Below are 144,179 nucleotides of genomic sequence, written 5' to 3'. Positions count from 1 at the left end.
ATTGCTATTTTTGAAAGCAATTTAACACAAAAGGTTAAAAACAAAAAGCCAAACCAAAACAAAAATTCAGGTCACCGTTCAGACTTGGGAAGGAAAAAAATCCTAGTTATACTTTTGAGTTGGTGGCTCCTGGCATATCTTACCTTCTGGCATATCTTACCTCTGCTCTCGTTTCTGAGCTGAGATGAGACCCAGTCCCATCTTTAGCAAGGGAAGGGGATGATTGCCTCATCTCCACCATCCTCACACCTGAGGTGATCCTGGCAGACACACGTGCTGCTCTGGAGCTGTGATAATTGGGATAAAGTCTGTACTAGTCCATTTTCACTTTACCCCTTTCCTGAGTTGAGGTGTTAGTAGAGCTCCCTGGATATAAGGGTTTGTTCTTTTATCTGTTTCCAGCAATGGCCTCTTGACAGGCCGTTGTAGATAACAGGAGAGACATATGGGGAGAAACTTTGTGAGCCTCCTCTGAAGTGCAAATGAAGTACAATCAAACTTTACCTGAATTTAATTTCCTTATTGTTTTGCCAATTTGGAATCACTGTATATAAAAGGCCCCTTCTCCTGCTCTCAATGAGCTTGGAGTTTACTATGGCCCAAACTCAACCCAAATAGCACAAACGGGTTCTGACACAACCTCTGCTTCTCCTGAAAGATGTGAGGACTCAAGGATCTCCCTGGAGCTCCTGTTCATTGCACTGAACGCTGCTGGCCTCTCCCCAGGAGCAGGCTACAAACCCACCGTGGGGTCTCCCCAGTCTCTTAGATGTGCTGACCTGGAGCCAGCCTACCTGCTAACAGTACATTGGATGCCTCCTTTGGCACAAAGCAAACTGCTTGCAGGATGTACAGAGGGACTCTGTCCACGTTTGCATGTCTCAGGCTCCTAGAATCTTGGGAGGAGCAGAAGCCAATACTGCCCCTTGTGCCTGCAGGGATTGTGATCACGTAAGCCACGGTGGGATCTGAGAAGATCCAGTGTTTAAAAAAGCTCAGATCTGGGCTGTGGAATTTAAGTTGGTAACCCCAATTGCTTACAGTTGAGTCATGCATTTACATAAATGTTTTCATGCAAAGGAGATGAAATAGAAGAAAAAATCCTTTCTTTGTCAATATTAATACTGAAGCAAACTCTGCTTTTGTGTAAAACAATGAGAACATGATGAGTGGCTATTGATAGCAACAGTGAAAAATGCACACTTGGCTGGTGGCTGTTTAACAAAATCAGGGAGGTTTGTTTGTTAAAAAATATAGTTAATAAGAGATGTCTTTGCAATGTCTGTCACCAAATTGTGATGGAATGAAAACCCCTGCAAAACCAGGAGATATTTTTTAAAAACCTGTGATTTTTTTCAAGATCAGAAAACACAAATTGGATGGAATCTCTCCCCGTATAGAGACCTCAGCAGGTTTTTCTAACAAAAGAAAGCTTTTGCACCCAGAGCCTGGGAGCAGCGTGTTACACGGACACTCCCGTGAGCTGGACAAGCAGCTCATTAACCTGCTCACCATGCCTGCTGGCAAGTAGGTACGAGGCATCGTTATCTGCTTTTCACAGATGGACAAGGCAGAACCCAGAAACATTACACAGGTGACTCCGCAAGTGGCCCTGGTGCTCTGCTGTCCAAGGTCAAAATGCTTTCTAGATCCTCTGAGCAGGCAAGTGGGTTAAGCAGAAAGAGGGAACTGAGAGATAGCTTGACGGAAACCAGAGTCTCGAAGTCCCTGAGAGCTGGGGCCTTGTTGGAACCCACCACAGCCCCAAAATGCTACAGTGGGAACTGCCCCTTGGAAATGATTATCTGGTCCTCCTAATTAGATTTTATCTCTTAAAATGCAAAACTTTAGAAGTGGACGTTTGGATGAAATGTAAAGTATGAATGATTTTATTTTACTTTTTAAGTACTTAAACAAAGGCTGCCTGCTTCTTGGTTTTGCAAATGTTACCTCTTAACCTTGATTCCAAACAGATGTCCAGTCTCCAAAGCCCCCATGTGGTCAGCCTCTTAGTGCACCTGGGTGCTGGTTCTTGTTTGCTTTCTGCCTGTCATCCCAGTGACCCCAGCACGCCCATGCTTGTGTGCTAATGGCCACCCCAAAGCAGACCTAATGAGGTGCACCAAATGGGGCTGCAGTGTGCGCAGGGGGGAGGTGCACACCTCATTAATCACCCAGGCTGCCTTCTGGGCCTGAATGGTCTGACATGGGGCATTGTGAGGGCGCCTGCATCTGCCAGGCCCACCAGATGCCTGGCACAATCTCCTGGCCCAGGGAAAGCCATTCATCTATGTCCATTATTGGCCACGGTGGGCTCAGCTCCTAATTAGAGCCTGGTGAAAGGAAAGAGAGAAGGTGCATGCACCCTCTCAGGCTGTGCTGGAATGGGCCTGTCTCACCTCACACAAAGGGCCAGTGGCATGGCTTCCAGGGTCAAGCCAGGAGTGAGTGCCAGAGAGGCTGGCCTTGTCAGAAACACTCCCAGTGCCGGTGCCTCTGGGCTTCGGGGAGCCAGGCTCTGCATTTGTGGGCTTTTATCTCACAGGCTGGTCCCTGGAACTGAGAGGGCTGGGATAAGTGGGCTGCCTTGAAGACACCAGGGCCATTGCGTTGTCCGGGAGGTGGGAGGTGGGTCCACACCCCTCTGCCTTTCTGCCCCCTTGGACAGTGTTTCTCAGTTCTGCACCCTCTATCTTTTCACCATCAGATGTCAGAGACTGGCCCGGCATCATCTCTGCAGTGGCAAGACAGCAGGACTTGGATGGCTCCGTGAGCATGGCTGCAATCATCTCTCTCTCTCTTTTGCTCCCTCTAGCTCTATGTTACATGATCTCCCCATGATCCTTTACAAACTGTACCCATTGAAAGATCTGACAAACAAACTTACAGGCCAGACCACCGTTGCGTTTTTCAGTTGGTTTTCTTTTGTTTTCCTGAAATGAAAAATAAATTGATCTGCTGCCAAATTACCACCGCAGGAATTTACTGGGGGCTTGTTTGAGAATGCTGCCTCCTCTCTTGGAGCTGCAGGGTTTCTACCAGCCCAAAGATGCTAAGGAAAGAGACTGGACCTTCCTCTCAGGCCAAGACAGAGGCGGGAGCACCCCTCCTTTGGAAGGAGGTTGGATGTAGTTCACAGAGCAGAAGTCCAACAGCTTGCACATGCCGGAGCCAGCCAGGGTCAGCTGGGTTTTCCCAGTGGGGGTGACAGAGTGCTGTCAGTCTTTACTGGATAAAGGAGTTGCCTCCACAAGATGCAAACAGAAGCTGAGGACTTGCTTGAGCCTCAATGAGGAAATTTGCTACAAAGAAGCTTCCAGAGAATCCATCCAGACAGATGTGTATTCATTCATTCATTCATTTATTGTGCACACCTTTCTATTTAAGAGACACTGTACCCCAGATCCTGGAATACAATCAAGGGTGGTTCCTGGGAACTTTGAGGGCCCTGTGGAGCCATCCCTTGGGGGTCTGTTTCTGGTCTCCAGCCTCCAGTGTGGGGCCTCGCTGCTATAAGGTCACATGGGGAGGCTACTCAGGATAAGCCTAGAATGGGCCTGAAGTTGAGCCCCTTCACCAGGCCACCAGCAAGCCCCTTCCTTGGAGTTGAGTCTTCCTTTTGCTTTCCTGCCCTCATATCTCCCCTTCAGCCACATCGATTTCCATGAAAGCTGATTTTCACCCAGGAGAAGGATGCCTGCTCCTTCCAACAGAAGCCAACACAGTTGGCCACCAGGAGGTGGCCGGAGATGTCTGCCCTGGGAGCCATCCAGAGGAACCTCTTCCCTGGCTTCTGAGCTGAGACGAGACCCAGTCCCATCTTTGGCAAGGGAAGGGGATGAGTGCCTCTTCTCTGCCATCTTCACACCTGAGGTGATCCTGGCACACGGGCTGCTCCCAGAGCTGTTATAATTGGGATAAAGTCTGCATTAGTCCATTTTCATGCTGCAGATAAAGACATACCCAAGACTGGGCAATTTGCAAAAGGAAGAGGTTTAATGGACTTACTGTTCCACATGGCTGGGAAGGCCTCACAATCATGGTGAAAAGCAAGGTGGAGCAAGTCACATCTTACATGGATGGCAGTAGGCAAAGAGGGAGCTTGTGCAGGGAAACTCCCCCTTATAAAACCATCAGATCTCATGAGACTTATTCACTATCATGAGAACAGCATGAGAAAGACCTGCCCCCATGATTCAGTTACTTCCTACTAGGTTCCTCTCATGACAAGTGGAAATTGTGGGAGTTACAATTCAAGATGAGATTTGGGTGGGGACACCATCAAACTATCAAGGTCCAAGGAAGAGCCCCATGGAAGAGCTTGCCAAAGAGTGAAAGGATTCCTAGGTCCTGTTATTTTGAGGGAAGAATGAACAGATTGGAGGTGCCTGCAGCTTGGTTTGCAGGGAGAGATGGTTTTCCTGGTCTCACTTATAAAATAGAGTAATTGTGTTCTTCCAAGCTCCCCACGCCCCCAGTAAGTGCTGTCAGTCTTCACTGGGGAAAGAGGCTACATGAAGACAAGGTCTGTTATTATTATTAAACTGCTCAAGCCTTGTTAGCATATTCATGAGGGTATTCAATTTAAAATATATCTCATTTCCTTAGAGCAGCAAATGATTCCCCTTTTTATGATGGTTGTGGAATTTAATATTGAAGGGATTTCACTTGGCAGTTCGCATCTGTGAAAATTCTGTTCGGAGTCGTGGCTCGGAAGAGGGAGAAAGAGACCAGGTTGTTGAACTCAGCAAATGAAAAAAGAAATTTTGCTGAATCTCAGGAGTTTATATGTAGCACAGACAGCATGAATCACAACACCCCACACTCCTACATGCTCGGGATGGCTCCTCTCGCAGTAAGCAAGAGCAAGAGTGTACTTCTCTGGTTTTTAAAGGGAGGATGCATTTGGCAAAAGAACGGGTTGGTTTCTTTGTGTGCAGTAGCAGCTGAGGATATTCAATGATGTTGTATCTGCCATCTTTCAGTGAGAAATGGTGACGCGGTGGCACTGGGGTGGGCTAGGGTGGATAGGGGCTGGTGAGTGGGTTTTATTCTCTGAGGGAAAGGCAGGGGCCATTGCTGTTCCTGGTGCAACAGGAACAGTTGCACAAGTGTGCTCCTCACTGCCGCACACCCACCGGTGGTGCTGAAGACGTGCTAATGTTTCCAACCCAGTGGAGAAGTAGCGTTAGCACTCCAAATTGATTGATCCTCACTCTGGACTCCAGGATAAGCCTAGAATGGGCCTGAAGTTGAGCCCCCTCACCGGCCCCCCAGCAAGACCCTTCCTTGGAGCTTGGAGTCTTCCTTTTGCTTTCCTGCCCTTGAATCTCCCCTTCAGTCACATCGATTTCCATGAGAGCTGATTTTCACCCACATTGATTTCCATGAGAGCTGATTTTCACCCAGAAGAGGAATGCCTGCTCCTTCAAACAGAAGCAGAAACAGCATCTAACATATGTAGGGAGATTAATTCCAGTTCAACAGACCAAGAGAAAAAAACATATTTCCCTTAAACACTTCAAATGTTGGAAGGTTTTAGGAGGTGTTAAAGAAAAAGGAACAATGGCAACACAAAGGAAAGAGGGCAAGAGGGCTGGGGATTATAAAATGCATCCTGTCTACTTATAGGAAGCCTCGAGGATAAAGTTGGGATCGGAATTTTGGATTTCAAGTGGCAGCCAGGACCCGTGTGACTCATAGTGGGTGGAATCATTACTATTATTCATTCCATTCCAGCATATCAGAAATTCTGCCTTACTTCTCCACTGCATAAAGTTTCTGTTATAACTCAAAATACTGAATGCATTACATTTGTTAAGCTTTCTTCCTTCTGATAATGTTTATAAAAATGGAAATACATTCTGATAGATTTTAGAATTTTTTTTTTTTTTGCAGTGGAGAAGTAAGAGACGGAGTCTTGCTCTGTGCCCCAGGCTGGAGTGCAGTGGCGCGATCTCGGCTCACTGCAAGCTCCCCCCCCCCCCCCCCCCGGGTTCACGCCATTCTCCTGCCTCAGCCTCCCAAGTAGCTGGGACTACAGGCGCCCACCACCTCGCCTGGCTAATTTTCTTGTATTTTTAGTTGAGACGGGGTTTCACCGTGTTAGCCAGGATGGTCTCGATCTCCTGACCTCGTGATCCGCCCGTCTCGGCCTCCCAAAGTGCTGGGATTACAGGCTTGAGCCACCGCGCCCGGCCTTAGATTTTAGAATTTTGAAAAATTACACCTTTTTCTAATGAAGGGCATATTTCCTAGCCCCCATATTCTGCATCCAGAAAGAAATCATTGCTGATTCTGTCCTTGAACTGTTTCAGTTAATTAAAAGAATGCGGAGGAAGCCTATCTCTCTGGCTCAGTATTGTTAATTACAAAGGTATTCAATATGCCACTGCAAATGGCATTCTGCTAGTGCTTAATTAAAATAAATACAAAAATTTAAATGAACTAAACAGATTTTGGCACTGGTCTGTGGTTACCGGGCCAAATTTTATGTGTGGCTGTAACACGTGCATAGGAATTAACCCTTGCTCTTTGCTCTCAGTGGCCTGGCGTCTGGCCAGAGGCAGGAGTGGCAGCCCACTGTTCCATCCACTGCATCAGTGGAGATTGCCCCAATCCGCCTTCCTCACATCCTTGTTCCTACAGTCTCCCCACCCATGGGTGGCTTTAGTGAAACCGTTCAAAATCTTAAGGGAGGAATGAAAGCTTGTTTCCTGAATCCATCTTTCCTCTAAACAATTCATAACGTGAAGAACAACATATATTTATTTACTGCGTTTCATCACTGGGCTCCGAGCCACTTTTCAGATGTGAACCCATTAACCTTACCCACTCTTTACAACGTGGGGAGTTGGAAAGGAAGCCTCTTCCAGATTGACTGACAAGGAAATGTGTTCTTGTGGACACTACTCTTTCCACTGGGAGTTCCGAGCCTCAGCAACTGAAAAATGACCTTTGGATCATCCATAACAGTGTGTTGTGAGACAATTTGGTGCCACAAATCAAATTAATTTCTTCACAAAAATCAAATGGAATGTTTATCCGCAGGTTTCCAAACATTTAGTGCTGCCATTTGTATATAAACGACTGATGCATCGGACCTTCCTTGATCTCCCATCTGTGGACACTATGTGCTGGGACATCTGATGAGCAGAAGTGTGTCTGGGAAGGTAATGAAATTGTTGTCATTATTGTGAAATTCGCTCCATTTCTTCAAAAACAACTGAAGTTAAATTCAATTTAGAGAATATGTTAAGTGCCTTGAAATAGGAAAGGAGTTGTTGGGTTAAAAGTGAATGAAACGTCTGGCTCCCTATAGGAAGGGAATCACTGAAGGGCCCTAGGAGGGGTAGGGAGGGGGGCTGTCCGATACCCCAGGAGAAATGGAGCATTTTGAGAAGAAGAAATGAGGTATGAGCTCTGGAAATGGTGCTGCGAGCACTGGATCCCTCTCTGGACTCTCTTCCAGCCCTCCCCTCGGCTTTTGTCTCTCTCTGGCTTCTTTTGCTCCCTGTCCTCCCCAGTCCCATCTCCACTTTCTCCTTTGCCTCTCTCGGGACTGCTGCCTCTGCCTATTATGGTGAATGAAGGCACCAGCCTGGGCTGCACATCTTACTATTTTAGGCACTGAGAGAATTCAGCCTGTTGCCACCCTAGTCCTGAATCAGGAAGCCCAGAGTGGTAGCTTATTGGTGCTGGGAGCAGGGGTGCAGGCCCCCATGAACTAGACTAAGGCCACTCCTATGAAAGCCTATAGTGTGGGAGGAGGAGGAGCCCCTAAGGGGGAAGCTGCTCTTGGATAGAAGGGGACCTGGACAATCAGAATGACGGCTGTCCCCTACACGCATGCTGGCAGGGGCAGAGCACAGTGCCCGAGGCTGCAGGGCACTGTAGAAAGGAGTGTGAGATAAGGCTCTCTGTGGCATAGAGTAAGGGGCATAAACCAAGTGAACTGGTGACTGTCATCCAAGACGCAGAACAGAGCCTGAGGTTCTGGCTCCACGAAAGCCAGTTATGTGAACGAATGAATAAAATACATTTGCTCCAGGGCTGCATCTGTGGGAGGTTCTCCCAGGTCATGTGAGCAGTCTGCAGGGGAGTGAGTGTACCCCACAATGTAATCAGAGAACATGAGGACATGGTGGGCTTGGGGACTCTAGGGCTCTCCCAGGCAGCGTTACTAGGGCAGTGGAAAGGAGGGCACTCCAAAAGTAAAGGAACGGTTCGAGAAAGGGTAAGAAAAGCAGGGAAGCCTAAGCGTCTCCCGGAAATGATGGGCAGCCTGGTTTGCTGGTGTGTGGGTGGAAAGATGTGTGTTGGTTTCTAGGGCTGCTATAACAAAATGCCACCATCTGGTGACTTAGACAACAGAAATGTATTTACTCAAACAGCGTTGGAGGCTGGAGTCTGCGATCTAGGGGTCAGCAGGGTTGGCTTCCTGCAGGGCTTCTCGCTGGCTTGCAGACCGCCATCCTTTTGCTGCCTCTACCTGCGGGCTTTCCCCTGCTGGGCACCCCTGGTGCATTTTCTGTGTGTCTTAATGTCCTCGTATTACAGCGCCAGTCCCATTGGACTAGGGCCCACCCTAAGAGCCTCGTGTTAATGCAATTACCTCTTTGAAGACCCTATCTCCAAATACAGTTACATTTTGAGGTGCTATGTGTTGGAGGTTTAAAATCAACATTGGCGAAGGGGCCCTAATTCAGTTCATAACATGATGTAACCAGTCTTTTACAAGGGTCGCATTTTAAGGGATATTGAAATTCCCAGTGAGGAGTTTGTCCTCTGTCCTCAGTAAGCACGCAGTCAGACTCAGTCCCTTGAATAATTAATCAATCGGACAATGGCCAATAAGATCAACTGGGGCATGAGATTGAAATGGGAAATAGGTTAAAGGATGCCTCTGCTGGTCCCACTTTTGGTGATGTGGAACGATAACTTGCAAGGTTCCAAGTCGAGTTAGCAGCCCTGCCTCCCATTTGGTGCTCCTGGTGCTGCATCTGCAGAATAGCGCTAGGTGGAGCCTCATTATCCTATTGGCCCCTAGGATGCCTCCAGGGAGGGAAAGGGGGAGCCAAGAGCTTCCAAGAGCATGGTGTAGGGTGATGTAGGGCATCTGTGAAGCAAAGTCAGCAGGTGTTTGGGCCACTGACATAAGAACCAGGAAGTAAGTATCTGGGACATGAGGTGAAGGGGTAAAAAAAAGGTAAAACAGCATCTGGAGCTGAGATGTCAAAGGCATTTGAACCACAGTGACCCCCATCTTAAATAAGCGCTGGGTAAAATGAGGCTGAGACCTCCTGGGCTGCATTCCTAGGAGGTTAGGCATTCCTAGTCACAAGATGTTTATGGTTAAAGAAACAGGATAATAATGTTTACTGAACAGACCCAGGACTTCACAGACTCAGGAAATGGCCTGATGTTCTGATATCTTAGGGGTAAAGTCATTCTTAATTTAAGAATAAATTCTGCTTTAAAAATAATGATAGAGATTCTTGTGGAAGACACTAGTTACAAAAAGATTAACAATCGTTTGTCATGAGCCCTTGCCGTACAGCACACCTCCCCGTGCTGTTTTGTTTTGTTATTGCATCTGTCCATTCTCACACTGCCATAAATAACTATCTGAGACTGAGTCATTTATGAAGAAAAGTGGTTTAATTGACTCACAGTTTCTCAGGCTGTACAGGAGTCATGGCTGGGAGGCCTTGGGAAACTTACAATCATGGTGGAAGGTGAAGGGGAAGCAGGCATATCTTACTACAGCGGAGCAGGAGAGAGAGTGAAGGGGGAAGTGCCCACACTTTTAAACAACCAGATTTCAGAGAACTCACTCATTATCACCAGAACAGTAAAGGAGAAATCAACTCCTGTTGTCCAATCACCTCCCACTAGGTCCCTCCCCAAACATTGGAGATTACAATGCAACATGAGATTTGGGGGGGGGCACAGAGAGCCAAACCATATCAGTTATGTTACATCTAAACAAACATTGTACCTAAGTTGGACTCATTCCTCCTCTTGCTTTTGAGAATGACCTGTTCTATCTATGAAGTAGCCATTCTTTTGTTTCTTTACTTCTCTTGCTTATAAACTTGCTTTCACTTTACTCCTCTTGCTAATAATGTTGCTTTCACTTTACCCTGTGGACTTGCTGTGAATTCTTTCTCACATGAGATGCAAGAACCCTCTTTTAGGGTCTCGGTCTGGACCCCTTTCCAGTAACAGAGGGTCAAGGTGAGATGTAACCAGCAGAGACAGTGACAGGAGCTGCATCAGCAGGAAGACGCTCCCATAGGGGTGCTGGCTCTCTCATGTACTGGATTTGGTTCTGGTGTCTGGGGAGAAGCTGGACCTATTTGGAGAAGGGCCGAGGGGGACAGGAGTGAGGGATTGTGAGAACAGCCCCGTGATGCAGCATTGCAGTTGGCGGTTTACCCCTCTGCATCTCACAGTTGGCTGCAGCCCTCCCTGCATCAACTGCCTCCTGTTGGATCCTTCATGACCCCAGCTTTGCTTGACCATGAAGACAGACAGGTGTTCTCTCTGAGCAAGAGGAGGCAACAATTCCTTATAGCTGCACTGGTTCAGGCCTGCATTAAACCAAATACCTGTTTCTTCAGGATGTGTAATTAGTGCCAATTTTGCAGGAAGCTTCTTAGCACTGATTAAAAGCACTGGAGGCAACGATGTGTGAACTGTTGGGACCATGCCTCACCCTCTCGGAGCTGTGCATGAGACACCCTCGGAGGGACTGATAGTTGTCAACATTCTTGCTGTCAGCAGTACAACTGGAGGCTGGGTGCAGTGGCTTACGCCAGTAATCCAACCATTTTGGGGGGCCGAGGAGGGTGGATCACTTAAGGTCAGGTGTTTGAGACCAGCCTGGCCAACATGGTGAAATCTTTTCTCTACTGAAAATACAAAAATTAGCTGGATGTGGTGGCATGCACCTGTAGTCCCAGCTACTCGGGAGGCTGAGGCACGAGAACCGCTTGAACCCAGGAGGCGGAGGCTGCAGTGAGCCAAGATTGCACCACCGCACTCCAGCCTGGGTTACAGAGTGAGACTCTGTCTCAAAAAAAAAAAAAGAAGAAGAAGAAGAAGAAGTACTGGGGACTCAGAATCCTTCAGCTTCCACAAATGGGGAAAATTACGAGGCTGACATCTGGCATCTTCAGAGTCACTATGCAACCTTTCTTGCACAACACTTGTCTGCTTCCAATACAATACCCAAACCAAGCCACGTTCTCCACATTGGCTTGCCTCTCTTTTCCCTTCCATTTCTTCTCCTCTTAGATACCGGTTGCTTTCTCAGCTCGCCATCTAAAAATACTTAAAGAAATTGTAGGAACTTTAGTTTATTTAATAACATCTAAATAACATCAAAGTATGGCTGTAAAAATCACAGAAATCAGGGGCGAAACCAGTAAGTAAAACAGAAACCACACATTTACTTAATAAATTAACATAGGATTAAGCTTAAACATAAATATGGCATAAAAGACACCCTTGACCAACATAAAAATGAAAGATTTAATCTTTTCTAATGTGTTTGCTCGACTAGTTAAGTCTTCATTGACTAGCTACAGTAGGTGAAACTCATCTTCACTGAACAGGGAGTGAGAGGCCTCTCGGGCACCTGAGGTTTGAGGAATCACCTGCTCCAGCACCTGTGTGGGCCCCAGGTGTTCAGGGACCTGGAAAGGGGAAGGACGGGAGTGAGGATGTTTCCTCCTGGGGGCACTGAAGGAAGTGGCAATGTGCATGCTACGTTCAGGGAAACCTAGAAAACTGGCCCAACCTGAAGGATGACTGTGTGGGGAGCCAGAGTTGGGTGTGGAGGAAAGAGGATCTGGGAGAGGAAGGTGCTGAGAGGCTGAAACAGGAGAGCCTGGAGTCTGTTTAATTAAAAAACACACACACACACACAAAAAGATAGTTGAGAACCAAAAGTAGTATATAGCGATTTAAAAAGTAATATAAAACAATTCAAAATTGAGCTGAGTAAAGGGGAATGAGGGAACCAAAAGTTCATTTTTTGTAGAAGGGAGTCAGTAAGTTGTTTCTGAAGTTACTAAGTCAAACAATAGCGACGTTAAGACTTTCATTTAGAGCGAGAGTGGTAGCTTAGGAGAACGAAGGTGAGTGCTCCAGGAACCAGAATTGCCTGTCAGAAGGGTCCACGGGAGGCTGGTTTTTCATTAGAAATCTTATTGTGTGATTTGACCCGTGACCTGTACATGAGTTACTTAGGGAATACATCCAAATTCTTTTCAAAATGCTGGTCAAAATGTGACATTTCTCAAAGTCCACATTGATAATTAAATAGACATTATTTTTAGAGCAATTTTAGGCACAGAAAAACTGAGCAGAAAGTGCTGAATTCCCATGTACTCCCTTCCCATGCCCACTGTTTTCCCTGTGATGAACATCTTGCCTTGGTACATTTGTTACAATCGGTAAGCCAATATTGATATATTATTATCAATTAAAGTCTAAATTTGCCTTATAGTTCACTCTTTGTGTTATACATTCTATATCTTTTTTCAAATGCATAATAGCATGTTGCACCATTATAGTATTACACAGAATAGTTTCAGTGCCCTAAAAATTTTTTAAAAGCCGAATTTATTAACTTTTAAAAGCATCTCTTGATGTCCAATTTCTATAATATTGTGCCTAATCTTCTCTCTTCTCCCAGTTTTTATTGGTTCTTTATTTTCACATTGTCAAGGCTGATAAGATTTACAGTCTACTTTGAAATTACTTTTTTATTTTTATCAGTTAATACAAGAAGTAGAAAATCTTCACAGAACATACACTATTATGACTTTGAAAGCTCATACCCTGTGGAATCAGGTATTATGTTAATCTTATATTTCCTTCTTTACAGGTCCTGGGTCATGACCCTGGCATGACCCTGGTTACTAGACAGAGAATGTTTCTAGCATCAATGGAAACAATTTTATTTTTTATCTTATTCAGTTCCTCATAATTGCGTTGCATTTTTATTTGCTTCCCATTATGAGCTTGATTTTCTTGCACAGGTTCTTTATTTTTATATATTTTCTAGTTATCTTTTTTATTATTGTCTAAAGAGAATGTCACTTTACACTGTGTCTCTGATATCATTCACTCTGTTTTTCTTGAAGACCTACTGTGAGTACAATCACTGCACTTCTAGTTTAGATGGGCAGCTTTCTAGATTCACTGTAGCACTTTTCTTCTGCAGTTTCCTTATGAGATTAAAGTCATTCTTCTTGAATTTGCTATCTTCCTCTTTCCTGATATTATCCTTCTTCGACTGGAGTAAATCCTCAAATAACTTTCTAAGAAAAAGCATAGACACTTTTTGAGTTTTTGCATTTCTGAATCTATATTTATTTTCCTTGAAGCTGAGTTGGTAAGTTGATTGGATTTAGACTTCTAGACTCAAAGGAAAATATCAGGAGTTGTTGCTGAGAAGTCTGATGCTGGTCTCATTAGTATGCTTTGTAGGAAATCTGCTCCCTCTCTCTAGCAGCTGTTAGACTCTCTGGATTCTTGGTGTGCTAAAATTGTACAAGAGATCTTAAATGAACTATTTTTTATTCATACGTTTTTATGCTGCTTAGTAGATTCCTTTAGGCTTTTGATTTATCAGTTATGGTCTCAGCAGAAAACAGATGTCCACTCAACATAGGATAACTTGTCAAGAATTTATTTATGTTAACATTCGTATGGCATATTGTTATATGCATATTCTTAACACCGCCACACTGATGGTAATCATTTGGATCAACTCCACAGTTGTGGTATGATAAGAAATCTTTGATGATTATCCTTGAGTATTGACTTTTTTAACATTCGTATGATTCACATTTTTAACATAATTTTTATTGTGTATATTTAAATCTTTTAAAAAATCTATATGGATTTAAAATATATATAGATTTAAAAATCTATATGTATCTCAAAACTTCATGTTGAAAGATATTTTTAAATTTGCAAAGTGTGGGCGGAAGTGGGAGACCAGAGAGGATAGTGTAAGACATTGGGGTACTTAGATAACCCAGTTCCATTAACATCCTCAGACCATAGAGAAGCCACTCTGAGGAAGCTTGGAGAGGGCCTCAGCCTGCCAGCTGCAAGCCTGCGGGGAGCGACTGTGGGAAGAACCCTGATCTCCATCCCCTCCCCTTCTGTAGCAGCTGCTGCCCATTGGCTAAGCCCAGCTGGAAGCCAGAGGGCAAAGAGTCGAGGTCCATGTGAGCCTGCCTCCCGGGGCATTGAGTGGAGTGGAGAAGGGTAGAGAATGGATCTGAAGGGACGAGCAGGAGCCAGCCAGCCCGGAAGATGAGTTCTTAGTTGTGCAACAGAGCTGGCCATTTTTCTTTGAGTTATTGCCTCTTGGTTTTGCATGTTTTTCTTTTTCTGGAATCGGTTGAATGTTGATGCCCTTGATGTCTCTTGTACTTTCTTCTGTTTATCTTTTTGCTCCTTGTTCTGGGAAATTTCCCAACCTTCTATTAAATTCTTTTTTTTTTTTTTTTTTTCCCCTCACGAGATGGAGCTTCGCTCTTTCACTGAGGCTGGAGTGAAATGGTGCGATCTTGGCTCACTGCAACCTCTGTCCCCCAGGTTCAAGAGATTCTCCTGCCTCAACCTCTGGAGTAGCTGGGATTACAGGCATGCACCACCATGCCCGGCTAATTTTTGTATTTTTAGTAGAGACAGGGTTTCACCATCTTGGCTAGGCTGGTCTTGAACTCCTCACCTCAGGCGATCCACCCTCCTCGGCCTCCCAAAGTGCTGGGATTACAGGCATGAGGCACTGTGCCAGGCCTATGAAATTATTTAATTTAGGAAAGCATATGTTTTACTTCCAAGAGTTCTTAGTCTCTGTTCTCTTTTCCTTGCAAACTATTCCTTTTTTAAAAAACAAATCATTAGTTTTGCACTTACTGACTTATAACCTACTATATGCCAGACACTGTTTTAAGCCCTAGAGCTCTAATAGGGAGCAAATCCACTGTTCTCGTGGAGCTGAGATGTCTTCTGTAGGCTGACCCACAGCAAATGAACAAGTAAGTCAATGCTTAGTATGTCACCATGTAGTGCTGACTTCTATGGGGACAAGATGCAGGTGAGGTGGCTTGGGAACGGCAGGACTGACAGGGGAGATTGGGGAAGGGTTGTTATTTTATAAAGTGCAGACAGGAAAGACCTTGCTGATATGGTGACTTTGGAATGTGGATCTGAAGGAAGGGAAGGAGCCAGCCACGATGATATGTTTGATGGATGCAGTAATGTGTTAAATCTGATCAAGGGTCTTTTGTCTTGTTTTGATATTTCCTGAGATACCACATCCCCCACACCTCTCTGAAAGGTCTGTTGAATTATCAGTTTCTCTTATCTGGCCCATTTCCTTCATTCAGATGGTTTTCTTCACATGCTGCCTGATCCTGCAGTCTAATCATTTTAAGAATGGCTGGGTGGGTTAATATGTCTAGAAATTGGGTGTAGGTTTCCTCTGCTGTTGTGCCTGGAGAGCTAACTCCTGAATATGGAACCCCTGGAGAGTCTTGGGTATGTAGGGGAGGACTGTTGCTGGACAGGACTTACCTAAGTGTCAATGAGTAGGTGGCTGGCTTTTGGGAAAAGGGTTACTACATTTGTCTATCCATCCACTTGTCCATCTAACCATTTTCCTGTCCGTTCATCCATCCTTCCTTCCTTCCACCCACATAATCGATGTATATTTCCTGGAGAAAAGTCTGAGATGTTGGAACTCTGTGTTCACCAAAATAGACTTTCAGTACCTCCATCCTCCCACCCTGTTTTTGGCTCCTCTTCCACCTCCACCCACTATCTGCCATCTATGAGTATAGAGCTTCTCTTAGGTTCTGTGCATAACAATTTATCTTCCCTTTCCAGGGCATGGTGTGAAATTTGAAGCCAGGTCTCCTGGGTACCCATCCTGACTTCCACACTTACCAGCCTTAGGATCTTGGACAAGTCACGTAGCCTCTCGGTGCCTCAGCCTCCTCAGCTACAAATGGAAATGATGATGGCACTGATCTCAGGGTGTTGTGAGCCTCGATGTGAGAATGTGAGTCGAGGGTTGATCACTGGGCTAGACACCTGATCCTCACTCGGTGCATGTCACCTGATATCACCGTTTTCCAATCGTTATTATTATTGCGGTTATTCTTCTTATCCTCGGCTCCACCCCTTTTCAGTGAAATTTTGGCTATAATGTTTTATTCTCTTTTTATCACTTTTTAAGCTTCCTGGGATTTGTTGAAATCTCTCATTTGTCAATGAACTCTTCTTTTTCTCTTTGCCATTATGAGTTTATTCCTCTGTTCTTCTCTTTTGTTCTTTTCTTTTCTTAGTCTCTTTCTCTGTCTCTAGTAATCATTTTGCTTTCATTTTATTGGTGTCTCATTAGTGGGGAAGACACAAAAGTGAGTGCTTGATCTTTTCCTCTATTTATTTTTTGACAGTTCAAAACCACTTAAGATGACTGGGTCCATTCTATTCAAAAGATAGAATAGCAGCTTCTTCGTCATGGGCACTGAGCCCTTTCACTTCCGGCTCAGCTGTTTCATGAGTGCTCTGGCTCTGTCGGTCGGGGCTTTGTGAAGGTGTCTCCTTCCATTTACTGTCTCTTCCGGGCCTGCAGATCATAGAAATTTATTTTCATATCTCTCTCGGGGACCCCAGAGCATGTCACATGGCATGACCTTTTCACTACTAAGTGGAAGGGTAAATTACAATATTAACTGACCCTCCACAAGCCTTGTGTCTGTACTAAGGAATAGCAGGTAACGGACGATCGTTTGCTGGGTTCCCTGTGATCTTAGGTGTGCATCAAGGACTTGCTTTTCCAGTGGTGGAGAATTGTGTTGTGGCAAATCAGGGGCACTGAGTCACTCCCTATTCCACAACTTTTAGCTAAAAAATGGGGACAACCACTCTTGTTACTGGTTTGCAAAATATGTGTGAGGTTTAATGAAGGAGAAGCAAGTTTTCTTTTCAAGGGTGCTCAGTGTTGTGCCACAGCCACACTGGATGTAAAAATACATAAGTGAAACTCAGGTATTTCTGACCACGACTGAGCCTTCCTCCTCCACAACCCTTCATGGTAACTGTCCATAACAGGCAAACCAACCTGATGTTTTCTCATTAATCTTTGAAATGTCTTCTCTGCTAAGCATCAACAAGGAGCTAAATGAGAGGACAAGAAGGAAAACAAAAAGAAATTAATAAACTACATAATTTAAAACTAGAGAAGACACACCAGTGGCTTCTGAACAACCGGGGTAGCATGTGAGGACAGTGCTGCCTCCCCAGCCACCTCTGTGCCTCATCCTCCCCTGGAGACCTTGCCTTCACGTGGGCTCCCAGGGGACGTGATTCTTTGACCTCTCCCCATGGTGAGGGTGAGTTTGCCCTGGACAGTGGCCCTCCCTCGTGTGCCAGCAGTGGGTTGTCCAGGTGCATGTTTGTCCTTGGACCCCCATGCAGGGTATTTATGTTGCTTAAGCTTTTGTTGTCCAGTCGTGCACTTATTTTGTGGAGATGATCTTCTTCCATGAATCTGATGGTTGCTGGGGAAAGATGGCACTTGAAAGATGGAAGTCTTGGCTGGGTGCGGTGACTCACGCCTGTAATCCCAGCACTTTGGGAGGCCGAGGCGGGCAGATCATGAGGTCAGGAGATCGAGACCATCCTGGCGAACACGGTGAAACCCCGTCTCTACTAAAAATACAAAATATTAGCCAGGCGTGGTGGCGGGCGCCTGTAGTCCCAGCCACTCAGGAGGCTGAGGCAGGAGAATGGCGTGAACCTGGGAGGCGAAGTTTGCAGTGAGCTGAGATCACAACACTGCACTCCAGCCTGGGCTACAGAGCGAGACTCCGTCTCAAAAACAAAAGAAAGAAAGATGGAAGTCTTCAGAGAGTTTCCCTGAATAGTAAGAAAAAACAAAACAACTGGCTGTTTCCTCCTGCTATATTAGCACAGATCACTTCTCATGGGGTGGAGGTTTTTCCTCCACACCACGTAATTCTCCAGTGGGCACCCACTGGGCATCCTACAATTCACTTCAACTCTGACACTAACCAGAGTTCCCTCAAACCCCGCAGGTTAAGGGCTCAGCCCTAAAAATCTGTTTCCACTTCAGACACCAATAACAAGTACCAGATTGTGGTCTATAATTCTGACCAACCAGCTACAAATCGGGATCTCCATGACCCCTTGCTTGGATAATTTGATAGGACAGCTCACAGAACTTGGGAAATGCTAACATTAACCAGTTTACTAGACAAAAAAAGGATACAGTTGAACAGTCGGATGGAAGAAAGGCACAGGGCAGGGTTTGTGGGAAAGGAGTGCAGAGCTCCCATGCCCCTCCGAGTGTGCTGCCCTCCAGGTATCCCTGTGTCTTCGTTAACCTATAATCTCTCCAAACTCCATAGTTTTGAGATTTTAGTGGAGGCTGCATCATGAGGACATGATGGGTTACTAACAATTTCCAGCTCCTTTCTCTCACTGGAGAATGGGAGATGGGGCTGAAAGTCCTAAGCTTCTAATCATGGACTGGTGTTTCTGGTGACCAGTCCCCATCCAGAAGCCCACCAAGAGGTGCCTCACTAGAAAAAAAGATACTCATATCACCCAGGAAATTACAAAGGTCTTAGGAACTCTGTATCAGGAACCAGAGTCAAAGATCAAATATTACAACAAAAGATGTTCCTAACTCCTCTATTGCATAAGAAAATTCCAAGGGTTTTAAAAGCTTGGTGCCAGGAACCAGAGTTGGAAACCTATGTATAAATATAAATATATTTTTTTATTGTTTCATATCCCCAGTCAGACAAATCATAAAGCAGAGAGGAGTGTGTGCATCTGCTTTGTATTTGTTACCCATTCGTGGGTGACGAAGTGCCCCAAAACTTTGTAGCTTAAAATAACAATGACCACTTACTGTCTCTCCCTGCTTCTGTGATCAGAAATTCAGGAGTAGTTTGGTTGTGACATTATGGCTCAGAGTCTTCCATGAAATTAGAGCCAGACAATTACTATGAGGAAGTCATCTCAAAAGCTTCTTTGCTTGCATGACTGGTGCCTGGGTGAGGAACATCCCCAAGCTGGGCTCTTTGGCCATCAATGGTCTCTCCATGTGGTCTCTGCAGCGCAGCGGGCCTGGATTCCTTAGGAGGTGGCTCAGGGCTTCAAAGGCATCTTCCCTGACAGACAGAGAGCCAGAGAGACAGGGAGAGACAGGAGCACCCAGTAAAATACATTGCCTTTCATGATGTGGCCTCAGAGTCACACAGTGCCACTTCTGCCACAGTTTATTTTCAGAGGTATCTGCATAAACACCCAGGTACAAGGAGGGTGAAGAGAAGACTCTAGCTCTTGATGAAGAAGGAGGTTTTGAAGGAGCACATAGGGCAGGAACCTTCACCATGGCTGTTGTCGGAAAGTAGAATCCACCACATGCCTTCTCTTCAGGTATAATCCACCTCATGCCTTTTCTTCAGGTAGAAACTACCTCATGCCTTCCCTTCAGGTAGAATCCACCTCACTCCTTCTCTTCAGGTAAAATCCACCACACGCCTGCTCTTCAGGTAAAATCTACCTCATGCCTTCTCTTCAGGTAGCATCCACCTCATGTCTTCTCTTCAGGTAGATTCCACTTCATGCCTTCTCTTCAGATAGAACCCATCTCATGCCTTCTCTTCAGATAGATTCTACCTCATGCCTTCTCTTCAGGTAGAATCCACCTCATGCCTTCTCTTCAGGTAGAATCCACCTCATGCCTTCTCTTCAGCTAAAATCTACCACACCCCTGCTCTTCAGGTAGAATCTAGCTCATGCCTTCTCTTCAGCTAAAAATCCACCACACCCCTGCTCTTCAGGTAGAATCTACCTCATGCCTTCTCTTCAGGTAGAACCCACCTCATGCCTACTCTTCAGGTCTTTTTACTTTTTTCTTTTGTGACAATGGTAACCTTCCTTTAAAATGGATGGCCACTCTCCACTGCTTACTGTAATCACATGTGCCTTGTCATCTCTCCATCCCACTGAGGTACTAACCTCAGCACATGACTTGAGACCTGGTACTGTTCGTCCCACTGTTATTAATAGATGACTTTAGGCAGCTCACTTAAAGAGTGGAGCCAGCTTTTCCCTCTCTAAAATTACAATGAAAATGCCCATTCTGGGCCAGACACTGTGGCTCATGCTTGTAATCCTAGCATTTTGGGAGGTTGAGGCAGTAGAATCACTTGAGCCCAGGAGTTCAAGACCAGCCTGGGCAACATGGTGAGACCCCATCTCTAAAAAAATATCAAAGTTAGCTAGGTGTGGTGGCTCGTACCTGTAGTACCAGCTACTGGGGAGGCTAAGGTGGGAGGATCACTTGAGTCCAGAGGTTGCAGTGAGTTATGAGCACACCACTGCACTCCAGCCTGGTGACAGAGGGAGATGCTGTCAAAAAAGAAAAAGAAAACAAAAAAAGAACAAAAATGCCCATTCTGGGCATCTGGCCAGAAAGACCTGTGACATCTTAGGACTCAGGGGAGAAGAGAAACTCCACGTGTGAACAAACACTCTTACCATATCTCCAAGTTTCAGGGTAATGTGAGTCCTGAATGGTCTGAATCCCCAAGTCCTTCCTCAGGAGAGGTACACAGGCTGTCACCTGGCTGTCTATCTCAGCCAGGGGCCCACAATGGACAAAGCATTGGTTGCAGGTGCTATCTAGAAGTCAGCTATTTGGAAAATACGGAATCAGGGCATTGACCTGAAGCCTACCTTCCTCTGGATTGACTGCAATACCTGGGCCTACCCTTCTTGGGACTGGTCCCAATACCTGGGCCTTGAGCATTTTGCAGCCACACTCTCTGATGCTTTGCAGCTCTGGAGGCCCCTCCCAGGCTCTTTGTGCTGATCTGACTTGGGCCAGAGCTGAAGGTTTCAGGAGGAGGACTGAGGTTGGGAGGGAAAGGGATTGGAGAAGGAAGAAGAAGGGATGAAATCCCAGTTGTGAGAGGAGAGATGAGCGGTAGCAACATCAGGACATCCTTTGTGGCCAGGCAGGAGATGAGTGGCACTTTGCTGGCTGGTCACAGGGAGATGGTTGGTCCGTAGAGGCATGCCAAGAATTGCTTTTGATCGGCCCCACTGAAGAGGATGAACATATGCTGCCAGGGCCACCTCCTATGGGGGCAGCTTCTGACTGTGAGGAGGATGCTCAGGAGCCTGGGCAGCAGGGACATCAGCCCCTGGCCTTGAGCTGGGTCCCATTGACTAGTGGAGACCCTTGAGTGAGAGGTGACAGGGGAAGCAGATGAGAGGCCACTCTGCCTGCTCAAACACCTGCCAGGTGGGGCCCTGAGGGGTATGCAGAGATAAGGCTGGTTGCCTCCTCTCCTGTTTCCTATCTGGCTGCAGGAGGGCCCCATGCCATCAATCACCAGCTAGGGGTCATGTCCTTGTCGGCACACTCTGGAAAGAGCAGGGTTTCATGGCTTTGTCTGGTTAGAAGCTTGTTTCCAATTACTGGGGCTCGATTAGCTCTCCAGGTAAGAGGGGACCCTTGTCGCACCAATGTCCATCCTTGGGGCCCTCTGTGATTGTTGGCATCCCAGGGAGTGGTCACTTTACAAAAGGGATCTCCACATCTCAGGGCAATTCTCAAGTTGTGATCACAAAGAGTGCTGCCCTGGGAGGAGCCCACGTGAAAAGGGTCTGGAAACTGGTTTCTGGCGACCGTGTCTGAGTGTTTTTTCCTTTCACAACAATCTTCTATGCCACATCTTGAGATTTACCATACATAAAGGAGGTAATCTGATGCAGTCACACTCCTTCCCCTCGCATGTCCTGTGCACGACGCTGATGTGACAACCTTGCTTCTGCAGTGGTTCCTCGCAGTGCAACTCAGAAATCCTGGCCAGTAGGGTTTACCTCCCGGGCAGCAATGCCGCACTCCCACAGCTGTAGAGGACACCAGCAGGATGTAATGTTGACTCTAGGAGGTTTCAACCCAAACTAGACACTGGGGAGGAAAAGACATAGTGCTGAATATTTATTTCTGTCATATTTTAGAAATTAAAAAAACCGCACATTATGCATACACAATGCTTTTACCTTATTTATAGAGTAATTGGTAAGGAGGACACGTGATAGTTCTTGTTTCTATTTACTTTTCCATGCAATTGCCATAGAGTATAGTGATTCACATTTATTTGTCTTTATTTATTTATTTTTGAGACAGAGTCTTGCTTGTTGCCCAGGCTGGAGTATAATGGTGAGATCTCTGCTCACTGCAACCTCCACCTCCCAGGATGAAGCAGTTCTCCTGCCTCAGCCTCTCAAGTAGCTGGGATTACAGGCATCCGCCACCATGCCTGGCTAATTTTTGTATTTTTGTAGAGACAGGGTTTCACCATGTTGCCCAGGCTGGTCTTAAACTCCTGACCTCAGGTGATCCACCCACTTCGGCCTCCCAAAGTGCTGGGATTACAGGTGTGAACCACCATGCCCGGCCTATTTATCTTTATTTTTAAGTCTTCAAGGATGAGCTCTCTTGGAGATGAAGAAGGGTAACCAGGAGAGTAGCAGACCTGCAGCCAGGGACTTCATCACCTCTTCTCACTCCCGTCAGAGTGGGAGGACAGGGTGTGCAGGCTGACCTGGGGACAACGTCCCCCCAGGGCAGTGGGTTACTATCCCATTGATTTGGACCTCACCTGAGCCCATTTGTTGAAGCCAGAGACTTGCAATTTTTCAAAATACAAAAACAAACCAAGGCCCCAGGCTCAGCAGCACTTTCTGCGTTTTGGGAATGTGGGCGTCCTTACTCGCTCTGCCACCCGAGCCTGGCGTGGGCTGCAGGTAGTGAGCCGTTTCTCCAGATGCCACGGGGAAGCCTGGTGAGCTGGTTGCTTAAGGTGACCAGGGCTGGTGCCCATCCACTGTGACTACTCGTGATGGCGCGGGACTCCCAGAGGGGTGGGAGTCTCGGGGACCCTGAGGGAATGGCGGCATGATCAGAAGCCGGGACAGGAGCGTCCAGGTGTTGATGATATGGGAGGCAGCTTTGAAAGTGCGGAGTGTGGTGCTCGGGTCAGCTTTTATAGCTCAAGTTGGGCAAGCCTCCCGGGCATCCAGGGCGATTTCGTGCTGAGTCTCTCTCACACAGCAGAGGCCACGCAGCCACGATCAGTCCCCACCATCCACAGCCTCAGGAGGTCAGAGGGTGGCCGCCGAGGAGAAGGCCTGGTGAAGGGCAGCAGGGGCGTTTTGTTTGGAGGTTAGGTTATGCCTCGCTGAGGGTCTCTGCCAGCTCTGGACTCCATCTCCATCCAGGCCGGGTGTCTTCAGAGGACAGCATCTGCGCTTCTCAAAACAAGTTGGTCACCCTCACACCCGAGCGAGCCCGGCTTCTGTCACCCTCTGGACTTTTCCAAGCCTCACTCTGTCTGTCTGTCTGCGGAGCGCAGTGAGGCGGTTCTGCACCTGAATTCACTGCAATCGCTCTGTCTTAAGGTGCAGTGTCACCGCAGCTGGAGCTTCAAGGGATGTAAAATGCTTCCAGCAGACAGAGGAGCACCCCAAACATCAGTGCCAGATTTCAGTTTTCTAATGGGCTGTGGGAACAGCAAAATGACATAATCCTGTCTTGCATATTGATTACTTAGACACTAAAAGCTTCTCTCCTTTGTTAAACAAAGGGACCCAGACAAGAAAAACAATAACAACCACCACAAAGAGTAAACCTCCTGTCGGGGGCTGTTCCTTCTCAAGCAGGAGAGCAGCACCCACGCACAGGGGGGCGTTTTTGTTGGACTCCGCCCTGTCCGATCAGCCTTGGGATGCAGTGCAGGCATCAGCTCCTGTCCAAAGACAATGCTGGGTGCAGGCCAGAGGACAACAGCCTCTCAGCCCATTATTAGCCCTGAGGTGGAGGGAGGAGTGGCTGAAAGAAGTGAAAAAAGGAGGCATCCCCAGCTGATCAGAAACCTGAGACCTCAGCGCCTCCAGACTCTGCTCATAGGAGGAGCCAGTAATGAAGGGAGTCTGATGGCAATGACCTGGTCTCTGCAGGAGCAGCAGAACCATGTGCCCTGCGGCCTCCTGAGAGTAGAGCTGCCTGCACCTCCTTCAGGTTGGAGAGGAGCCAGGGGAACCACCAGGGAGTCGGAGAGAGGAAGCTGCACGTCTCCCTCAGGATGGAGAGGAGGAGGGGGCACCACAGGGGGCAAAGAAGGGAGGGTCACACCTCCCTCAGGATGGAGGGAAAGAGGAGCAGGCATTGCATAGGGAAGACAGTGCTGGGGAGGGTCCCATTGCAAGGGGTAGGGTGGCTCAGGTGGAGGGCAATCAAGCACAGGTGCCTGGAGCTGCCTTCCAGGTAAGTGGGGGCACCCACCTCCTGCTTGTCTTGCTGGGTGAGACACAGTGGTGCCGTGGGTCTCTGTCCAGGTCTGGTTGGGAGCCCTGGCCTGCTTTGTGATCATGGTCAGTGTCAGAGTTGCCCTCTGCCTCTGTTTTCTCATCTGTAAATTGGGGATTTGTAGTAATGACTCTACTGGAATATGTCTGCTGGAATTCTTTATGTGAAGGTCTGAGAGGATGCCTGGCGGGTGGGAGGCATTCCATCAGCAGGGTCCTCATGTCACTCCTGCAGCTGATACTCCTGCACTTTCATTGCTATCACTGCAGCTTCCGCAAGTGTGTTCATGTGCCACCCTACTATCCACACCCCACATGTTAAACAAAACTTGTCTACAGCAATGGCTCCCAAACTTGTGGGTACATTAGAATCTCCTGGGAATCTTGTGAAAATTTCAAAGCTTAGCCATGCCTCCCATGAGTAAAATTCGAATCTCAGGTTGAGACTCAGACCCCAGTGTGTTCTGAAGCTACCACGGTGATTCCAATGTACAGACAGGTTTGGGAACAACTGGCCTAGACAGTGTATTAGAGCGGAGGAGAGAGCCAGCCACCAGAACATACTCAGGTGTTTGTAAAAACTGTCTTTTTCTGGTAACCTGTTAACTCCGTTTCTCAATATTCTTTATGACATAGGAGACCACCACCGCAATGGCCAGACTCCATTGTGTGGACACAGCTAAAAATCGGGTGCTGATTAAACCTGAGCAGGGTCCATGGCCATATTACATCATCTTCCCTTAGAAGGAGCGATGTTGTTCTCATCCTTCCCAATGTCTTCTCCCCTGATCAAGCCGTTCTCTAGGGACTTTTGTTCTAGCTGGATCCAAGGATCACATAATCTCCCATGACTGTGCCTTTCCTACTGATATTTCAAGCTCCCTTTGAAAATAGGAAATTCAAAGGGGAACAAAAGATTTCAAAATGGATTTGCCAAGACCCAATAAGGGGCTATTTTTGCCCATTAATTCTAAATGCCTTTCTTCCTGCTGCGGGAGAGAATTCATCATCTTTGGCAGCATAGCTGTGCTGTTCTCCCACACAATTCATTACCCTCCCTACCTACCCAGGCATTTCTGTTTTTTCTTCCGAATGGCTGTACCTCTTTCGCTATCGAGGCCGATTGCTTCCCTCTGGCTATTTTGCCACATGTTTATCCACATGAAATCTTCTCTTCTTTGCACCTGTCCATTTCAGAAATTTAGATTTATCTATTCTGTGACCGAGTGAGAAATTTCCTACGTCAGAGTTGTTTGAAATTGTTTGTGGTGGGAGTTTAGAAATGATAGAATGCTGCAGTACCCTGCCTGCCTTCAGTGGTGAGGCTGTGAATGCCCCCCAGGGAGGATCCTGAGCTGTGCTGGATGCCACTGCAGGCAGCTACAGACTCACCCAGCATGCCCTTGCATGAAATAAACACAGATTGGATTTTATGTTCCAGCATTTATATCTGTAAACATTTTGGGATCAGGCTTGTTCTAATGTTTTCTTCTGCTCCCATCCAAGTTTTTTCCCTTTTTTATTTTCTTTTGAGACAGAATCTTACTCTGTCACCCGGGCTGGAGTGCAATGACGCGATCTCAGCCTGCTGCAATTTCTGCCTCCCGGTTCAAGGGATTCTCGTGCATCAGCCTCCGGAGTAGCTGGAATTACAGGCATGCACCACCACACCTGGCTCAGTTTTTGTATTTTCAGTAGACAAGGTTTCGCCATGTTGGCCAGACTGGTCTCCAACTCCTGGCCTGAAGTGATCCACCTGCCTCAGCCTCCCAAAGTGCTGGGATTACAGGTGTGTGCCACAGCACCAAGCCAAGATTTTTATTTTTTATCTTAAGTGACACACATGGATATCACTTTACACTTGTAAAACAATATGCCTATAGCTTCCTCCCAGGGATGCTGTATCTGTTTTGATTCTTGCCTAAGCTCAAGCCTTTGTAGATGGGCCTTTAAGGAGCACTGGTCTTCCCTGTGCTTTTCTACCTTGCAGCGAATGTACATCTTGTATGGACACCACTGTTTCTTTTTGCCCTTTCCATGCCATTTCTCTTCTCTTACCTTTCAGGCAAGTGAAGCTATGACTGGTTGTGTTTATGTCTGTCTCATCAGCATCATGGGCTGAAGGGCTTGCATATCTTCTCTCCTCAGCTTCAGATGCTGAGAAGCGATTGCCTTGCCCTCTAGGTAGGTGGAATGGGTGTTTCCTTCCCTTCTCTGTTCGTACCTTAATCACATGCTGTGTCTCACCTGCTGCTTGGATCTTGTGTGTGTGTGCATGTTCCAGTAAAACTTTATTTACAAAATTAGGAAGTGGTTCAAATTTGGCCCACAAACCATAGTGTGCCAGCTCCTGCAGTAGACTTATGACATGCTCACTGCTCTGTTCCAGATACACCTAGAAGCGAGCATGCTCAACATGATGTTTGTTGAGACACAAGATGCTCAACAAATACATGTTGAAAGAACAAGTACATAAATGAATAAAAAGAGAACAACCCGCAAAGACAGCAATTAAACTCACCAGTAAACGCATAAAATTGTTCAAGCTCACATAATGAGAGGCAAGTTAAAATAATGACATAATTTGCTTACTCTCAGATTCATGAGGTTGATTTGTGTTTTCTTGTTATTCGTTAACTTTTATTTTAAGTTCTGGGCTACATGTGCAGGTTTGTTATGTAGGTAGAGTTGCATCGTTGGGGTTTGCTGTACAGATTATTTTATCACCCGGGTATTAAGCATAGTATCCATTAGTTGTTTTTCCTGATCCTCTCCCTCCTCCCACCTTCCACCCTCCAGTGGGCCCTGGTGTGTGTTGTTCCCCTCTATGTGTCCCTGTGCTTTCATCATTTAGCTCTCATTTATAAGTGAGAAAATATGGTGTTTAGTGTTCTGTTCATGCATTAGTTTGATAAGGATGATGACTTCCAGATCCATCTACGTTTCTGCAAAGGACATGATCTCATTCTTTTTTATGGCTGCATAGTATTCCATGGTATATATGTACCTCATTTGCTTTGTCCAGTCTACCATTCATGGGTATTTCTGTTGATTCCCTGTCTTTGCTATTGTGAGCAGTGGTGCAATGAATATATGCATGCATGGGTCTTTATGATAGAATGATTTATATTTCTTTGGATATATACCCAGTAATGGGATTGATGGGTCAAATGGTATTTATGTTTTTAGATCTTTGAGGAATCACCACACTGTCTTCCACAATGGTTGAACTAATTTACACTCCCACCAACACTGTACAAGCATTCCTTTTTCTCCACAACCTTACCAGCGTCTGTTATTTTTTGACTTTTTAATAATTGCCATTCTGACTGGTGTGAGATGGCTTGTCATTGTGGTTTTGATTTGCATTTCTCTAATCATCAGTGATGTTGAGCTTTTAAAAATATGATTGTTGGCTCCATGTACCTTTATCTATCTCTGCCCATGGACTTAAGAGACCACGTGCTTCATCACACTCCAGGAAAGCAATAGCCATTACTATAAAATACAATCTTTGTTCCAAAAAAGAAAAAACTTAAAAAGGGGGTTCTTAAAGGTTCAGGGAGGGATGGGGCAGGAGGAGGGGGGAGCAATGTCCCTGTTGCACAATAAAAGGAGACCCCAATAAACATAATCATGCCCTCTGAGAGAGGGGAAAGTGACGCCAAGAATGCCAACCATGGTGTTTCAAGAATTCCCCTCTAGTTCTCTCCATGTCAGAGGAACCACAAGCAACCCCCTGTTGCTCCCCAAAGCTGCACAGCCCCACATCCCAACCTAGATGGTCTGTCTCTTCCTTCAGGAAATCGAGGGTGAAGTTGCTGAATGAGACCACATGAAGCTTTGGCCAGCCCCAGCTCTCTGAGATCCAACTCTCTCTGATGCTTCTCAGTGCAGCTACTGGGTTTGAACAACGAGAACTTCCTGTTTCCACACTCTGCCAGCTCACTAGCTGACACCTGTCATGTCAGAGCCCTCACCTCCCTCTGTCTGGCTTTCACAGGCTCCCTGTGCTACAAGACATGGATCCCTGTCTCCGCTCTGCTTCTCTTAATGGCGCTGGCTGTTGCTACCAGGTGACACAGCAATATTTCACTGCAGCAGGGGTAGGAAGCCATATACTGCTCCCTGTGGCTCTTGCTCTCAGGTGGCCTGGTTACATTTTAACTTTTTATTTACTGGGTGCATCTCAAACATTAGGTAAATTTATAAAATTAAAATCATAAATATTACCATGCTAATAAATCTATACCACATTATTTTATTCTATTTACCTACTGGTTCTTTGCTATATATCGACCATATATCTATCATTAATATGTTAGATTTACTAACATAAGGAGACTTTGAAGCTGAAGAAAAATGATACTATAAATAAGTCCCTTAGAATTTGTTAGTTTAGATCAGGCAGGGGTGACCATCGTCAAAATGTTTGCATGAGAACTGACCTTAAATACAGCAATGGAATAATTCAAAACTAGAGCACATCTCGACTAATGATGTAAATAAAGGGAAGCAGAGGCATGGATAATCCAAAGCAATGAATAATAAAAAGGTTTTATGCTTTGGATTAAAGTATTTATTTTGCATTTTGCAACTCATGTGTGTCTTTCATGCTGTTCTATTTAAAGTGGTTTATTGATTCCACAGTGACCAAAGATACCGGAGGCAGAAATGGGCCAGACTAGGATTTGTTCTATGACTCACCTGCAGAATGAATGGTGCATGTGAAGCAGATGGCAGCCAGGCTTAGCAGCACACATGGACACAGTGCTGGTCTCATGTTAGAATGCTGTCATGTTCAGAACCACATATACTCCATCCCATCTATGCTGTACATCCCTGGAATATTCTGTTGGTCCTGGAACATTGCAGATATGATGGAGACAGGGGCTTAAAACGTGCTTGTGTCGTGGGGCTGGGTCCCTGGCAATTCTGTCGTCACCATGAGAAGATCATGCTTGGTTGGCCCATGACCCATGAAAAAGAAGAGAAATGTAAAGAGCAGAGACCTTCAGCTAAGCCCAGCTGGGTACAAAAGCCTGTGGGTTAAATGACCAGGGTGATACTTTTCCTGCTGGGTGGGGTTCTGGGGGCAGGACGACTTTAGCAAGCAAGAGAGGCAGTGCCGCTGGGCACACAGGGAGCACGCTGGCATCATCTCTGCTCCACCTATGGGCAGTGGAGACTTGAGCCCATTATTTGAAATCTCTAAGCCCCAATTTTCTCATCTGTAAAATAGCAATAATTATACTAATCTTGCAGGGATTTCCTGAGAATTAAATGAGCCAAAGTATATGCATATAAAACACTCAGCACAATTCCTGGCTCTTAGAAAATGCTCAGTACGGTGACTGGTAAAAAAAAAATTACAGCCGAACATGGGAAGCACTGCTGGTGGAAAATGCTGGGGTCTGAGTGTGCCCGCTGCACGCTTTCTGGAAATGACGGAGACTGTGGTACCTGGACTAGCTAAGGCTGAGGAGTTATAGGTATTTATGTCAAAACACTTGCTTGTTTTCTGTGAATCGTGAATCCTCAAAGGTGTTTTGGCATGATGCAATTCTATCTAGACCATGTATCATTGAGCCCACAAATAGATGTCAATATAGGTGAATTCCATAATTAGTTTTGAATCCTACACATGTAATACTTGGTAACAGGAGTCTGAACCCAGCAAGTGTTTTCTAGCACGGTTATGTGATGTGTGGTTAACTCTGGGTTAATACTATGATCCAGCCCAGCCCTGCCTCTCAGAAAGAAATAAAAATTAATGTTCATAGAATGACTATAGTTTGTATAAAATTATAGATTGATAGTTTGTCAGACATAAAATGGGGAAAGGAGATAAACAGAATGTAGTCAATTCATGGGCTATATCTCATTTTAAGATTTATTTTTAATTGACAAATAATAATAATGTATATTTATAGGGTACACTGTGATGATGTGATCTATCTACACATCGTAGAAAGAATTAATCCAGCTAATTAACATCCGTCACTTCACCAATGTGTCTTTTTTTGTGGTGAGAACATTAGAAATCTATTCTTTCAGCAATTTTAAAATGCACAATACGTTATTATTAACTGTGGTCGAGATATAGTGCAATGGATCAGGAAAAGGTATTCTTCCAGTCTGATTGAAACCCTGTACCTTTTGAACAACGTCTCTTCTTTCCCATCCCTTCCCTCCAGACTCTGGTAACCATCATTCTACTCTCTTTTTATGGGACCAACTTTTAAAGATTCTTCAAAGTGAGATCATACAGTATTTTTCTTTCTGTTCCTGGCTTCTCAGACTTAGCATAATGTCCTTCGATTCCATCTGTGCCATTGCGTATGACAAATTTTCTTCTTTTGAAGGCTGTATGGTATTTCAGTGTGTATACGTGCTGCATTTTCTTTATTCATTCGTTGATGGACACTTAGGTTGATTCCATTTACTATCGCGAATAGTGCTGAAATGAATGTGGGACCATAGCTAGATATCTCTTTGACATACTGATATCAGTTCCTTTGGCCATATATGCAGAAGTGGGTTTGCTGGATACTATGGTAATTTTACTTTCAGTTTTTTGAGGAAACTTCATACTGTTTTTCAAAAAGGCTACACTAATTTACATGCTCACCAACAAGGGTTCCCTTTTCTCCACGTCACCAACAATACTTGTTATCATTAGTCTTTTTGATAATAGCCATTCTAACAGTTGTGAGGTGGTATCTCACTGAGGTGTTAATTTGCATTTCTCTAATAATTAGTGATGTAGAACATCTTTCATATACTTCTTGGCCACTTGAATCTCTTCATTTAAGGAATGGCTGTTCAGATCCTTTGTTCATTTTTAAATCAGGTTATTTGTTTTGAGTAATTTGTTGAGTTCCTTATACGTTTTGGATATTAACCCCTTATCAGATGCATGGTTTGCCAATATTTTCTCCCAGCCTGTGGGTTGTCTCTTCTCTCTGTTAATTGTTTCCTTCGCTGTGCAGAAGGTTTTCAGCTGGGCACAATCCCATTTATCTATTTTTGCTTTTGTTGACTGATGCTTTTAGAGTCCTATCCAAAAGATCACTGCCCAGGGCAATGTTATGGAGCATTTCCCTATATTTTCTCGTAGTAGCTTTATAGTTTCAGGCCTTACATTTAAGGTTTTTATCCACTTTGAGTCTATTTTGTATATGTTATGAGATAAGGATCAAATTTCATCCTCCTGCATGTGGATATCCAGTTTTCTCAACACCATTTGTTGAAGAGACTGTCTTTTCTCCATTGTGTGTCCTTGGCAACTTTGTTGAAAATCAATTGACTGTAAATACTTGGGTTTATTTCTGGGCTCTCTATCCTGTTGCATTGTCAATGTGTCTGTTTTTATGCCAGTACCATGCTGTTTTTACTGCAATCGCTTTATAGTAGTTTTTGACCTCAGGGGTTGTGATACCTCTAGTTTTGTTTTTTGTTTCTGTTTGGTTGTTTTTGCTCAAGATTGCCTTGGCTCTTTAGGGTCTTTTCTGATTCCACACAAATTTTAGAATTGCCTTTTCTGTTTCTGTAAATGACAACATTGGAATTTTGATGATAGGTATTGCATTGAATCTGTAGATTGCTTTGGGTAGCATGAACATTTTAACAATATTAATTTTTCCAATCTATGAGTGTGAACCATTTTTCCATTTACTTATGTGTTCTTCAATTTTTTTTCACTAATATTTTACTGTTCTCAGTATACAGATGTTTCACCTCCTTGTTTAACTTATGCCCAAGTATTTTATTTTTCTTATGCTAGTGTAAATGGGATTTTTAAAAGTTTCTTTTTTGGATAGTTCATTGTTAGTGTATAAATAAGTTGATTTTTGTATGTTGATTTTGTAAGCTGCAACTCTACTGAATTTATCAGTATTAACAATTTTTGGTGGAGTGTTCAGGATTTTCTGTACTATAATTTAGATTACCATAATTACTACAATTTATATTGTATATTATATATGATACTTTATATTTAATGTAACATTTTTAATTTAATAAAATAATATATTTAATTTATCAAATGTGAAATTTAATATGTTGTAAAATATATTATATATTATATATTTAATTTATTAAATATGAAATTATACATATTTATATATAATAAAATTATAATACAATTTATAATATAAATTTTATATGCAATATATAAAATTGTTATATTATATATTATATATAATAAATAATGTAAGCTATAAATAAGTTATTATTTATGGGTTATATATAACTTATATAATTATACATAAATTATATATAATCTATATTATATGGAAAATGACCATGTTATCAGCAAACATGATAACAATAGTCTTTAGTGTTTTCTATATTATATATAATGTATATGTAAATGTATTCTAAATATTTTCTATAGTATAGAAAATAATATCGTGTTATCAGCAAACAGAAACAATTTCCCTTTTTCTTTCATGTAAGATGGCTTTGTTTATTTTTCTTGTCTAACTACTCTTGCTAAGACTTCCAGAACTATGTTGAATAGAATTGGCAAGAGTGGGCCTCCCTGCTTCGTTCCTAATCTTAGAGGAGAAGCTCTAAGCTTGTTACCATTGGGTATAATGTTAGCTGTGGGCTTGCTCTATATTGCCTATATTAATGTTTAGATATATTCCTTATATAACTATTTTGTTGAGAGGTTTTTTTTTTTTTTTGGAACAGATGTTAAATTTTGTCAAACGGTTTTTCTGCATATATTAAAATGTGGTTTTTGTCCTTCATTTTGTTAATGCAGTATATTGTATTTATTAATTTACATATGTTGAACCACTCTCGCATCCCTGGGCTAAATCTCACTCGATCATGGTGAATGAACTTTTTAACGTGCTGTTGTATTTGCTCTGCTAGTACTTGTTAGAGAATTTTCGTATCTATGTTCATAATAGATATTGGTTGGTAGTTTTCTTTTTGTATAGTGTCCTTGCCTGGCTTTGGAGTCAGCATAATGCTGGCTTCAAGAAAGGAGTTTGAAAGCATTTCCTCCTCCTCAATTATTTGAAGATTTTCAGAAGGGTTGGCGTTAGGTCCTTTAAAAAGTTTGGTAGAATTCAGCAGTGTAGGAATCAGGTCTTGAGCTTTTCTTTGGTAGGAGACTTTATTACTAATTTGATCTCCTTACTCACTATTGTTCTGTTCAGATTTTCTGTTTCTGCTTGATTCAGTCTTGATAGGTTGCATGTTTCTAGGAATTTACCCATTTTTTTCTAGGTTATATAATTTGTGGGTGCATAGTTGTTCATAAGAGTCTCTTATGATCATTTATATTTCTGTGGTATTGATTGTAATGTCTCCTCTTTCATTTCTGATTTTATTTATTTGAGTCCTTTCTTTCTTCTTTATTATTATAACTGCCAATGTTGTTTATCTTTAAAAAAGCCCAACATTAGTTATGTTGATGATTTCTATTCTTTTTCTAGTTTCTATTTTGTGTATTTATTATCTAATCTTTATTTCCTTTATTTTGCTAAATCTGAACTTATTTTGTTCTCTTTTTCTAGTTCTTTGAGGTGGAACATTAGGTTTTTTGAGATTTCTCTTCTCTTTTGACTGAGATGTTTATTGTTATAAGGCTTCCTCTCAGGACTGCTTTACAGCATCCCATAAATTTTGATATACTCCATTTTCATTTGTCTCAAAATATTTTTAATTTCTCCTTTAATTTCTTTCTTGATGCATTGGTTATTCAGAAACAATTTGTTTAGTTTCCACATATTTGTGAGTTTTCCAACATTCTTTCTGGTTTTGAGTTCTAGTTTTATGTAATTGTGTTCAATGTGATTTCAGTCTTCTTAAATTTATTAAGTCTTGTTTTGTGGCTTAACATATGATCTATCCTGGATAATATTTCATGTGTACTTGAGAAGGATGTGTAATTCTGTTGCTGTTGGACGGAATGTGCTGTATATTTCAGTCAGGTCCATTTGGTCTAAAGTGTAGTCAAGTCTAATGGTTTCTTATTGATTTTCTGTCTAGATGATTTGTTTAATGTTGCAGTTGGGGTATTGAAGTCTTCTATTATTATTGTATTGTGGTTTCTCTCTTCAGATCTATTAATATTTGTTTTACATATTTAGGTGCTCTGATTTTAGGTGCATACATATTTATAATTGTTACAACTTCTTAAAAAATTAACCTATTGTTATATAATGACCTTCTTTGCTTCTTTTTATGGTTTTTGACTTAAAATATTTTTTACTCTGATATAAGCATAGCTATTCCTGCTCTCCTTTGGTTTCCATTTGTGTGCAATATCTTTTTCATCTCTTCATATTTAGTCTATTTTGTCCTTAGATGTGAAATGAGTCTCTTGTAAGAAGAATACAGTTGGGTTGTTAAAAAATTATTCAGCCACTCTATGTCTTTTAACTGGAGAATTTAATCTATTTAAATTTAAGTAATATTGAATGGTAAGTACTTACTATTGCCATTTTTTCAATTGTTTTCTAATTAATTTGTAGATCCTTTGTTTCTTTATCTTTTGCTGTCTTTCTCTGGGGTTTCGTGAATTTCTATAGTAGTATGCTTTGAATCCTTTCTTGATATTTTTTGTCGTTTTGCTTTGTGGTTACTGTGAGCCTTACATAAAAACATTTTATACTAATACAGGTCAGTTTGAGCTTGGTTATAAGTTAACTTTGATCACCTATGCAAACTATGCTTTTACTCGTTGCCTAATTTGTTTTCAATGGTATGTTTTGTATCTTTTATAGCTTTTTTTCCCTTAACAAATTATTGTAGCTATTTTGCTAATTTTGTTTTTTTGCCTTCATACTAGTTACATGATTGACTTCCACACCACCATTATGATATAATAGTGTTCTCAGTTGAATATATACTTACTTCTGCAAGGAATTTTATATTTTTAAATATTTTCATGTTGTTCTGCTTTCCCTACTCATTTCTCTGTGGATATTTTTTTAGTTGTCCAGTGTATGAGAGTCTTTTTTTTCTTTAGACAGAGTCTCGCTTTGTCACCCAGGCTGGAGTGCAGTGGCCTGAACTAATTACTTTACCATGCAATTTCCATGGAGCATAGGATTCGAATTTATTTGTCTTTATTTACTTATTTTGAGATGGAGTCTTACTCTGTTACCAGGCTGGAGTACCATGGTGCCATCTCAACTCACTGCAACCTCCGCCTCCCAGGATCAAGCAATTTTCCTGCCTCAGTCTCCCAAGTAGCTGGGATTACAAGTGCACAACACCATACCTGGCTAATTTTTGTGTTTCTAGTAAAGACAGGGTTTCACTCTGTTGGCCAGGCTGGCCTTGAACTCGTGACCTCAAGTAGTCTGCCTGCCTCAGCCTCCCAAAGTGTTGGGACTACAGGCATGAGCTACTGTGCTTGGCCAATGTGTGAGAGTCTTCCAACTGAATTATGGATTTCTCTTAGAGGGAATTTGTCCACGTGTGGGTTCACTCAGTGTGTCTCTTTGGGGAGTGATAGTTAGGAGTCTCCCCCTCTGCCATGTTGCCAAAGTCAACCCCTCATTGGCTATATCCTTAGTGAATTTTTCTCACCTACTTGCATATTTTGGAGATGCAACCTTGCTTTACAATGACATTGTAATAATAATGAACGTTCTGAGCTTTGGCATATGGGAAGTGGTAAAACATGTTTTAGGACTGCTTGACCTTTCTACCACTTTCCCAGCTTATCAATGTGAGGAGGCAGCACAGTTTGAAATTACTTCATCAAATTGTTCATCTTTGTTTATTATACAACCAAGCAACTTAATTTGACATACGTCAACATAATCTTCCAATATTTAATGCAGCACATTGCTCTGTAGGATGCAGAATCGAGCAGGAGATGATCCCTGACCTCAAGGGGCTCCCCAGATAATTTTGTGTCATATGTTGGGCTTCTTAGGAAGCAACTCTGAGATGGAGATTCGTGTGCAAAAAGTTAATTTGGAAGTTGTTTGGGGATCCACATCAATAGGGGAGGGAAGGCAGCAGGACTGGGTAGAAGAGGGAACTGAGATGTTAAGCAGCCACAGCAGAGGCTTCAGCTGGTCCTGGATCTTAGGGGAAGTCTGGAGCTGAGAAGTCTTTTGTAGTTGCCATTTACTGGGGCAATGGGGCTGGGCCTTTATATTGCCTTCCCAAGTTGTTATTTATCATTGGCTACCCCTGGAAATGGGACCTGACCTTGCATGTGGCAGTTTTCTTTAGCCAAAACCCAAAGCAGGCCTGCCCTGCCATCCGTCAGCATCATGGGACTGAGGTCTGAGCAGTTCACATGCATGAAGAGTATGGGATCTATCAGAGAAGTTCTAGGGGACCTCAAAACCAGGAAATGATTTCCTAGGAAATGCTTTAGGAGGGATAGCTTCCAAGGTGGGTTTAAAAGCATGGAAAATATTTTGCACACCACATGCCCTGGGGGTGTAGTGTTTAACTGGAGATGTCAAAGCCTTGAAAGTCTGTGAGACAAGCTTGGACAAGTCAGGAGCAGTTCTGTCTGGTTAGAAAGTGGAGATGGGATAGTGAAAGAGTAAAATATAGCGAGAGACAGGCTGAGACCTATTATGGGGAGGCATAAGAAGTAGGCTCAGCTTCTGGGCTTTCTTCTCAAAATTACCAATGCTTCTCACTAAGAGTGAAGTGATCTGAGCAGGACTGAGCCTTTGGGCAGCCACTTAAGTGAGTCTGGAGAGTGAGAGGTAGGAAGGCCAATGAAATAGTGGTTCTGGAAACCCAGGTGAAGATACACTTAGTAAAATTGAGCTAGACTGGGTTGAAAAGATGGATGAGGGTTTCAAATGCCAGACTTAGTGCATAGAAGCTGTTTGTTGTCCAAAGAAGGATTGCCAACGGTTTTGTATCTGCCTACTATAGAAGGCATGAACCAAAATGGCATTGAAGTGTCAACACTTGTGAAGGTAAGATGCTCAGAGCACTAGCTGTATTCCAGTTTGGGGTAAACACCTTTTAAGCCTCTGCTGAGTATCACGAGGGTATTAAAGAATGTATCACAGACCCTGGCCTTGTCAACAAATGCCAATTTTAGTGTTTTCACTGTATCTTCTTTAGTCATGAGGAGTTATATACAAAAGAGATGTGGATTGCAGGTACATGTTTTTAGTCTAAAACAATTGGTTGTGCAGCACTGGTAGAATGAATAACTAGTAGCGTTTCCTTTGAAGACTTTTTTTCCCATTGTGAGTCCGAAAGAGAATATGATGAAACCAAATAGAATGGAAAGATGGGCTTTCCATTCATCTGTAAACTGCTGCAGTCAATATTAATTACCATCATTAACTATAATTAATCAATTAAATCATTAATTGAATCTCTTGATTCATTGGCAACAAAATGCATAATAATGTATATTTGCCAAAATGATTTGCAATCTCAGTTAAAACAGTAATTAAGCAATTAAATATAAAGGAATTCTATTATTTTGCATTGGTTTTTCTTACCAAAGCAGTTAATTACAAAGTAGAATAATTAGTTAGAGATGGATACTAATGAACGTATGAGGGGCAGTGAAAAAGATGGCCAAGGAACAGTATGACAAAGTCATTGCCAAAAGGCAAGGAGTTGATACTAATGTTTAGGTAATCTTTTTCACTACAAAACAAGGATTCTTATAGTGCTTATTTCATGGGAAAAATAGAAAGACTAGCTAACAACAATCATTGAAAAGTACTGTGCAAATGCAATTTTCTATTAAATATTTGGAAAAAACCCCACAAAAATCACTTATTTTATTTAAAAATCAACACTTTGAGCCAAGGAAAGCTATTGGTAGTTGTATTCGTTCGTTTTCTTGCTTCTGTGAAGAAATACCTGAGACTGGGTAATGTATAAATTACAGGGGTTTAATTGACGCACAGTTCGGCATGGCTGGGAGGCTTCAGGAAACTTACAATCTTGGTAGAAGGGGAAGCAAACTCGTCCTTCTTTACACCGTAGCAGGAGAGACAAGTCCCAAGTCAAGCGGGGAAAGCTCCTTGTAAAACCATCGGATCTCAGAACTCACTCACTATGGTGAGAACAGCATGGAGGAACTGCCCCGTGATCTAATCACCTCCCACGAAGTCCCTTCCCCAACACATGAGGATTACAATTCGGATTACAATTCAAGATGAGGTTTGGGTGGGGACACAGAGCCAGACCATATCAGTAGTATTGGAGACATAAAAAGTATCATTTAAATGACTTTTGCCTGCTCCCACTTTATTATTGTAAGCTGTAGCCTAGAAGGGAAGTCATTGCCCTGCATGTGAAGGCTGCCTTATGGCGGTTTTCTCTTTCCCAGGACCCTTGCTGCACAGGGCTCCCCGAACTCATCACAGAAATCCATCATAAACTTGATAAACGCGGCCGGGCGCGGTGGCTCACGCCTGTAATCCCAGCACTTTGGGAGGCCGAGGTGGGCGGATCACCTGAGGTCAGGAGATCGAGACCATCCTGGCTAACATGGTGAAACCCCATCTCTGCTAAAAATACAAAAAATTAGCCGGGCGTGGTGGCGGCGCCTGTAGTCCCAGCTACTCGGGAGGCTGAGGCAGGAGAATGGCGTGAACCCGGGAGGTGGAGCTTGCAGTGAGCCCAGATCACACCACTGCACTCCAGCCTGGGTGACAGAGCAAGACTCCATCTCAAACAAACAAACAAAAAAACTTGATAAACTCTGGAAAAAATATGGAACCTCATTCTGGGGAGGGATTGAAGCCAGCAGGAGCAGGAGGAGGGTGTGCCTTACAAGGAAATCTCACTTCTGGGTAAGAAATCCATGACCTTGCTGGGACAGGCAGGTGTGTCGCAGGTGGAGAGGAGATGGACGCTTTCCAGACACTTTTCTCACCACGTTAGAAAAAAAGAAAGCTTTGAAAGAAACATTTTTTGTAATATAAACATTACAAACTTTTATATATCAAAAGACATCAAAGCCAAATAAATAGAAACAATGGCTTAAATATACCGACTCTGTGTGGTAAACAGAGCCACCTAACGTGTCTTTCAGCATGCCTGTGAGGTGCGGACACTAACTATCTTCAACCTGAACATGAGGAACTGAGGTCCAGAGAAGTAGGGGTCCTGACTGAAGACAGCAGAGCCACTGAGAGGTGGGGCTGAGATGCAGACCCCCACTTTTCCCGAGTTGGGTTTCTGAACCCAGAAGCTTTAACCAGGACACTATTTAAAGTATATACAGAGCTTTCTAAATCGACTAACAAAGATAAACAACACCAACAACAAATTAGCACAGATCTGAATAGCAAATCCAGAGAAGAGCAAATCTAAATGATTCCTAAGCATATGAAAAGATCAAGTTCACCAGCCTCAGGGGAATGCAAATAACATAAAAAGTAAGTATCATTTCACACACATCCCACTGACAAAAGCTAAAATAGAGCAAAGAACCCACTGCTAGGGATGCTGCAGAGTGTGAGCAGGAACATTTCTGGTGAGACATGAAGTGCTACCTCCTTCGGCAACAGCGATTGTGGTTAACAATACCCATGTCTGTGTCTTCAACAGTCTCCCTCCTGGGAACCCATTACACAGACAGGAACACTGAGTCTTGCAGGCACATATGGGCAAAGATATTGTTATGAGGTGGCAAAACCTGCTAAGTATTTAGTTGTCCATTGGTAGGGGAATTGCTGAATGACTGAATTATTCCAGCTGCATCCACCACATGGATTAGTATGCAGTTATTGGAGAGAATGCATTAGAAGCTATATCAAATGGATTAGGAAGATTTAATAGAAAGTACTGTTAAAATAGGAAGAGAAGCATACATAATATATTTTTATTTCTGTTAAACCAATAGTGTGTAAGTTGTATGTGTGTGTGTGACTATGTAAGAATGCCTGGAAAGTGGCACCTTGGGTTTCTTAGGATGGGGTAGGGAAAGGGCTTCCATGAAATGGAAGGAATAGAGCAGGAAACAAACAAACAAACAAGAAGAAAACAGAAAGAAGAAAGAAAAAAGAAACGGAAAAAGACTGCACTTTAAATTAGCATAGTGATATAATCCATTTTATGTAAATTAAACCTGTGAGTCCACAAAGAAAAAAAAATAGAGATACGATAGATCTGTATCTACCCTCTTCTCTATTCACTGACCAAAAGGGATGCCCATAGTAATTGAAGAAAGCAAAGTATGGGTTAATGTCCACAATACAGTCACATTTTGATAAAAACAAAAAACACCCCTCCCCATATACGTGCAGATCAGCTGGTGTGGAGGATGGGCTCCAGGCTGTGGGTTTGGTGATTGCTGGAGGAGGCTAGGACAGGCGGGCAAGGGAGAAAAACAACCTTTTTTTTTTTTTTTTTAAATAATTGTTTTATTCCAATTGTAATATCCAGATACATCATTTTTTTTGTAATTTCAAAAATGATAAATAAAGACATATTTTAAACAAAAAAGAAAGGCCAATACCCACACTTCACACTGATAACCGTTGTGTCTCCCATGAATAAGCTAACCTTTTTTCCTTAATCAAACATTTCTGGGTGGTCTTGGATAATTCTGGATGGACCCCCAGGGCTCCTGTGACCCCACCCCATCGTTTTGACACATTCAAAGGATGCCTTATGCACTAAGGTGCCCGTAGAGCCTTTGAGCCCTGCCCTGCTGGATGCGGCTGGCTGTCCAGATGCTGGAGCAAGACCCAGGAGCTCCAGTGGACTGCGCAGAAAGACTTGCCAGAGAAAAGAGCCAGACAAGAAGAGCTGGCTTGAGGAGATGCTGAGGGCTGAAGTGAAGGTGTGAACAGGCTGGAGTTGGCTTCCTCATGTATTTGTAACCTTCAGCCTCTAAGAACAATTGCACATATAATCTTTCAAGGTCAGAATTAAATCCATATTGAAGAAGAAATTGTGCCTAACTAACAAGGTGCCTTTTCCTTCCTGGATGTTCACGGAGGTAATGAAAGTACCACAGCCCCCTTCTTTTCTGCTTCCTGTGGTGCCCAAGACAACTCAACTGAATTCCTCAGTGACCCCAAGTTGTCCACATGGGCGACCAGAAAGAAGGGCGCTGAGGCAGGGGATACTGAATATAACCTGTTTATTCACATTCATATACATATAGGTGGGTTATTTTCTTTCATATTAAAAAGCCCAGATTTTTTAATACAATATTTTCTTTTCTCTTACCGTAAATAGCTCAGTACATTGCTTAATACATAGAGTACTTTGACCACAAGTGCTGACATGCACACACACACACAGACACACACACACTCCTTGTCTTTAATGCCAATTCTGACTCCAGTCTGTCCCTAAGCTGTGAAAATGAATGTTAAACTAAGGACACCCCACAGACCTAGCCTAATCCTTTCTAAGAAGTGTACAGACTACCTTGGCCAACTGTTAACCTTCGTCCCCAATAGTCCTGGTTTTATTTGAAAACCTCCCAGCACTGCCTGTGTCTCCTGTATTAACAGGCAGTTGATGAGGGAACTGCATCTGCCATGTTAATCAAGTACAGCTGGAAGATGCAGAGGTTCAGAATTACCATTGGGGAGGATAAAAGGGCCTGTGTACGCATAATTGAGTGTTTTATATTTTGTGTATGGGGCTGCCTATGGAAATATCTTTGGGGTTTTATTTTTTACTTTTTCCACTCTAAAGGCCAGTGGGACCTCTGCTTTTGAGATAAAGGAGGAAGCTAACTGCCTTCAACTTTCCTTTGCTCTCCATTGGGGGACTCTGTGATTTGCATTTTAGATGTAAATTCATGTAAATCAGCACTTATTTTCAGATGAAATCCTACCATTGAGAACAATCTGGAGTAATTCTCTAATGCCAGTATGCATTTGATCCCCATATAATTTCTCGGCATATGGATTAAACCTGCAATAAGGGTGGTACAATCATGATTGGGAACGCAAGACAATTGACCCTTATTTTGCCACAAGGACGGGAAAATCTAATTATAACGCCCTTGCCAGCATCTGAGACAAAGCAAGACTGCATGCCAGCTCAGTCAATTAGCTGGCATGTGTATCATCCAGTACCACCCCTTTGTTGGTCAGTTACATTCCCTTTAGCCTTTAGTCCAAAGAAAGCACCCCATCCCTGGCCTGGTTATGGCCAGTCAATGCCTTTGGTTTCAGTGAAATAAGGGAATGCATGAAAATTAACCCAAATTAACCATTCCTCACTGGCAGACCTTACTACCTAGCTGTGTTCCTGTGAATGATGGATGTGTCATGCTAATGATCACGTCTATGGCCTAAGCAGAAGACATAAGGGAAGACGCTGCGATACTCAGGTCACTGAAATAAACAGAAAGGTGACAGGACACAGCAGGTGCAGCCCTCATTGGGCATGAAGAAAACAAAGGGAAGGTAGGGAAGTTCCTGAAGGCCAAAGAGTTCAGGAGGTATCTAAAGGCACCCACTTTCTATACATGAAATATCATTACATGGGTTTAGATAAGCTTCAGAAAAAAAAGCCACTGAGCCTGAAATGAAAGCGCACCCCACTGGAAAAAGCATTGGTCTCTACAGTAAGACATTATTTCAGACTGATTATGAAGTGGCTCCTGACATGCTTTTGTAAAAAAAAAAAATGTGTGAGGAAAAGCATCCTGAATAAGAGGCAGGTGGAAAGAGGAGATGTCCAGGCGAGAATGTCTGCCAGAGGAAGGCCATGGATGGAATGGTTCTTGGGGGTCTTCAGTGCATCCTGAATGAAACAAACTCAGCAACCTCTCAGACGGTTCTGCTGGGGGCAAAGGAAGTTAGAGTAGATGGCATAGTCTCTCTATAATACCAGGAGACAGATTTCCAACAATAGTGAAAAGAAATGAGACTTTTCATTACCCCCTTATGATTCTTGTAAACCTGTTTCAAATGAAACCAAACTACTTTTGATATGTGAATGCCTAATCTTTGCTGATATTTTCCATTTTCCTTCTGTTTTAAAAGATTTGTGGCTTGAAGTTTGTCATCACCATTTACTATTGTTCTGTCTCAGGATTTTGGCTGATTCCCCTGAGTCGTCAACAACTCTGGCTTATTCTTTGGGACCTGACAACCTCCCCAGGCCCAGAGTCAGATGGGAGGGATGAGCAGGTGGAGGTTAAATTAGCAGGAAGAGCCAGCTCATTAGTAGGGAGGGAAGGGGGTCTGCTGGGTCTGCCAGGAAGCAAAGGAGGTAGCATCTCTTTAAATGGAAGGGCAAGGGGAATTAGTGAGGAATTGGTATTATAATGCAGACAGAAAGGTTGTCGTTAGATCTTAATGCTCATTCCCATAATGAGTGGGCAGTAAATAGAAGCGTCCCACTGGAGAGCCCACAAATGGAGTGAAAAGGGCCATTTAAGGAGGAGGTGTCTGTAGAAAACAGTGACTGTGCTTTAGGGCTTGAAAACGGAATTTGAGGAAGAGACAGAATAGGATGAATTATTCTAGTGATGGAAGAGCTATTTTCAAGAATAAAAGGGGTTGCTAGGCTGAGGAGGGTAACCAGCTGTCCCTTCTTTCCAGTGACACTGGAACAAAAGGAAGTGAAGTCAAGGAACAGCAGAAGGGAAGGGGCGTGGAGTGGAGGGTGCAGGGACAGGGTTGGGGGATGAACAGCCCAGCCACGAAACCTGTGAGACCTGGAGGGAGGTCTCAGCCTGACTCTGCCTTAAGAAGCTCCCTGATGAGAGAGGGCGCTGCTTCCATGGTGCTCTCTGGGAACAGGCTGTGGGGACAGGAGGGCAGTCATGACCGGGAGGTCAAACTTGCTAGGCTCTGAGTGTGCACTGCCTCAGAAACAGCTATCACAGACTGAAGGCAATGGTGACTCCACAGGGCTGAAACTGCTTGCAGGGGTCCCCCTTTCCGTTTACATGATCACAGATGAATCTCGCAGCACAGCTGAGGTTTTCACCAGTGTGCCTATCTCCTGCCTTCTCCACTTCTTGGTTCAATTCTCCCTCCTTGTTTCTATCAGTCAAACCCCACAGGCACACACTTCCGAAGTAATTATGTAATAGCAGCTTACAGCAAAACAAAGCAACGACCTTAATGATACTGGCAAAAGATGGAGCCACAGACTCTTCTTCAGAACCTTTTGAAGTCACAAATAGACAATTCTCTACTTTAGAGGTGACGGTTACTGATTACGTTAAGAATAATCTCTTTAATCTTTGGAGAATGGAAGCTGTAAATTCAGTTCGTGCAATGCTGCAAAATGTTCTGCTTCCAACAGGTTGTCAGTAGCGAACGATTCATCCTGGCTCTCCGTGCCTGTCACTTTCTGAAGGTGCTTCTCTTATTTTAGTATTTCCTGTTTGGGAGCAAGGTAATGGAAGATGAAACGTCACTTATGGAAACTTTGCTGAGGATGAGCAGAGAGTAAATACAGCCACAGAATGCCTTTCTCCTTAATCCTCATAGAAATCTTCGTCCATCTCTTCTCTAATTTGATACACAGTCCTGCCTAATATCACCGGCCCCGCTCAGTGATTCATCTTCTCAGCAGTTATCAGGCATGGTCATGCTTGCTTAACAGAGGAGATGGGAACGATCAATAGATTAATCACTAAGCCTTGTGCAATCAGATGATAGAAGCAACATCCTAGCAGGCCAAATGCTTCTTTCAGTTGAAATGATTTTGTTTGTTTTAACAGAAACATTGCAAGGTCTAGGCTGGTGCGGTGTCTGGGGAGGGTGGCTGACTTCTCTTCACTAGTGCAAGAGCAGAAGGCACAATGACCTCTTCCCTCTGCTCAGCGTCTTAGGAATGCTGGGAACCCTCATCAAGTTTTGTCCAGGAAAAATAATCTCACCAATTTTTTAAAAAGACTTCATTCACATATCATAAATCTCACCACTTGAAAGGATATATTTTAGTGCTGTTTAGTATATTCAGAAGGTGTGTGACCATAACCATTGTTTAATTCCCCAACAGTTTTGTCACTTCATCCCCTCTTCCCCAGACCCTGACAACTACCAGTTTACTTTCCTTTTCTATGACTTTACCAATTCTGAACATTTCATGTAAATAGAATCATGGGATCACACAATACGTAATGCTTTTTGACTGACTTCTCTCATGTAGCATGTGTCCAAGGCTCATCCATATTGTAAACTGTACTTGAGCTTATTAACAAATACAGTAAATCTTCACTTACTGTCATCAACGGGTTCTTGGAAACTGTGGCTTTAAGTGAAACAACTTATAATGAAACCAATTTCTTTTCTCCCATCAATATAATGAAATGATGTTGAACCAAATTATGTTATGCAAGGACCTGCTGTAAGTCGTTTGGCTTAAAGTCACAGTTTCCAAGAACTCATTTAAGTCAGAACTTACTGTAATATTCCATTGTATGGACATTCTGCATTTTGTTTATCTATTTCATTAATTGATGGACATTTGTGTTATGTGCAACTGAATAATGTTGTTATGAACATGTGTGTACTAGCTTTTGCTTGAACCCATTTCCGTTCTCTTAGACATATACTCAGGGATTGATTTACTGTGTTCTGTGGTGATTCTGTGTCCACCTTTAGAGGAACTGCCTTGCCCTCCACAGTGGGCGTGCACCGCATAACACTCCTGCCAGCAACTGATAGGGTTCCAATGCTCCATATCCTTGCTAATGCTTGCTATTTTTTCCTTTTCTGATGGTAGTCATTCTCAGTGGGTTTGAAGTGGTATCTCACTGTGGTTTTGATGTTCATTTTCTTCATTACTGAAGATGTTGAGCATCCTTTTGTGTACTTGTTGGCCGTTTGTATATCTTCTTGGAGAAATATCTGAGTCCCTTTGATCTTATTTGAATTGGGCTATTTGTCTTTTTCATTGTTGAATTTTAATTGTTCTTTATATTTTCTGGATAAATGTCCCATACAGCTATATGACTTGTAAATACTTTCTCCTACTTTTTAGACTGTCCTTTTAGTTCCTTGATAGTATCCTTTGATGTTCAAAAGTTTTTAATTTTGATGAAAGCTTGGCCAACATTGATTAAAAAGGCTTAAGTCAGTATTTCTCAGTTTGTTTTTATTATCACTCCCCTAAAGAGAATATTTCAATTTAATTAAATAAGATAAATTAAATATTAAGAAGTAGATTTTTTGGGGGTAGCATTGAGCTTTGAAGGACCACAAACCATTGCAAAATGTGAGACTTTATTTTCCTCCAGGTGTCAATTTTTGCCTCCTTACTTCCATTGAGAATGCTTGGATTGGGTCAAAAGAGTTGCCTTTTACTTAAGCAAGGGGTGAGAGTGTGGACATGATCTGAGCCACCCTTTGTGTGAGTTTAATCTGCTCATGCGCCCAAGAACTTTGTCCAAGCCCTGAGTCATCATCATGTCCTTTCAACCTTTACATATTGGAGGGAAAGGAGCTGATGGTTTTGTTCTTCTCATCCAATATAGACTTAGACCCCTATCTGCTACCAATGCCTCTGATTATTTCTAGCACATTGTTTCATTTACACAATTTACTGCTTAATTATATACTATGGGCATATGTAGCCATGTTTCTATCTGCCTGTCCTCTTTTGCTGATGTTTTCATATAATGTATGTCACCAGCACTGAATAAACTCTTGGAATGTTGATGTAATTCTTACTCCTTCCAATCTGATTTTAAGGTTCTATGCTATACAATGTCTTAAAGACCTTTTTTATATCTTTGCAAGTATGAACTTGGTGTTGTGAACAAGTATGGATTTAATACTTACTGGCAGTCTAAAATTTGTGTTTTTCTTTGCAAAAAGAAATGATGCAGTTGCTTTGTTGGAATAACAGCCCAGTGATTCTATTTTGCTGAGCGTCACTGGTCGTGTGGGTGGCATTCATGCAGTCGGAGTTATCTGTTCTGTTGTATAGCCATCCTGGTCCAGGCAGAGGGGAGTTGATACAGTAGCAGCAAAGGTCCCGGATACCTGGGATGGAGTCCTGGGGACCTAGGCAAGAAACAGGATGGAGAGTGTTCTCCCAAAGCTATTGGAAACCATGCTAGTCTAGAGGCTGGGTAGCTTAGGAAGTGGAAGCAGAGGTCAGGACCAATCAGTTGTATTCAGCATCAGACAGGTGGGTCCCTAGGAGGCTAATGAGGGATGAGGAGCCACAAGGATATGAGGAAATGGCATAATGCAGGTTGAGATCAAATAACCCTATAGGAAGCTGCAGACAACCCAATCCAGTAACTACTTCTATTGGGAGATGGCCCAGTAGGATTTGAAGGTGTAGCCTGTTCCAGATGACAGCCTGGTACAGCATGATGAGAAGTCAGGGGACAGTGAACAGCCCTGGGAGTGCACTCTATCCCTATCCTGAAGACAATGAAGCCAAGCTGGCCTCCAAATCCTGGAGACTAGGGAGCTCGGTGCTAGCTGGGTCCTTTTGGTGTTCTTATTTAGAAAACGTTTTAAGAGATGGGCCAATGGATACTTATTAACTCTAGACTCTATACTGCCTCACAAAATGGGATTTTAAAGTACCCTGTACCTGCAATGAAAAAACTTCGTTTATCATCTGAACTCTCCTGAAATGCCTATGGACAACTCTGTGCACCTTCACCTCTGACACCTGTCCTCATGTCACTTGGTCCAAGGGGCGGTGGGATTGGGAGTTATTTAAGGGGAGGGTTTTCGGGAAGCGACACTTAGGCTGGCTCCTTTTAAGGCCCTCAGAGGTGAAATGCTTTCTCTCTCTCTCTCTCTCCCCCCCTTCTTCCATCCTCATTTTCTCCTCTCTCTCCAGTAACTCCCATTGTCTTCATTACGGAACGTCTACCTTGCTTTTTTCTGTTCTTCTTATGTAGGAGGAGAGTGGGTTGGTAGGAGGGAGATGATGGAGTTGGTCTTTCATGTACTTTGCAGTCCCAGAGCACCAGGAGACTGTGATTTTTCATATTGCTATGAATAAGCCTAGTTAGTGGCCCTAGTAACATGCTGATAAAAAAAGGAATCTGGAATAAGAGATGGCCACATGGCTCTATGAGGGGTCCACCAAAGACAGACATGGGTGGTTTGCCTTCAGTGGAGATGAGGTCTGGTGCATCCATTCTGCTCAGCCAGTGCCAGATGGTGACGGTCCCTGCCAGCTGCATTCCAAGGCCAGGCCAGCCAGGCTGGGGCTGTTCTGATCAATCCAGAACATCCAAACATGCTGGTTTCTTCCCTTGAGACTCTAGAGCAGCTGGCAGGTGATACTAGATTATTAGGAAAGGGCTGGACTTACGCAGCCTGCAATGTGGTTCTCTGTTGCCCAGACTGGAGTGCAATCGTGCCATCTCAACTCATTGCAACCTCTGCCTTCCAGGTTCAAGCGATCCTTCTGCCTTAGCCTCCTGAGTAGCTGGAATTATAGGTGCCTGCCATCATGCCCAGCGAATTTTTGTATTTTTAGTAGAGACAGGGTTTCGCCATGTTGGCCAGGCGGGTCTTGAACTCCTGGCTTCAAGTGGTTCATCCACCTCGACCTTCCAAAGTGTTGGAATTACAAGGGTGAACCGCTGTGCCTAGCCTGAGCATCCTGATTTCTATACTTGGCTGTGTTCGCTGGGTAAGAAACACGTTCAGGTGAACTGATTCACGGCTCCCACAGCACTGAAATGGGGTCTTGCTGGGTGTTGCTAGGTGATCAACTGGGATGCAGCCAAATCAGAACTAATGGCCACAATGAGTGTTCCAGATTGTCTGTGACTTTCTGCTTGTTTATTGTTTCCCAGTCCGGATTGCCCAGATAACGAGGCATGACCAGCTCAGGTGCCTGCTGTTCCAAAGCCTTCTCTACTGCAGAAGTGTTACCTTTCTAGAGAGGATAAAATTAGTAGATTGGTGCAAAAGATATTGCGGATTTTGCCATTACTTTAAACAGCAAAAACCACAATTACATTTGCATCAGCCTAATAGATGTAAGGCGTGGTAAGAGCTTACATTTCACAGCTTCTTCCCTTTCTTCTTCTCTTATTCTCTGTTGTACCAAATGTTTTATTTTCTTACTTTAAAAGTAGACATTATCCTCAAGCATAGAAGGCTGAAAGATTAATGATCACAAGAGCCACTGTAATTCATACTTTCTTGGACTTTGTAGTAATTTCTTTAGCAACGAGAATCTCATTATGGTGTTCTCTGTCTACATTGGGACACCATTGAGCTTTCTTGACTTATTTCTTGAAACCTGCCACTACCTAGGGGAAGATGTGTGTTCATCAATGACGTGTTTATGACAAGATTTAGTAATCCAGAATAAGGGTGCTTTTAAAATGAGACACCTTTAATTTTATCTCTGTATGACAAATGTGATGCTCAGAGGAGTTGATAACAGGTTTACTCTTCATTAAATAATTATTTATCACTTATTATGTGGAAAATACCTTAAATACCATGAGAGCTTTATGGTAGCATGACCTAGTGTCTCTGACTGGAGACAGCTCATCAGATAGTGACCAAGATCAAAACCCACACGGGGAAACTGGAAACCAATAACTGTGAAACCAGACAGTTCTGACAGCAAATGATCACATAGTCTAGCATTTCAGAGGAGGGCAATTTAAGCTTGAGAGACTTGATGCAGACATTGAATTAATTAAGATTATGAAAAAATAAACAATATTTAAGAAATCAGATGTGAGAGAGAACATTCTTGGTGGGGCATGGTGCATGAGAAGAGATGGGGGATAGGAAAAGGCAGGAACAGCAGCCTACTATGACTTGGGTCATCACAGAACACACAGAAGGAATTAGATGCATGTGAGGGTGCTGTCAGACCACTACCTCCCAACAAGGGTTTTAGCTCAAGTCCGACTTACAGTGGGTCCAGAGGGTCCCTGGACTCATCCTGTGGTCATTTCCTCAGTGTCAGAATGCATAATTGGCATCAACATACTTAGCAGTTGGCAGAACCCCCACATTGGCTCCCTGAGTGGGAGGGTGAGGGCTATTATGATAGGAAAGGCCAAATGGAAGTCATTAGAGCTGGCTCTACCTAGAAAAATAGTTAAGTCACAAACAACATCACATCCCTGGAGGGATTGCGGAGATTAGCGCCACCATCAAGGACTTGAAAGACACAGGGGTGGAGATTCCCACCACATCCCCGTTCAACTCTCCCATTTGGCCTGTGCAGAAGACAGATGGATCTTGGAGAATGACAGTGGATTATCATGAGCTTAACCAAGTGGTGACTCCACTTGCAGCTGTTGTACCAGATGCGGTTTCATTGCTTGAGCAAATTAACTCATCTCCTGGGACCTGGTATGCAGCCATTGACTTGGCAAATGCCTTTTTCTCCACTCCTGTCCATGAGGCCCACCAGAAGCAATTTGCCTTTATCTGGCAAGGCCAGCAATATACCTGTACTATCCTTTACTGTCCTACCTCAGGGTCATATCAACTCTCGGGCTTTGTGTCATAATCTTATTTGGAGAGACCTTGATCACTTTTTGCTTCCACAAGATATCACACTGTTCCATTACATTGACGACATTTTGCTGATTGGATCCAGTGAACAAGAAGTAGCAAACACATTAGACTTATTGGTGACATAGTCACATGTCAGAGGATGGGAAATAAATCGGACTGAAATTCGGGAACTTTCTACCTCAGTAAAATTTCTAGGAGTCCAGTGGTGTGGGGACTGTTGAAAGATAATTTGCTGTATTTGGCCCGTCCTACAACCAAGAAAGAGGCACAATGCCTGGTGGGCCTATTTGGATTTTAGAGGCAACACATTCCTCATTTGGGTATGTTAATCCGGCCCATTTATCGAGTGACCTGAAAGGCTGCCAGTTTTGAGTGGGGTCCAGAACAGGAGAAGGCTCTGCGACAGGTCCAGGCTGCTGTGCAAACTGTTCTGCCACTTGGGCCATATGACCCAGGAGACCCAGTGGTGCTTGAGGTGTCAGTGGCAGACAGGGGTGCTGTTTGGAGCCTTTGGCAGGCTCCCATAGTTGAATCACAGTAAGTAAGTTACATGAGGAAGTGGCTCAAATGCCCATGGTCTCCACTCCTGCCACCCTGCCTTCTCTCCACCAGCCTGTACCAATGGCCTCATGGGGAGTTCCCTATGATGAGTTGACAGGAAGAGAAGACTAGGGCCTTGTTCACAGATGGTTCTGCACGATATGCAGGCACCACTCGCAAGTGGACAGTTGCAGCCCTACAGCCCCTTTCCAGGACATCTCTGAAGGACAGCGGTGAAGGGACATCTTCCAAATGAACAGAACTTCGAGTAGTGCACCTGATTGTGCACTTTGCATGGAAGGAGACATGGCCAGATGTGCGATTATATACTGATTAATAGGTTGTAGCCAGTGGTTCAGCTGGATGGTCAGGGAATTGGAAGAAGCATGGTCAGGGAATTGGAAGCAGCATGGAAAATTGGTGACAAAGAAATTTGGGGGAGAGGTATGTCGATGGACTTATTTGAGTTGTCAAAATCTATGAAGATATTTGTATCCCATGTGAGTGTTCACCCATGGGTGACCTTAGCAGAGGAGGATTTTAATAATCAAGTGGATAGGATGACCTGTTCTGTGACATCACTCAGCTCTTTCCCCAGTCACCCCTGTCATTGCCCAATGTGCTCATGAACAAAGTGGTCATGGTGGCAGGTTTCAGGTTGTGCATGGGCTCAGCAATGTGGACTTCCACTCACCAAGGCTGACCTGGCTACAGCCACTTCTGAGTGCCCAATTTGCCATCAGCAGAGAACAACATTGAGCCCTTGATATGGCAGCATTCCTTGGGGTGATCAGCCAGCTACCTCGTGGCAGTTTGATTATATTGGACCTCTCCCATCATGGAAAGAGCAGAGGTTTGTCCTCACTGGAATAGACACTTACTCCAGATACGGGTTTGCCTACCCTGCACACAATGCTTCTGCCAAGACTACCATCCGTGTACTCACGGAATGCCTTATCCATAATCACATTATTCCACACAGCATTGCCTCTGACCAAGGCATTCACTTTATGGCTAAAGAAGTGCGGCAGTGGGCTCATGCTCATGGAATTCACTGGTCTTACCATGTTCTCCATCATCCTGAAGCAGCTAGATATGATAGAATGGTGGTGTTGCCTTTGAAGTTACAATTACAACAATTACAACACCAACTAGATGACAATACTTTGCAAAGTTCTGCAGAAGGTCGTGTATGCTCTGAATCAGCATCCAAAATATGGTACTGTTTCTCCCATAGCCAGGATTCACGGGTCCAGGAATCAAGGGGTGGAAGTGAAAGTAGCACCACTCATCATCACCCCTAGTGATCCGCTATCAAAATTTTTGCTTCCTGTTCCCACAGCATTGTGTTCTGTGGGCCTAGAAGTCTTAGTGCCAGAAGGAGGAATGTTGCCACCAGGAGATACAGCAATGATTCCATTAAATTGGAAGTTAAGATTGCCATCTGGACACTTTGGGTTCCTCTTACCTTTAAGTCAACAGGCTAAGAAGAGAGTTGGTGTTGGCTGAGGTGATTGACCTAGATTATCAAGATGAAATCAGTCTATTGCTGCACAATGGAGGTAAGGAAGAGTATGCATGGAATAAAGGAGATCCATTAGGGTATCTCTTCGTATTACCATGCCCTGTGATTAAGGTCAATGGGAAACTACAGCAGCCCAATCCAGGAAGCATTATAAATGGTCCAGAACCCTCACAAATGAAAGTTTGGGTCACTCCCCCAGGAAAAACAAAAAGCAAAACAAACGTGACCTGCTGAGGTGCTTGCTGAAGGCAAAGGGAATACAGAATGGGTAGTAGAAGAAGGTAGTCATCAATGCCAGCTACAACCACATGACCAGCTGCAGAAACGAAGACTGTAACTGTCATGAATATTTCCTACTTCTTTTGTTAAAAACATGCTTGTGCGTGTATACACTTGTACTAAGAAAATACCTTTATTTTATTTGCTTTCTCCTTTATCATGTTATATAAGATTTATTGACTTCATATCAACATGTAAGTATTGTTAACTTCATGTAATAGTATTTGGGTTGGGACTCAATGTGTTTTCGGTTGTAAGAAGGATAGTTGTATTATGTTAGGCATAATTATGACCTTATTATTGTCTTTATTTGGATATCATGTATGATATAAAAACTACATTATGCTATTTTCTTGCTATTAAGTATATGTTAGGTGTAATTATGACCTTATTATTGTCTTTACTTGAAGATTATGTATGCTCTCAGGAGATATATATGGGTTCAAGTTTACAAGGGGTGGACTTTTAATACTGAGTGTCAACTTGATTGGATTGAAGGATGCAAAGTATTAATCCTGGGTGTGTCTGTGAGGGTGTTGCCAAAGGAGATTAACATTTGAGTCAGCGGCCTGGGGAAGGCAGACCCACCCTTAGACTGGGTGGGCACCATCTAATCCACTGCCAGTGAATATAAAGCAGGCCGAAAAACATCAAAAAGTGAGACTGGTCAAGCCTCCCAGCCTACATATCTTTCTAGCGTGCTGGATTCGGCCTGACCTCAAATATTGAATTCCAAGCTCTTCTGCTTTGAGACTCGGACTGGCTCTTTGCTCCTTGAGCTTGCAGACAGCCTAATGTGAGACCTTGTTATCATGCAAGTAAATGCTTAATGAACTGCCTTTTATAGATAATATATATATATCTCCTTTATCATGTTACATAAGATTTATTGACCTCATATCAGCATTTAAGTATTGTTAACTTCATATAATAATATCTGACTTGAAAATTGGTGTATTTTCGGTTGTAAGAAGGATAGTTGTATTATCTTAGGTGTAATTATGACCTTATTATTGTCTTTATTTGGATATCATGTATGATATAAAAACTATATTATGCTATTTTGTTGCTATTAAGTATTATGTTAGGTGTAATTATGACCTTATTGTCTTTATTTGAAGATTATGTATGCTCTCAGGAAATGTGTGTAGGTTCAAGTTTACAAAGGGTGGTCTTTTAATACTGAGTGTCCGCTTGATTGGATTTAATACTGAGTGTCAACTTGATTGGAGATATATATGTATTCTATGAGTTTTGTCCCTCTAGGGAACCTGGACCTATACGCCACATATAGGTGAGATCATGCAGTGCCTGTCTTTCTGTACCTGGCTTACTTCACTCAGCATAATGTCCTTCAAATTCATCCACGTTGTCACAAGTGACAGAATTTTCTTCTTTTTAAAGGCTGAACAGTATTCCACTGTGCATGTATAACACATTTTCTTTCTCCATTCATCTGCTGGTAGATGCTTAGCTTGTCTGCATACCTTGGCTACAGTGAATCATGCTGCAATAAACATGGGGTGCAGATGTCTCTGATATATTGATGTCATTTCATTTGGATATATACCCAGTAGTGGAATTGTTGAATCATACAATAGTTCTGTTTTTAATTTTTCAGTTTAATTTTTAAACTGTTTTCCATAGTGTCTGTATTAATTCACAATCCTACTAAGGGTTCTCTTATCCACATCCTCACCAACACTTTTTTTTTTTTGTATAATAGCCATCCTAACAAGTGTTAGGTGATGTCTAATTTTCATTTCAGTTTGCATTTCCCTAATGTTGAGCATATTTTTATGTATCTGCTCATCATTTGTACATTTGTATGTTTACTTTGGGGAAATATCTATTCAGGTCTTTCGTGCGTTTTTAAATTGGGTTATTTTCTTGCTATTAAGTTGCTTGAGTTTCTTACATATTTTATATATTAACCCTGTATCAGAGGTATAGTTTACAAATATTTTTCTTTCAGTCCACGGGTTTTCTCTTAATTCTGTTGTTTCCTTTGCTGTTCAGAAGCATTTTAGTTTGATGCAATTTTGTTTGTCTATTTTTGCTTTTGTTTCTTGTGCTTTGGGAGTTATATCCAAGATATCATTGCCCAGAGCAATGCCATGGAATTTTTTTTCTTGTGTTTTCTTCTAAGAAGAACATAAGGGAAATATTAGAAAAAACATTAGAAAAAAATGAAAACTTAGAAGAAGATAGTTTTACCATTTCAGGTCTTACGTTAAAGTCTTTAATACATTTTGAGTTCCTGTTTTCATATGGTGTGAGATAAGGGTCTAACTTCATTCTTCTGCATGTGAATATCCAGTTTTCACAACATTATTTATGAAAAGACTGTCCTTCACCCACAATGTATTTTTTGCACCATTGTAGAAAATCAATTGACCATAGATGTGTAAGTTTATTCTGGCCCCTCTATTCTGTTCCATCATTTACTGTATCTGTCTTTATGTCAATATCATATTGTTTTGATTATAGCTTTCTAATATGTTTTGAAATCAGGCAGTGTGAAGATGCTGCCAAAAAACTGCTGAGATTGGTAAGCAAATTCAGTAAATTTGCAGGTTACAAAATTGACATACAAAACAATCAGTGGTGTTTCTATACATCATCAGCAAACTATCCAAAAAGGAAATTAAGAAAACAATCCTATTTATAATAGGAGTACATTTGATTCAGAAAGTGAAAGACCTTGATATGGTTTGGCTCTGTGTCTCCCCTCAAATCAAAGTCCATTGCACTCCCCTGCCACCACCACCAGAGCAGGTGCTGGTATCTATGGCTGAGAGACCTGCAGATGGTTCACATTACAGGACTTTGTGCAGACAACCCCCAGTATCAGCGCAGAGCCTGGTAGACCTGCTGGGTGGCTAGATCCAGAAGAGAGATAAGAGTCTTTACAGCTCGGCTCCCAGGAAGCCACATCCCTAGGAAGAAAGGGAGAGTACTACACCAAGGGAACACCCCGTGGGACAAAATAATTTGAACAGCAGCCTTGTGCCCTAGACCTTCGTTGCGACATAGCTTACCCAGATAAGAAAAAACCATTCTGGTAATATGACAAAACAAGGTCCTTTAACATCCCCCCAAAATCACACTAGCTCACCAGCAATGAATCCAAACCAAGATGAAATCCCTGATTTACCTAAAAAAGAATTCAGAAGGTCAGTTATTAAGCTAATCAAGGAGGCACCAGAGAAAGGTGAAATCCAATTTAAGGAAATAAAAAAATACAGGAAATGAGTGAGGAAATCTTCAGTGAAATAGATAGCATAAATAAGAAACAATCAAAACTTTGGGAAATAATGGACACACTTGGAGAAATGCAAAATGCTCTGGAAAGCCTAGCAATAGAATCAAATAAATAACCAGAAGGAAGAACTTCGGAGCTAGAAGACAAGGTTTTTTAATTAACCCAATCCAACAAAGACAAAGAAAAAAGAATAAGAAAAAATAAACAAAATCACCATGAGCTGCAATAATCCCCACGAGTCAGGGGTGGGACCGGGTGGAGGAAACTGGATCATGGTGGTGGTACCCCTATGCTGTTCTTGTGATAATGAGTGAGTCTCACAAGATCTGATGGTTTTATAAGCGTCTGGCATTTCCCCTGCTTGCACTTATTCCATCCTGCTGCCCTGTGAATGAGGCGCCTGCTTCTCCTTTGTCTTCTGCCATGATTGTAAGTTTCCTGAGGACTCCCAGCAATACAGAATTGTGAGTCAATTAAACTTCTTTCCCTCATAAATTACTCAGTATTGGGCAGTTCTTTATAGCAGCGTGAGAATGTACTAATACTACCCTGTATACCAAAAAATATAAGACATTCCTAAAATAAATTGAAGAAGATAAAAAGAAATAAATGGGAAGATATCTCTTGTTCTTGGATTGGAACAAGTAATATGGCTAAAAGGTCCACACTACCCAAAGATATCAACAGATTGAGTGCAAGCTCTATCAAAAATTCCAATGTCATTATTCACAAAAATAGACAAAAATGATCTTTTTGTCTAGGAACAAATCTAAAATCTAGGAAAAAAGCTAGAGTCATCACACTACCGAATTTTGAAAATTGAAATCTTCACAAAGTTGAGTCTGCAAACCTATGGTTTCTGTTTGTTTGGCTCTTCTTTTAATATCTCTTAATAATGTTGTATAATTTTTCCTATAAAGCCTTGCATACATTGTTTTAGGCTTTTATTCCCCTTTGGATTTATTTTTTTCTATTGTAGTTGGTATTTTTATTTCTGTTTTGTAAACTTTGATTGTTGACATGTTGAAATGAAATTGATGTTTATATGTTGAGTTTTGGTAAGCTTTCAATTTTGCTAAATTTTTAAATTATTTATGAATTCTTTTTTATGTAATGAATTATTTGTGAAGTCTTTTTTATGTAAAGAATTCATATCATCTAGTTGTTATAAATATTTTCTTTTTTTTTGTTATTTTTACCTTATTATGCTGATTGGGTTCTCCAGTACAATGTTGAAAGGAATTTGTGATATAAAGCATCTTTGTTTTGTTCTTGATCTCAAAACAAAACAAAAAAATGAACTTTTTAACTATTAAATAAAATGTTTGCTATGGATTTTTGTAGATGTCTTTTATTCAACTAAGACATATCTCTTCTATTTCCAGTTTCTTAGGCATTTTTTTTTTGTGGAAAACTTGATCAAATGCTGTTTCTGGATCTATAACGTTCCACATTTGGTCTGTTAATACTCTGGATTACACTGAATGAGTTTTCACTGTTAAACTAACCTTGTATCATAAAGCCAGGCCTAATTTATTCAGAATGTTTTATGCTTTTTAGCTCTTCACTACGAAAACATTCTTGTCATATTTAATGCAGTTGCTGATGTATTTGGATTTAAATATACCATCTTAGTTTGTGATTTGTGGTTTTCCAACTCATTCTATAAATTTTTCATCTCTTTCGTGACTTCCTTTAAATTAATAGAGTATCTTTTTAAAGTCATTTTTCCTCTCCATAAGTTTGAGAGTTATATACTTTGTTTCTATTATTTTAAGTCCTATCCTATTGATTTCAACATGCCTACTTAACTTACCACTTCTAAACTAATTTAATACTTGTATTCTGTTTTCAAACAATGGAAGGAACATATAACACTTGAATTCATTCTTACTCTCTCCTGCCTTGTTTACTATTACTGATATTAAAAAAAAATTATACTTTAATCTTCAAAAGACATTTTCAGTTTTATATCATAAATGTTATTTGCATTATGCTATATTCCACTTTCTTTGGTTTTAATTTCTTCTTACATTTTAAACTCTCTATGTGAGATAATTTTCTTTCTGTTTGACCTACATTCTTAAGAACTTTTTTAGTATGCTGTTGAAAGCACTCTCACTTTTTTTTCTGAGTGAAGAATGTTTAGCAATTATTCTTGCAAGATATTTTCAAGGGGGATGTAAAATTTTATTCCCCCTTCACATTGAAGATGCCATTTCCATGTGTTATGTTTTAAATGGTTGTTATTGGGAAGTCAACTATTATTTTCATTCCTTCGAAGCACTCTCTCTGTCTCTGTCTCCCTGTTTCTGTCTCTGTCTGCACACACTGTGTTTGTGTATTACATATATGCATTATATATATGTATTACATTAAATATATACATATACATATATATGTATATTTCTGGCTGCTTTTAGAACTTTATCTCCCTTTGAGTCTTATAAATTTTATTATGATCTGTTTTAATGTGGATTTATTTTTATTTCTCCTGTTTGAAATTGGTTGTACTTTGAACCTGAATAGTTAGGTAAATTATGACAAAACAGCTTGTGAGATGAGGGAGAGTTGAGGAATATGATATCACAATAAAAGAAACAACCAGATTTGGAAGGTATCTGCTGGAGAGGTAGAAATTGAAACCGTCAGGGCCAGGTGCTTAGAAAATGAGCAACATGGAGCAGATGCAATTTCAGAGTTGGTGATGGTCACACCTGAAGGAAACTCAGAGGCTGTGTGAAACGTAAATTACCTTTCTTTTTAACATCTCACTGAATTCCTATTACAAAGTTATAAAAGGGAGAACCCAGTAACAAGAGATTTCTAAGTTTAATTCTTGAAGTCTATCACCATGGTGAAAACTCTGAAGTATAAGCTTCAACCTTAGGGTCACAATTGCAATTTAAATTTTTTCTGACGTTAAAAAGAATGTTGAATTTTCAGCTGTGTCATAAAATTTGAGTATATGTGTTGAAAATAGGTAGGAAAATGAGAGGGTCAAGCAAATGAAATCTGTTATCTTCACAGAATGCAACATATATAAAATATAGACACCTTAAAACTCTTACAATCGTGAAATTTTTGAATATTTCTTTTTAAGAATACAGGTAATAAAAAGTAGATTTTATTCCTGTAGCTTAATGCCCTGATTAATTAATTATTCTTGAAGATAGCCTGGTGAGTGGAGTGGAGTGCCCATTGATTTCTAGGACTCATACAAGGCAGTGCAAGTGCATTCATGGGGAGCAGTTCTAATTCATCAGTCTGTTCTGACTACTTTGTTGAAACTCATCCATATTTGGCTTTCCAGGAGGTAGGCATTGTCACCCGGGTCCCCTTGGTTGGCACTCTGGGGATTGGCTGTGGCTGTGGTTTGAATATATCGGGTCCAAAATTCAGGTGTTGCCAATGTGATGATATTAAGTGGTGAGGCCTTTATAAGGCAATTCGGCCATAAGGGCTCTTCCCTCATGAATGGGATTAGTTGCCCTTCTGAAAGGGCTGAAGGGTCCAGGTGCAGTGGCTCACTCCTGTAATCTCAGCACTTTGGAAGGCTGAGGTGGGCGGATCACTTGAGGTCAGGAGTTCGAGACCAGCCTGGCCAACATGGTGAAACCTAGTCTCTACCAAAAATACAAAAATTAGCTGAGCATGGTGGTGTGTGCCTGTAATCCCAGCTACTTGGGAGGCTGAGGTAGGAGAATCACTTGGACCTTGGAGGCAGAGGTTGCAGTGAGGTGAACTCACACCACTGCACTTCAGCTTGGGCAACAGAGCAAGACTCTGTCTCAAAAAATAAAATTAAAAAAAAGCGCTGGAGGAGTGAGTACATCCCTTTGGCCCTCCTACCTTCCACTATGCTCCTCACCTCTGGCGGCTGCATCAAGAAGGCCCTCACCAGACACCAGCTACCAGCACCTCAATTGTGCAGCCTCTAGAACCATTATAAATAAATTTCTGTTCTTTATATATTATCTAGTCTCAAGTATCTTGTTGTATCAGCCCAAACAGATGGAGACAACTGTTTCTATTTATTCTAGAAGGAACAAGAGAGACCTTGAGCTTTCATGGCCCATCAGGTTTCTTACTGTAAACTACTTAATCTCTTTATTCTCTTCTATTCCCCAGGGCACTAAGAGGAAAACACACAGACAGCATTAGCTCTCAGATAGTCAAAGGTTCTCAACTCTTTTCCATTTCTGAGGAGCAGATATGTGACTCTTTACACCCCATAAACCCAAAGCCAACCTCAGCAATCAGCCTTGAGCATCCGTTCTTCCCTTCCTCCTTGATCCTCCTTGGGTCAACCTCTTTCTCCTGAAACCACACCTGCTATTAGATGATGTCAATCCCAGACCGCTGACGTTGCCTGACAAAAAGGTTCTGTATAAACCCAAGCCCACCAGCAGTTGCACTGTAAGCCTCCCTTTGTAAGTCTTTGTAAGAAGGATTTCTGCTATGTCAGCCTCCCTCACAGCTTCCATTGATGAAAAGTTACCTGTGTGTGTATGCATGCATGCACCTGTGTATGTGTTTGTCTGTTTGGTTGTTTTGCAGTCAGACAGCTGATCCACATGAGATCAGACTCATATTCTCACTTGACCCTCTAATAGAATAACAGACATACCAGCCTGGGATTAGGTACTCAGAATCCACCCCTGGAAAATAATGATGGCAGCTCTGCCTGGAACTCACAGATGGTTCAAAGGATTTAATGCAACGTGGCAGAAAAGCCTTGGACCATCCTTAGTCCTCACTTTGCTACGATTGGTTGGATGATCCTGGACACAGTTGTTTTACCATGTGCAAATTAGGATAATTCTCACCTTTTAGGATTGCTGTGAGGGCTAAATGAGATAATCCCTTGCCTGTCCCATGGTAACTGTTCAATCTGAGGGAGATGTCCTGGCTGGTTAGAAGATGAAGATGACTGGCACAGATGGTCTCTAAACCCTTACATCTGGTCACTCTAACACTGCTGAGTCAGGGTTCAGGGGTGTATATTTGCCAATGAACTTATCTGAATTTTTATATCAAACTTTCTTTTGATATCTAAACGGAATCTCAGAAGATGATGATATGGTAGCCAAGCTGTCTAAAGGCTTCTCCCTGTCTGTCTCAGACCCTGCTTGCCCGGGAACCTGTGTAACCAGCACCAGTGAGCTGAGATGAGGAAGCTGTTTGTTAAACACCCACTATGTGTTAGACTTCTTCTTCATACAGGCTCATTTAATTGCTATGAAACCCCTCCAAGGTTGGCATTATCAAATTCTCTTTTGCAGCAAGGTCTCAAGGGTAGAAAGAGATGAAGCAAGAGTTTGAGCCCTGTACTGCCTAAATCCAAAGCCTCTACTCTCTCTTCTCAACTGTCCTCTGAATATCAAGCCAGGGGTCCAGAAGAGAGGAAGGATGGAGCAGTGAGCACCCTGGGGAGGTGGAGGCTGATGGAGTTAGGGGTGCAGAGCCCTCTAAAATGGCCTGATGGTAGCACATGCATTGTTGATGATCGGGGTTTTTCTGTCTTGGGTTGGAAACAAGCAGGCAAGAGTTTGAGCCCAGCCTGTTCAATATAGTGAGACTCTGTCTGTTCAGTAAATAAATAAATACGCTGGGCATGGTGTCTGACATCTGTAATCTGAGCACTTAGGGAGGCCAAGGCAGGCTGATCACCTGAGGTCAGGAGTTTGAGACCAGCCTAGCCAACACAGTGAAACCCCATCTCTACTAAAAATACAAAAAATTAGCCAGGCTTGGTGGTGTGCACCTGTAGTACCAGCTACTCAGGACGCTGAGGTGGGAGAATTGCTTGAACCCGGGAGGCAGAGGTTGTAGTGAACTGAGATCATGCCAGCCTGGGTAACAGAGTGAGACTCCATCTCAAAAAAAAAAATTAAGACAGGAGTGGTGGGGTGCAACTGTGGTCCCAGCCACTTCGGAAGCTGAGGTGGGAGGATTGCTTGAGCCCAGGGTTTCAAGGCTGTAGGGAACCATGATTGCACCACTGCACTCCAGCCTGTCTCAAACAACAACAACAAAAACAACAACAATAAGCAGTAATGGGACATTCTGCAGAAAGTCAGGTCCAATAGTTCACCACATGTAGAGGGCAGGAAATTAAACAAAGGGTAACCCTCCCTGTCTATCTCAGTTAATGCCTCTGTTAAGGACTGCATGTTGTGCGACCCCAAACACATATGTTGAAGCCTTAATCCCCATTGTGCTGGCATTAGAAGGCAGGGCCTTTGGGAGGTGATTAGGTAATACAGGCAGTGCCCCTAATGAATGGGATCTGTGCTCTTATGAAAGAGGACCAGGAAGACGCCCTGCCCCTCACTATGTGAAGACACAATGAAAAGGCAGAAAAATGGGTCTTCACGGACACTGAACCTGCTTTGATCTAGAACTTCCAGCTTTCAGGGCTCTGAGATATAAATTTCTGTTGTTTGCAGGACACATAATTTATGGTATTTTGCCATAGCATCCTGAATAACTAAGAGAACCTCTTACCTCTTTCTTTATGCAAAGGTTGTGATTGTTTCTTCCTCATGGTTGGACAAACAAGTTAGTGAAGACTAGGGTCCCAGATAGACTGTTATGATCTTACAAATTCAGAAAAGAAGAATTAAGTGTCTCTAATGCTTGAAAGGTGTATAAAACAATAAAAAAGTGGGCCAGTGACACACATTTCCTGCTTTATGATTGTCTGGTAAAGAAAGAGTAAATTATTCTGGGGTTTCTTTAAATTCATGCTTCTATAGAGCATAAAGACGGTGTGGCTACTAGGTCATTTATTACTAAATGGAGAGCCTCAGAGACAGAACAGATGCGTAAGCAAAATACGATTTGATTTACAAACATTCAGCTTACATATTTCAAGAAAATATCTGTTAACAGAGCCAAGGTGTGGCTGCCCCAGAAAGATGTGTATGTTGCTGACGTTAAGAAACTCCACTGTTGGAATGCTGGTGTTCTCTCATTCTTTACCAGATGACTCGCTTAGTTGGCTTCCTATCATAGGAAGATTTCATCTGCTTCTAGATTATTAACTTAATTTCACATGCTACAATCTTAAATCCAATTTATTCTGCTCTTTATTTAATTGGAAGAAGCTAACTGAATTTACTAGGCTTCTGTACTACATGTTTCTATTACTGTGAGGTCAGCCGCGGTCTGGCTGCCCTGGCTCTATTTGGACATTTTGGCCAATCCCTGACATTGAATATGGTCTGCATATGGGAGCACAGTACACTCTTTACTCATGGCACACAGCTGGCTAATTACACCCGTCATGAAGAAGATGGTCTGCTTTTAGTGCTTAGGATAAATTGCTATTCTTCCAGTATTGGCTTTTGGATTATGATGATTTTAGGAATAAAAATAGAACATATTCATCTATTCTTAAATATCCACTTTACAGGAAGGTAAATCCAATGATCAGGAGGTGAGTTTAGAGTTGCACAGATTTAGTTTGAAATCCTGGCCTTGCCACCTGCTACGTGCTGGGATTTTCTAGCTCAGTGAGTTGTTTGTTAAGCTGTTGTTGTGTGGCTCAAAGCTCACCCCTCTGGACTCTTGTGGGCTGAGGCCGGGACTCTGCAGACCACATTCCTGCTTTGCCAGTTGCTCCCTATGAGGCTCTGCCAAAGCACTAGAGGGAGGCCTCAGGCCGGGGGCAGTGAGGGAATGAACTCTCCCGTTTGGCCATCTAAGCAACACCCCTCCCCATGCAGAGCCTGTTAGTTTCAGCTTCTGGTTTGTATTCACACTCCCCAAACTGGTGAATCCCTCACGATATCAGCATCAGCAGGACAGCACCTCACTTCTGAGATTTAAGCATCAACATCATGAGCCCTCACCTCTAAAGCTCCAGTGCTCCCAGCACCAGTGGCTCCAAACTCTTCATGCGCTCGTCCAATTTCCTAAACTCGAATAATCTCAGCCTTTTCATTTGGTTTGCCAGTCCCAGGGAAGGAAGTTGTTTCCTGCACGTTCGACCTTTGCGTTATTGTTTTCTTGTAACTTTTCAATGCTCTTATGGCTCTTTACTCATTTTTCTGTATTAAATTCTCTCCATTAAAATAATTGGTGTGATTTCTGTTTTCCTAAGTGGGCCCTGGCTGATACTGTTGATTTCTTTATATAAAAATAGCATTAAGAATACCTACTTATACAGGCTGAATTGTGTTCCCTCAAACCCCATTCATATGCTGCGGTCTTAATCCCTGGTACCTAGGAATATGATCTTGTTTGGAAACAGAGTCATTCCAGGCGTAACGTGTTAAGAGGAGGTCATTCTGGATTAGAGTAGGCAGTTGATCCAGTGACTGGTGTCCTTAAGAGACACAGACACAGGTGTGGAGAATGTTCTGTGGTAACAGAGGCAGAGGAGGGAATGAGGCATCTACAAACCAAGGAATGCCAAGAATTGCCAGCGACACCAGAAGGGAGGAGAGAGATAAGGAACAGGTTCTCCCTCAGAACCCTCAGAAAGAGTTACTTCTGCCCACACCTTGATTTCAGATTTCTGGCCTCTAGAGCTGTGAGAGAATACATATCTATTGTTTTAAACCACCCAGTTCATGGGTGGTTTTTGTTAACAATTCTGGTAATATACTCATTGAATGGTTATATAGAGTAAATGACTGGAGTGTACCCTGTTTGGGACCTGACACATGTAAATTCTCAATAAAAGAGACCTCTTCTCATCATTATTACGTTTACAATTATTGGTAGTTCTTGTAGTCTGTGCTTGGCCTGCCCTTGGTTTTTTATTCAGCTGCCAACAAGTCTCGTGTCCTGAGCACGCTCTGAGGGTCATGGGGTTTGTAAACAGAGGTGCCCCTGTTAAAGGTCTATGCCAGCTCCCAAACTCCTGGTGGGATCTGCTGAGACTGCGGTGAGAATGCATAATTCTATCATCTTCTTCCTCCGCACAGTCCTGCTTCCCTTACCCCTCACAGGTGTTATCCTCAAACCATGCAGGCACACATCTTTCTCTAAGTCTGATCCCCTGGTGAACTTGATCTGTGATACCTTAAAGTAAATACAAAGCCTTGCATTTGAATTTTAACAAAGTACAATTTGCACATGTATAGGGCCAGGGTTGAAACAATGGATTCTGTAGACAACTTGCGATTTTAAATAATTGTTAGTTCATCTAATAGCTCAACAGTGTTCATCAATATGAACGAATTGATCCAAGTAGGCAGGCTTTGTCTACTTGGCACCTATTTCAGAACACGTATACATTCTATTAAAGAAACATGGTAAATTCTCAGGTTGTAGTTCTTGGCTGATTTAAATGTTACCTGCCCAGTCATAACCCTGGCTGGGGTGGTCTCAGATGGAATTCAGTGTCCATCAGTTTAAGACTGTGCAGCTCATGGGCCCTCTGATGCAACTGGGCTAAATGTTGCTTGTAGAAGATTGTATTAGGACACATGTAATCCTCTGTCGATACTAGAAGAAAATAGATTCTAAATGATAAATAATTAAAACATCTGTGACTGTGTTCTTCCATTTGTTCTATTTTAAAGATGCCTTTACAATCATGTGTAATTTGAAAAAAGATGTGAATGGTTTGGAGTTCCAGACTTCTTCCTTAGTAGACTGATTGTTCTCTCCTGCACACCTCTGTGCTCATTTGCATGGTAATTCACAGGTATAATACTCGCACCGGCAGTAACAAGTCAATACAGCAATTACTACATTTCAGGAAGAAATGTGGGGTGTTCACTGTTTACCATACAGATGGGCTATTGAACCAAATCCGTGAAGAGGTTCTAATTATCTTAGACTGGAAAATGAAGGGAGTCTCGAACATTCTTGCATTTAACCTTGCTTTCTCTCACTTCTTTTACAATGGAAAGTTAGAAACGAGTAAACATTTGGAACGCAGGGTAGTAGCTCCTGAACATTTTCAGTAAAACTTCTTCTGTGATCTCATTTTGGGGGGAGTTCATATAAGATGATTGTATTTTTTTTTTTTTTTTTTTTTCGAGACAGGTTCGGTCTTGTTGTTCAGGTTGGAATGCAGCAGCGTGATCTCGGCTCACTGCAACCACTACCTCCCAAGTTCAAGTGATTCTCCTGCCTCAGCCTCCCGAGTAGCTGGGATTACAGGTGTCTGCCACCACGCCCAGCTAATTTTTTTTTTTTATTTTCAGTAAAGACAGGGTTTCTCCATGTTGGCCAGGCTGGTCTTGAACTCCTGATCTCAGGTGATCCCCTGCTTCAGCCTCCCAAAGTGCTGGGATTACAGGCGCAAGCCCAGCCAAGATGGTTATACTTTTAATAAACACCAGTTGAGGAAGTATGATAACAGATGTGAATCCTGTGACACTTTGAAATGGTTTTATATCATTGTAGCATCTACATTTTTGAAAAACAGAATATAGACGAGTTAGAGAAAGTATGTGTATGTAGATTCATCTATGCTATTTTTATTTTTATTTTTATTTTTATTTTTATTTTTTTAAAAGCATAGTTGGTGCAGGAACTCCTGCACTGCTGCAGGATCCTGACACCCACGGTTGGCAAGGGAAACTTCCAGACTGGTCCTGTAGCCTGTTTTGTCCTGGCTCTCCTATTAATTGGCTGTGTGACCTTGGAGAACTCAACCTTTTGGTTGTTTCTGTAGAATAGAGTGTGGGTTTTAGAAATGCAGCTCATTTCAGTGTCACCTTCCGTGAGTCTTTTCTGAATTTAGGGCCGTGGTATTTTGTATGCAGCAATTTTCAAACTCCAAGACACAGTTTCTACCTGCTTTGTGAATACACTGCTGACCCCTTCATGTTTTTGCCCCCGAATAGCTAATGAACATCAGCAGGGATCAGAAGCTCCTGTGAACATTAAATTAACAGAAGAAGTTGCTGTCCGTGCGGCAGTAATGGCCAGTGCCCCGGTCCCCAGGAGGTCCTCTCAGCCTGCAGTTCCTAGGCTTGACTAGTGGTTGTTGATGGGGCCATTAATCACACGTCCTGTGCCTGCTCATTTCAGACCTCCTCCAGGAGCCGACTGATTTGTGCCCTTTTTCTCTGATTTTCTCTCCGTTTCATGTATGCATTTAACCATCAATATGAATTCTCTTGCTCCTTGTTCCACTCCAAGTGAAAGAGCAGGGCCAGGTGGTTCTCTTCTCCTTTGTCTCTTGCTTGAAGGCAGAGCTCCTTTACTAGGACCTAGCAATGGCAGAAGGTATGGGGGATTATGAGACATTTCAACCCAGTGTTTCAATCTGAAGAATACATGGACTTTATGGTTAAGATAAAACTTTCTCAAGTTCACACCAACACTAAAGAAGACTTATGGATAAAGTACTTTCCAAAGCTTACTTCCTTAAACCTTGATCAAATTTGTATGTAGCGCAGCTCAACAATTTATACATTTTTCAATTATAGATTGTCTTTTTAAAAACTGGATGCATTTTTTACTAAAATTGTTTGTGTTGAGGTAAATTTTATTTTATGAAAATTTTATATTGATGATTTGGTCCACCAATAGCTTGTTGTACACATGAAACTTACCTTCTGCCACAGTGAATTATTGTTTATGGCCATTATTTCCATGAAGTTCAATTTTATAGATCTAATTTTCATAAGAAAGTTATAATACTTTTGCAAGTTACTTGCTAGCAAACTATACCACATTCAGTTTTAGCCTCTGAATTTTTTCTAAATAGCAATAATATAGAAATAATGATAATAATTTGATTGGATGAAATAATTTTGTAGGGTTTTTTGATAAAATGAAAGAAAATTATTTGCAATTTCTCTCAGATATGACAGAATTCCTTCATTAACTACGTTTGGGTAATTTTGTTGTTAATTCAACTTTTCAAATTCTTTGAGTTACATCTAGACAATAAAATGAAGTATGTGATAGATCTTTCTACACTACTTTAAATGGTATCATGTATTTCACTTTATTTAACAAACTGTATGTAAGAACTGTATACTTAAATCTCCAAAATATCTTGCTGAGAGAAATTAAAGATTTAAATGAAAAGAAATGTGTTATGTACATGGAGTAGAAAATTTAATATTGTTGGCCGGGCGCGGTGGCTCAAGCCTGTAATCCCAGCACTTTGGGAGGCCGAGACGGGCGGATCACGAGGTCAGGAAATCGAGACCATCCTGGCTAACACAGTGAAACCCCGTCTCTACTAAAAATACAAAAACTTAGCCGGGCGAGGTGGCGGGCGCCTGTAGTCCCAGCTACTCGGGAGGCTGAGGCAGGAGAATGGCGTAAACCCGGGAGGCGGAGCTTGCAGTGAGCTGAGATCCGGCCACTGCACTCCAGCCTGGGTGAAAGAGCGAGACTCCGTCTTAAAAAAAAAAAAAAAAAAAAAAGAAAATTTAATATTGTTAAGATGTTAATTCTCTCTAACTGATCTATAACATTTATACAACCCTAATGAAAATTTTAGCCAAATGAATACATAACAAAATATACACCTTAGATTCTAGTTGAAATTGCATGAAAATCTTAGATTAATTTAGGGAGAGTTGATATACTCTACTGAGTCTTCTAATCCATCACTATTTAGGTTTTCTTTAAATCTGTAATTTTACTTTTTGCTGTATCCTTCTCAGCATTTGATATCAAAGTTAGATGTACTTTCTGTTGTTAAATTGCAGATGTATTTTAAGTTTATACGTGTACTTTGTCTTCATCATTTTAACGTGTGCAGATCGTGTACACTCATCACTTTTTCATTCCTATATGGGTCTTTGTGTGTCCTTCTTTTTCCCCTTGATTATTCTTGCCAGAAATTTAATTTATTGCTCTTCTAAAAAGAATCAGGTGTGCCTTTGTGATTTTACCTCTCAATAATTTATATTTTTATCTTTATTATTTTCTTCTTCTATTTTAGTAAGTTCACTTTATTGTTCATTCTCTAACAACCTGAAACCAGTCTTTTCAATAAACCGTATGCACCAATTGGACATCTATGGGTAAAGAAATGAAATCTGACCTCCAAGTCAAACCTTATAGGAAAATGAATCACATGTGGATCAAAGACCCAACTGTGAAAGATAAAACAATAAAGCTTCGAAAACAATACAGAGAAGTATCTTCATGTTCTTAGGGCAGGCAGCACTTCTCAAACATGACACTAAAAGGACTAACCATTACATAAAGGATCAATAAGTTGTACTAAATTTTTTTTTCTTTTTTTTTTTTGAGCTGGAGTCTTGCTCTGTCACCCAGGCTGGAGTGCAGTGGCACCATGTCGGCTCGCTGCAACTTCTGCCTCCCGGGTTCCAGCAATTCTCCCACTTCAGCCTCCCACGTAGCTGGGACTACAGGCATGCGCCACCACACCCAGCTAAGTTTTGCATTTTTTTAGTAGAGACGGAGTTTCACCATATTGGCCAGGCTGGTCTTGATCTCCTGACCTCATACAAGAATGCATACGGTTTTAAAAACTCTTTCTCTTCTTGATTTCTTTTTCAAAAACGTGTTTTTTATTTCAATAGGTTTTTGGGAAATAGGTGGTATTTGGTTACATAAATAAGTTCTTTAGTAGTGATTTCTGAGATTTTGGTGCACCCATCACCCAAGCAGTGTACACTATACCCAATGTGTAGTCTTTCATCCCTTGCCACCTCCCACCCTTTCCCCTGAGTCCCCAAAGTCCAATGTATCATTGTTATGCCTTTGTATCCTCATAGCTTGGTTTCCACATAAGAGTGAGAACACACGATGTTTGGTTTTCTATCCAAGTTACTTCACTTAGAATAAGTCTCCGATTTCATCCAGATTGCTTCAAATGCCTTTATTTTGTTCCGTTTTATAGCTGAGTAGTATTCCATATTCCATGGTGTGTGTATTACATTTTCTTTATCCACTCATTGGTTTATGGGCATTTTGACTGGTTCCATGTTTTTGCAATTGCAAATTGTGCTGCTATAAACATGTATGTGCAAGTATCTCTTTTGTGTAATGACTTCTTTTCCTCTGGGTAGATACTTGGTAGTGGGATTACCGGATCAAACAGTAGATCTACTTTTATCTCTTTAAAAATGCTCCACACTGCTTTCCGTAGTGGTTGTATTAGTTTACCTTCCCACCAGCAGTGTAAAAATGTTCCCTTTTCACCTCATCTATGCCAGCATCTATTATTTTTTGATTTTTTAAATTATGGACATTCTTGCAGGAATGAGGTGGTATTGCATTGTGGTTTTAATTTGCATTTCCCTGATAATTAGTGATGTTGAGCATTTTTCTGTATGCTTGTTGGCTGTTTGTATATCTTCTTTTGAGAATTTTCTGTTCTTGTCCTTAGCTCACTTTTTGATGGGATTGTTTTTCCCTTGCTGATTTGTTTGAGTTCTTTGTAGATTGTGGATATTAGTCTTTTGTCAGGTGTATAGATTGGGAAAATTTTCTCCCACTCTGTAGGTTGTCTGTTAACTCTGCAGATTCTTTCTTTTGCTGTGCAGAAGCTTTTTAGTTTAATTAAGTCTCATCTATTTATGTGTTTTTGTTGCAGTTGCATTGAATTTGTAGATTGCTTTTGTCAGCATGGTCATTTTCACAATATTAATTCTACCCATCCATGAGCATGGGACGTGTTTCCATTTGTTTATGTCCTCTGTGATTTCTTTCAGCAGCGTTTTGTAGTTTTCCTTGTAGAGCTATTTAATGTCTTTCATTAGGAATATTCCTAGGTATTTTACTTTATTTTTTTTTGCAGTTACTGTGAAAGGGGTTGAGTTCTTAATTTGATTATCAGGTTGGGCACTGTTGGTTTATAGCAGAGCTACTGATTTGTGTACATAAATTAATTATGTATCCTGAAACTTTGCTGAATTCACTTACCCATTCTAGGAGGTTTTTCAATGAGTTTTTAGAGTTTTCTAGGTATACGATTATATCATCAGCAAACAGTGACAGTTTGACTTCCTCTTTACTGATTTGGATGCCCTTTATTTCTTTCTCTGGTCTGATTGATCTGGCTAGGACTTCCAGCACTATGTTGAATAGAAGTGGCGAAAGTGGGCATCTTTGTCTTGTTCTAGTTCTTATGGGGAATGCTTTCAACATTTCCCCATTCAGTATAATGTTGGCTTTGAGTCTGTCATAGACATGACCTTAAGGTATGTCCCTTCTATGCCAATAATGCCTAGGTTTTAATTACAAAGGGAGGCTGGATTTTGTCAAATGCTTTTTCTACATGTGTTGAAATGACCATGTGATTTTTGTTTTTACTTCTGTTTATATGGTGTATCACATTTATTGACTTATGTATGTTAAACCATCCCTGCGTCCCTGTTATGAAACTCACTCGATCATGTTGGATTATCTTTCTGATACGCTATTGGATTTGGTTTGCTAGTTTTTTGTTGAGGATTCTTGCATCTATGTTTATCAGGGATATTGGTCTATAGATTTCTTATTTTGTTATGTCCTTTCCTGGGTTTGGTATTAGGGAGATATTGGCTTCATAGAATGAATTAGGGAGGATTCCCTCTTTCTATATCTTTTGGAATAGTGTCAATAGTATTGGTACCAATTCTACTTTGAATGACAGAATTCAGCTGTGAATCTGTCTGGTACTGGACTTTTTTTTTTTTTTTGGTGGCAATTTTTTATTACCATTTTAACCTTGCTGCTTGTTATTGGTCTGTTCAGAGATTCTATATCTTCCTGGTTTAGTCTAGGAGGGTTGTGTATTTCCAGGAATTTATCCATCTCCTCTAGGTTTCCTAGTTTATGCATGTAAAGATGTTCATAGTAGACTTAATGATATTTTGTATTTCTGTGGTATTAGTTGTAATATCTCCCGTTTCCTTTCTAGTTGAGCTTATTTGGATCTTCTCTCTTCTTTTATCAGTTAATCTCACTAACGGTCTAACATATCTTTTCAAATAACCAGTTTTTTTGTTTCATCTATCTTTTGTATTGTTTTTTGTCTCAATTTCATTTAGTTCTATTCTAATCTTCATTATTTATTTTCTTCTGCTGGGTTTGGGTTTGGATTGTGCTTGTTTCTCTAGTTCCATGAGGTATGACCTTAGATTGCCTGTTTATGTTCTTTCAGACTGTTTGATGTAGGCGTTTAATGCTGTGAATTTTTCTCTTAGCACTGCCTTTGCTGTATCCAGAGGTTTTGATAGGTTGTGTCACTATTGTCATTCAGTTCAAATACTGTTTAAATTTCCATCTTGATTTCATTGTTGACTGAATGATCATTCAGGAGCAGGTTATTTAATTTCCATGTATTTGCATGATTTTCATGGTTTCTTTTGGTGTTGATTTCCAATTTTATCCCACTGTGGTCTGAAAGTGTACTTGATATCATTTCAATTTTCTTAAATTTAGTGAGACTTATTTTTGGCCTATCATATGCCTGTCTTGGAGAATGATGAATAAAATGTGCTGATGAATAAAATGCATATTTTTTGGTTATTGGGTAGAATGCTCTATAAATATCTGTTAAGTCCATTTGTTGTAGGGTAGGATTTAAGTCCATTGTTTCTTGACTTTCTGTTTTGATGACCTATCCAGTGCTGTCAGTGGAGTAATGAAGTCCCCACTATTATTGTATTGCTGTCTATCTTATTTCTTAGGTCTAGTAGTAATTGTTTCATAAATTTGGAAGCTCCAGTGTCAGGTGTGTATATATTTGGAATTGTGATATTTTCCATTCAGACTAGTCCTTTTATCGTTATGTAATGTCACTCTTTGTCTTTTTTAACTACTTTTGCTTTAAAGTTTGTTTGGTCTGATATAAGAATAGCTATACTTGCTTGCTTTTGGCATCCATTTGCATGGAATGTCATTTTCCCCCACTTTACCTTAAGTTTATGTGTGTCATTATGTGTTAGGTGTGTCTCCTGAAGACAGCAGAAACTTTGGTGACTTCTTATTCATTCTGCCATTCTGTGTCTTTTCAGTGAAGCATTTAGACCATTTATATTCAATTGTAGTATTGGGAGGTGAGGTACTATTTTATTTGTTGTGCTATTTGTTGCCTGAATACATTGTGGGTTTTTTTTCATTATGTTATTGTAATATAGGTCCTGTGAGATTTACCCTTTAAGGAGGTTCTATTTTCGTGTATTTCAAGGATTTGTTTCAAGATTTAGAACTCCTTTTAATAGTAGTTCTTGTAGTGCTGTCTTGGTAGTGGTGAATTCTGCCAGCATTTGTTTGTCTGGAAAAGCCTATATCTTTCCTTCGTTTATGAAGCTTAGTTTCACTGGATACAAAATTCTTGGCTGATCACTGTTTTGTTTATGGAGGCTAAAATTAGACCCCAATTCTTTCTGCTTTGTAGGCTTTCTGCTGAGAAATATGCTGTTTATCTGCTAGGTTTTCCTTTATAGGTCAACTGATAGTTTTGCTTCACCAGCTCTTAAGAGTCTTTCCTTTCTCTTGATTTTAGATGACTGTGTGCCTAGGCAATGATCTTTTTGCAATGAATTTCCTAAGTGTTCTTTCAGCTTCTTATATTTGGATGTCTAGATCTCTAGCAAGGCCAGGAAAGATTTTCTTGATTATTCTCTCAAATATGTCTTCCAAACTTTTAGATTTCTCTTCTTCCTTGGGAACACCAAGTATTCTTAGGTTTGGACATTTAACTAGTCCCAAACTTCTTGGAGGCTTTGTTCATTTTAAAAAATTCTTTTGTCTTTATCTTTGACTGATTCAGTTAATTCAAAAGCCTTGTCTTTGAGTCCTTAAGTTCTTTCTTCTCTTTGTTCAATTCCATTGGTGAGACTTTTCAGTGCATTTTGCATTTCTGTAAGTGTGTCCTTGATTTCCGGAAGTTGGGATTGTTTTTTATTAATGCTATCTATTTCACTGAAGAATTTTCTTTGATATCCTGTATCAAGTTTTTGATTTCTTTAAGTTGGACTTCACCTTTCTCTGGTGCCTCCTTGATTAGCTTAGTAATCAACATTTTGAATTCTTTTTCTCACAATTCGGAGATTTTGTCTTGGTTTGGATCCATTCCTGGTGAGCTGGTATGATCTTCTGGGGGTGTTAAAGAACTTTGTTTTGTCATATTGCCAGAATTGCTTTTCTGGTCCCTTCTTATTTGAGTAGACTCTGACAGAGGGAAGATTTGGGATTCAAGGGCTGCTATTCAGATTCTTTTGTTCCATGGGGTGTTCCCTTGATGTGGTGTTCTCCTGCTTTCCCTAGCAGTGGGGCTTCCTGAGGGCCAAACTATAGTGAGTGTTTTTGCTCTTCTGGGTCTAGCCACACAGTGAAGCTACAGGGCTCTGGGCTGGTTTTGGGGAATATCTGTAAAGAGTCCTGTGATGTAATCTGTCTTCAGGTCTTGTAGCCATGGATACCAGCATCTGCTCTGGTGGAGGTAGCAGGGGAGTGAAGTGGACTCTGTGAGGGTTCTTGGTTGTATTTTTGTTTGTTTAGTGCACTGGTTTCATGCTGGTTGGCCTCCAGCCAGGAGGTGGCACTTTGAAGAGCGCATCAGCTGTGGTCCTATATGGAGCAAGCAAATTTGCCCTAGGGTCACCTGGTTAAGTTTTCAGGTTTCCCAGGCAGAGGGCAGGGCCATAGCGCTCCCAACAGATTATGACCATTGTCTTTGGCTACCAGGGTGGGTAGAGAAAGACCAGCAGGTAGGGGCAGGGATAGGTGTGTTTGAGCTCAGCCTCTCCTTGGGCGAGGCTTGCTGTGGCTGCTGTGGGGGTGGGGGTGTGATTCCCAGTCCAATGGAGTTATGTGCCCAGGGAGGATTATGGCTGTCTCTGCTAAGTCACATAGGTCACCAGGGAAGTGGGGAAAAGCTGGCAGTCACAGGCTTCACCCCACTCCCACACAGCCTATAGTCCTAAAGGCCAGTCTTACTCCCACCATGCCCCCCAAACAGCACCAAGTCTATTTCCAGGCAGTCAGTGACCAGGGCTGAGAACGTACCCCAGACCACAAGCCTTCCCACTGAGAAAGCAAACAGACTCAGTTTTTCGGCATCTCAAGGAGCCTGCAGCAGTGATCCAGTTTCTTCAAAGGGTCTGTGTATTCTCGCAGCTTTGCTGGTATGTTCCTGCAGTAGTTGTTGAAGCAAAAGTTCATAATGAGAGTCTCCACATGCTGCTCTGTCTCTCCAAGCAGGAGTTGCAAGCTAGTTCTGCCTCCTGTCCATCATCTTAATCTCTCTCTCTCTCTCTCTCTCTGCCCCCTTCTTTTTCTTTTCTTCTTATTTTTTGAGATGGATCACACTGTCACCTGGGTTGGACTGCAGTGGCGTGATCTTAGCTTACTGCAACTTCTGCCTCCTGGGTTCAAACAAGTCTTTTGCCTCAGTCTCTCAAGTAGCTGGGATTACAGGTGCCTGCCACAAAGCCCAGGTAATTTTTTTTATTTTTAGTAAAGACAACGTTTCACTATGTTGGCCAGGCTAGTCTCAAACTCCTGACCTCTTGATCTGCCCCATCTCAGCCGTAATGTGTTGGAATTACAGGCATGAGCCACCAGGCCCAGCCCTTAATCTCTCTCTTTAGTTTTGTTTTTCTTAAACTTTATATCAAAAAACAACTCTTTGATTTTTCAAGAATCTATTTCAGAAAATTACAAGTATGAGAGTATTTTTCAACTTGTTCCCACTGGACTTCTTGTGAACAAAGATTCTGTTTCTTTCCCATTGAGCCCCTAGGACCTAGCCTGTTACCTAGAGTGCTGCAGGGACTGTATGGACACTAGCACATTGACAATTGACAATCATCTTGTTCTAACAAAAGTGCTGAGCAGGCTACCAATAAGATGCTTAGTAGAATTTATCTAATATGTAATGAAGTCTAATGTAAAGCTGAGATAGTCAATAGGTGTAAAATGGTTTGGCTGTGTCCCCACCCAAATCTTATCTTGAATTCCCACATGTTGTGGGAAGAACCTGGTGGGAGGTAATGAATCATGGAGGCGAGTCTTTTCCATGCTGTTCTTGCGATAGTGAATAAGTCTTATGAGATCTGATGGTTTTAAAAACAGGAGTTTCCCTGCACCAGCTCTCTCTTTGCCTGCTGCCATCCATGTAAGATGTGACTTGCTCCTCCTTGCCTTCCATCATGTTTGTGAGGCCTCCCCAGCCATTTGGAACTGTAAGTCCTTAAACCTCCTTTTCTTTATAATTTATCCAATCTTGGGTATGTCTTTATCAGCAGTATGAAAACTGACTCATACAGTAAATTTTTACCAGGAGTGGGGTGCTGCTGAAGATACCCAAAAATGTGGAAATGACTTTGGAACTGGGTAAAACAGGCAGAAGTTGGAACAGTCTGTGGGGACTCAGAAGAGGACAGGAAAATGTGGGAAAGTTTGGAACTCCCTAGAGACTTGTTGAATGTCTTTGACCAAAATGTTGATAATGATATAAACAATGAAATCCAGGCTGAGGTGCTTGCAGATGGAAATGAGTAACTTGATGAGAACTGGAGCAAAGGTGACTCTTGTTATGTTTTAGCAAAGAGATTGGTGGCATTATGTCCCTGCCCTGGAGATTTGTGGAACTTAGAACTTGACAGAGATGATTAAGGGTATCTGGCAGAAGAAATTTCCAGGAAGCAAAGCATTCAAGGTATGACTTAGGTGCTGTAACGGTATTCAATTATAAAAGGGAAACACAGCATAAAGGTTTGAAAAATTTGCAGCCTGATCATGCGATAGAAAAGAAAATCTAATTTTTCTGAGGACAAATTCAAGTCGGCTGCGGATATTTGCATAAGTAACTAGGATCCAAATGTTAGTCACCAAGGAAATGGGGAAAATGTCTCCAGGGCAAGTCAGAGACCTTTGTGGCAGCCCCTCCCATCACAGGCCTGGAGACCTAAGAGGAAAAACTGGTCTCGTGGGCTGGGGCCAGGGTCTCTTTGCTGTGTGCAGTCTAGGGACTCCGTACCCTGTGACCTAGCATCACTAAAAGGGGCCAAGGTACAGCTCGAGCTGTTGCCTCAGAGGGTGGAACCTCCAGCCTTGGCATCTTCCATGTGGTGCTGAGCCTGTGAGTGCACAGAAGTCAAGAATTGAGGTTTGGGAACCTCCACCTAGATTTCAGAGGATGTATGGAAATGCCTGGTTGCCAAGGCAGAAGTTTGCCACAGGAGCGGGGCCCTCATGGGGAATCTCTGCTATGACAGTGAGGAAGGGAAATGTGGGGTCAGATGCCCAACACAGAGTCCCTACTGGGGCACCACCTAGTGGAGCTGTGAGAAGACCACTGTCCTCCAGACCCCACAATGGCAGTTCAACTGACAGATTGCACCATGCACCTTGAAAAAGCTGCAGACACTCGATGCCAGCCTGTGAAAGCAGCTGGGAGAGAGACCGTACCCTGCAAAGCCACAGAAGTGGAGCTGCCCAAGACCATAGGAACCCACCTTTTGCATCAGCATGACCCGGATAGAAGACATGGAGTCAAAGCAGATCATTTTGGAGCTTTAAGATTTGACTGCCCTACTGGATTTGGGACTTGCATGGGACCTGTAGCCCCCTTGTTTCAGCCAATTTCACCTATTTGGAACAGCTGTACTTACCCAATGCCTACACCTCCATTGTGTCTAGGAAGTAACTAACTTGCTTTCAATTTTACAGGCTCATAGGTGGAAGGGGTTTGCCTTGTCTCAGATGAGACTTTGGACTGTGGACTTTTGAGTTAATGCTGAAATGAGTTAAGACTTTGGGGGATTGTTGGGAAGCCATGATTTGTTTTGAAATATGAAGACATGAGATTTGGGAGGGGCCAGTCGCAGAATGATATGGTTTGGCTGTGTCCCCACCCGAATCTCATCTTGAATTCCCATGTGCTGGAGGAATCTGGTGGGAGGTAATTGAATCATGGGGGCAGGTCTTTCCTATGCTGTTCTCGTGATAGTGAATAAGTTTCATGAGATCTCTTGGTTTAAAAAAATGGGAGCTCCCCTGTGCAAGGTCTCTCTTTGCCTGCTGTCATCCATGTAAGATGTGACATGCTCTTCCTTGCCTTCCACCATGATTGTGAGGCTCCCCCAGCCATGTGGAATTGTAAGTCCTTAAACCTCTTTTTTCTTTATAACGTATCCAGTCTTGGGTATGTCTATATTAGCAGTGTGAAAACTGACTAATACATGGTGACACAACACCCACACTCACACCTGCAACACACATCTCACACACACCTGCTTTGCTGTTTTGGATTCAGTCTCAGTGGCTGTGAGCAACACATAATTGAGCCTGGAGACCACCCATTACTGTACCAGCTGAGATCTCCAGGAGTTAGTTTCTTTATTCCAGAATGATGAAGTTGGACTGAATGTTGGCTCAGGTTCTTTCTCTTCCAGAAAAGCCTCTATGGGTCTGTTGATAATTTTCAGAAATTAAATAATTTTATTTTGAATGCAGATAGGTCATCATAAAATAAAGTGACCCTGATATATGCCCATGGTGATCATTTCTTTTTAGGAAAGTTAACCAAACTCAAGTAAAGAAGACCATTACCAATTTCGTTTTTAAAATAATTCCAATTGTATTGGTTGAAACACTTCATTCTAAGAGTCCTTCCCACAGATGACCAAAGAAAAAGAAATGTGCCATAATAGCAAATAGCAACTTCTCTAAAGACCTCTTTTCCATGGAACCAAAAAAAACCCTGTCTTTCTTACATGTATAAAGTTTCTTTGTTCAGATGAGAGGAATTGAAGCACCACCTCAGAGAACCACCCTCTGATGTGAGCCCCCAGCTTCCTCCTGGTTGGGTGGGCCCTCCAGGTCCCTCTTGGTTTTAATTGCCGTTCTGCAGAAATCTATGCAGTCATAGGAAAAACTAACCCACATTTCCTTCTTTTTCTTAGAAATTCCACAAGCTTGCCATGCCTTACCTGAATCTGTACTTCCTTTCCTTGAGCTAAACCTACATTTTACAAATATTAACAAAAGTATCAGGAGGTTCTCACAAGGGCTATCTATTTTCTTATTATACCAAACTGTACAGGAACACATTGTCTTCACTCTATGCATGTGTTCAGTGTTTAACCTTTTGAAAGGAGAGATAATCTTGCAATTATTTTCCCTTCCCAATTCTGTCATTAATTTTACAATGTGCCTCTAAATACTGGTGACTGTTAACCAAGGAATTCCATCCTATCCAAAATGTTGTTTTTCTGAAGAACAGAGAATGGGTGTCTTTTTCCAGCAGGCCTGATGTGGGTAGAAAGGTGACACTGTGCCAAGATCCTCGCCCACTGGTTCACTGTGTGATTCTGAGCAACTACTCATCATTCATCATCAACAGAAGGCCCACCTGGACGAAGTCCTGCACTGTCAGTTGTCAGGTGTTTCTTCTTGGCTTCTTTGTGAAATGGTGTCATGGCCTTGTGTTTGCCATGCTGAATAAATTTGGATCAAGGGAGCACTGCTGGAGAGAACAGAAATGGAGTTACATGGACTGGAGATCAGATCACAGCTATTTCATTTACCAGCCGTGTGGCCTGGGGGAAGTTGCTCGCCCTCTCTGAGTCTGGGGAAGGAACAATGATGGCTGCATCCCAGGCACCTGGCTCTGTGTTGACCTTAGTACACACACTTGCTCCTCTTTTGGTGATTTTCCTCAGTGAGGGCACATAGAATGCACTGCTATCGTATTGTCAACAGCAGAGCTTACTCCAAAGGCTTCAGTGAGCTGGGATTTATATGTCAGGAGACCCGAAATTGAAGGGAATCTGGGAAGACACTCTGTCATTTTGTCTCCTGGAGCTGATACATTTGAACATTCACAAGGTGATGGAACCAGTGATTTAGAAGAGACACCATTTGGAAGAAACAATTTTTTCTTCCCCTCTGGAAAAGCAGTTAGAGGTGAAAGATAGTCATGAGAAGCAGTGGGGATGGATTAAGAGATTCAGAATTCTAAAGGTAAGCCTGGTCAGTAGGTGTAAGAACAGCACTCTGCTTGCTTGTATCAACACTTGGATTTATCCTGCAGGATATAACTGTAAAGAGAACCAAAGCAATGGAAGTGATTTGAAAGTAGTGATGGGCAGGGAATTGCCAATGTTCCCCTCCTTAATTTTAAGTTGTGAAGATTGGCACAGAATATGGGCATCTGTGCCATTGAGTCAGGTCAGCAGCTTGTGGAGTAGGGGTGGGTGTTGCAGGGTGCTGCTCACCACATTGACTCCAGGACACTTGGGTGCCCAGGAAGCACACCCGAGGAGTCTAACCTAGCTCATCAAGGAAGAGGATGCCAGGGGGTGGGACAGGCAGGAGCCTACCTGTCAGGTGTGAGTCCTGTGGACACCTCCAAGCTGGCCATCAGGCTTCCTTTTGGAAGGTTGCTGATGTTAGCTGTTCTCAGATGTCACTCAGCTCTCAGCTCCAGTGATGTGCTTTTTGAATATGTTCAAAGAAAAATTTTAGACAAGTTAAATTTAACAGAGTTTAATTGAGCAAAGAATGATTTGTGAACTGGGCAGCCTCCAGAACTGGAGTGAGTTCAGAGCAAGTCCAGGTTGCTGCATGGCCTGAGATCATTTATGGACAGAACCAGGAAAGTGAGCTATGGAAACAGCTGGATTGGCAACAGATGGCATTGGCCTCATTTGAACATGGTTTGAATAGTGGGCGGCCTGTGACTGGCTGACATCCTGTATTGGGCACAAGAATGGGCTACCGTATTTACAGGTCCAGTAAGGTTTCCATTCACGATGTGTGGAGAGACCTTTAGGCTGTACTTAACATATGCAAGGAGGCGGCTTTGGGCTAAAGCTAGCTTAACAAATACAATCGCTGGGCACAGGGGTCTCTGTATACTAGCTGCAATTGAGGTACAACCTAGCAGGCTCTGCTGACACCAAACACAAAAATTCACATGGAAATATTTTCTTTATTTGGTGGCAAGTCACATTTTGGTCTTCACCTCTCTGATTTCACATACACCAGCACACAATTAGAATTATCGCTCTCTGCATGTGGTGTGATTCTGGGAAGGTATAGGTGGGTGGAGTGGAACAGGTTCTCCCATGACTTCTTGCAGGACCTCCAGTGAGTTACTCTCTCCGTCTCAACTTTCTTTTTTATAATATAGGCAAGGTAATAATTCTCAAACCACAGCGTAACAAAGGATGTCTAAGGTGTTTTGCATAGCATTAGGGTTACATGAATAATATTTGTGTGTTACTGGGTGTGATTATGTGAGTACACATCTGTGTGTGGGATGTGAATGAAGGTGCACATGTGTGTGTGAGTATGATATTGGGGTGTGTGTATATATATTTGAGGGTGCTTTTGAGTGTGCATGTGAGGATGTGAGTGTATGAGTGTGAGGGCTTGAGCCTGTGAGGGTGTGTGTGAGTGTATATGTGAGTGAGTATAAATGTGAACATGTATGATTGTGCATGAGTGTGTGACGTGTCAGTGAGTAAGAGTGTGGATGAGGCCGGGCGCGGTGGCCCAAGCCTGTAATCCCAGCACTTTGGGAGGCCCCGACGGGTGGATCACGAGGTCAGGAGATCGAGACCATCCTGGCTAACATGGTGAAACCCCGTCTCTACTAAAAAATACAAAAAAATTAGCCGGGTGAGGTGGCTGGCGCCTGTAGTCCCAGCTACTTGGGAGGCTGAGGCAGGAGAATGGCGGGAACCCGGGAGGCGGAGCTTGCAGTGAGCTGAGATCCGGCCACTGCACTCTAGCCTGGGCGACAGAGCGAGACTCCATCTCAAAAAAAAAAAAAAGAGTGTAGATGAGCTGTGTGAGAGTTTGTCAGAGTGTGTGTGTCCACTGTGTTGAAATGTAGTGGTGTCCCAATGCTTAGGTGTGTCACACTTGTTCATGTAGTTGGAAATACCAATCTAATAGATGCATCCCCCAAATTTTTAAAAAATATATGACTTTTGATTCAAAAATAAAATATGATGAGAGGAGAAGATTCATCATATCCCAAGAAACCAGTTGAAATTGGTAATCCTAATGTCCTCAAAGCATCACAGCCTCTTCACTGCCTCTGGGGGCTCCTCGCAGCCACACGCTGCTCAGGCCTTGACTTAGAGTAATTTTCGTAGGCTCTTTCGAGAGAGAGAGATGCTCCCCACAAAGCTGCATCCTCCCATCCAGGCGTGGTCCTGCCTGTCTCAGGCAGAATGTGGAGAGTTGCCCCCTTTACCCTCCACACCGTGCTCCAGGGCATAGCTTCCTAAGACCCCCAAGTTCTTCTCAAGATCTTGAATTCTTATAAAACTCCGTCATTCTTCTTGTGGTCCCTAATTTAAGCAATAAGAGACTTCAGATGTATTGAAACCATAGATCTAGCTTTACCATATTGGATTAATTTTCAGGTAGAGGTGATCAGAGTCCAAGGAATGACAAAGGCCATGAAACTGCCCCTGGCATATGGGAAACTGGTAACTTGGTCAACCCACCACATTCTTCCTGCAGCGCCCTCTGGAGGCGGGTCAGTGGGTGAGGGCGTCCCCATGCTGATGGTGCAGCTGCCTCGCCACGTAACTGAGCAGAGCCAAGGAGACATTTTGTTTCATGTCCGGAATCCAGGAAGCAGGACTTCAGATCAAAGCCGGAAGAGAGTCCAGCCCAAGGAGACAGAGGTGAAGGGCAGGTGCAGACTCTCTGTCCCGCGGACTTGGGAAAGTTCAGAGGCAAAAGACCCTGGGGTATAGGACGAGAGCTCTGCATATACACGAAATGGGTGTTCTTCAACAAACATGTTAAACATACAGATAGTCTCTAAGGGGAGACGTAGCCTTGAGTTAATTGTGAGTTCATAAAGTAGTCTTATGTAATATTTATTTCAAAGTAAGATTATCTCCAATTAGCAGGAGAGCACTGCTGCATTGGTTCCATTTAAAATACATTAGGCAAGAATTGTGTATGAATCAAGACTTAAACAGGCTTTGGCTTTAGTTTTCAACAGAACGCGTATTCTTGTTTGTTTTTGCTTAACATCATAGACAGCGCTTAATGTGGTTTAATGATCTCAAAGGAGTTATTTAATGAGGAAGACCTGCTAGTGTTTGAGTGGGTGGTTTAAGGAACAAATCTAGAGTCCTTTTGTCCTGACACTTTGGCCTGGTTTTATAAAAATGATGTGAATTTCTCCCTTGAGCCTGGTGCACTTAATTAATGAAGATGGTTGTAGGGCTAAGCCTTCCCTGAAAAGAAAATAAGTTCAATTACATGTATATAGGAAGAAGCGAGGTGCCACACATCTACTGGGAATTCAAAGACTTCCCATCAGATTAAAGGCAACAAAACCACAACAGGAAAACACTGCAAGCTACATTCGAAGTCTCTGAAATGTCCATCCAGCCTAAAACTTTCCATCACGTTTGAATATCACTGCAGTAACACCATGCCCATCTCTTTGTTTTCCTAAGCACTCCATTGATTAATCAATAATAAAAAATTGATACACTATATACACTATATAATATGTAACATATTATATATAGTGTATATAATATCTACATATAGTGTATATAATATCTATATATAGTGTATACAGTATATCAATAAAATATAGTATGTAGTATATATAGTATTTAGTATATCAATAAAATATAGTATATCTAGACATATGGCATATATAGTATATATATATTGTGTATACAGTGTATCTGTATATCTCTATATATACACACACTATATATGCATTCATTTCCCTAAATGTAACTTATTACTTCTGGTTATTAAAGCCAGGATATTTTGCTAAAGCAAATTTGATGAACCAAAATTCAGATGAAACAAACCGTCAAAAGCAGCAGCTTAGCTAAAAGTCCAACCATAAGAACCAACCTGGTTGGTGAGACCTTTCCAAGGAAGAGATGCCATTTCCGAGACCTAAATAGAAGTAGGTGATAGCTAGAAAAATAGTATGGGGTAGGAGTTCCCAAATAGGAAGGCTAGCAAGGGTGAAGACCCCTAGATTAAAATGTAGATGACACTTTGTAAGTTGCACTAAAAAACATGTACAGCTGGATGTTGGGGTGTAGGTAGAAAACCCATCTTGCAGGTGCTGGTACAGAGAACCATTATCCCAGTCAGGCAAATCATCCAACCATTATTGAAAGCATGATTACAGAAAGCATGTTTTCCTTTTTTTTCCTGTAAAGCTCAACACCAAGCAGTTTAATATTTAACAGACGTGTAAGCATCATGCCATGGTCAACATGTAGGGGAATCCCATCTTTTACACTTGAAACTAGCAGTTGGTTTTAAGTGTTGGAAGTAACAACACACCATTTGCAGATGAGCTTTATTCCTGATACTCTCAAGTTCACCTTGGGTGATTCTAGAGCCAATCACACCCCTTTCTTCTGGGTCAGATGCTAGCACATCCAAAGTGTTTTCAAAGCTAAGAAAGGGGAGGCCTTCTAGAAGGCTTGCAGAGAAATATACTCTGCTCTGAATTTCAGGAGTAGGAGCAAGCCTCCCTAAATTAATTTTATCTGTATATTGCAGAGTACGTTTAGGGTGCTTATGTGCAAAGAAACTAATTTTACACCCTAATAAGTCTATGAAGGGGACTGATTACCTGGGTCTCCAAATATTAGCGTTGATGGACTCTACTTTCTTGCAAATCACGATGTCATTCAGACTTCAAAAAATAGTTTGTTGTTGCTTGTTAAATTTGAAAAATTAAAAGAGACAACCTCAGATTCATGTGTTTAAGCCTTTTCAATTTCAAACTGGCGTAACCACCATCACCACGGTTGTCAGGTTACTGCTTTGTCTTCCCACAGACTTCAACAAAAGAGGAGCTGGTTGTCCAGCTCTCTTGTTTCCTTTAGGATGTAGCAACGAGTTTTGGGGCCTCCTTTCTTAACCAAGGCTCCACTCCACATTTATACCCTCTCAGGGTCTGTGGCTGTATTTGTCAGGGCTTAGCAGAGAAACAGAACCAATAGAATCAATCTATCTATATCTATCTGGAAAGAGATTCTAGATATATGCCATCATCCTTCGGTATCCTCAGGGTATTGGTTCCAGAAGCCCTGTGAATACCAAAATCCCGGAATGCCCAAGTCCCTGATGTAAAATGATGTAGTGTTTGCACAGAACCTACGGACATCCTCCCGTATACTGTAAATCATCTCTAGCTTACTTATAATACCTAATCCAGTGCCTACACACTACTACATCTTTGTGCATGCAATGTAGTTCTTGACATGTGGCAAATTCAAGTTTTGCTTTTTGGAACTTTGTGAAATTTTTTTCCTGAATTATTTTTAATCCACAGTTGCTTGAGTCAATGGGTTCAGAACTCAGAACACACTCAACTACACATACGCACGCGCGCACACACACACGTGCTATTAGTATGGGAAGAAGAATGCAAAAACCCAAAGAAACATTAATGATCTGAGGTTTACTAAGGAGCTAAGGGTGGACTGAAGATAAGAAAAAAAACCAGACTGAATAAGAAAGAGAAGACAGACCTCTCATGATTTATTCTGAAAAGACAAAAGCAGCCTCAGATGTCTGCAAACTGACCTGGTTCTATCAGCCAGAGCCTGATGTTGCTAGGAGCTGGAAGTCCCAGCAGTGCCCGGGTATTCTCCAAGGTATTCTGCCTTGGGCATATAAATCTTCCAGAACAACAACACAAGAGAAGGCTGTGACCATCATAGTCAGAAAATAACAAGACTGCTCCGTGGTCATATTGGAACAAACAGCGTGAACATTGCACATATCATAAAAATGGCCCATACATCCCCCAATCCCAGTTAATAGAAATGGTTGCTGTTTCTTTAACAACTATAGCTTAAGCCATGGTTCATTTCTCTTGCCTTGTAGATGAGATTTGTTAATATACCCAATCATAGAAGTACTCTGACATTCTGAGGGCTTTCAACCCAGAGAAATGCTCAGCTTTCCTGAAACTTCCCCAGAATCACCTTAACAAAAAGCTCAAATCCCATAATAATTCCTTTCTAACCCCCTCTTAATGAAACACCCCACATTTTACCATGGTGCATGTTCTTCCTTGTTGTAACAAGTCAGTTAACACAATGCTGCTCATTCATAGATGTTTTCGTTCTTTTGGGCTGCTAGAACAAAATATCATACCCTAGGCAGCTTACAAACAACAGAAATTTATTTTTCATAATTCTGGATACAGGGAAGCCCACAATCAAGGTGCCTGCAGGTTGGGTCTGTGGCGAGAGCTGTTTTCTTGATAGAGAGCCATATTCTCACTCTAACCCCACCTGGGGAAAAGGGTGAGGGTCTCTCTGGGGTCTCTTTTATAAGGGTACTAGTCTCATTCATGAGAGAGCTGCCCTTTTTCCCTATTCTTTTACCAAAGGCTACGCTTCCTAATATCATCACCTTAGGAGTTGGGATTTCAACATATTAATTTTGGGGGGACACAAACATTTAGACCCTAGCAACAAGTGGGCCCATGGTGAGTTTTAGGTAAGAGGCATTCAAGAACCATTTCATGAATACTCACAGAGCATCTACTGCATGCCAGACGTTGTGCTTAGAACACCATGCTGGGCAGGCACAATTCTGACATCATGCTATGCAGTCTACCAGAAAGTATCACAAAAGAGAAAAAGTGGAGGAATAGGAGAGCTGGTCGCCATAAGAACCAACCTGGTTGGTGAGACCTTTCCAAGGAAGAGATGTCATTTCCGAGACCTAAATGGAAGTAGGTGATAGCTAGAAAAATAGTATGGGGTAGGAGTTCCCAAATAGGAAGGCTAGCAAGGGTGAAGACCCCTAGATTAAAATGTAGATGACACTTTGTAAGTTGCACTAAAAAACATGTACAGCTGGATGTTGGGGTGTAGGTAGAAAACCCATCTTGCAGGTGCTGGTACAGAGAACCATTATCCCAGTCAGGCAAATCATCCAACCATTAATGAATGATTTATAACCCAAAGATCCAATCATTTCTCCAAAGCAGGTTTTTCCCAAGATTGACTTCTTGGGATAATCAATCAACTATGATTGACCCTTGGTAGCTTGTCAACATTCTGCAAGGTTCTGTGGGAGAGCTCAGCAAGAAAGCTGTGGTCCTGTGCATGACAGTTTATCATCCATCATTTGCTGAGTGGGCATCAAAACTCATGCAAAAGAGCAAAGAACAGAATAGTTCTTTGTTGTTGTTGTTGTTGTTGTTTTTGATATGGAGTCTTGCTCTGTCACCCAGACTGGAGTGCAGTGGTGTGATCTTGGCTCACTGCAACCTCTGCCTCCCAGGTTCAAGTGATTCTCCTGCCTCAGTCTCCCGAGTAGCTGGGATTACAGGCACACGCCACAATGCCTGGCTAATTTATATATTTTTAATAGAGACGGGGTTTCACCATTTTGGCTAGGGTGGTCTCAAACTCCTGACCTCAGGTGATCCACCCGACTTGACCTCCCAGTGCTGGGATTACAGGTGTGAGCCACCATGCCCGGCTTAGAACAGAACAATCCTTAACAGTTCATAAAGAGCATGGACAGCTCCCTCAAGCCTCCTTTTCTTTTCCTTATTTGCTTGGTCCTAAATGTGTTTGCTCTCTCTGCTTTGATTGTTATGTTATCTTTATGAAAATTAAATAAATAATACATTAAAAATGAATAAAGAAGGCATTATTCCATTATCTGATGTGTTATCACCTTCTCAGCATTCATCTTTTAAATGTATATGTATTTTTTAAAAAGTCCCACTCAAATGTCTCCCCATTGCTCCTCCTTCACCTTAAGAACAACAAACATGTACAGCACTTACTATGTGCCAGGATTTGTCATAAATTCCTTGAATCCTCAAAGCAACCCTAGGAAGTAGGTGCTACTGTGTCCCCTATGTTCCCACGAGGAACTGAGGCAAAGGGAGGTGGAGCAAATTGCCTCTGCTCACACAACTTGGAAGCGGCTCAGCAGGGACTTACATCTGGGCAGACTGGCCCTAGAGGTCATGCTTTTAACCACTAATAACATCTCTTACTCCATCCCATGTCTTGTGAGCCCACACGGAAAACACAAAAAAGTCCAAGGATGTTTAGGTAATGTTTTGAATGATGGCTCTGTAACATTGCCTGCATGACTCACACCTAAGGCCCCTGGACATGCCCATCCATTAAGGTGGCCTTCAGAGGGTCCGTGACAACTGGTCAAGGTTGGTTTGTTACAAACAACATCTTGTTGTTGTTGTTCTTGATGGATGATGTCCCTACTCCCAATCTGTAACAGCAGGGCCAGCACAGAAACGAGACAGCAAATGCTGCTGTGAGAGGATCTTGCCTTCATAAGAGATGGTTTTTTTTTTCTCACCTTCCACCCAACACTGGGATGAATGCCTTGGAGTTGGTCTGCTGGACCCCATCCCCCAGTGATATTCCCAAACATCTAGAAACCTAACAACCGAACAGGGGAGCTTTTAGTTTGAGTCAAAATGCTCTAGGCACCAACCGTTTCTTTGCACTGCATGATGGAAAATTGCTCTTGAGCTTCCCTTGTGATACTGAGTATATTTCTTCTGAATGTTGAACTCTTAAGCCCATTACTAAGAAGTCAGCTTTTACCCAAGTCACTCCTGTACAATAGGGTTTTAAAAGTACTTGATAAATGACAAAAAGAATAAGAAAACAAATGGTTGGAATCATTTACACATTGTATGAAAAACAAATTTAACAAAATCCATGATTTATTTTAGGGAGTAAGATACCAGGTCACCAAATGGAATCATTGATCAATTGGACACCAATCAATTCTGGGTATCAGGCCCCCAGAGTCAATCCCAACTCTAAATTTGCTGTATTGTTAACAAAGAATGTATTTCATTGAGTACAGCAGTACCGGCTACACGCAATCTATAAAGTTGTTGTGAGAGTTAAATGAATAACCCTGGGAATGTACACATGGGAGGAGATACACTCAAGTAAACTTCTGGTTGGTTTTACATATTTAAATTTTTTATTTTAGCAGAAATGCCTGTGAAAATGGTCCATGCTGCAATTTAATTTGCATATTTTCTCATCCTAACTACCTCAAGGGTTGACTTTGGAATAGCAGTCTGATAGCAAAACCTTTTATAGAACCCTTTGAGCTGCATGAAGAAAAAAAAAAAAAAAACCCAAAGTAGATTCAAAGGGATGATAATAATAAATCAGTCCACAAAATACAGGGTTTTATTAATTTTAGTGGTTTCCTTAGGAAATATTGGTTTACTTCTTGAATAATTTGAAGTTTGCCGAATGCATAATATATGTGTGCACGGCAATGGAGTTGGAGGCTCATTGATATAAGCTACCGAGAGTTGGGATCGCTCTGTACTGAAATGACAGAGGAGCCTGATGCTCCTGAGTGAGCAGCTGCCTGGGGTCCCTAAAGCACAATCTTTTTTTCATTTCTCAAGATGGCGAATGAACCACGTTCATAATTTCTATGTGAATTGTGCTCAGCATGATATTAGTTTGGTGCAAAAGTAATTTTGGTTTCTGTAAGTACTTTTAATGGTAAGAACAACAACTACTTTTGCACCAACCTAATAAAACATGAGAACAAAATACATTGGCGTAGTCCTCCCTCTTGCCCTGTTTATGAACAGGGTGGTGACAGATGACTAGGCACACTAGATGCTCCTCCTGAAGCATCCTTGCTTTGGGACCCCTGTGCTATTTGTAAGGCATGAATTTGATCATATGCCTCCAATGGTTAAAACCCTGCAAAGCTGAAATTCAAACTCCTCTGCAAGTGCTCTGGACTGATTTGTGTCCTCCCAAATTCATAGAGGGTCTTTAGGAGGTAATTTAAATGAGAGCATAAGAGTGGGATCCTAGCCGGACAATATTGGTGTCGTTATAAGAAAAGTGAGAGACACCAGCACTCCTGCCCCCTCCGTGCACATACAAGGAGAGGCCACGTGAGCACACAGCCAGAGGTCAGCCAACCACCAGCCAGGAACAGAACCTTCTCCAGAAACTAAATCTGTAACCTTGAATTTCCAGCTTCCAGAATTGTAAGAGAATAAATGCCTGTTGTTGAAGCCCCCCAGCCTATGGGATTCTGTGATGCGGGCAGGGATGACTAAGACAGGAAGGTGCTCAGTCTTCTTCATGATCTGCCTTCTACTGTGTCTTGAGCCCTCTCTCTCCATGGCCACCTGGAAGCTTCATCTTAGATACTCTGGGCTCTGTGAGGCTCTGGGAAGAGACCAAGCTCTCAGGTCTTTCTTTCCCTCCATCAGGAATGGCCTGTGCACAAATGCTTTGTTCTCTTTTCCTCAGCCTTAGCTGAGCTACCACTTCTTCCAGACACCTCCTCAGGCCCACCGTTCTGGTCAGGTGCCTCTCTGTGGGCCCCTCCTGCACCTAAGCGCAGGTATAGCAGTACTTTCACTCCACGATGTAACTGTTGGTCTCTGTTCTGTCGCCCTTACTAGACCTCGAGGTTCAGAACAGTGCAATCTACACCTTGTGTTTCTGAAACTCCCTTCCTTCACCCAGAGCTCGGCACACGGTGGGCAATCAGCAGTGTGGAGAGTCACGGTTGACTGAATAAGGAAGGGGCTGACGACATAGGAGACACATGGCTTTGTGCTTTGCTTACCTTTGAAGGCAGAAGTTGGGCCCCTCACAGAGAAACGGGATAGGAGGTGAAGGAGGGGCCACGCGACTGTCCTCTGTTAGCCTGTGTTTCACTGCCTGCTCCCAGACGGGAGCTGACTCTCCCAAAGCCCCCTCCTTGCCCCTCCCTTTACTTCACCTTTCTTTTCAATTCCCTGCCCCTTCCTTTCTTCCTTTCTGGGTATAAAAATCTTGGAGGAAGGTTTGGTCAGGAGTCAGAGGGGAGGTTTAGAAAGACGAATGTGGGAGAGTGTCCATTTCAGACTCGCGGTGCTGAGATGCAGGACGCGCAGGCTAGCCCTGGAAGATCTACAAGCAGTGGCAGTGCCCTGGGGTGAACTGCACCCAGGAAGGGAGCCCACCCAAGCCGGCAGTCCAGGGGGCCAAATTCAAGACAAAACTGTGTGTGTGCCAAAGAGACTGGGACGGAGTGAAGCATTCAGAAGAAATGAGATCCCAGCCACTCCCGGTCTGTGGTCCAGGTACACTGACGGTCACGTCTGTGGTTCCAGCCTTGGAGAGGCAAAGTTAATTTATCAGAAAATATTTACTCATATCTCCCATACCGCCTTCTACGTGCTTAGCAAACCTCAGTGAATGCATCTGACGTAGGTCCTGCCTCCTGGCGTCTTACGCTCCAACAGAGGGATCCAGAAACATTTCCAAAGACACAATAACATTTTTTAAAATCCATCTTTTAGAAGATGAAAAGTCCTGTGGAAGAAGACAGAAGTAGAGCAGAATGAAAGGAAAGTCAAGGCCTGGTCCAGAAGGACTCAGTGAGTTCGGGTTGAAGGAGTGAATAAATTAATTGGTCAATGCCCTCAGCCTCTTCGAAGTTACTTGACATTAAATTCCCCATCCTCACAGCCTTCTCTCCTTATCTGCCTCTGCCCTTTGTATCCCTAATCTTCAGCACAGAAGGAACTCAGTAAATGTTAGATGAATAGATGGACTTTTGCTGTGGGTCCCGAATGAGGGCTTCCTCCCATCTCAAGTGAACATTGCAGTGGAGACTCAGTTCTGAATTCGGAGTCCCCCAGGGTCTCTCCTCATCAATTCAGAAGCCATCCTGCCTCACAGCAGCTTGATCATAAAACACAGCCCAGCCAGCACTGTGCACTTTGACTCACTCTTTTATTAATGGGTTCCTTCTGCAAATATTCATCACCTCCTTTGGGATTTCAGGTAGCTCTGGGCCCTAGTCTGCATTTACTTTGTCCTTGAGAAAGAACAAAAACTGGGCTTTTCCAGTTGTCCCCTGTGAGAGTGGGGTGCAGATGAATGGTATGGATGGAAACAGATCAGTGGCATCCCAGCCAGAGGACCAACCAACGACCTCCTGAAGAACAGACGAGAGACGTCCTTTGAAAAGTAAGGTGTAGATCAATATGATTATCTGTGATTCATGGGCCCTCAGAGCCTCACCCGGCTCCCTAGGGGCACTATGCATAGTCTCTGCTTGGCTAATGCTTGACAGTTGCTGCTGCAGAGGCACGTGGATGAGGTGGGGGTTGGTGATTCGTGGCCTCCCTTTTGCATTTTGGAACAAGGGACTGTGGCTCAGAGGGGGCCCTTGACTTGTGAGAGGCCCACAGCCAGTAGGTGAGATAGCCAGAATTGGAGCCTACAATGCCAGTGGTGGCCACGAACCCCCATAGAAGGTCCCAGCAGAGGACTAGAGGGTAGGCACAGGGAATAGGACCTCAAGAGATTCTAGGAGAAGGAGGAATAATTCGGAACCCAGGCAGGTCATCAGGAATCCAGAGTCCTGCACACACAGTGCACACTCAGAGCCTGTTTGTGAGGGCTCAATGCAGGAGTCCATGTCAGCTGGGAGTGGGGCACTGAGTTGCTGTGGCTCGGGTGGAACTGACCTCCTCGTGGCTGAGCCTTTGGGGAGAAGTTGCTCAGCAGGCAGCTGAGAAGCTGTGTCTCCACCGTGTAGGTGGGAAAGTGTTGCCCCGACATCTCATCATCACTCATCTTAAGGCCCACTGGAGACCTAAATGTAGCTTCCTAGGACAAGATGCTGTCCTTGATTCTAATGGTAGGACAAAATGGAGTGAAGCTATTATTCTTTTTTTGAAACAGCTATGCCATATGCGAAATACACATAAAAGTGTATCTATGTGTGTATCCAGCACATACTTAGATGATATGTGAGTTCTGTCTCATCACATGACGTCCCATTGTGCAACGGGATATAAAGTTCAAACTGCTTGCTTTCTCCCCACCCTCACTCCCCAGGCCCAGAGGAAAACTACCTTAACAGACTTTTCTCTGTGTGTGCAATTTCCATAACCAGGACTTCTCTTAATACAAATCTGGATATCCACAGGAAGTGACCACTGACTAGCAGATGACAATATGCTAGGGGGATTCCCACGAAGTCAGTGACATGTGTGGGGGGAATTCCACAGTGGCGCAAAGGTTATTACAGAGAGGCACTTATGCTGGAAATCTGAAATGCATGAAACCTGAAATCGTGAAGAGCCTGGCTCAGGGTGGTGGGCAGGTAAGAAGGCAGATGGCCCCTCGCTGCCAGCCTTGAGAGGAGCTGATATTTATATGAAAGTATTATACTTTATGCTCACTATAAATACCAGCTCCCTATGACCTTGAGAGGGCAGATGGGGAAACAGGGACCAGGGAGTCTTGGGGCTCATCTAGTGCCCCACACTGGGGTAGAGGCAGCCCTGGAGCTCAACATGGCTATGTGCACCCACCTCCTCTCATGCCCCAGGGGTCACTTAAGCCCTGTACTCTCTGGGCCAGAGGCCTTGGAATGGGTGGCAGCCCAGGTGTGGGAACTCTGTGATCTGGGGGTTGTGAAGGAATGGCCCAAATCCATTGCACCTTGGCTAGGTGGGCAGTTGGGGAGCATTCTGGTAGTGACGACCCCTCTACAACTAATGCAGACGCTCTGTTCCAAGGAGTAGAAAACAAGAACATGCCACATCTGAGTGCACAACGACGCAGAGGAATGTGCTCGTTCTCTCACTGGGACTAGCACCCAGGGCCTGGAAAGGTTGGATGTGACCTCATGAGCAGAGAGGCAAACATAACGCTGCTTCCCTTCCGGTGCTGCGGCGTGCTGCCACAGTGCAGGGAGCAATAAACAGCCGCCGGGAGAATGGCTGTCAGCTGCTTGCCCACCAATCTTGAAATTGCTCCCAACCAAAGAGTGTGAACTGCAGAGAAAGCTGTCATGAAACATGAACCGGCCCGTGGCTGCCTGCCTGGCTCTTTTTTTTTGAAATGGAGCCTCGCTCTGTCACCCAGGCTGGAGTGCAGTGGCACCATCTCAGCTCCCTCCAACCTCCACCTCCCTGGTTCAAGCGATTCTCCAGCCTCAGCCTCCTGAGTAGCTGGGATTACAGGTGTGTGCCACCAAGCCTGGCTAATTTTTGTATTTTTAGTAGAGACAGGGTTTCACCATGTTGGCCAGGCTAGTCTCGAACTCCTGACCTCTGGTTATCTGCCCGTCTCAGCCTCCCAAAGTGCTGAGATTACAGGCGTGAGCCACCATGCCTGGCCTTAAACTCTTTTCAGTGTTTAATTCTTCTCTTTGCTTTGGGCCATGTGCTTTTACCAGCTAAGTGATCTGCATAGGCTCCTAATGCAGTGCAGCTCTTGGTGAGCAGGAAGAGACTTAGACTGAATGTCTTCAAAGGGCTGCTGTGATCTCTGCATGGTGTCCTTGTGGCGGCCAGAGTAATTATCCACTCAGCCCTGACAGAGGGGCGAACCCAAGCTTGGCTGAGCAGACCCTGGGAACGATTATGGGTGGGCATTACCTTCACGTGATACAGTGGTGGGTGAGAAGCATGGTGGGAAGTGAGCCTGAGTTAATTTGCTAACCATATGCATCATGCATATGGTTGAGTCATGACTGTTCTTCAGGTTGACCTCGTAAAGTGGCATTTCAGCCACCAGCCAATGGACTCTTACCTTATCTGAGGGTGCAGAACACCCCTCAGCATGCACCCCTCCTGCTCTAGTCCCACACCCCTCCTGCTTATTCTCACAGCCCTCGTCACGAAGGCACTGTGGATTCTCTGTCTCCACTAACCTGCACGCTCTGCAAAACAGGCACCAACCAGGTTTTGTTCATCCACACGGCTCGGGTTATGCACAGACAGTGCTCAATAAATGAAGTCTGAGTGAATAACCTCTCAAGTCATCCACCATATTTCAGTCCCTCCTTGGCTGCCTCTCTGCCCCAGCCGCAGAAGCTTCTGCCCACGCCATCACCTCCCCAGTTAGTGTCTAGAAAGAGTGTTTCATTTAATTCCCTTTATTATTTTGCATTTTACAAAGTATTTCTCATTATTTTGCAGAATGATGCAAAGTGAATCTGAGCTCTCCTAAATGGAAAGACTAAGGGAAGAGCTCATCTCATACTTTGTGGACTTGGTGTTTCAATCCACACAAGGACGTGATTGCAAACACTGCCCGGAAATCAAGTGGACCTCATACTCAGGCCGCTTTAGTCAGGTTTCCCACGGTGGCACTATTCACATTGAGAGCTGCATCTATCTTTGTTATGGGGGGAGCCCTGTGCCCCATAGGATGTTCAGTGGCAACCTGGCCTCTACCAGCTTATGCCACTAGCAGCCTCCTCTAGAAAAATGGCAATCAAAAATGTCTCCAGATACTGTTTAATACCCCCCAGTAGGGCAAAATAGAGCCAGGTGGCCAACCGAGACTTTAATGCGGTGGTGGAGATACACACCTCTTGCCAAGAGTGCCAGTTTTGATGGGTTCAGCAGACACCTTCCTTCAGAGCAAGTCTGCTGCACACCTTCTGGCAATGGGAACTTACGAGAAAACATTTTTATCTGTGATGATTTGAAAATATTTAAGATGTTATTATCATTTGTGGATCAGAGCATCTTGTACTTCCTAAACTTTTTGCAATTGTAGCCCAAGCAACTCTTCCAGCCCAACTTGAGTCTGAGATGGTTATCACAAATGTGCCCATTAGATGGATGGAAAAACCGAGCCCTGGAAGGGTTGAGAGGCAGGAGCAAGGCTGAGACAATATGGCACTGGAACCCAGACCTTTTAAGCCCTAAGCCCTACAAAACCATTAGACTCTGTTGCTTTAACATTTCTTTTCTGGGGAATAATTTGGCTGATTTTATTGGAATCTCCTGCCAGCCATGTGGTTATTACACTCTTGTTGCTTCCGTAGATATTCTACCAGATAGATGGGTTTAGGGAATCCTGCCCCTGAAGCGGGTCCACTGAATCCAGGATGCCTTGCAGGTTCTGGCTGGGTGGCATGCCTGTTTCTATCACTGAAAAGAAACAACTGGACTCACTCAGGGGACCGGAATCTCAGAATTTCTTTGCTTTTCCAAAGGCATGGCACTATTTTTGAATGGCACTATTTTTGGATGGCACTATATTTTGCAGGTGCAAACAAGGGCTTTGGCAGGCAGAGGTGGGCCCAGCTGGGGAGACAATGCAGTTAACAGAAAGTCATTGTGGAGACAGTGCTGGTTAGCCCAGCTGCCGCAGGTTTGGGTAGACTCACAGCTAGCAATGGGCCAGGAAGTTTGGGAAACATCATCAGGCTCTTCCGGAAATGCTAATGAGCCCCCGCTCAGCTGTTGCTTTACCTGTCTGTCTGACGGGATGTGTGGGTGGGCATTGCGCTTCCCAGGAAAGAAAGCAATAACTCAGGCTGAAACCCTGGGCACTAATAAAATGCATCCAGAGGAGATGATGATGGCTTTATGTAGGAGTCATGAGGTCTTGGCAACAGCAAAAACAAGAGAAAGTGAGTTGGTAACGGGATGATCAATAGCACATTAGAGTACAGTAAACCCAAATTAAAGTCAGTGTTTAGGAACCAGCAGAGGCATTGTTCTGACTCTAATTGTGGCTTCCATTCAATAACCCTCTTTGTCTTCCAGCTTCACTGCTGGGACTTCTACCTCCAAGTACAATAATGCCCCACATCGGGTGGAAGGTGCAGTCAGCAGTAGTTCTCAGAACCTTTAATTAGCAAAGGTAGGAGGGTCTGCAGCAACATGGGACAATTTCTCAGAGATTGCTACTAGTATCATCTATTTAACAAGCAAGTCCGCTCTCACCTGTTTTTAGGTTTAGCCACTGCCTTCTCATACATCTGCATCCCAAATAGACCCTATGGTGTAACCGAATTTAGATCCTTTCCTCTTGAGCAGCGTTATGAGTTTCTTGAGGTTGCCATAACAAATCACCACAAATGTGGTAGCTTAAAACAGCAGACGTTTATTTTCCGGCAGTTTTGGAAGCTGGAAGTCTGACCTCAAGGTATCGGAAGGCTACGCTCCCACTGAAGGCTCTAGGGGAGGATTCTTCCTTCTCCCTTTCAGCTTCTGCTGGCTGCAGATGTTGGCTTGTGGCTGCGTGGCTCCTGTCTCTGCCTCCATCTTCTCATGAACTTCCCTTCCCTGTGCATCTCTTCAAATAACACCTGTTATTGGTAGCTGGGCATGGTGGTGCACACCTGTAGTCTCAGCTACTCGGGAGGCTGAGGCATGAGAATCACTTGAACCTGAGAGTAAGAGGTTGCACTCAGCCGAGATCACGCCACTGCGCTCCAGCCTGGGGGACATAGCGAAACACCATTAAAAAAAAAAAAAAAAAAAAAAAAAAGCCTGCTATTGGATTTAGGGTCCACCCAGATAATCCAGGATGAGTTCTTCACCTAGAGATCCTTCACTTGGTTCTTTACTCTGCTGTAGACTGAATGGTTATGTCCCCCTAAAATTGAACATGTTGAAATCCTAACCCCAATGTGATGGTATTAGGAGGTGTGGCCTTTGGGGGGCAATTAGTTCATGAGGACAGAGCCCTTGAGAACGGGATGAGTGCTTTAATAAAAGAAGTCTGAGGGAGCTTGGTCACTCCCTCCACCATGTGAAGACACACCAATGAGTTGGCCATCTGTGAACCTGGAAAGTGGCATTCACCAGACACCAAATCTGTTAGCACCTTCTTCTTGCATTTCCCAGCCTCCAGATCTGTGAGAAATAATTTTCCATTTTTTATAAATTGCACAGTTTATGGTATTTTGTTATAATAGCACAAATGGAGTAAGACATCCATGGACGTGACCCTTTTTCCAAATAAGGTCACATTCAGCGGTTCTAGGGGTTAGGAGGTGGAAATGTATTTGGGGGGGCCATCATTCAGCCCATGACAAGCAATGATGCATCTGAAAGGCCTGGCACACAAGAAGCGGTCACTACTTACTTGTGCTTCTTTTTGTGCAATGCCCTATCATTATCGGCCTGTGGATCTATAGTCATCAAGCCCGGGAGGGTGTGGCTGGATACATCACCTCTCATGTCTCTGCTGAAAGGCCTTCATGTTTCAGAGGAGTCTTTCATCCTGTTGGGGATCAACTCAAAGCTGTTGTCTGGACAGAGGTGGTTGGAAAGACAACAGAGGCCCAGCAGCTGTGAAATGACTTATGGGCAGACAGATTTGCCCACATCTCGTCGGAGCATGGGGTCAGTCTGGGAACGCAGATGCCTGCATGTGGAGTGCTGTGTCAGGAGCTGTGGCCTCCCCTCAGGGTGTTGAATGTCTTTGACACCTGCTAGGGAAGGAGGGAGCACTACAGTTATCAAAGAGAAAGTGGAGGCTCAGCAGGTGCTGAATGAGGCTGATGACTTGTGGAGTCTGTTATTCCAGTTTCCCTAAGCCCTGTGCTGCTGAGGCCTGAAGGGAGGCAGGGATATAAAGAATGGTTGTGAACTGGTCCCCAGATGGAACTCTCTGCTCTCTGTCTCTGGGCTTCCTTGTTTAATCAGGAGACTGCTGGGAGAATGCGAGACTTCTGTGAGCCTATGAAAACATAGGCCTCAGTAATGGGGCAGCTAGGGAGTTCCAGGTCCCAGTCTCCTGGCCAGCACCTGTAAGGACCCACACTTTCCTCCTGGTCTTGTGGACTGACTTCCCATCAGGGTTTCTGAGCCTAGAGCCTCTCCTGAGGAATTTCCAAAGCCTACAACTCAACAACGTATCACTAGCTGATCTTAATCTGCTACCGCTAGGTTGGGCTCAAGTGACTGCTTTCCTTTTAAAACAATTGTCCTCCTTGACAGATGAGAAAATTGAGGCCCAGAGAGCTCAAGAAGCTTGCTCCCAACCACAGAGCTGATAAGTAGTAAATCCACGATGCAAATCCAGGTGATCTGCCCCCAGGCCCACACTCCTGGCCACTGCACACAGAGCCTCAGGAGCCCATGCTTCCAGCACAGCTGTGCTGGAATGAGTTCGTGTGCATCTATGAGTAACAGTTCTGATAATTTCTTTATTTCTTTCCAATTCTCCATGCTTTCTTGAGTAGTAGATGGTATTTTATATAATGAATACACAGTAAATGCTGAATCAAAATCAATTAATTATAGCATGAATGAGGCTAATTCTGTAATTTATCATAGTTATAGATTTTCTATATTTCAAATAAAGATGATAGAATTTGCTGCCTTGTAGCCTTAAACATAAGATGAGAAATGTAAATCCCAGCTCAAGTGCAATGCGTTTGCTGGAGAACCCAAGGGGGAGAGAACGAGGTTGCCATTTGTAACTGTCATTGAGCACATTCAGCTGAATTCCAGGGACAAGTGTGATTCTATTTTGGGGTCCAGGAAGAGACTATTTTGAACCTTCGGATCTGGGTTGCCTCCTCCCTTCTCACTGCAGCATCAGCTCTCAAGAAAATCGTAGCATCAGACGCATGGAGATGTTAACCCTACTGCAAGAATCCAGCTCATTAGTGAGGCCACCAACTCCACTGAAAACCCCAGATGCCCTTTTCCAGGAAGCATCTACTTGCCCTCTCATGAAATAACTCTCTCCTCCCTCTTTCCTTCCCTCCCTCACCATCCCGACCCACACCCGATTTCCCAGATAGACTTATCTCAAATAACTTCCTGTGTCATTCTGTTCATGATGTAAAGAAAAATAAATTCAAATAGGACTGCTTTTTGTACCAGAAATTAGTCTATAAAGATTGGCCTTTGTAACATGAAGGAAGGACAGAGCTCATGAAAAGTTCAAAAGAGGTGATTCCCAGATGAGCTGAAATTTTAAGAAGTCATGCAGTGGGGAGGGCCATATGATGGGAAAGTTCATGGGGTGGGAGGTCCATGCGGTGGGGAGGTCCATGGAGCTGGAAGGTCCCTAGGGTGGGGAGGTGCATGTCGTGGGAATGTCCATGGGGTGGGAAGGTCCATGTGGTGGGAGGTCCATGGGGTGGGAATGTCCGTTGGGTGTGGAGGTCCAGGGGTGGGGAGGTCCATGGAGTTGGAAGGTCCCTGGGGTGGGAGGACCCTGGGGTGGGAGGTCCATGGGGTGTTGAGGTCCATGGGTTGTGAAGGCAAATGGGTGGGGAGGTCCCTGGAGTGGGAGATTCATGTGATAAGGGAAGTTCATGGGGTGGGGAAATCCCTGGGGCAAATGGGAGATCCATGGAATGGGGAAGTTCCTGGGATGGGGAAGTCCATGGGGTGAGAGGGAGGTCCCTGGGGTGAGAGGGAGGTCCCTGGGATTAGTGGGACTTCCCTGGGGTGTGGAGGTCCCTGGGGTGGGAGGCCCACAAGATGGGGTGATCCTTTACTGACAGCCTCTCTGGCCCTTGGTGTTTCCTGAAGCTCCAGGCAAAGAGCCAAAAAGCAGGTCAGGGTATCTCAGCACATGGAAGGGGAAGGGCTGCCCTGTGTTCTCCTGTCATTAGCCTTCCTCTGCAGCATATCTTGTCACCAGAGAGCATATTTATTGACAGAGAAGATGATTGAGAAAAACAGGAACCATCTTTCTTGCTCAACTTCCACTCAAGTATATTTATTGAGATTTGTGATACATTAAAAACAAAAATAATATTTAAAATTAAAATTTCACTGGTCACGTAGTATATAATTATTTTGGAAATCTCAAAGAAGACACCTTTAGCCAAAAAAAAAAAAAAAAAAAAAAAGCAACCTGGGATAATTACTCTTGACCATCCAGGGTTAATCTTTCAATCCCTTATCAATGTAATTAAAAAGTAGGTCAAATTGCAAATGTCTTTTTTTTGTCTTTTCTCAGTTCAGTGGAAGTTTATATAATAAAATCTCTAGTGGTGAGTGTACAATTTGATGAGTTTGACGAAAATATATAGTCATTTAGCCATCAGCACAATCATGATATGAAACATTTTATTCAGCCCCAAGTTTTTTTCTGTACGATTTAGCTATCAATTCCTTTCCCAAGCCTCCATCACCTGACAAACGCTGATCCATTTTCTATCACCACAGTTTTGCCTTTTCCAGATCGTCTCATGTAAGCATCATCTTATAGTATATAGTCTTTTGTATCTGACTAGTTTCACTTAGCATAATACTTTGAAGATTCATCCATATTGCAGCATACAGCAGTAACTTACTAGTTTTTATTATTGAGTAGTATCTCTTTGTATGGAGTTCTACAATATGCTTATCCACTTTCTGGTTGATGGATACTTGGGTCCTTTTCAGGTTTTGACTATAATGAGTAATGCTGCTAAGAATCAACAAACAAATCTTTACATGGACATATGTATGTATTTCTCTTGGGTAACTACCTGGGAGTGGAATTGCTAATGTCTTATAGTAAGTGTGCATTTAACTTGGTGAGATATTGCCAATCTGTTTCCTAAAATGTCACTGACATTTCCCAACCCATCAGCAATGGAGGAGAATTTTGGTTACTCCAAATTGTTGACATCACTTGATATTGTCAGTCTTGTTAATTTTAGTCACTCTGTGGTTTAATTTACATGTTGCTAATGACCAAAAAAGACAAGCATCTTTTCATGTATGTATTTGCTATATGCATATATTCTTTGGTGAAGTGTTTGTCCAAATACTTTGACTGGTTTAAAAAAAAAAAACAGGTTTTGGTCAGACCCGGTGACTCACGCCTGTAATTCCAGCACTTTGGGAGGCTGAGGCGGGTGGATCACGAGGTCAGGAATTCAAGATCAGCCTGACCAGCATAGTGAAACCCTGTCTCTACTAAAAATACAAAAAATTAGCTGGGCGTGGTGGCAGGTGCCTGTAATCCCAGCTATTCGGGAGACTGAGGCAGGAGAATCACTTGAACCCAGGAGGTGGAGATTGCAGTGAGCTGAGACTTCACCACTGCACTCCAGCATGGGCAACAGAGCAAGACTCCATCTCAAAAAAACAAAAACAACAAACAAACAAACAAAAACTGAGGTATTTCCTAATTATTAAATTAAAAATGTGTGTGTTACATTCCGAATAGAAGTACTTTACTGAATATATGTTACTCAAATATTTTATCTCATATAATATTGTAGTTTGCCTTTTCATTTTCTTAATGGTGTCCGCTATAGTCTAAATGTGTTCCCCAAAAACCATATGTTGGGAACTGAATCCCCAAAGCAGTAGTATTGGGAGATGGGTACTTTTGGCAGGTGTTTTGGGCATGAGGGCTTGGCCTTCAGGAACAGATCAATGTCACTATAAGAAAGGCCTTCAGGAGGGGGTTGGTTCTCACTTGCCCTTTTGCCTTCTGCCACGTAAGGATGCAGTAAAAAAGCCCTCACTAGGTGCCACACCTGGATTTTAGGTTTCCCAGCCTCCAGAATGTGAGAAATAAATTTCTGTTTTTTATAATTTACCCCCTGAAGTAGGCTGTTCTTGCATTGCTGTAAAGAAACAACTGAGACTGGTTAATTTATAAAGGAAAGAGATTTAGTTGGCTCGTGGTTCCACAGGCTGTCCAGGAAGCATGGTGTGCTTAGCTTCTGGGAAGGCTCAGGGAGCTCACAATCATGGTGGAAGGCATAGAGAGAGCAGGCATGTCACATGGCCACAGCAGGAGCAAGAGGAAGATGGGAGAGGTGCCACACTTTTAAACAACCAGATCTTGTGAGAACACACTTACTATTGACAGGACAGCACTAAGAGCGTGGTGCTAACCTGTTCATGGGAAATCTGCCCCATGATCCGTCACCTACCACAAGACCCCACCGCCAACACTGGGGATTACAATTCGATGTGAGATTTGGGTGAGGACCCAGATCCAAACCCTGTCACCTGTTCTCAGGTATTCTGTTATGGTAACACAAATGGGATGAAGATGGTGGCTTTTGGAGCACAAAAGTTTTAAATTTTGATGATGTTTAATGTAATTTGTGCTTCCTAGGCCTTTGTTTTAAAATCCTTGCTTTTCCTGAGGTTGCAAAGTTTTTCTCTCTGTTTTCTTCTACAAGTTTTATAGTTGTAGCTATTATTGTTAAGCCTGTTATCCTTTTTGAGTTAGGTTTTTTAATGGTATGAGTTTAGGTCCAGGTTTATTTGTATTTAGTATAGATGTCCAAGTGTTCTCTCACCATTTGTTGAAAAATGTGTCCACTTCCCATATGGAATTGCCTTGGCATCTTGTTGAAAATAAATTTCCCATATGTACATGTCCTGTTTCTGGACTTTGTCTTTTGTTCCATTGTTCTGTATGCTTATGTGTATACCAATGCTCTTCGGCTACTATAACTTTATAGTCAGTGTTTTAAGTAGTGTGGACAGTCAAATTTTGTTCTTTTTCAACATTGTTTGGCTTTTCTACGTTCTTTGCACTTTAATGTAAATTTTTGAATTAGCTTATCAACTCTACAAATAATCCTGCTGGATTTTGATTGGAATTACATAAAATCTATAGATCAACTTATGGATAGTTGCCTACTTAATATGTTGAGTCTTCTAATTTGTGGACATGGTATATGTCTCCATTTATTGGGGTTCTATTTACTTCTGTCAGCTAATATTTTGTATTTTTTAGTGTACAGATCTTGAACTTTTTTGACAATTTTTTCTTTATATATTTCATGTTTTGATGCATTTGTAAATGGTATAGTATTATTTTATTAATTATATCTATATTTCATTACCAGTATACAAAATTCAATTAATTTTTGTATTATTGTATCCTGCAGCCTTGTTTGGGAGATTCAATAATATTTTCCAAATAAAAGATCATTTTATGTTGTTGGGTGATGTCTGTTTGTTTTTTGTCTTTTAATAAAAAAGAAAAATCTTTGCTTTAAGTTGCAGAACTTCAGTGTTCCTGAGAAGAAGAGAATGAGTTATTTTTCCCCTATGGACATAGGAGGAATGGTAGGAATTAGCATTTTAAGAAGTCTAAGTACCCGATCATTCAGATCAGAGCACGGCGTCTTGCAAAGATGCCTCTTTCCTTGCTTCATTCATTCTATACCCAGTTGGCATGGTCGGAATAGAACAGGGCGATGGAAGAGAGCAGTAACAGATGGGAGGAGAAGAGCAACAATAGAAAGAAACCCTATTCTGCATTCATCCTGATTCTCTAAAGAAGGAAATCCTGGGTGCTTTCCAAGCCACTTTCCAGGGCACTGCATGTGTCCCAGGCAGCCAAGTCCTGCTCCCACCTCTCGGATTTGGAGCCCCACACTTGTCAGGGAGGTTCCACAAAGTAGCCACAGACAAAAGGTGATATGGCCTGGAGCCAACTTCCTGCAGAGAGGAAACCCTATCAGCCTAACTGAAGCAAAGACTGTGTAATCCCAAATAATGGACTGAACATTCACGTGCCAAGGGAGAAGGGATTTACAAAAAGGGAATTAGGAAGTCAAAATTTGTCAAATTTTAATTGAGCACTGAGCTGGAGAAAGAAAGGTTACTTGTAGCATTGATGGGTCCTCAGTCACTGGAACTGTGCACTGCTCCTGTGTTGAGGAAACCTCACCCCATTCCACTCCCCCTTCCCCACTCCCCAACCAGGGCACATCTCCAAAGTGTGTACCCAGAGTACAAGGGCGAGGGGAGGGAAGAATGTATGGGAACGTCTGTTGACATCCCTCTTTTACTTTTCATGTTAGCGTTTCTTTTATAGCATCTGTAGCACATTAATATAACACTGTAGACTCAAATGCAACACACACACGTTACTGTACACGGTCAAAGTATGTTGTATTGATGTGGAATGTCATGAAAAAGTGCGTAAACATATGGTCTTGAGAAAGCGTTCAATGATATCCTTAGATCTGGTTTCTGAGCCTGTGTTTACCAGCATATTTGGGATTTTGTATGTGCTGTGATACTGAAAAGAAAGCCTGTCCAAAGCTGATGATCACACGTTGGGCTGTGGTGGTCCTGCCAAGGGACCTGCCCCTGACAGAACCAGCCAGCGCCTCTCACCTGCACACACTTGCTTTTGTAGAGACTTTATTTTACCTTTACCTTCAAGTGTTTTTCTGAACTTTCCCCAAGCACAAGGGCATCTGCATGGTGCTACCCTGGGCCATCCCAGGGAGATTTCCTCTAGACAATCCAGAATAAAAATGGTTCCTCAGGTACAAGCCAACCCCTGTTGCTGTTCTGACCACCTATTGGTGTGTAACAAACCTCTGCAAAACACTAAGCAGCAATGTTATTATCTCTTGTGGTTCCCGGTGTTGAGGGACTCAGCTGGTTGTTCTTCTGCTCACTCTAGAGCCTACAGGCATTTGCACTTTGGTAGCAGCTGAGGCTGGAGTCATTGGAAGACTCATTTGAGATACTGGTGTCACCCGAAAGAGGTCCCCGATGCAGACCCCAAAAGATGGTTCTTGGATCTTTTGCAAGAAAGAATTTGAGGTGAGACCATAGAGTAAAGTGAAAGCATGTTTATTAAGAAAGTAAAGGAGTAAAGGAATAGCTACTCCACAGGCAGAGCAGCAGCAGGAGCTGCAGGTTGGCCATTTTCATGGTTATTTCTTAATTATGTGCTAAACACGGGGTGGATTATTCATGAATTTTCTGGGAAAAGGGTGGGCAATTCCTGGAACTGAGGGTTCCTCCCCTTTTTAGACCATACACAGTAACTTCCTGATGTTGCCATGGCATCTGTAAACTGTCATGGCACTGGTGGGAGTGTCTCTTAGCATGCTAATGCATTATAATTAGCATGCAATGACCTGAGGTCACTCTCATGGCCATCTTGGTTTCGGTGGGTTTTGGCCAGCTGTTTTACTGCCACCTGTTTTATCAGCAAGGTCTTTATGATCTGTATCTTGTGCCGACCTCCTATCTCATCCTGTGACCTAGAATGCCTTAACCATCTGGGAATGCCACCCAGTAGGTCTCAGCCTCATTTTACCCAGCCCCTAGTCAAGATGGAGTTACTCTGTTTCAAACGCCTCTGACACTGGGACAGTGGGCCTCTTTAGCTCTCCATGTAGCCCCAGGGACTCTCCTCATAACTCCAGGGTCTCTCCATGTAGCTATAGGGTCTCCTTGTGGGTCCCCAGGGTCTGTCCATTTAACCTCTGGGTCTCTCCCCACAACCTCTCCATCGGGGTAGCTGCACTTCCAATAGAGCAGCTCAGGGCTCCCAAGAGCATAAAAACAGAAGCTTCTAGGTCATCTCAAGGTTTAGACACTGGTACAGTGTCGCTTCCAAAACATTATTATTATTCATGAAAAGATCATAGGCCGGCCTAGAGTCACAATGTAGTTCCCCGACTACCTAACAGAGTGAATGTTGGAAAATGGTTTATCCAAGGCCATCCACAACCCGTTATCATTCAGATTTAGGGAAAATGATGAAGAATCAAACTTTTGGAGAAGACCAGGGTATATTTTATATCGAGATAAAATGACAGGTATATCTGAGCTATATGTAACCATCTGATATGGGAACTGAGATATAGCTTTTTCTTTTTTTGTAACTAAATACTGCATATTTATGATCAAAACACAAAACAAATTAGGAGAATTGAGGATGTCCTGAGATATCCACTGCTGTTTCTTGAAACTTTTGGTTTTTAAGTCACAAATAGTAGAAGACAAATAATTATTGTTAGGATCATCTGTGACAGGGATAATCTTTTTCTCCCACTGATTTTAGAGGCTTTGAAATGGTCCTAGAATGATTCGTCATTGTTTTTGTTGTTAAGGATCTCTCCCATTTTTGGTTTATGTCTGATTGTCATGTAAAGGCTTTTAAGTCTGTCTGTGGGTTGTAGATAAGATTGAGTTAGCTAACCACCAAATTCAGTTTTATTTGCTTAAATAAAACTATTTATTTGCTTCACTGAGAAGAAGTGGAACTCTACATAGTCTTCTTCTTAGGGACTGGATCAATTGAGACAGTGACTGGATCTGTTGGAGAAGAAGCCTCAGCTGTGCCCTTCTGCTCTCTACCTAAAGCGTACATGACCTTTGCACACTTTCTTCAGCACTATCAATATGCACAATGTGCTATTTCATGCACAACGAGTGACAAGACTGCCTGTTTAACGAAGAATTGGCCTGTCATATTTCTTTTAAATTTCTACTAATATGCTAGCTGGAACTAGATAACTAACAGCCATGGATATGACCTTCAGAAATTTCCACTGGAATGAAGATCTGAAATAATTGTCCCAGTGTATTCCATTTATTTATCCACTTTTTGCAGTGAGTAGATATTTACTATGCACCTAGTAGAGCTCATTCAGACACAGTGCTAGGCACAGATGCAGAAAAGTTTTCAGAAAGGAAGTTGGTGTCGGACTGGGCCTTGGAGGGAGCACAGCTGGGCACGGAGTAGAATTAACTGTAGAGGGGGCAATAGGGGCCCACAGGACCTGGCATACTTAGCACATGCTCTGGAGCAGGAGTCAGCAGGACTGGTCTAGGAGGGGTCAGGTAGTAAATAACTTAGGCTTTGAGGGCTGTCAGGCCTCTGAGCTGAAGCTAAGCCATCATATCCCCTGTGACCGCAGGTATACGGGGCCTGAAGCAACTGAAGAATCACAAAAGAAGTGAAAATAGCCAATTTCTGCCCTAACTGATGACATTCCACTGCTGTGATTTGTTCCTGCCCCTTCCTAACTGATCAATTAACCTTGTGACATTCCTTCTAGACAATAAGTCTCAGAACATCTCCACTGAGTACCTTGTGACCCCCGCCCCTGCCCGCAAGAGAAAAACCCCCTTTAACTGTAATTTTCCACTACCCACCCAAATCCTATAAAACAACCCCACCCTATCCCCTTTGCTGACTCCTTTTTTGGACTCAGTCTGCCTGCACTCAGGTGACTAAAAAGCTTTATTGCTCACACAATGTGGGGAAAAGAAAGAGAGATCAACCTGTTACTGTGTCCATATAGAAAGAAGTAGACATAAGAGACTCTATTTAGTTCTGTATTTGAGATGCTGTTAATCTGTGACCCTACCCCCAACCTTGTCCTTGCAAGAGACATGTGCTGTGGTGACTCAAGGTTTAATGGATTTTGGGCTGTGCAGGATGTGTCTTTGTTAAACAAGTGCCTGAAGGCAGCTTACTGGTTAAAAATCCTGCCCGTCCCTGGGCAATGGAACATCTCGGTGTAAAACCCAATTGTATGCTCTGTTTACTGAGATAGGAGAAAACCACCTTACGGCATAAGGTGGGACTTGCTGGCGAGACTTGCTGGCGCAATGCTGCTAAAAGATTTATGGAGATGTTTGTATATGCGTATCAAGGCACAGCAGTTTCCTTTGAACTTATTCATGTCACAGAGATCTTTATCCATATGTCTTACTGCTAATTTTCTCCCTAAAATGATCCTATTGTCCTGCCACTCCCTTATCTTTAAGAAGGTAAAGATAATTATCAGTAAATACTAAGGGAACTCAGAGACGGGTGCCGGCGTGGGTCCTCTGTATGCTGAGGGTTGGTCCCCTGGGCCCACTTTTTCTTTCTCTATACTTTGTCTCTGTGTCTCATTTCTTTTCTCAAGTCTCTCGTTCCACCTAACGAGAAATGCCCACAGGTGTGGAGGGGCAGGCCACCCCTTCAACACAAAGCCTGTTTGGTGGTCTCTTCACAGGGACAAGCGTGACAGGGGCCACATGGCCTCTGTTGCAATGAGTCATCCCTGCTGTGAGCCTGAAAGTAGCCATAGGCAATATGCAAATGAATATTCTCCTTATGTTACACTAACACTTCACTTAATTAACATAGGTGGTGGGCCAGTTTGGGCCCATGGATCACGGTTCATGGAGTCTTGTTTAGAGAAGTTCTCAAGCCCTGTGTCCCTACAAATCTCCTGGGAGGCTTATTAAAACAGATTTCTGGATCCCACCCCCAGAGCTTCTGATTCCATTGGTCTGAATCATAATAGGGCCTGGGAATGTGCATTTGGATTCCCAGTGACAAGGACTCCCAGCTTGCTTCATTTGCATTCACCTTTCTTGGTAACTTAGTGCTTAGGCTTTCCCCAAAGCCATGACAGGTGTTGATGGCAGGTGTGGCTGTTCGATCAGTGTACGTGTGTAACTACCTGAGCTAGTTCCCAGATTTGACTGCCTGTACCCTGTCCCTTCCTCGTTTCTCTGTACAGCTACAGCGTCTCCTCACTGATCTTCCTGCCCAGATGGATCCAAATGCCCTTGACTGGTCTCATAACATGCTGGGTAGGTTAAGGAACAATATTCCCTCCCCTCTAGGTTCTGAATTTATTGAGAAATGGTCATAAGAGACAGCAAGGGATCAGACATATCATTCTTAAGATAATAATCATTGCAAACACTTGTACAATACTTATGAGGGCCAGGCATTCTTCCAAGGGCTTTACCAGCTCATTTACACAGTATGGCAATTCCATGAATTACTGAGGGTGACCATCACCGTTTTACTGATGCAGGCAGCAAGGCATGGAGAGGTGAGTCACTCCTTAGAGTAAGTACAGTTATGGTTCCCATTTTGCCAATGTGCATGCTCAGGTACAGAGGCATGAGTGACTTGCCCAAGGCCACACAGGTAGAGCTGGGGGACCTGTCCTGTAGAACTACTGCTGGATCTCAAGGTCAAAGTTTACTCCCTTGACCTCTGCTCTCAACTACTCTGGTCAGAGGAGACGGATCTCAGAGGCACAAGCAGGGAGTGCCCTGAAGTTGCTAAATAAAGGAGAGAAGAATGCTGTTTCTCCTAGGTATACAGCCAAGACTCTGTGACCATACAGTGGAGCTATGCACTGTGGTGACTTTCCCCACCTAGACAGGTGGCGTTCCTTTGTTGGAGATTTGTTATTTTTCTTATAAGCACTGGCATCCCATATTCAGGCAGCATACGCTTTTGCATAGTTTTCATGGAATATGTCTGTAGGCCTCAGGTCATAAAGTTGAGTATGGTTTTAACATCAAACACTTTATATCTGGTGTTGAGAAACAGGATCAAGGCAAATAGTGGAAGGAGGTTTTCATCATCATGCTGTGAGGTTGGGAGTGGACCCAGGGAATCGCTGACTCCATGTGGAAACTGGCCACCTTTGGAATTCTGCCACATATTTAAAAGTCACGCTTGTGATTTAAAATTTACTTATTTTTACTCTTTTGTAACATGATTCAAAAATTCATGAGATAAAAATCATTTGGCATTTTAACAGCGCTGTCTGATTCATGAGACATATTTATGATGGATCTTTCTTGTGCAGTCATTGCTTCTAAGGATTTCACAAATAAAGGAGTGGCTTCCTTGATGTGAAACTCCTGTGGTGTTGAAGGCTTACATAGGCAACAACACTGAGCCTCCTCTGGAGCCAGGATCCTCTGCACGGAGGTGCCTTTCCCAGCTACTGTGACCTGGGGGCCTTCCTCGTATGCGTGTCCAGGCGGCACTGGGAGTCCTCCAATGCCTGCTGCTCTGGTCCCTCAGGATCTCGTCTTGGAGGCGGTGGATGGAACGCCCTTGAAGGAATCCCACAGCCCCTGGGCATCCCCATTGCAGAGCTCCATTTCCCGCTGGCCTTTTTTAGTTCCCTTTTGGATCTCAAAAGGCCTATGTTTTCTTCTCTTCATAGAGAGTTCACTTTGGGCTATGTCTCCATTAATTCCTAAATTGTGTCTGAGCTGGATTGTTATCCTCCTTTAGCTCCTTGTGCTCAATCATCACTGTCCTGCCAGTGTTCTTTCAGTGATTGTGTGGTTTGATGCCACAGTTTGGTTTTCCTTTTATGTTCAATGTATTAGAAAGGCCCTGTATAAGGACCCCATCTCTGCTGACTCATTTATTGAGATGGAGAAGCTCACTATGGGCATGACTAGGAAAGTGTGTGCCATATGTGCACTGGCCACTGGGGGCGGTGTGTGCCACTGGGCGCGGTGGGAGAGAAAACAAGGGAGACGAGAGTAGAATGCACGAAGGACTTTGGAAAAGAATAGAGACATAATTTCTTAATCAATGGAGTCTAGAACTTCAGCCTTAAAAATAGTAAATCATATTTAAATGTTATTTATATAAGCAATGATAAATAAAGTAACACAATATATCAAAAATCATGTAACAGAAAAAAACATTGGGTGCTCTTAGTGGGAGGCAAGGTCCAATATAACTTTGACCTGCAAAGTTTAATAAGCTTTGTGCATGCAATTTCCGTTACCCACTAGAAGATCATGAGAATAAGATTTTGGTTGCTGTTTTATTTTGTTTATTTTTATTCAGTTGCTTTGTTTGTTTGAAGTGTGACATGAAAATGTTAAGTGTTTTGAGTGCTGTATCTTGCCAAGGGCTTAGCTACAGCAAGGTCAAACCAAAGTAGGCTTGTCCACAAGAATAAGAAAGGAGCTTGGTGACCCATAGAACATTGATGTACAAAGGTGTGGCATTAGAGGCCACAGACGGGGGGAACCAAGTCCATTGGAGACTGGATGCAGTGTATGGTTCTATAAGACATCAGGGTCAAGTAAGGGGGGCATATGGATCAAGCTCTGCAGAGAAATAAAACCAATAGGAGATAAATATATACAGATACACACACACACACGCACACACACACACCCCTTACTGGTGGAGGGTGTCCAAGTTCTTGGCATCTTGAACAAAGAATTGAAAAAAATGCACAAAAAAGCAGGAAAAGAATGAAGCAACAAAAGCACAGATTTATTGAAAATGAAAGTACACGCCATGCAATGGGAGCAGTCCAGGCAAGGGGCTCAAGTAACCGGTTACAGAATTTTCTGGGGTTTAAATACCCTCCAGAGGTTTCCCATTGGTTACTTGGTGTACACCCTATGTAAATGAAGTAGTGACCTGCAATCAGTCTGATTAGTTGCAGAAAGAGACCCATCAAAGGCTGAAGTGAAGTTACAAAGTATACCCTATGCAAATGAAGACTTAGTCCACAACCAGCCTGATTGGTTGCAGGAGGGGACCAATCAGAGGTACTTTCAGTTTTTCATCTGCCACTCAGAAAAGCGAGGAGTTGCAAAGGGAGTAGTCTCTGATCTTTTTGTTACTTGGGCCTGGAAAATTGGTGTTTTCTTTTGATTTAGTTCTAGGAAGTCAGTGTGAATCGGCCTTAGGTTCCCTGCCTCTGGACCCTATTCTCCTGCCTCATATATATGTATATCTATATATGAAGAGATCGATAAGGTATTGGCTCAGGGAATTATGAAGGTGAGCAGCCTCCTAATCCACCATCTGCAGCTGAGACCCAGAAAGGCCAGTGGGGTAGTTCAAAGGCCTGAGCCAATGGTGTAGATTCCAGAGTGGGTCTGAAGGCCTGAGAACCAGAAACCCCAGGGGCAGGAGAAAATCGACCTTCCAGCATAAGCAGTCAGGCAGAATTCATTCACCCATCTGCGTTTTTGTTCTGTTCGGGATGGACTGGATGTGGCCACCCTCACTGGTGCCTCTTTGCTCAGTCTACTAATTCAAACACCAGTCTCTTCTGCGAACACACTGAAATCATGTTTAATGAGCTCTCTGGCCCAGTCAAGTAGACACATAAAACTAACCATCTCAGAGGGTGATGCTGGAGGTCTGGACAAGCAGGCAGATGGTCAGCGCCAGAGAAGTCAGCTGTCAGATGTCGCGGGCTGGAGATTCCCCCCATTAGGGTGAGGTGACTGGCATGTAGAGACAGAGCCCCTGCTTCTGGAAGAACGGGAGAACGTTTATGAAAAGAGTAGTAAATTCAGCAGATGGAAGCCCAGGAGGAAGTTTGGGCTCAAGGAGGTGCTTGGAGCTTGGGGCTGGACAGAAGCCTGTTATCCAGGAGGGACACCAGATCATAGGCAGAAAGCAGCAAAGCAAGAATTTATGGACTCACTCAGCAACCCTCTGCCCAGTGAGGGGCAGGCATTAGGATGGGGATGGGCTGGGCAGGTGAGGGGACGGATGGTCTCTAGGGTACCCATGGCAGAGCCAAGCACAGTGCTGCTGCCAGTCTTGCCAGTGCCTCCCAGAGCGGAGGCTGCATGCTCTCTCATCCTCACCCAGCCTGGAGCATCTGACTACATCGATGACAGAATGTTCCCTGTGCCAAAGTGCAGCCTGGCAACAGAAATGCAATGCTGTTGAATTTCATGGTGAGTGCTGCCTTGTGCAATTGCACACCATGAAACTCTTTATGTATTATAACGCTATACGTTAGTTGCACATGATAAACCTGTGAGACAATGGGGTAAAGCAAGACGCGAGTTCTGAGCGAAGGTATGTGAAGTGTGGAGAAGAGCAAGGAAACATTTTGCCAGATATGAACCAGAGAGTAGCCTTGCTCCTTGGATAACCGTGAGCATGAAACCATAAAGAACAAAATCCTCCCTTCCAATTCTTTCCAGCGCCAGGTGGAAAGACAAGTGCATATGACAAAAGTTGGCAATGCAATAGAAAATGTGTTATGGTCAGTGCTGGCAGAATGTTGAAATGATGTAAGTGTGGCCTGCTGGTCAGCTCAGGCTGGATGGTGGGCATGTGAGGTGTGGGAGAAGGATGGCAGGCAAGAAATACCCGTGTCTGGGTTTTTTAGGATAAGAAACCCTTTTGGTTGGCTATGGTGACAGCAGACCCTTACCCAGGACACATCCAACTGGAAGTCCAGTCATCCCACTCACCAGGCGGGGCAAACCTTCACGTGGGGCCCAAGAAGCACCTGCCTTGGCTTCTCTTTCTTGCCATCTGCCCTTCTTTGTCCATGACATTCACAGTTCGTCACTGATCCACTTTGAACTGCTTTTCACTATGAGGTTTGAAAAATGTGGCCAAGTCTCTCACAGCTAAGCTGAAGAGGGCAATTTGACTAAAAGTCTAGGATGGGGAAGAAAATGTCTGCTTTTCACTTACTGCATTTTCTACTTACGTGATTATTTCACTTTGCTTGAGTTGTGGAATCTTGGCCGTTCCATAGTGCTGGTGTCCACAGGTGCTTCATCCAAAACACACAGGCAGGCAAACCTCCCATCCAATTTGAAGTTCCGAGAATTCGGAGTGCATTTGGTTTGGGATATTCTGTGAAAGCTCTCTGCGTTTCCGATTTCTTTGTAAGACCTGACAACTGCAATGAGCAACGGAGGCGTGAGTCTCCCTCACCCAGGTTTGTTAAGCCAGCTCTAGGGTGAATCTAGGGAATAATATAAGCAACAGACACATAGGTGGGTGTTTTTTCTGAGGATTTTAGGAGGTTTAGGATTTACACACCTTTGAAAAGGGGGTGGGAGGCATGTATAGGGTAGGCAGTAATGTGAATGGTTATATTTCTCTGAGACTTCAGTTCAAGCTTATTCAAAGCCCAGGACAACTTTGAATGTGGCCGGCCTCACACAAATTCCTAAACTTTCTTAAAACATTATGAGATGTTTTTGCAACTTTTGTTTTTAACTCATCAGCTATCATTAATGTTAGTGTATCTTATGTGTTGCCCACGACAATTATTCTTCCTCCAATGTGGCCCAGGGAAGCCAAAAGATTGAACACTTACGCTTTAGTTAGTGTCGAGTAAATCTACATTTCACATAAAAGGTGAATGTCTAAAGAGAAAAAGGGAGTCAAGGAAAAGTCAATTATGTAGAGATCTCTGGGTAGGTGGAGAAATGAGTCTGGACTTGGTTTTGCTCTGCTAAGGTGAGTTTGAAAGGAACATTATTGACGAGGCATGGTGGCTCACACCTGTACTGCCAGCACTTTGGGAAGCCATGAGTTCAAAACTAGCCTGACCAACGTGGTGAAACTCCGTTTCTACTAAAACAAAATACAAACATTAGCCAAAGACGGTGGCACACACCTGTAATCCCAGCAACTCGGGAGGCTGAGGCAGGAGCATCGCTTGAACCCAGGAGATGGAGGCTGCAGTGACCCAAGGTTGCACCACTGCACTCCAGCCTTGGCAACAGAGTGAGCGAAATTCTGTCTCAAAAAAGAAAGGGACATTATCGGTGTGGAGTTTTAGCAGCTGGACTTAGATTGCAGACCTGAAGTTAGAATTGGCGTGTCCTTGTTTATTGGAGGCCAGCAAAATTTGACTTGTCGATGATTTGTCAGGGCAGCCCTTCCAGATACCTGGGGCCTTTACCTTTTAATGGGGATCCGGCTGATGTCTAATACTAGTAACAGTCATTCATTTGTAAGAGCAGGTTTCATGACTCAGCTTCAGGGATTAATGTTTTTTTTTATAACTTTGTGGGGGTGGAGGGATGGATCTTGAGATTTTTATTTTCCTTTATAAAGCAGAATAAACAAACAACAAAACGCTTCTATATCCTGGGCTGGATGGAATGCCTGTATACTGACTTTTGGGGTCCCTGCACAGTCCCTAGGTGGGTTCCATGTTTGGATGTAGTCAAAAAGGACTGGTGGAGCTGACCTTCCCTCCACCAACCTCCTCAGCTGTCAGGGCTCAAGGCTACAGGAACCTAAATGTGAAGATCTATCCTTTAGGGGTACTGGGTCAAGGGATGAAAACACAAACCTTCCTGGTATGATCAGATATGCTTGGACATGTTTCCACCCCGGCAGCTTACAGAACTCACTTCATCTTGGAAGGGTAGAGAGAGATATTTATTTCTTGTCAGGAAAACTGCATGACATCTTAAATTTCTATGTGATTTTCAGAGCATGTATTTCTCTCACAGTTCCTTTGAAAACACACATTACATGATTGATTATATAACCATCCCAGCAATTTTGAGAAGAGTCAGGGAGAACATTAAAAAAAGAGAGAAAGTCTCCCATAACATGAGCAAAATGATCTGCTAACACAGCTTGTCAGTTACCTTATGGCATCTTTTGCTCATAAACAGGATATTGTGCTTTATAAATCAGTTATATCCTCGCTGAGTTTTAAGCATATGTTACAGTAAATCAGTGGAACTTGACTGGAGAGTGTTTTAATTGAACTTGGAAGCAAAGAAAAGTTAAGTTTGTACGATACAGCAGACAGTGCGGTTTTTCTGGGCACCAGGTGATACTTGTGATTATTTAACTGCCTGGAGTCAGAAAGCATGTGTGCGAATGTCGGTTATTTATCTAACAGAACGATCGCCCTAGAACAAGGCAGTCCATTTCCAAGTAGCACGTGTGGCTGGGAGAAGACCTTCTGACTCACCCCCTTGCCTCCCCAAATTAGCCTCCTGTCTCTGCTCCAGAAGCTTCCTAATGGTCTGTGTGCAACTGTGCAATTACAGCAGCCTGTCTTAACAAAGCTGCGTGATCACCAGCTTCGGGCAAACGCTTGTGATTGGAGTGGTGAGAGGTGTTGTCTCACCCTATTCACAGGGAGTTTCTCGTTTTTCACATGCGCCCACTTATAAATGTCTGTCACAGGGTTTCAGGCCATTCACCGCTTACACATTTGCTAATTGTTCCTCATTCTTCTGTGTTTCTTAGCCTCAGATTTTTTGTATCCATCTGTTCTAACTAAAATCTCTCTCATCAAATTGAAAGCCCCTCCAAATGATTTCTTACCATTTTCTCCTAATTGCCACTCTAGAGACCTGGCTACCCATTTGAAATATCTTTTTGAAATCTTGATTATCTGTAGGAAATATTTTTTTCTGACATGATAGAAGCAATCAGTTTTAGTGCTTTTTGGGATTCTTAAGTAACTATAGGCTGGAAATGGGAGATTCTTTTTCCTTTTTTCCTTCTATTTTTCTTTCTGTCCTTCTCTTTCTACTTCTCTCTTTCTCTTTCCAAATATTTACTGTGAGGCTGCCAGGTCTCAGAATCTGTTCTGAACACTGAGGATACAGCAGTGAACACAAGAAAATAAATCTGTTTATGGAGCTTACACTTTAAAGAAGGAAGAAAGGCAATAACAAGCATCTACAACATCTATAACCTGTATGTACGTATTGTAATAAAGATACTTATGTGAGTGTGTGAATAGATGCAGACACAAAGGCAGATCTAGATACGGGAGTAGACGGATATAGGGAATGTGCCTAGCCAGGCAGGGAAGAAGGGCGTGAGCAAGCCTGTGGGAGGGGCAGGAGGCCAGGGTGGACAGGATGCTCTCTATGGCTTTTCCCGACACAGCCCTGAGGCCAGTGAGGGAGGAGCCTCGGATGAGGACAGGAAGAGGGGCAGTGAGAGGAGGGAGCCATGATCGCCACCATGAGGAATGGGGAGGCCGGCCTGGCAGGAGCTGGGTGAGCCAGGGGATGAAGGAAGTCAGAAAGGGAGCAGGGGCCACAGGCTGCAGAGCCTTGAAGCCTTGGCAAGAGGCCTGGAGCTTTTCTTGAAAGTGATACAGGAAACTTGCTAGGTGAGTTGATTCGAGTCCACGTTAAAAGTGACTCAGGGGGTCACGTGAAGAATGGATGGCAGGAGTGGGTGACTTAATTATGCTGTTTCTATAATTATTAAGTCATTATCATAAGTTAGGTAATAAGTTTTAATCACACTGTAAAAGTATTGTAGCTCCGTTTATAACAAGATTTAAATTCAATGCTTTACATGTAATTTAGCTTATTTCTCATTTCCTCCCACTACACCAGCCTCTATTTGATTCATCCTGGAGTTCCTTAGGTTCCCAGCATAAGACCCTTTAGTCCGTGTGAGCGTCTTAGAGCCACAAGTGCAGATGTAGCCGAGCCTCTGACCTTGGCTGCCTGGCTGTTCTTCAGATGCCTGCCTGTGCTCCCGCCTGGGGCACTTCTAGGGTCCTTCTGCCTGGAGTGGTCTTTTCAGAGATGTCCTCATGGTTCTCTCCCCAGTCCCTTAGGGTTTGCCCAAAATCAGCTTTTCAGAGACACCTTTCTCTGGCCACCCTATGTGAATATGTGACTCTCACCAGCGTTGCCCATCCTCCTCCCCGGATTTATTTTTCTCCATAGGCTTATTACCATCAGATATGCCAAATGTCTTCCATATTAAAAAAATATTCAACTTCACATAAAAATTAGCCGTTTCAAAATGAACAATCCAGAGACATTTAGTACATTCACAATGCTGTGCAACCATCTCCTCTGTCTAGTTCCAAACATTTCCATCACTCCAAAGTAAAGCCCTTTACCCATTAGAGTTTCTTCCCATTCCTCTTCCGCACTCCTGGCAGCCTCCAGTGTGCGTTCTGTCTCCTTTGATTTATCAACTCTGTGTGTTTCGTATGAATGGTATCACACAGCACGGAACTTTTTCGTTCTGGTTTCTTTCACTTAACTGATGTTTCTGAGAGTCATCCATGTTGTAGTGTGGTAAGTACCTCACTCCTTTTTTTGTTTTTTTTGTTTTTTGTTTTTTGTTTTTTTGTTTTTTTTGTTTTTTTGAGATGGAGCCTCGCTCTGTTGCTTAGGCTGGAGTGCTATGGCTTAATCTCGGCTCACTGCAACCTTCACCTCCCAAATCATTCTCATGCCTCAGCCTCCCGAGTAGCTAGAATTACAGGCGTATGCCGCTATGCCCATCTAATGTTTTTGTATTTTAGTAGAGATGGCATTTCACTGTGTTGCCCAGGCTGGTCTCGAACTCCTGAGCTCAGGCAATCTGCCTGCCTCCGCCTCCCAACGTGCTGGGATTACAGGTGTGAGCCACTGCAACTGGCCATACTTCACTCCTTTATAAGGCTGAATACTATTACACTGCGGGCCACAATATGTTTATTTGTTTTTCTGTTGCTGGACATTTGGGCTGCTTCTCCCTTTTGGCTGTTAACAAAAACACATGCAATTTATAAATTTAGAAAAGGAGAGGAGACTTTGTTTCCTATAAAGGGCTACGGCCTGCAAGTTGGCCATCCCATAGGCTGGGAAGCACAGGCTCCAGCCAATACCAGAGGAGGAGCTGGGCAGGAGCTTTATGCTGAATGGGCTGTCTAAATACACATATTCAACAGGTGACAGGAGGACCTATGAATATTCATAAGACTGGTCCTGATGCATATGTATTATACACATGCATGTAACATACGACCCATGCTTGCTTTGGGGTGGAGACTTAACATTTAAATGTATTACGGTTAGGTCCTGTATGTCAAGAGGTCTTTTCAGGACATGGAAGCATGCAAGTGCGTGGTCTCTGTAACCCTGTCATAACTGGTCCATGGTCGGTGCTCTTCTTATCAGGAGGAAATTACCAAAATCAGTCTCTTGTCCAATAAAGGCTGCAGCTATGGCTACTGGAACAGGGAGTGAGTTCACGTTCCTGAGCGGGATAGGCTACAATTGTTTTGGTATTGTTTTATGTTGAGGCCAGTGCTTGTTTAACTGCTAGAGAAAAAGAAAAAATGTGTGGTGGTTAGAACATACTTTATTCTTTAAGTGTAGGAGTGTGTGATTTAACATTTTCCTGGTATGGCCTTGGGTCCTGTTTATCATTTGGTATCTTGTTGCCACAGAGTCTGTTCTGTCAGTCTTATGATCTCCATTTTAACATTAATGTTGCTCAATTGTTGTGTCTAAACCAAAACAGGAAGGGGGTATAATGAGGCGTGTCTGACCTTCTGTCCCATCATGACCAGGAGCTCAGTTTGAAGGTTTTTTGGGGTCCCCTTGGCCACAAGGCGGCTGGGGTCAGTTGGTGAGGGGCTGAGTTGAGCTAACATGGCTATTGTGAGGAGTACTGCTATCCACGTGTGTATGTGACCTTGCTTGATTTTCAGTTCTCCTGGGTATGTACCTGGAGTGAAATTGCAGGATCTGTGCCGATCAACACTCTTCTCTCAGGCTACCCTTGTTCCTGTTGCATCAGAAAAGCAAAATATTGTTCTTGTCCCAAGGCTCTGGCAGCTGAATGGTGACTTATCTTTCTGTTATAATTGCCCTGATCTAGGTCACATTTCACTTAAGGGGGGTCTGGCTCAACTAGAGAAGACAGCAGGATCAATACCCCCAGTCATTTATAAAACTCCCTCCGGAGATCACTTAGGGAAGCTCTTTGAGCATGGGTTCAAACCCATTATCAGTGATGGACCTTTAAAGTTAGTATCTTTCTTCTAAGGAGAGCAAAGAATATTCAGATATTGTTAAGAAATAGAAAATTGCAAGATTAAAATAAAAACAGATGCCTGTAAATTATAATTCAATTTTTTAATATTTTATCCAACACTACAGTGGCAAAATTAAATATTGGGATTTTCAAGGAAAATTATCTAGGTTCTTCTGTAAGTGGAGGCAGAGTTTTTGGAAAAGCATCAGTTGGGAATCATTAAGATAAAGTTTGCCCATAACTAGGTGTTTTGGGTCTAGCATTGGGAAGTTACTTTGCTTTCAATATCTGATGTAGACTGCGTAGTGTAATTTCTGTCACATCATGGGCAAAGGTTAGATGAGGTGCCAGTTTGGTGGATCCCAAGCTTGACTTCACAATGAGTCGCCTGGCGAGCTTTTGTCCAGATGAAGCCTGTGTCTTCCCTGCAGGTATTCTGCCTTAGTTCATTTAGGAGTGTGGTTGGGGTATCTGTATTTTCAAAAAGTCTTCTTCCTTCCTGTCACCTTCCAGGTGCCTGTAATGTGCAGCTAGACTTGAGCATGGCTGTCCTAGGGTAGCTCAGAAGTTCTTTGGGAAAAAAAGATGCTTTATTTGATGATGCTAAGTTTGCAATAAGAGAGTTGAATTTTTATGTACAGCTGACATTGTGCTTCATATCCCCTGAATGCATATTTCAAGAGCTTATGTCTTAAACACAGATTTCATTTTATTTAGGCCAATTGGAATATCTAGAAGCTTGCATCTCAAAATGAAAGCAGCATTGGCCAGCAGCATTGCCCCCACCTAGGAACTCATTAGAAATGCAGCCCCTGAACAAAGGCATGAACTTGGTTGCAACCGTGTGGACATGTACAGGCAGCAGTGATAGCCTCAGACACAGGAGGGCTTGGGGCATAGGAGACAGATTATGTTGAGGGGAAGGACGAGGGATTCTGCATTGGATCTTGTTGCCATGATGATGCCAAGAATGCTGTGGAGTACAACAAACAGAGTATGGATGGTGTTTCCAACACGACTATAAGACTCTGATCAACCAAAAGCAAATGTTCATTGTGCAAGACTCAGGCAAAACCAACGGTGTGGATGGAGTTGCTCCTGAAACACCCAGTACATAGATCTGGCCGTGTCTTGTCCGGCCATGTCCCCATTTTCTGCAGATGGTAGCTGAGAAAATGGACAAAGTTTAAGAAACATGTTTCTGATTGTTCACCTTCAAAAATGGAATTGATGCCATCCCAAGCTGGGCTGCATTTTATAGAATAATTCATTTTCTTGTTTTATTCATTGCCTGATAATATATAGAGAAGCCCTGCTGAGTGGCCCTCGTGAAGAGTAAAGGACTTGGCAAGCAGTGAATGTTGAGTGAATCTGGAACACTTGCACGTTTCTTTTCTTTACGTAGAATTACACCAATGAGCCACGGGCTCTTGACAGACTCTGGGCTTTCTTTCACAGCGTGGGGAGTTGAACTGCGGTGTATATCAGAATTTCATGCACACTTACATAGAGCTTAGATGCCTTGTGTGAAACTGTGTCAATTGCCTTTGCTGAAAGGGGAGAAATAAATTGTAGAAGAGCATTGACTTGGTCTGTGCACTGGTCACACTTTTGATAAATAATTATTGGCAAAAGAATCTCAATAGAAATGGGTGCTTCCAGTAATTAACCACAACTATTCAAAGGCTCCCATTCCCACAGCAGCAGGCAGGATTTAGATCTATAGGAAAGATTTCTTAACATAGACAGTTATTAAAGATCAGAATGAATTATTAATCAGCCTTTGCTGGAAGTCTTTAGAAAGAGAATGGGTTTTAATTTGCCTGGAACATTTTATTGGGATTCTTCCCACAGCCGGGATGGTGGCTGTGATGCACTTAAGCACACTCTGAGTCCTCAGATGTTGGAATTTACTTATGAAACTGAACTGGCAGAAAGGCTGTGGGTCAATACACAGGAAGTATAAGAGGAAGGCAATGAAGCATCTCAGTAGCCTTGTGAGTTTGGTTGGGAGGGTATGACTTGGGGAAAGACTGAAGAAAGAGATCAGTAATTCATTCCCTGTCATATTGTCAACAGTGGATGTTGCAAAGCTCTTCCTCTCCATGGAAGGAAAGAATGAAGAAAAGAGGGAAGAGGAAAATAGGAAAGGAGAGAAAATGAACATAGGAAGGAGGAGGGAAGAAGGAAAGGCAGATGGAAAGACAGAAGCTAACATTTACCGAGGTTTGACTGTGTAGCCAATGTAGTTTGCATTTATTACATCTGGTGGGCTATGCCTTTGGATCATTGTCTCAGTTGCACGGATAAGGAGACATTTACCTTGCATTTACCTTGATGAGAGGTCAGAGCCCATTTCCTCTCCATAGCACCCATGGCTACTCCCTTCCATGTGCAAGAATGCCTCTGCCCCTCAGTTCATGAAGAGGAGAACCATCCCATGTACCTCGTGCTCCATCTCATTCTGCCTCTCTCCTGCTCCCTTTCTCTGTTCTCACTATTGAGGCAATAGCTCTGCTGGACTTCCTTTATCTCCCCTCCGCACCTCCTCCCTCCCTCCCATGTTCCTTTTTTATCTTCATTCATTACTTCACTTTCACCAACTGCTCTCGTCTCTCTTTTCTCGAATAGCTTTTCCCATGAAATGCCTTGTTTCCCCCCAACAAATGTCCATGGAATTTCTTCCATTGCTTTCATTGTCAACTTTCTAAAAGGAATGGTGAAACTCTGACCCCCACATGCCATCTCTCCTCACCCACTCACCACGGCTTCCCTTGCAACTGGGCTTCTGCTCTCACTGCCCTAAAGGAATTTCTCAGAAGTTCACTGAAGGGCTGTCTTTTGGTCCTGCCTGTCCTTTCTCTATTCTTGACATGTTTGACCAGTTTCTGCTTCTTAAACTGTCCCTTTTGGTTCACGCTGTTCGGAAAGCAGGAGCCTAGGAGAGCTAGAGTGACACCATTTTAAAATCAACTTCATCTTAAAAGTAGCAAGGCATATTCCTCGTCAGTTACGATCCAGGGTCCTGTGGTGTTTACAGCCAAAGAAGCAGCTTGGAATGCAGGCAAGAACAAACTCCCAGGATAACAGAAAGTGCAGATGTCCCAACGCCCATAACAATAGATGCTTTCAGATAATTATAGTTATGCTTTGATGTACTTACACACTAAAATGTCAAGGATAGTTTTCTTTAAATTAATAAAATAATAAATTTTGTCATGCTGTCGGCCCACCCGCACATAGGCACAACTTGGTTTAGTCTTTACATAGACAACACCTATATAAGAAAAACTTAAATCAAGGTTGGTGGGTTCCTCTACTTGATTTCTGAGGATGCCCTACCCTGTAATGGTGTCGTTTTCAATATACTCTCTCTTCTCACTGCACTCTGTGACTCGCCTTAAATTCTTTCTTGTGTGAGATTCCAGAACCTTCTCTTGGGGTCTGAATTGGGACCCCCTTTCCTGGCAACAATGTGGCCATAGTGTTCATGGTCCTCTTCCTACCTTTTTAACCAAATTTGCCTCCCTTCCCTTAAAGACGTGTGTGAATCTTCATTAATCTTGTCCTTCTTAGTGATTGCACATGGTCTTGGGTCTTAACCGTCATCTCTAGCAGATGATGAGCAAGTCCCCAGCACCCTTCGTGGTTTCTCTTCTGAAGGCCCACCAGGTACTTCAGCTGCCCCATAAATAGCTCAGAGTCAGCATAACAAATCTAAACTTACTTCGTGAAATCTGTTTCTCTTCTCATTTTCAGTCTTCTAGGCTAAGGGTCTGGTTACTTTGACCAATTGCTCCCCCTTGTCCTCTAAATCTGATCTTGCTCCTTTTCTTTCTAGTTCAGATACAGATTTGTGTAGTTCAGGTTCTCATTCCTTCCTGTCTGAAGTTTTGTAATAAGATTCTGTCTGGTTGGGACATCCATGGTGTCTATTCTGCTTGTTTAGGTTTAACACTTCTCTCATTTAAACGGAAACTGTTGATGTCCCCACTAGACCTGTCCAAACTTATCACTTACTTGCAGGGTGCTGGAGTTGGTATACCCCAAGGACTGTTCTAAGTGAGGCTAACAGCTAAGCCACAAAAAATGTTGCTTCATTAACAAATAAGCTTGGAAAGTTCTCAGCTGAACAAAGTTAAACAGAGTGTTTCTTTACCCAGAACTTCAAAATAATTTAATATATTAATGAACACTGTATTTCCAAGAGAATACACCAGATTCAGAAATTCCCAAATTTTATGGTCATATGATTTCCTTGTGTGTTGGTGGGTCCATACCCAATGTGGGGAAAAGAAAGAGAGATCAGCCTGTTACTGTGTCTATATAGAAAGAAGTAGACATAAGAGACTCCATTTGGTTCTGTATTTGAGATGCTGTTAATCTGTGACCCTACCCCCAACCTTGTCCTTGCAAGAGACATGTGCTGTGGTGACTCAAGGTTTAATGGATTTTGGGCTGTGCAGGATGTGTCTGTGTCAAACAAGTGCCTGAAGACAGCTTGCTGGTTAAAAATCCTGCCTGTCCCTGGGCAATGGAACATCTCGGTGTAAAACCCAATTGTATGCTCTGTTTACTGAGATAGGAGAAAACCGCCTTACGGCATAAGGTGGGACTTGCTGGCGGGACTTGCTGGAGCAATGCTGCTAAGAGGTTTATGGAGATGTTTACATATGCATATCAAGGCACAGCATTTTCCTTTGAACTTATTCATGTCACAGAGATCTTTATCCATATGTCTTACTGCTAATTTTCTCCCTTCAGTGATCCTATTGTCCTGCCACTCCCTTATCTTTAAGATGGTAAAGATAATTATCAATAAATACTAAGGGAACTCAGAGACGGGTGCCGGCGTGGGTCCTCTGTATGCTGAGGGCCGGTCCCCTGGGCCCACTTTTTCTTTCTCTGTACTTTGTCTGTGTCTCATTTCTTTTCTCAAGTCTCTCGTTCCACCTAACGAGAAATGCCCACAGGTGTGGAGGGGCAGGCCACCCCTTCAATATCCCCCCAGAAAACAAACTTTACTTCTAACATGAGCATTTTTTAATCTCTTTATTGTCTCATATCATTTCTTTGTACTGTATTTTCATGTCCAAATTCTACTGATTTCTGAAAATATGGTTTAAATATCCCCTTTTTAATGAAGTCTTCATTATTCATTAGGATGTTTTAGATTGTGAATAATGGAACAGATAACTTTCCCCCCAAAATAAAAAAAGATAGGAATTTATTGCCTTACATCAAGGGTCAGTGTAAACTGGCCCATAGGACAAATCTGGCCTGTTGCCTGTTTTTGTAAAGCTCATGGCCTAAGGATGACTTATACTGTCTAGTGGTTAAAAAAAAAGCCCAAAGAAGAACAATATTTCATAACTCATGAAAATTATATGAAATTCAGATTTTAGTGTCCGTAAATAAGTTTCATGAAACGTACCAACATGCCTTCTTTAATATACTTTCCAGGATTGCTTTCCCAGTGCAATGGCAGAGTTAAGTAGTTGCAACAGATACTGCGTGATACGCAAAACTAAAAATATTTATTATCTGATGCTTTATAGAAAAAGCTTTCCTTTATAGTAGAATGATTTATAGTCCTTTGGGCATATACCCAGTAGTGGGATTGCTGGGTCAAATGGTATTTCTGGTTGTAGACCCTCGAGGAACCACCACATTGTCTTCCACAATGGTTGAACTAATTTACACTCCCACCAACAGTGTAAAAGTGTTACTATTTCTTCACATTTCCTCCAGCATCTGTTGTTTCCTGACTTTCGATTGTCATTCTAACTGGCGTGAGATGCATACGTGTGTTTATTGCAGCACTATTCACAATAGCAAAGACTTGGAACCAACCCAAATGTCCACCAATGATAGGCTGGATAGATAAAATGTGGCACATATACACCATGGAATACTATACAGCCATAAAAAAGCATGATTTCCTGCCCTTTTCATGGACATGGATGATGCTGGAAACCATCATTCTCAGCAACTAACACAGGAACAGAAAACCAACACCACATGTTCCCACTCAAAAGTGGGAGTTGAACAATGAGAACACAAGAACATGAGCGAGGGGACCATCACACACCAGGGCCTGTCAGGGGGTGGGGGGCTAGGGGAAGGATAGCAATTAGGAGAAATACCTAAGGCAGATGAAGGGTTGATGGGTGCAGCAAACCACCATGGTACGTGTATGCGTATGTAACAAACCTGCACGTTCTGCACATGTATCCCAGAACTTAAAGTATAATTAAAAAAAAAAAAGTAAAAGCTTTCCCAGCCCTGGCTTAAATAACTGAGCAGGTGGGCAGTCCAGGGGAAGAACAGAGCCCCGCATAATGCTTTCCAGGGCTCCATTGACGGCATCACAGGCACTTTCTGTCTCTGTGTTTCCTGACAATTCCCTTAGGCAGGTTCTCCCACATTCCGGAAAGAACTGCCAACAGCTTCAGAGCCACGTGTACTTTATTCCCAATGAGCAGAAGACAAATGCCATTGTCCCAGCATTCTCAGCAAACTCCTGAGGTTTCTTCTACCTGGAAAGACTTAAGCAGATGACCCTCTCACCCCACCAGCAGACCCACGCCTCAACCGACTCCTGTGTCCATGGGCACAGGCGGCAGGGCTTGGCCTGGGCGTGAGCTCCACCCCTGGCCCCTGGAACTGGAATCGTTTCCCAGGGCTGTGGAGCTCCTCAGTGTATGCCAGAGACTTTCGTGTAAGAGGAGAGGAAACCGATGCCAGGGAGACAGTGTGACTGTTTGTTCTCATCGTCTCCGTTCTTTGACATTCAACTTCACTTCTGCATATCCCCTTCATAGAGATTTATCACTCACTCCCTCAAATTGTGTTTTTGTGTGTGATATCTCAACTCCTTACTGAGAGCAATGATCATATCATGTTCAGGTTCCTGTTTTCCCAATGTTGACTATAGTCCTTTGTGCCTAATGGGCACGTAATAAATAGACTGCCAATGATACAAACCTGAAAGGGAATGGAGAGATTATCCTTTACAGACTCTGGAATATTACATGAATGCAGGGGCAGCAAGGCTGGAACTAGGGCAGGAACCCTTATAACTTGTCCAAGAAAAGAGAACCAACATTAGAATTAGGTTAAACACAGTGAAATGATTTTGTCTCCAGAAAGTGATTCAACATTGATGGGAGCAGCAATGACTCATGCCTGTAATCCCAGGACTTTGGGAGGCCAAGGTGGGTGGATCATCTGAGGTCAGGAGTTTGAAATCAGCCTGGCCAACATGGTGAAACCCTGTCTCCACCAAAAATACAAAAAATTAGCTGGGCGTGGTCGTGAGCCCCTGTAATTCCAGCTACTTGGGAGGCTGAGGAAGGAGAATCCCTCGAACCCGAGAGGCAGAGGTTGGAGTGAGCCGAGATCCTGTCATTGCACTCCAGCCTGGGTGACAGATCAAAAATCCATCTCAAAAAAGCAAAAAACAAAAAACAAAACATTGTTGGGAGCAGATGCTGAGTTTAAGCCGATGGTAAAGAAAGAGAAAGGCTGATGATGAACCTATTGCCTTGCTCTGAAGTGCCCTGCCTCCATCCCAAAATCCATGCACCTCTGTCGCAGCTCTAGAATCCTCCTGCTGATTTGGTCCCTGTATGGTCTAAGTCATGCATTAGGGTACTCCATTCCTGGCTAAGACAGTGAAAATGTTAGATAGCAAAGAAGCTTCTAAAGAAATGTAATAATATCAGTCAGTTATCTGAACTCAAAACACTTAGATAAAAGTCAAAGGGTACCCAGATCCTGGTTATCACAGTGTCTATAACTTACTTTATTTCATCATGGACTGTGTGAAATTCTGTGTGGTCACTTTATGATCCTGACTCACGCCTGACTCTTTGCACACTGGACAAAACCCCTGGCTCATCCAGTGAGCCACTCAGGGAAGCTCATGTACTTCAGACACAGGAGAGTTGGGTCATGGAGGTTTCCCTTACCCTGGGGCCCAATGTCCTATCCTCTTCTAAATCCCAGGAGCTCTTGGAAAGATTCCAGCCCATGAGTCAGCATCTCGCAAGGTTCCCAATTTTGTCTTTTCTTAACAATTCTAGTACCTTCTTTCATTCAAATGATAGGCTTGAAAAAGTTTGAACAGCAAATATTATATAAAAAAGCTATTTGGACTTCAACAATATCTCTTGTATATTATACATCAGTAATAGGTAAAATATCTAGAGAAAAACAGCAAAAGTGTTGCTGTTGTATGAAATGTCAGCTTTTCTATTTCTTCCTTGAGAAAAAGACTGTTTCAATTTATCTAAAGCAGCTCCTGTTTTATTCAAACACACTTGAAAATTGTATCTCTATGCTAACTTTTACAAAACATTAACAAGTGAAGATCTCTGTGAAAGATACATTTTACTAAAGGCCAGTGGTTACATTGGAAACGCTGCAAAATTATCTTACATACACAAGTAGTCTAAAATACGGCTTTGCATTGATCCTAAAATGGAATAGACTCAATAATATCTGATCTCCTAGAATCTTTGTAAGATTGTAATTTATAAAGCCACAGAAATTCTCATAAACTCAGCATCTGGAGCAAGAATATTTTGCAATGCAAATTTCAGTACATTCTACATTTATGACTATGAATTAGTTAAACACACAGCTCCCCATGCTATTTGCACATGCAAATCAGAGGAAAGAGTGTCACTATAGATTTTGTATTTGGAGTCGTTACTCCCATTGTGCCTTGCCTATCTGTAAAGCAATCTGACTTGATTATGTGAGACAAAAATTACCAGGTGAATTTAGAAACAAAGCTCCCTCTTTTCCTTTTGAATCAGTAGCATATTCTCTCAACACCTTTTTTGGATCTGATCTACAGCAGATGCTCAATAAAGGAGGGCATCTCATGCACATTCAGGATGCAAATTCTGAGAATTTATAGCCATGCTTATTGTTTTAGTTCGCTTGGGCTGCCATAACAAAATGTCACAAACTGGGTTGCCTAAACAACAGAATTTTATTGCTTCACAGTTCTGGAAGCCTGAAGTCTGAGATCAAAGTGTCAGCAAATTTAGTTTCTTGTGAGAGTTATGATGAAGAATCTGTTCCATGCCTCTCTCCCAGCCTCTGGTGGCTTGCTAGAAATCTTTGGCTTTTCTTGCCTTGTTTTCCTCTGTCTTCCTCTTCATTTGCAATTTCCCTGAGTGTATGTCTTTGTGTCCAATTTATAAGGATATATTTATATTGGATTAGAGGCCAGCTTTACTCCAGTATGATCTCATCTTAACTAATTATATCCGCAAAAACCCCGCTTCTAAATAAGGTCACTTTCTGATGTTCTGTGGGTGAGGACTTCAACAAAAAAACTTTTTGGAGAGACGTCATTCAACCCATAATGCCCATGAAGAACAACCACCACACAGACCAGACTCATTCCTGTCATTAAGATCCTATTTTCCACAGAAGTCCTGTTCTAGCACCAAGGTGCTCAGAGCCAGGTGCATATTTTTACCTGGTGGGCTTTAAAAAGTCATGACCCTCAGGTTTCCTCTTAACCCAATTAAATTTTGATCTTCCAAGGTGGAACCAGGCACCAGTATTTCTTCAACTTCTCAGATGTGTAGCTTTGGTTGATGGTCATAACCCTGTTAATTGGAGGTCTTCCCATCCTCATTCCTATGGGACATGCCTACTCTCAAAGAAAAACCAAAGAGATCTTTAATATTCCTAAAACAGCTCCCTAAAAGCCTGAGCCTCAGATTTCAATCAAGTCACACTTAGTATGCCATGCTTACTGAATATGCAGCATGGTCTGGTGCCCTGTTTCACAGCAGTCGAGAAGCACAGAAGCAGGGAAAATCCAGCAGGCTATTGCGGGAGGCTCAATGACAGGCAGGGAGGTGGTCACTGACAATTTCACACTGACAATGTCACCAGACATTGAGTCCATCCCTAAAGAACTGAGAATCTTGGGGGATTTAACCATGTCAATGCAGTCTATTAACTGAAGAAAAATTATTGCCCTTTAGAGAATTTTTGTTTTAATAGTGGAAAAGAAGAAGTCAAAAGAAGCCAATTCAGGGTCTGGCGTGGTGGCTCATGCCTGTAATCCCAGCACTTTGGGAGGCTGACGCGGGTGGGTCACTTGAGGCCAGGAATTCGAAACCAGCCTGGCCAATATGGTGAAACTCTGTCTCTACAGAAAATACAAAAATTAGCTGGACATGGTGGTGCATGCCTGGAATCCCAGCTACTCGGGAGGCTGAGGTGGGAGAATCACTTGTACCCTGGAGGAAGAGGTTACAGTGAGCTGAGATTGCACCACTGCGCTCCAGCCTGGGCAACAGAGGAAGACTCTGTCTCAATTAAAAAACAAATTCAGGAGCCAAATCAGGACTGTTAAGCTGGATACCTAGTGATTTCCTATCAAAACTTCTTGAAAATTGTCCTTGTTTGATGAGAAGAATAAGCAGAAGCATTGTTGTGGTGGGGAAGGATGCTCTGATGAAGCTTTCTGCGGTGATTCTCTGCTAAAGCTTTGGCTATCTTTCTCAAAACACCGTCCTGATAAGCAGATGTATTCTTTGACCCTTCAGAAAGTCAATAACCAAAACGCGTCGAGCATCCCAAAAAAACTGTTGCCTTGACCCTTGCTCTCAACAAATCTTCCTTTGCTTTGACTGGGCCACTTCCACTCCTTGGTAGCCTTTGCTGGATTGTGCCTTGTCTTGAGGATCATACTGGTAAACCATGTTTCATTTCCTGTTACAATTCTTCAAACAAATGCCTCAGAATCTTGGTCCCAGTTGGTTAAAATTTCCATTGAAAGTTTTGCTTCGTCTGTAGCTTGATCTGGACACGATCGTTTTGGCAACCATTGTGCAGAAAGTTTGCTCAGAAGTTTTCAGTCAGAATTGTGTAAGCTGAAGCAGTTGAGATGTCTATAATGTTGGCTATTGTTTCTGCTGTTTCTTGTCAGTCCACTTCAGTTAGATTATGAACAAAATTTTTTTTCCTCAAAAACTGATGTGGCCACCTAAGACTCCAGTAAAAGCAAAACACATTTAAAAAAATGATGTGGATGGTCTGCTGCTCTGGGTTTCACCTTCAACATCACCCGTTTCCCTCCTAAAATAAGCTATCCATTTGTAAAGTGCTAATTTCTTTAGGGCACTATGGTCTCATAAAGATTTTGTAGAGCATAAATGATTTCACTGTTTTTTCCAAGCTTCTCCATAAATTTGATGCTTGTTATTAATTCACTTTTAGCTGAATTCATGTTGCTCTGACAGGGGCACTTATCAAACTGATGTCTTATCCTTCTTAGTACCTCAAACTAGATTTTGTTTAGATGTATTATAACAAGTTCGTATAAGTTTATTTTGGTGCAAAATTGTTTTTACAATCTATGCCTGGAGTTTTAAAATAATTTGCATTTTAATGAACTTTCTGAAGACCCTTCACATCATCTTCATGAATTTTTTTTTTTTTTTTTCAGAATTTGAAAAAATGCAGTCTGAGCAAGTCTGGCTTATGTGTTGGAATAAAACAGAGCAGATATGTTTTAATGAAGGCTTGTTTGGCCTAAGCCAGTTGGTACATGTACACGTGAGACATTTATACCTAATGTGGACATACCTGGCGTGCGTGTAGGCTTTCTCTGCAATTATTCTGCAAGTTGATTACCCAAGGGACTCCCAATCACAACTGCCCACAAGGTAGCCTTATGCAGGGTGATCTAAAAGCATGACCTCCAAGAACCCAGCCCCAGGATCAGCTGATCAAAAGTCCCATCCCAATGTCCTAGGAAAGCACCAAGAATTTCAAAGCAGGGGAAACCATGCATAGAAAGAGGCACACTACAAGGCTGCTACGGAAAACAGCATGTGACCGTCTATATTCTAATCAGGTGCCTTCAGCTCAGCTGTTCTAATCAATCTATCTAAGCAAAAATCTCTTTAGCAATGTTCTGCATAAAGATGACAGTAGAATAAAGTCCCTGACCAATGACCGAGGTAGGAAACCTCTTAAAAACCATCTCACCAACCTAAGTCCAGCAATGAAGACGCACAATAAGACAATGAGCATATTCTTCCCATTGTTCGAGTAAACCTCATCCAATTCTGCAAGTAAAACAGCAGATGTATTCTATAAAATACAGATTCATGCAGTATTATCAGGAAATGGCATTTTCATAAGAATTTATCTTCCATTCCCTGACATGCACCCCCTCCTGCACTAATATTTCTTTTCTTCTTTTGTTGATATGTCTCTCCAAAAAGATTAAGTGTTAAGATTAAGATTAAACACATTAAATGTTTTCCTGCCTTCTTAGGCAGCAGCTGCAGAACTGGCTTTAACCTTTCCCCGATGTGCACATTCGTTATGATAGATGTGTTCACACAGAGCCATGTGTGCCACTGGGCTCCTGGCTGCTTCTCCCAGTGTGAGGTTGTTGGTGATCACCTCCCTGCCTGTCACTGTGCCTCCTGCAAAAGCCTGCTGTATTTCCTCTGTTTCTGTGCTTCCCATCTGCTATGAGACAGGGCATCAGATCACACTGTATTAAGTAAGCATGGCATAGTAAGTGTGATTTGATTGGAACCTGAGTGTACTTCAACTATTCATCCTTCCCTTATTCTAACCCTTGACAATCAGTGCTCTTTTTACTGTCTCCAAAGTTTTGTCTTTTTCAGTATATCATGTAGTTGGACCATACTGTATGCAGCCTTTTCAGAATGGCTTCTTTCACTTACTAATATGCATTTAAGGCTTCTCTGTATATTTTCATGGTTTGATAGCTCATTTCTTTTGAGTCCTGAATAATATTCTATTGTCCAAAAAGTACGACAGTTTATCCATTCACCTACTGAAGGACATTTTGCTTGCTTCCAAGTTTGGGACACTCTGTATAAAACTGCTATAAACATCCTTCTGTAGGATTTTGTGTGGATATATAGTTTAAACTCTTTTGGGTAGCTACTAGGGAGCACAACTGCTGGAGTGCATGGTAGGAGTGTGTTCAGTTTTGTAAGAAATTGCCAAACTGTCTTCCACAGTGCTGGTACCATTTTGCATTCCCACCAGCAATGAATGAGAGTTCCTGTTGCTCCACATCCTCACCAGCATTTAGTGTTGTCAATGTTCCAGATTTTGGGCACTCTCATAGGTGCAGTGGTATCTCACTGTGGTTTTAATTTTTATTTTCCCAGTGACATTTGAAAAGAATCATCTTTTCATATACTTATTTGTCATCTATATCATTATAACTTCTTTGATGAGGTGTCTGTGAAGGACTTTGGACTGTTTTTTAATTGGGTTGTTTTATTACTGCTGAATTTTAAGAGTTCTTTGTATTGTGGATAGGAGTCCTTTTTCCAATATATCTTTTGCAAATATTTTCTCCAGTCTGTGGCTTGTCTTCTCATTTTCTTTGCATTGTCTTTCATAGAGTAGAAGTTTTCAATATTGATGAAGTCTACCTTAGTAATTATTTCTTTCACAAATTGTGCTCGTAGTGCTGCGTTGAAAAAGCCATTGCCATACCCAAAGCCATTTAGATTTCCTCCTGTGTTATCTTCTAGGAGTTTTATATATTTACATGTTATATTTAGGTCTGTAATTGACTTGGAGTTAATTTTTGTGAAAAGGATAAGATCTGTGTTTATATTCCTTTCTTGTTTTGCCTGTGGATGTCAAGTTTTTCTAATATTATATGTTGAAAAAACTATCTTTGTGTCATGGTATTGCCTTTGCATCTTTGTCAAATACTACTTTATTATATTTATAAGTGTTTATTTAGTATATTTATAGGTGTTCACTTATATTAGTTAACTATATATAGTTTACTATATTTATTAGTATCTATTTCTGGGCTATCTATTCTGTTTTATTGATCTCTTTGTTTATTTATTGACCAATATTATACTTTCTTGATTGCTGATAAGTCATGAAGTCGGGTAGTGTCAGTCCTCTGATTTTGTTCTTTTCCTTCAATATTTTGTTGGCTATTCTTGATATTTTGGCTCTCCATATAAACTTTAGAATCAGCTTGTCTATATTTGCAAAATAATTTGTTGGGATTTTGATTAAGAATGCATTGAATCTACAGAAGAATGTGTTGAATCTTCAATTTGACATCTTGATAATATTGAGTCCTGCTATTCGTAAATTTGGAATATCTCTCCATGTAGTTCTTTGATTTATTTTATTCAAGTTTTGTTTTCTTCATGTAGATTTTGTACATATTTTGCTAGATTTATCCCTAAGTGTTTTATTTTTTTGGTGCTAATATAAATAATATTGTTTTTGATTTCCATGTGTTATTTGCTAGCACATAGGGAAGTAATTTACTTTTGTATATTAACTTTATATTCTGCAACCCTGCTACATTGGCTTATTTGTTCCAAGGCTTTGTTTATTTGTTTTTGGATTTTCTACACAGATAATTATGTTATCTGTGAGCAACAATCATTTCCCCTCCACCTTCAGAATCTGTGCACTTTCATATTTTTTATTACATTATCTAGGACTTCCACAGTAATGTTGCAAAGGAGTGATGGGAGAGGACATCCTTTCCTTGTTCCTGATCTCAGTGGGAAAACTTCTATTAATAGTTTCTCAGTATGAGGTACGATGTTAGTTGCAGATTTTTGTAGCTATTCTCTATCAAGTTGAGGAAGTTTCCCTCTATTCTTAGTTCACTGAGTTTTTATAACATGGTGAGTAGATGTTGGGTTTTGTCAATGCCTTTTCTGTGTCTATTGATATGAACATATAATTTTTCTTTTTTTCAGTTACATGATGAATTACATTAATTGATTTTCAAATGTTGAACTAGTCTTGCTTTTCTGAGATAAATCCCACTTGGTCATGGTATATAATTCTTTTTATACCTCATTGAATTCATTTTGTTAATATTTTGGTGAGGACTTTTACATCTATATTCATGAGAGGTATTGATTTATAGTTTTCTTTTTTTGAAACGTCTTTGTCTGGTTTTGGTATTAGGGTAATTCTGGCTCCATAGAATGAGTTAGGAACATTTCACTTTGTGTCTATTTTTTCTATTTCTAATTCTCTAAGAGAATTGATATAATTTCTTCCTTAAGCCTTTGGTAGAATTCACCTGTGAACCTATCAGTGCCTGATGCTTTTGTTTTGCAAGGTGAAAAATTATTGATTCAATTTCTTTAATAAATATAGGCCTGTTCAGATTGTCTATTTCTTTTTGTGATGGTTTTGAAATATTGTGCCTTTCAAGGAATTGCTTCATTTAATGTAGGTTATCTAACAATTTTAACAGTGATTATTAGCATAATGCAGAATTCAAAAATAGTTTAATAAAAAATTATTTTCTTTTCTTACAAATCTGAGGAATACCAAGTCCATAATAAACACTACAGGGTAAAGCCATGAAGTAAAGAAAAAAACATTGCAGTTCTTTTTTTTTTTTTTTTTCAGATACCTGGCCGCAAAAGAACTTATTTCTATAACAATAGACATTCTAGAATAACCAGTTAATGCAATTTAACAGGTAAAAACAAACAAATAAAACAAAACTATGTAAGCATAGTTTGGAAAGAGCTGTCTTGACAATAGCATAAACAAGAAGAAAGAGCACAAGACCTCATTGAGTTTAAGCTCAACAAGAATCCAGAGGGAGCCTATATTGGTCCTTTCTCATGCTGCAGATAAAGACATACCTGAGACTGGGTAATTTATAAAGAAAAAGAGGTTTAATGGACTCACAGTTCCACATGGCTGGGGAGGCCTCACAATCATGGCAGAAGGTGAAAGTCATGTCTTACTTGGTGGCAGACAAGACAGAATGAGAGCCAAGCAAAAGGGGTTTCCCCTTATAAAGTCATCAGATGCCATGAGACTTGTTCACTACCATGAGAGCAGTATGGGAGAAACTGATCCCATGATTCAGTTGTCTCCCACTGGGTCCCTCCCACAATGTGGAAATTATGGGAGCTACAATTCAAGAAGAGATTTGGGTGGGGACACAGCCAAACCATTTCAGTGGCACACCATTTTAAAGTTGACACACAATCCTGAGTCACATTCAACTAAATCAGGGAAAGAAATAGCTCTGTCCTCCTCTGCATTGACTGTTTCCTATCTGGAATCTTCAGGGCCCAAGGCATCAGACACTCTTTGCCAAGTGAATTAAGTAAAAATGAGAACTTTATTCTATCAGCTCTTGTAAAGTTGGTAAAATATAAAGTGCAAGACTTTTTAGTAATATGAATTCTGTATTAAAACAAATAATATTGTGACAAATCCCTTAAGATATGTTTCAAAGTCAAATATGCAGATGATAGTGATACCACTGACGACTTTGACTGTACTAATCTGTGTCTTTGTCTGGATTTCCCAGGAAGCGCAGGCAAGGCTGTATTACTAGGTGCAGGCAGTCAGGGTACTAAGGAGGCTGGAAGGAGGGCCCAGGGGTGTGAGGTGGGCATGGAAGGACAGGGGACCAGTGCAAGGTGCCTTTTGCGAAGGCTGCCACCTGATGTCAAGGGCTACTGACCACTCCATGTATATCAGTACACATCTCAGGACCTCACATCTGGAGGAAAAAGGAGAATTTAGCTATCTATTGCACATGGTTCAAAAGTTTCCCCCAGCCCTTCTTGGGAACTTCAAGGTGTGTTTGGCAAGCATCTCCGTGTCTCCCAGAAACCCTGGAGCAGGGAGTGGAGCAGGGGCTGTGCTTGGTGGAAGCAGTAGGGACAGAAGATAGAGGGGAAGGACCATCAGATTGCCCCTGTGGGAGCTTGGTGAGGACCACACCACACAGTCTCAGTCATTGAAGAGCTGGCTGGAAGCACCCAAGGACAAATAGCTAGGGGATGCTAAGAGAAATCGAAGTGATATGCTAGGTCTCTGCTTTTCCAAACTTGCACTTGATGCTGGGAAAAATATTCCTTGGCAGAAGATAAACGGCTTCAACATGTGGCTTCAGAATACAGACTGGAGCCTTACCAAGCACACCCTTCCACTACGACAAAGGAGCCTTGTGACCGACTTTGTGTTTTCTCCATTTTTCTATAGCCCCAGAAAGACTTCCTCTGAAAATGCCTAAAAGAAATCAAGGAATAAGGGAGCTCGTGAAAGGGTAGAAAAGTTACCATTCTCTTTTCAGGGGTGCAGGAGGGGACTCAAAGATGAGGAGGCTCAGGAGCATGGCAGGAGGGCGAACAACTTCACCACAGGCACTCTCTCCGTGAGTGCCACACACTTACCTTGCATTTGTTTCCCTGTATTTTGTTTATTTTTATGTGAGAATCATTTCTATATCGGTTGCACAGAACTCCTCTTTGAACCAATGTGTTTCACAGTTGTTTCCAAATGAGAAAGATTTTCCACTTCCCAGCCTGGAATTCTGAATTTAAAAAATTCTGTCAAATTGTATTTTTAAAGAAGTCTGGATGAAATAGCAAACCAAATGAGGAGGGAGCTGCGTGAACATATCAGATCAACGGCCTCAGGCAACGGCTTCTGCAATGCAGAGCTGCCCGGGTCCATGGCACGGGCTGGCATGGGCTGCCTCCCAGCAGAAACTGAGATTTGGAGGCCAGAACAGAAGGACAAATGCCAGCTCGGAATCAGTGCTGTGAAAGTTAAACCTCTGTTCTCTCTCTGATTACTGGAGCTCAAACAGAAACTAGTACCATCTATGGTCACCCAAACTAACTGCAAAGTGGAGGCACTAGGACATGTCGGACAAGTTGGGACAAGGAAGGAGGGGGAAAGAGAAAGAGAGAAAACATGTGTGCACATGTGTGCATGTGTGTGTGGGGGGTGGGGATGAGGTTGGATTTGGAAGAAGGTAAGAGGAAGAAGATACTGAAGAATAGAAGTTAGGAAATGAAACAAGAAGAATTTCTTTCAACTCTAGTTTAAGTGGTTGACAGCCAGCAACCTGGCTAGTCTGTAACATAATGGTCTCGTGTCTTCAGAAAGCACCACTCTTATAATTCTCAAAGTTTTATCATTTGAATTTTAGATTTATATGTTACATACTGGAAAACATATCCTCATATCTTAATAACAGGAAGACCTACACAATTCATGCTAAGATACAGAACTCAAAATCCCAGAATGTAACTATGGCATGGTAGAGTACAGGTAAGATGCTCCCACCTGGACTTGCCTCACTTGAAGAGACCATTCCCTGCTGTTGTGCTCAGGGTCCTGCCAGAATGGGGATCAGTGCTGCAGTGGATGCTCAGGACTTGCGGGGCCAGTGGATGCTTGGAGGAGGGCCCTGGGACACAGCCCCGTTGTGAGTCAAGATGGAGAGTGTGACGCCTTCCACCTGCTTCCCAGGCTCCTCCCCCTTCCTATTCTCCCACTCTCCTTGTTTCTCCCTTTCTTCCTTTTCTTGCTTCCCTTTAATCCCAGGACCAGTGTGGAGCTCCACACCTGTCCCTTTAACACATGGGGGCTCACAGCAGATCAAGCCTCTTGGCAGCCTGAACCTGAGAAGCTTGTCATGCGTTGAGACAAACTCTCAAACAGCCCCTGTGTTCATCTCTGCTTTTCAGTATTTGAAGGTGGGGCTTAATTTCCATGTGTGCTTTCAACTTCAAGAAATATAGTATCTTGCTGTATAAATAAATAAAGTCAGATTTTTTTTTTAAGTTTCATCAAACACAGTCTGTATCAGACCCTTTGGATTCACACTGCTGTTTGAAAAGGGTAAACATAGCATCTGCTTGTTTATAATCAAATCACAGTCACCGACATCTTCCCCATGACTCTGGCCTCTCCTGGAAAGCGTGCCCCTCCTTGTGGCACACCGCGTTGGCCATCACACCATCCAGGTACTTGTCCCAACTCATGCGCTGTGCCTGAAGCATTTCCACTCAAGCATCATGGCCCATGCAGCAACAAAAAGGCACACCATCCATTTCCCAATGCCAGTGAGCACTCATCAGAAAAGAGAGCTGCTGAATTTCTAATGAAGTGCAGGAGAAAGGGAGGGTCCCTAAAAACAGATGTTACAAAAATAGCCTATGTCATTAAGGCAGCAAAACAATATGAAAATGGGATGAACTTGAGGCCAGTGTATATTTCCATAATTTATGGAAATGGCTTTTCCCTACATTTCATGGCCGTCGGGAGCTCCATTAAGAACCTGCCCCCTCTCCTTCTGCCTTTGTGCCCTCAAATTAGAAATCACTACATCATTCTGTGTTTTTTTGTTTTAATCCCATTTAATTTATTGAAATGTAAGCTGTTGTTTTCTTTCATTTGGGTGTGAGAGTGATCCCAGCATATGCAGAAGGCTCGGCAAAGCCTGGATGGGAAGGAGGCAGGATCAGGAGTGGCTGTTGGCAGGTTCTGTTTCCTGAGCGTCAGGCAGCAGGCTGCCTTCATCCGGGGAAGGGTTTTTCCAAAGAGTTCTCCTTCTTTCCCTGGCGGCGGGGTAACTGATTGGCAGAATCCACAAGGCCAGGATCTTTGTCAGCTGCCTCTTCAGCACCGGGACCTGACTTAGTTGCCTGGCAGGCATCATAAGGGCAGTTTTAATCTTGTCCTCACGTGATTATTTTGAAAGGAAGACAGTTATTGTGGGCACAGAAAGGCATCACTCCAGCCCTACTGTGTGGCATGTGAGTGAAGTGAGTGAAGGGCAAGTGGAGGACATTGCTGGGGCTCAGCCTGGACAGGGAGAGCAGGACGGGTTCTGGATTCAGGGAGAAACCACCCCCCTCACACCTTCACAAGTTCTATTTCCTACGTGGACTGTGAAGTGTCAGTGGTCCTGTCACCTTGCCTTTTCACTTTCCCTGTGCACATGCACTTGTGTACTGAGTCCCAATTGTCTGCAGAGGCACCATGCTAGACACCAACGAACCCAAGGTAAACATGATACACTGTCTGCGTGAGGCATTCCGATTGCTCCAATTCGAGTTGATGAATGCCGTGCTACAGACACGAAGAGGACCCAGGAGCAATGGCTCCAGCAGGGGCGTCCAAGGAGAGCTCAGAGGCGGTGGTGGTTGTTTCAGATGTTAAGGGGTAAAGGGGAATTGGGCAGACAGGAGGAGGAAGAGCTTCCAAATTGAGAACCCATTACCTACCAAGAGGGCAGGCCCCAGGAGTGAGTCTGGTTAGTGTGAGAGGAGCAGGAGCCTGGGTCAGGGGAAAGGAGGTGCCTGGCACAGCAGATGGGAGATACACAGTGAGTGATTCTGTGATCTTTGTTTTTAGTTGACTTTACTCTCAAGTAGTCAGAGACTTGTTGCGGTTTAAAGTCAGGAGGTGACATGATAAGACATTTGCATCCAAAAGCTAACACAAGGATAACATGGAGATGGAGTGGAAGAGGATGACAGCTGGGGTGTGTGTTGGTATATTGGGAGCAGCATGGAATCTGGGGAGTGTGTGGTCCGCGCGTGGAGAAGCAGCACGGTCTTGGTCCACGGCACTGGCGTAGTAGGTGCACAACTCGGTGAACACCTGAGGGGGTGGAGGATGGAGGACGAGGCTAAGATTGCTGGCTTGGTGATGGAAGGCAGAGCTGTTACAGTAATTAGGACAAGAAATACAAGGTGAGGAGCAAGAGAAAGAGATTCGTTTCTGCCTCGTGCCACATGAGAGAGAGGGACCTGTTTATTGTGCCTCTTGTAGAAGAAATAGGTGGTATCTTGCTCTCATCAATCGTCAAAGTCAGAGAATTATAGTCCTGGGGAAACGGAAGATACCCACACGAATGGGAAATGCACAGAAACTTCCAAGTAATAACAATAAAAGGGAAGCCAGAGCAAGTTGACCAAAGCAGCAAACATATGAAAGAGGGAGAAAAAGAGGAAACACACACAAAACTAGTAAATTTAAGCTAAGAGGATGGGAATAAAACCAAGTAAATCAATTCAAGCATGAATGTGTGTAATTTTTTTTCTTTCTTGCTAAACTTTGTATTTGATAAAATTTCAACTTTACAGAAAAGACATGAGGCTATTATGAAGAATTTCCTGTATAAGCTTCATCAGAATCATCCATTTTTATTTTGTTACATATACTTTATTTTTCACTTTCTGTACATTTGTAATATTTTTCTGACTTATTTGATGGTAAATTATAGACAAGGCGACCCTTGACTCTTAAATAGTTCAGTATGAATTCCCTGAAAAGTGGGATTTCTTCTAACATTAACCACAGGAAAATTATCAAAATTAGGAAATTCATAGGCATTATTAGTATTTTGAGATGGAATTTAACTCTTGTCACCCAGGCTGGAGTGCAGTGGCGTGATCTTGGCTCATGACAACCTTCGCCTCCCAGGCTCAAGCAATTCTCCTGCCTCAGCCTCCCGAGTAGCTGAGATTATAGACGTGCACCACCATGCCTGGCTCATTTTTGTATTTTTAGTAGAGACGGCGTTTCACCATGTTGGCCAGGCTGCTCTCGAACTCCTGGCCTCAGGCGATCTGCCCGCCTCGGCCTCCCAGAGTGCTGGGATTATAGTGTGAGCCACTGTGCCCCATCATAGGCCATTATTGAATCGATATTTCATATTGATAATTTATCATTTGTCCCTATAATGTCATTTATAGCAAATTTCTTTTTCCTGCTCTGTATCCACTTCAGGCTCACACATCACTTTCAGTTGTCATACATAATTAATTTCCTCTGTTTGGGAGAACTCCTCAACCTTTCTCTGTCTTTTAAGACACTGACCTTTTGGAGGAACCCTGGCCAGTTATTTCCTAAAGTGACCCTTGGTTTGCGTTTGCATAAGGTTCCTCTGCACTAGATTTGGGTTAGATTCAATTCAATTTTGCAGGACCTTTATGTAAGTGATGTGTGTCCTTCTCTGTGCATCATACAAAAAACACAGAATATCGTCTTGTCTCTTTGCTGGTGAGGTTCCCTTTGATTGCTTCACAAAAGCAGGGTTCACCAGGCTTTTCCACCATAAAGTTACTATTTTCTTCCACTTGTAATGAAGTCATTTGTGGAGAGATGCTTTGGGTATTAGTCTATTTTCATACTGTTATGAAGAAGTACCTGAGACTGGGTAATTCATAAAGAAAAAAAGATTTAAAAGGCTCAGAGTTCCACATGTCTGGAGAGGCCTCCCAATTATGGCAGAAGGTGAATGAGGAGCAAAGGCATGTCTTACATGGTGGCAGGAAAGACAGCGTGTGCTGGGGAACTGCCCTTCATAAAACCATCAGATCTCATGAGACTTATTCACTATCACAAGAACAGCATAAGAAAATCCTGCCCCCATGATTCAATTACCTCCCACCAGGTCCCTCTCATGACATGTGGGGATTACGGGAGCTACAATTCGAGATGAGATTGGGCTAGGGACACAGCCAAACCATATCACTTTGGGACCATGAACATGCCATGTTTTTTGGCAAACTTTCACTGACTAGTATTAGCAGCCAGGGATGTGGGGGATGAGCATTGCCTCTGATGGAGTTTGGTGTTTATCTTTCTATATGTAGACAGTTCCATGTGGTTTCTCTATAGTTGTGCTGAAGGTTTGTGTTATGTGGGATTCTATTTGTCCTGTTTTTTTAAAAAAAATTTATAAAGTATTTTGGGTGGCTGTGGGGGAAGATTCAAATCTAGGTCACTGCTTTTATTCTTGGGCTACAGAGAAAAAACATTTTTAGATTGGGTTAAACCAAAGAAACAAAAATAAACAAAACACTAATAAACCTGGCTATATTATGTCTACAAAATAATAAACAAAACCAAGTGAGTAAAAAGTGGAAGGTTGAAAATAAAGGGGTTCACAAAGAGATTCCAGATACAAGTAAACAAACAGGAAAGCTATGGAAGCAACTTTAATATGAGACTGGGTAGAATTTAATGTTGAAAACTCTAAACAATATAGAAGGATTTTATATTAATAGCCAGAGTCCTCATTTATAAATAAATTGCACCCATAATAAACCATAATACATCAAACAACTTAGCATTCAACATGTAACAAAAATAAGAAGTACAAACAGAATAGTTATGGTGCGAAGCATGCACAAACATCACTCAATCACGTATTTCCACTAAAAAACAAAGTATGTAGGTTAATAAACAAATTTATAGATGTATAAGTAAATAACAATATATAGATATAGAGAAATGTATTTTCTTCAGAGAGTGTTTTATACATGTGCATACTGCATATGGATTATTTAAAAAAATAGATATGTACTTACCTATAAAAGTCATAACTCATTTACAAAAGTAGTTTTTTTTTATCATTCATACTCTCTAATTATAAGCTAATAAAAGTTAGAAATAAGTGACAAAAGGCAACAAAAATACCTTACTTCTTTCCATATTAGCAACAATTCTTTTAGATAATCATGAATTAGAGAAAATCAGAACTGAAATTAAAGTTATTTAGAAAGCCACAAAATAGAATGCTTACATGAAAACTTATGGAACAAAATAAAAATGCTATATATAAAGACTGCTCCCACTATTAAAGAAGATTAAACTAAATATAAAAAATGTTTGTATTCATCTCAGTAAGTTAGAGAAAAAATGAAGAAATAAAAAGATACTACAAATAATGCAACATGTAACGATGCAGACAATAATAAAGTAATAATTTCAAATCTGGGTTAAAAATAAAGACAACCATTCACAAGCTTCATTAAGCACATTGCTGGAGTCATAAGCATGTGCCTATCAGGGGAAATTACCCATCATGTGAAATGCATGAGCAAGAATGTTGGGGCTACTAATTGTGTATCATCTTGCAGGAGTTCTTCTACTCTCAGTATACCTAGGAAACTACCTGGATGCTTTTCAGAAGATCTGACTATAAGCATGATTTAATCACACCACAGGCTATCTCCTTCAAAAGCAGTTTGGGGCAATTTGTATATTGTGGAGCAAGTGATTTCCTCCTATATGCTTTTGGCTGTGAAAAACTGAGTCCCAACCTCTGCTCCTCCTATACCTCCTCTCCACTCTTCACACATCCACACATGCCCTCCTTCCCTTTCTTGGCCAGCATTTGATAGCCATATCAGGCTGAATGGACATAGATG

Source organism: Theropithecus gelada, chromosome 6 (assembly GCF_003255815.1).
Source record: "Theropithecus gelada isolate Dixy chromosome 6, Tgel_1.0, whole genome shotgun sequence".
Lineage (NCBI taxonomy): Eukaryota > Metazoa > Chordata > Mammalia > Primates > Cercopithecidae > Theropithecus > Theropithecus gelada.
This window is presented reverse-complemented; position numbering follows the sequence as displayed.